General features: G+C 38.3%; 1 protein-coding gene across 1 annotated transcript; it reads right to left on the bottom strand.

Annotated features, from left to right (window-relative positions):
• Positions 1-32,436: 32,436 nt before the first annotated feature.
• Positions 32,437-91,369, bottom strand: LOC127787255 (uncharacterized). Its single transcript, XM_052315216.1, has 12 exons — positions 91,205-91,369; positions 90,785-91,118; positions 80,684-80,861; positions 80,567-80,616; positions 79,781-79,873; positions 79,617-79,705; positions 71,811-71,889; positions 71,523-71,605; positions 61,829-61,907; positions 61,060-61,744; positions 33,138-33,768; positions 32,437-32,992 (listed from the first exon to the last, which is right to left on the bottom strand). The coding sequence occupies exons 1-12, from the start codon at positions 91,234-91,236 to the stop codon at positions 32,851-32,853; spliced, it is 2,475 nt and encodes an 824-aa protein (XP_052171176.1). The 5' UTR covers positions 91,237-91,369; the 3' UTR covers positions 32,437-32,850.
• Between the last annotated feature and the right edge of the window lie 23,096 nt (positions 91,370-114,465).

Here is a 114,465-nt window from a genome sequence, read left to right as displayed (position 1 = left end):
TGGTCAAGCTATTATATCTTGGAGGAGACATGTGAAAAGAAGTTCTACTGCATCTGTTAGAGAGAGAATCCTACCATAGAGGGCTTAAATCTCCTTAAAGAAAGTGAGATACATGCATGTCTCTCAACTTGAATTGTTTATATTCTTCATATTATTGTATTTTTCTCTAAAAAGTTCTATCTTATAATTCTCTTACTTCCAACCACAAACCTTTTCTATTACAGTTGGTAACACTAATATTGGACCTAAAACCTATAACCAAGCAATCCAATATTCTTGTTGGAGTGATGCTATGCAAACATAAATTCAAGCTTTGTAGGTTAATAATACTTGGCAATTAACTGATCTTTCTCCCTCAAAGTAAGCAATAGAATGCAAATGGGTTTACAGAATCAAATATAAATATGTTGTTTAATTGAGAGATATAAAGCCAAGTTAGTAGCAAAGTGATACACTCAACATGCATGAGTTGATTATTTGGACACTTTTTCTCTTATTGCAAAGAAGATCACTATTCAAACCTTGCTTGCTATTGTCTTAACTATGAATCAGTTTCTTCATCAACTGGATAAAAACAACGCTTTTCTTCATGGAGATGTTATTGAAGAAGTTTAAATGGAGTTAAATCCAAAATTTAATAGTGCTAAACCTAATCAAGTTTTTAAACTTGTCAAATCTCTTTATGGTCTAAAGCAAGCTAGCAAACAATGGAATGCCAAGTTAACTCAAGCTTTACTTGGTTAGGGTTTATATCAGACCAATTCTAATTTCTCTTTTCATCAATCTTGATAATAATTCATTTCTAGTCTTACTTATCTATGTTGATGATGTGATATTGGCAAGAAATGATTTGGAATCAACAATATGAAAAGTTATATTGATTTAGTTTTAAGATTAAGGATCTAGGATCTTTTAAGTATTTTCTTGGTCATAAAGTTGCTAGATCCAAATCAAGCATCAATTTGTCCCAGCTAAGTCTCCAATGGTTGCAACTTCTAATCATTCCAAGGAAGACAATCCTTTCTTATTTGATATTTCTTCTTATCAATGATTGGTTGGAAAACTTCTTTATCTAAATACCATAAGGCCTGATTTTTCCTTTGTTGTACAACAACTCTCTCAATTTCTAGATAAACCTATATAAGCTCATCAACAAGCTACACATCGACTCCTATGGTATATTAAGGTAGCTCTTGGTAAGGGTTTATTTTTTCCCGCGCAATCCAACTTGTAGTTAAAAGACTCTTTTTATTCTAACTAGGCAATATGTGTAGATACTAGGAGATCTATTACTAGATTCTCTATTTTTCTTGATTTTTCTTGATTTCCTGGAAATCTAAGAAACAACACATTATATCTCGATATTCTTTTGAAGATAAATATAGAGCACTTGCAACAACAACTTGTGAATTTCAGTGGCTCACTTATTAATTTATTACAGGATCTGTACCTTAATTTCTAGCAACTAACTCTTTTGTTATGTGATAATCAATCTGCACTTTATATTGCTGAAAATCTCATTTTTCATGAGAGAACAAAACACATTATGCTTGACTATCATCTTGTTTGGGAGAAACTACAAGCTAGTTTGATCAAGTTGCTTTCTATTTCTTCATCTAAACAACTTGTAGACTATCCCATTAAACCCTTGCTAATGGAGTTTTTCATTCCTCATCAAATTGGGCATTGAAAATCTATATGCTCTAGCTTGAGGGGGCCTAATAGATGTTTAATATTTTCTTTACCTTTGTTATTTTTGCTATGGTAGTCATCAAGTTAGTTTTTTTGTTATAGTTTTCTATTAGTTTGTATCATATATAAGCAATGTGTCGAGCTAGTAATGAGATGAATAAAATTCAGTTCATTTGTATTACTTTTTTTGTTACATAACACATTTATCTTCTCTTCATTCATAATATATAGTTTCTTAATTTATTTCTCTTCTAGCTAAACAACTCACTATTAACAAAGAACAATTCCTATGAATCTTTCCGTTGCTTCCTTTTAACAAGTGTAAGACAACCAATATTAGTATCAAAGAAGCTTACCAATATTGAAGGTTTTAACCAATTGAATAACCCTTTTTTGACAGTCTACATAAGTTCTTCTCTATTTCTTACTTTTAAGAAAAAAATACTATTTAAACACATAATTTTAAAACTCTATGTAACACCTCACCCCATCCCAAGGTATTACAGGGAGCATTAACTCGTTCACTTAGGGAGAACGCTCAATTAGAAATTATGGAACAAAATTAATTAGGTTGGAAGTCAACGATATAGTTATCCCACTCACCAAAGTAAGAAAGAATGTAGTGACATGTAGAAATCCTCCCCGGTGAGTACTCTCTTCACACACATCTTTTAAGCGAAGGTGAGCATTTCTTATTCTGCACCTATAAATGATTTAAAACTCTCTTCCTAACATGCACATCATTATATTTAGACTTGATAACTGAGTAAATCATTCACGTCATTAGCAAGCACATAAATAAAACATTCCAGTACAAATCAAACCCTACATACATCATTCACAACTTAAACTTAGTTTATATCTGTCTCTAGCCTCCGGTTAGAGTATTAGAAACCCATAAATAATTACATAACCTAAAATTCATCAAGTAAATAAATGTCATTGCTTTGTTTAATGAAACACTACAATGCTTATTAGGAATAGACATGAGTATATTTAGTTTAGTAAAGAATACCACTGGTGCATGAGTGTAGAGGATGTGTAATATGAACATACTAGTGACACTAAAAAACATTTTCTCTCAACCCTGTGTTGTGGGGTGCCCTACAAAAATCAAACCAAAAAATTCAAAATTCATAGAAGTATTCTAAGTAGACCTGGATGACCCTAAAGAAGTCTTCTAGGGCAAGAGTCCCCCGGAGCCTCCAGAGAGTCTTTGGGAAGGTCAAGCCTCAACACTGTCAAAGCTCGAAAACTCACTTAGAGTCTTCCATGCCCAAGCCACCTAATGGCTTCGAAGAGTCTCCGAACCCACTTTCACCCCGAAGATACCTCCAAGCTCTCCGGCCTCGCTCAATGCATCTTCCTCGAAGAGTCGGGAGACTCTCACCTACATACCACGTGTCACGTTGACCCCACCACCAAGTGTTTATAAATAGTTGCTTATTCCACGACGAACGGACCTTTTTGGGCTGGGACCCTTTTTGGTTCCTTCTTAGCTCACACTCTCTCTCTATGACCTTAACCTAGAAGACTTAGACCCTATAGCGTACATAACCCTTTGGGAGATAACCCATCGGGAGACTCCCATAGAGAGCATATAACACTCATACATTTGCATACATCTACATTTCTATTTCCAGACAGGAGTGTCTTACTTAGATATCGAAAGGCCCACATGGAAAAGATCCCCGCATGCCTTCTAAGTGTCTCTGTGCTACAAACCCTGTTAGTGCCACATTCCTGAAGACCCTCTGGACCCTTCCAGAGACTAGTCCCCTGAAGACTCTCTAGGACATTCCCAAGACCAATTCCTCAAAGACCCTGAAGACCCATCTGAAAAGCCTTAAAGCCCCGACTCTCCTGGACAGCGGATCGAGCCCCACACCTGTTGATCCTCTAACAACATCTTTGACCTTGTTGTTTTGCCAGAAGCTTTGCATTGGTTGTTCCCTAAGACAAATAAATTTAATTATGTATTTTGGAAACAACAATTTGGTGTCATTTGTGGCAAATGAACAAAAAGGTCATTTTAGTTGCCAACGACATCATATTGATTGTTTCACAACTGCCATCCTCAAAGAGTTCAAGACAATTTGTACAAAACTATGAGGATCTCCAATATCCAGCTGACACTGAAGCCAACAAGTTTTCCATGCGAGTAGAGGCATTTAAGCAAAGACAATACTAACTGAAAGCTAACTCATTTTAAATTACAAATGTAGGTGCATGTATCGAACTGCGCAAACAAAACACATTTGTATAAAAAGATGTAGTGGTAGCAAGTGTGCGTGTGTGTGTATATATATATATATATGCATGCGCCTTGTTTGTTTTACATCAACTTAGACAAATAAAGGGTTCGATATATAACTCGCACTAGGGAGCTAGGGGGATGGAACTATTATTGCATAACTACAACAATTAAATTTATTTATCTTGGGATCAGATAGAGTAGAGTCATTCACCACGGCAGAGGGTTCGAGATGCCACGAGTGAGGCTAAACGGATTTGGAGAGGTCAAAGTTGGAAGCTAAAGAAGCAGGAACTTGGATGGGTCCTCAGGGGTTTCCAAATGAGCTACCCAGATGGGCCTTTAGGGAATCAAGAGAAAGGGGACCCCGATGGGTCTTCGGAAGGCAAGGCTTCAGGTTCTTCAGGTGAGCTAGGTTGGAACTTAGCCTACAGTCACAAATAGAAGTCAGAAAAGCACGTGGGAGACTCCTCCATGCGGGCCCTTCAATGCCAAAGTCAAATAATAGTCCAAGATATATCTAAAGTATGATGTATGATCCAAGTGTATATCTCTATTCTATGTCCAGAAGGAGTATTTATGTTCCTGGATGGGCTCTAGAGAGAGACTGAGTGATGGCAAACTAGTCTAAGAGATCTTGAAAAAAAATGATCTTTTACCTTCAAAGAGGTGCTTATTTATAGGCAAAATTATGGGACCCACGATTGAGTAGAAGACTTTCTAGATAGGGCCTTAGGGAAGTCAGAGGGCCTGGAGAATTCTCTGACCTGAAGCACCCTGATAGCTATCTCTGAGTGGTCCCAAAGAAGGCTTCGGGCTACCAAATGGCTTGGGTTTGGGAGACCCCGAAAAATGTCCTTAAACTTGAGAAAAAATGACCCATGCTAGACTGATCCTAGGGGATCCATCGGGGGTTCGGAAGGCTTTCATCCTAGAGACTTTATGCGGAAAAATATATTCAAAATTACTTCTAGATTTTGGAGAATTTTAAGGCACCCCACAATAATAGCTCGCCACTTTTTCCTTGGGCTAAAAGGAGAAAGGAAAAGTAAAATAAAAGTAGGTGCCTGATGGCTTATCGAGGAAGAGTCTCTGGGGGACTCATGATGCTTGGCCTACCGAAGGTTGCAACTATAAATAGATGGTGGTCCCGAATGGGCCACACTTTTACCCCAAAGAGCATGAGTCATCTAGAGCTCCCGAAGACTCCTTGCCATCTTGAAGACCTTTACTTATTCTTGGACCCTGGAGTTTTCTACTTCTTTGGAAGACTCACTTTTGCTGAAAAATTTAACTCTTAGAGGTAAAATGGATTTCGAACAATCTCTTACTAATATTATCATCTCCCCATAGATTTTAAAGGGAAAACACGCCAAAGACCTTGCGCAATCATTCTGTATCCCCGAGTCATGGAAATCAAGGGGTCCTAGGAAAAGATAACTTACTGAGATACCATTAAGAGAGGAGATGTAATGATATATTTAGATAGCTTGTGAGTGGGACTTAGGATTCCCTTGCACTCATTTGGGATACAATTTTTAAGGGAGGAAATATTAGTGCTGGCTCAGTTGCATCCGAATGGTTGGGTTGTGCTGGCAGGATTTTTTATTTTGTGTAAGGAGCGGAAGGTGGAACCCACAACATCCTTATTGCGCTGCTTTTATCACACTCGTATTATAAAAGAGGAGAATGAATTTGTGTCCCTCTAGCGGACGTATTTTAGGATTAAATTGTTTAGGGGTGGACCTTAAAAGATAGATGATTTTGAGACTAGGTGGATAGTGGTCACATCGCCTGCGAGACACTGGGGGTCATCACAATATTGGTGTACTGAGAGATAGAGGAGCCCAAGCTGTGATTGGGTAGATGTAGATTTATTAGTAAAGGATCACCAAGATGATGTCAATAAACTGACTGAAGAAGGCTTAGTAATTTTAGTAGATTTAATAAATCATACACGTCTTAATGAGACAAAATGGATGGTTGTTGAAGAGTGCAATGGCGCGGGTCCTTCGGGACAAATTTAAACTCAGACGATTGCGTTCCCCTCGTCCTCTTCGTCAGATAATAAAAATGAGAGGGAATGAGGAGAGAGAGAGATGATGAAAAGGTGGATATTATCTAGGGCTCGGAGGCGGCCGGAGAGGAGGAAGGGATTGAGGGGAGTCAGACCCTAGGTGTGCTCACCCAGACCCTTATCTTTTCACTTTACATTTTAATACTTTTTAATATTAGTTTTCGACAATTGCACGGACGATTTGATTTTTGATTGTACAAATATGGGAAAACTTTAGAGATTGATACGGGCCAGACAGCAATAATCAGAGCAATGGGTGCAAGATGCCTTTCAAATGACACAGTTACTGGCCACCTAGGCCCCTCCTTTAGGAGAAGCCGAGGGAGAAGAAACTTTGCAAGCCCGAAGGAATAAAAGAGCCATGACAGATGGAAAGGGTCCTAGATCGACGAGAACTTCTATGGACCCACTTTCAGAGTATTTCTTTTGCCATTCCCCCCACATACTGATAGGGCTTTTGAGGAGGGAGAGATTCCAGAACCATCACCATTGAGCCCAGGGACCTGAGCGGCTATAACTGTTGCACAGGAAGAATGGGAAGCTAGGGAGGATGTTGAGGCTCAAGTAGAGTTGGAGAGGCACCATGGCCAAAATCAAGCCATCAGTAACTTACCTTTTCCACAACCGATTGAGCGACCGAGAAAGAGAGTGTTGGCTTTAGAGATTAGGGCGCACCCACCCTTATTTCCCAACTTGGGCCCTATCTACCAGGGAATGGCGCAAGTAGGGTGCTAGCAAGTAGAGGGGTGTAAGTTTTTGACTCGTCTAGGGCTCCTAGATATGGATACTATTTTGGAGTCGTTCATTGCGACGAGGCTGATGTATACCTCAATAATGCCATGGGATGAGGTAAGGTATTTAGGGGATACACTAAGCCAGCTTGACCTGGTAGAGCAATATTTAATTGAGGTATTGAAAACTTTGAATTCCTCTTTTAGCACTTCCCTGATGTTTATTATGGCTTATGATATTTAGACTTTTGCTTATTGGGGAATTAAGCGCTAGGCGATGGCCACGATGAAGGCTCGAGCTGACCTGATCAAGGCCAAGGCAAACAAAGGCTGGATGGTTCACTATGCTCTAAGTTTACAAGATAAAGTACGAGACTTGGAGCATGAAGTCAGGGACCTCAAGGACTATGAGAGAAGAGCCTCTCGGCTCAAATGTGAAGCGGAAAAGGTAAAGAAAGAAAATGCCTCCCTGAAGGGGGATGTTGAACATCGTAGGAAGACTAAGGGGTCCCTATTAGGGATGAATTCTGAACTATCTGCTAAATTGAAGTGAGCCTTGTGAGAAAGGGACGACGCCTGCTCCCAATTTTTGGAGGAGAAAAAGTGGGTTGATGAGTTGTCTAATCAGCTCGAGGGGATGAGCATTGAGGCCATCATAGTCAAGATAATTAAGGAGTATCTATTGTCCTAGCTGTGTTATGAGGAGAAAGAAAGATATGCTTTAGGCTTCTTGAAGTATGGATTTTACTTGGTCCTGGAGTATTTAGAGAGAACGCACCCAAACACCGACTTTTTCGATGTCATATTCACAGGCGACAAGATAGGAGATATCCGCGACTAACGGTTATTTTGGGATCCTGATCCTATATCACCTAAGGCATTTTTGAATGAAGAGGTGAAAGATCTTAACAAGCCTGCTGGTCTATGGAGCCTATATGTACCGGAGCTGGACATGACAATTAACCTAGAGGCTTCTCAAGGGATAGAAGCAAATTGACGCTTTAGCAAATATTGAATTCACTGATTTGGATTTCACAAAGGAGGATCTTGGCTATGATGATGGATTTTCCGGGGCTTTGATTTAGGATGAGATTGGCTACTATTCCTACCCCCTTTTTTTTTAGCTCATTATAGTTATTGTATCTTGAGAATTGAATTGAATAGATATTAATAGGATAAGCATTCTTTTGGGGATTGGTATTTGGATGACCAATTGAGAGCCTATCATGCGCATGAGCTATATGAATGCATAGAGCATAAATAAGAAGTAAGAAAATAATTTAATTGTTACCATCGAAAAAGTGTCCTTTCTTGGAGCGAGGTTTTGATACCTGTGTGCTTGTTAGCATATAAAGAGATGAGGATGCTTCTTTTTTATAACTCATAAAGGGTGAATCAATTATATATATAAATTTATGAAAATGATGAAAGAAATAATGAAGTGCTTTCGGAAGTAACGGTATATTTCGAAAGATTCTTCCAGATAGGGCCTTAGGGAGGTCAAAGGGCCTGGAGAAGTCTTCAGGATGAGGCACCCCGATGGCTATCTTTGGGTGGTCTCGAATAAGGCTTTAGGCCACTGGATGGCTTAGGTCTGGGAGACCTTGAAAGGTGTCCTTGGACTTGAGCAAAAAATGACGCATGCTAAGTCGATCCCGAGGGATCCATCGAGGTCCTGGAGGCTTCAGTCTTGAAGACTCTCCAAGGAAGAATATATTCAAAAATTGCTTTGAGATTTATGAGAATTTTAGGGCATCCCACAATAGTAACCCCCAGAGCTCAATCTGATATCAAAATCCTATATTTGGAATTTGAGATTTGGCTGAGGCATTGATTATGAATAAATGAGGTTTGAAGATGTGCAGGTAAAAGCATTTGAATACTGTTGAATTCTTGTTCGGAATATGCACTATAATCTTGGTATTGCACAAACTCCTTAAATCGGTGAAGGGACCTTTATCTCAAGTAGTTAAACACCCCGTCATAGCTTATGATTCTTGTTAAAGCGTAATGAGGTAATCTCATCCCTTAAAGGTAACTATGCTGCATGACGTGTCGACAATAAATCTCAATATACTTCATTGCAAATGTAGATGCTTTGCAAAACTGCCAAAACAAAACTATCAATATTCTTCATTGCGGATGTAGGTGTTATGCTGAACTGGCAAAACAAAAATATTGATATTCTTCATTGTGGATGTAGGCGCTCTATCAAATCGGCAAAACAAAAATATTGGTATTCTTTGTGATTGCGAACGTAGGTTATTCGCTGAACCACTAAAACAAAATAGGTGCAAATGTAGACACTAGGTCGAACTGTGACACCAAAATAGAGTGCCTCAACATACGCCCCATGTCATTAGGTACGACTTGTGTCCTTTCACTTGGGATTTTAGCTTGGGCCAGCATGACAGCCCCACAAGATAGTTCAATTTGTCTTTGAAAGCAAAAACGAGGGTTGCTCTCTCTAAATTACTACTCTGCCTTGCATATTCGTGCAAAGGTGATACGTTTGAAATGCTATGGCACACACCCAAGATGGGGGGTGAATTGGGTAATTTAAAATTTAGTTTGAAACTTGATGAAAAATAAAAATTCAATGCAAATGAGGATTAATGAAATGCTTGGAACAATAAATGAAACAAAAAGTATAAGCAAGAGATGAACATAAGGATTTATAGTGGTTCGGCTTAAACCAAGCTTAATCCACTACCTTAGCTCATCATTAAGGATTTTAAACTAATTCACTAAAACCTCATACTTGAACCTAAGTAGGGCCTCTAGCTATACAAACTAGGAAATACAAGAAATGTTTAATAAAGAGGTTCTAAGAGTATACACTCTTAGTTACAATGTCTCTCAAAATAAGATACAAAGACTTGAAATTAATTTTAGAATATGATACATAAAGCCTTTTTGAGAGAAAAATAAATCTCAAGCACAATTGAGAAGATGAATAAATTTTGCAAGCTTACTTCCCTTCATTCCCATCCATTAGCCTCTTCTAGATCATTCTTGATTTGTATTTATAAACATCCCACAAGCTTCAAATGAAAATTGGCCGTTTAAAGGCGTTGGAAATTAACAAATTAGCTGTTGGAGGTGTCAGACGAAGGAAATTGTCGACAGATGCAAGGATTTTGTCGACAGATGCAATGCAAGACTTATGTTAGTCAACAAATTAAAGCATTAGTTGACAAATTGAAGGAAATATTAGTTTGTGTATATAAATAAACTAACCAGTTTGAGTGGTTCCTTCTTTTTGCATAAGTCTTGGGCTTGGCTAGTGACAAGGGTTCAAAACTTAGGGGCAACAACTACGCTTGTTTTATTTTCAAACCCTCTTAAAAATTTTTGGTACAACATTTTTAATCAAATAAAAATATAACATTCCAAATATCATCAAGAAATTTTACCACAAGATTTTTGACATTAGATTGTTGAGACTAATTTTCATTCAACATTTTTTAATCAATTAAAAACATAATATTCCAAATGCCTTTAAAAAATTTATCACAAGATATTTTGGCATTGGATTTAATTTTCATTCAATAAATTTGATCAAATAGAAACATAACATTTCAAATGTCATCAAGAAATTTATAATAATATTTTTGACATTTAATTGTATGACTAATTTTTATTTTGATACTTAATAAATCATATAAAAGAAATTTAGAGCACCAAGTTAATAAAAATTAATAAAATAATTTCATCATAAAATACAACTAAATTTCATCATTAAAAATCATGTCAAAGACAAAAACATCAATCCATAAAGAGCATGCACAGTCTTTTACTTTTAAAATTGTTTTACTTCATTTATTCAATGGTTCAAAACCAATTTATGAAAATCATTTAGGAGATTTGTTTGAATCAAAATATAAGTTGTTGCAAATCTCCATACTTGAAATTGATTTTTGTTTGGAAATAATATATTGACTTAGGATATAAATAATTTATTTTTCATCATCAAAACCAACACAAGAGTAAAATATCAAACGGGTGGAAGGAATTGGGTTTAGGAAACTTTCTTTTATGTAGGTCCATTGGTACTCAACCCTTCCATTGCATTAGGGCGTCCTTCTTGTGCGATCGCTCCTTGCCGACCAAACCTTTCCACAAAGGGACTCTATGGGATTCAGCATCCTCCCTTCCAATCGGCCCCGGGGACGAAGCGACGACAACCAGACTACAGATGAGACTAACGAGTTTAAAGCAGTCCAAGGACTTGGGTACATTTATGTTAGTGTTAGTGCCCTAATGTTAGATTTAGATGGCATCTGAAAGTTGTAATTATGGGACTAAAGATGTAATTCTTGCAAATATAATAAATATTGATTTCATATTTTAAGGTCATATCTTCATTCTTACCTTTTCAATCAATTATATGAATGGGCTCTTAGATTTTCCAATGATAGTCTTATTCTTAAGTGTTAAGAATATGTGACAAAAACTTTCGGATTAAGGATTTCTTAAAAGTATTCTCAGTCCTTAGATTTCTTAAAAGAGGGTTATAATTAATTAATTATGGATTGGCACATGGGTTACTACCTTTGATTAGTATGAGATACTAATGATAAATGATGATGAGTCGCATGCCATAATCCATGAGATGGATATAGTAAACATGTGGGTAAGTGTTAGTTGAACATATATTGAATGTGATGCAGGTGATAGATCACATAGTTGAGAAGATCTATGATCTATCACTGGCTTCGATTTTGTTACTGGTCCATAGACCGGAGGCAACAGAGTTGTTTTGTATGTCAGTGCCAAGAATTTGCCATTGCTACGAACTATCCAATTACCGGGTGAGAAATACACTATGTGATTTTTGTGTAGTGGCATATAAAGACAGGTGATTGCTAATGGGATTCATCGACCTTCGGCGTGAGGTGAACATCCTATGCGATCAGTGGTGGTTGTGGTTGTATAAACCCCTAGCCAGGGTATACATGATTGGAAATGTGCTTATAATGCAGGAAGGTGTTTTGATGTGTCATCTCGATCACACCACATTAGATCTTGGCATAGCTATTGAGTCAGTGAGTTTGATCAATCTATGACTCTAACTCGATCGGGATGTTAATCGATGGAAGGATTATAATACACGTGAATTAGAAGTCCAAATAGGTTATCAAGAAATATGATTTTATTACTGGTAGGATCGCCCTAACATAATTCTAGTTGTCACTCAAGGTTTTTTGGGGTACATCAGGGAGATGGAAAGATCTTCATTGTAGACCAAAGTGTTTGGTTCGTCAAAGAGTTTGACGTGTCTCAATTGCTACTTAGTAGTGAACTTAGAAGGTCACATGCATATTCGAGCATAGTGATTGACTACGTGATAAAAGCTGTAATCTTTATTAAAAGTTAATGATTTTTTTCTGGGATATTAATAATGAGAATGGTTCTCATTGAGTAATTAATTCTTGTATAATATTTTATGTATAATAGTTATCAATGTATTATATTATATTGAAAGAATTAATTTAAATACAATATCTAAAAATTAAAAGAGAATTTCCATTATCTATATAATATATATGATATATTATATGGAAAAGAAAATAGCACTTTTAATATATAATATATATAATATATTATATTGAAAAAAATAACACTTCAAATAATATATATGATATATTATTGAAAATAAAATGACCATCTCATTCTATATAAATAGGTGATCATCGGGAGAATTGAATGTGTGAGAAACATTTGGCCATTTGCAAGTTATTGCTACATTTTCTCTTGGCCATAAACTCTCTTCCTTCTCATTCTAGTTGGAATTCTCTTAACCATTACTCTTATTTTGCTCTTGATTTCATTGTTGCTAGTGTAGGAAGTCCAACCTAATAGAGAGTCTATTGGTTTTTGGAATCTATTTAGCTTTCATCTCTTACATTTAGCTTGGCTAACATATAAGCTAAGTTATAGGATTCATTCCTTACCCAGAGCGTGGACTAACTAGGCCTCTCGTGCTTTTGAGGAAAAATCACGGTAAGGTTTAAAGTCAGAACTTCGAGGGAGTAAGTCTGTGTATTGGTCATCCTGATTGCCATTCCTTAGAATGTATGACCTTTAACCAGAAATCTGATTTTAAATGTTTGACTGATTTTGAATGTTCTACTCTGTGAATTTTTGTTTCGAATTTGAAATTTTTATATTCATGCAAGTATTGTGATTAAATCATGGCTGGTGTATAATCTGATTGCTAAGGAACTAGCAATATTCAAGTTGGGGGGGGGGTGTGATGAGAGGTTAATGTTTCCTAAATTTTAATGAATTATATTTCCATTTTGATTTTATATTTATGCTTAAAATAAATAATTATTCGCATTACATACTATTTTCAGATGGAGCAAGGAAGTTGACTTCTATAATTAATTAGGGGCATAAATCAAAGACGTTGGATGACCCATTATTGCTGCTTAAATTCAAGGGTCAATTATGGAGTCTAGAGGATGTTTCAAATGCACATGGGTTAACTATTAAATGGAGCCCAAGACTAACCAAAGGCCCAAACATTTTTCACATAGAAGGCCTAAGACCAACTAAAGGCCCAACAAAGCCCAACTTGTAGAAGACCTTTCTTTGTTTTATATTTTTATGAGTGCTTTACCACCTAAAGTCTTTTGTATTATTATGAGTGTTCCACCACCTAAAATCTTTTGTATTTTGTGTCTTTTAGCTAATTTTCTTCTACTAGTTAGGTGAATGTTTTGTGAGTGCCCATTATATATAATTATGTCTAGTTGTATAATTTTAAATTGTGTGGTTTGTATTGCATCTTGTGGGCTATAAATAGCTCACTTGGGTGCATTTGTGAGAGGTTATTATTTTCTTGAATGAAAACTTAGTGGTGTTCTTAGAATTTCTCTTTGAGAATTGCTCTTGTTCTCTCTTCTTTTATTTCTTATCTTCTCTTGTGATCTTTCTTCTCTTGAATTCTTATGTTATTTATTGTTTCTTTATTATCCACCGCCTAAATGGCAAGCTAGTTTCTGCCATTAAATTTCTGTAATTTTTAATTCACGTCTTTTTATTATCCACAGCCTAAATGGCTGGTTAATTTATTCTGTTTTAATTCCTGTCATTTAAATTCTGTCATTTAAATTAGGCCATTTAAATTCCTATCAATTAATTTTCAAATGAAGATGAGTGGCTAAATCCAATCTTGGGTTAAGGCAATAACAATGTCCAACGCCAATGATTCCCAAAGAAAACTGTGCTTTAAATGAGTGACATTAATTTAAATGTTAGTATGAGTGTTATTAATTATTGAAAAATCACTAGGTTTGGATTGGAGCGTAAGCCTAACTTAGAGCTTTCATGCCACGTATGAGAGTTACTAGAACTGGAAACACTATCATACCCAAACCCAAATGATTAATTTAGTTATTTTGTGTATTAATTGCAATTGGATTTATAGTAGTTGCTTAAATTAGAATCCTGCATATCATGTATGGGGATTGTTATAACTAGAACTATCATCATCTCTAATTGCATTTAATAACAAACCCTCATATCTGAAATTAAATTAATGTTGCTAACATTTTCTGCTAAAAATTGGGGATTAGCGGGTTGGTGCTGAAATTATCTTAACTCAAGTGCTATCAAATTTCATATTCTCACATTCAGTGTTTATTTCAACTTCTGCCTTGCTTTTTTTGCTAGTATTAGTTATCTGAAAATCCATAAAAAAATCTTATTGCCAATTCGTCCAAATGCGTGTGCGTGTGTGTGACATTCTTTTTCTTTTGCCATAAATAAATCTCTCAGTGGACGATCTGGACTCATCCAAATAATACAAATTTAAATTTGGATTATAATTGCACTCGTACACTGACGAGTATAAACCTCTCATCAAAATAAAGAAAAAAATATAAAAGTTTTATTGTGTTTTAATTACAGGGTGAGAGAGCAGCCAAGCAGCAGAAGGTGTTGATCTCACAGTTGCACAGAGAAAGAACATTAAGGATCAAAAGTTGAAAGATTTGAAAGCGAATAACTATTTATTTCAAGCATTAGATGGTTCAATCCTGCAACCAATCCTTAACAATGGTACGATAAAGAACATATGGGATTTCTATGAAGCAAAAATATCAAGGTACAACACAAGTTAAGCGTGCACACTTGCAAACACTCCAGAAGGAATTTGAAATTCTCCACATGAAGTCAAAAGAATTTTTAAACGAGCATTTTTCTTAGACTCTTACCATCACCAACAAGATGAAAGCAAATGGTGAGAATAAAGGAGATATTGCTGTTGTTGAAAAGAATTTAAGATCCATGACTACCAAATTTGATTATGTAGTATGTTCTATTGAGGAGTCTAGGGATATAAACACCTTAACCATTCATGAGTTGCAAAAAAGCCTGCTTGTGCATGAATAACGCATGAGTTCTCATGTTGAAGAAGAACACGCTTTGAAGTTTAATCATGGAGAACAATCAAGAAGAAGGGGTTGAGGACATGGAAATTCTAGAGGAAGATGATGGGGAAGAGGCAGACAAAGCTTCGATAAAGCCATAGTGGAATGTTATAATTGTCACAAAATTGGGCATTTTCAATGGGAATGTCCAAGCTAGGAGAAGGAGGCCAATTATGTAGAGACTCAAGAAGACATGTTGTTGATGGCATACATGGATATGAATAAAGCTAATAGAGAAGATATGTGGCTCCTTGACTCAGGATGTAGTAATCATATGTGTGGAAAGAAGGAATACTTGGATTTGGATGAGAGTTTTAGAGATTCTATGAAGCTGGGCAACAACTCAAGCATGGTTGTAATGGGAAATGGTAACATAAGGCTATAGATGAATGGAATAGCATGGATTATCACATGAATGTTTTATGTGCCGGAGTTGAAGAATAACTTGTTGAGCATTAGGTAATTGCAAGAAAATGGGCTTGCCATTCTATTCCAACATGGAAAGTGCAAGGTGTTTCATCTTGAAAGAGGCTTGATCATGGATAAGAAGATGTTGACAAATCGAATGTTCATGTTGCATGCTATATCTTAGCCTTTAACATATGCTTGTTTCAACCAATTACTAAGGATAAAGTGCAGCTCTGGCATTGAAGATATGGACACTTGAGCTTTATGAGCCTAAAGAGTCTTCAACAGAAGAAGATGGTGAATAACCTACCATAACTTAAGTCTCATTCAAGGCTATGCAAGGACTGTTTGGTAGGGAAGAAACAAAGGGATTCATTTTCAAAGAAGAGCACCTAGAGAGCTTCACAAATTCTACAATTAGTATATGCTGATATTTACGGACCGATCAAGCCCATGTCTAACAGCAAGAAAAGGTATTTGATTACCTTTACAGATGACTTTAGTAGGAAAACATGGGTTTACTTCTTGGTAGAGAAATCAAAAGCCTTTGATGCTTTCAAAGGGTTTAAGATTCATCTTGAAAATGAGACAAACACATATATTAAAGGCTTACATATTGATTGAGGAGGAGAGTTTACATCACAAGAGTTCAGCAATTTTTGTGATGTAAATGGTATATGAAAACAATTGATAGCTACATACACACCGTAACAAAATGAAGTCATAGAGCAAAAGAACAAAACCATTATGAATATGGTACGTAGTATGCTTTTAAAAAAGAAAATTCCCCAAACCTTCTGGCCTGAAGCAATCAACTGGACGATACATGTCTTGAATTGAAGTCCAACATTGGCTGTAAGAAATAAGACTCTAGAAGAAGCTTGGAGTGGAATTAAGCGTTTGATCGAGTATTTTAGAGTTTTTGGAAGTATCTCTCATGTTCATGTGCCTGATAGTACAAAAAAACTAAACTAGATGATAAGAGCTTGAGTTGTGTTATGTTAGGAGTTAGTGAGGAGTCGAAGGCTTATCGACTATATGAGCCAACTTCACAAAGAATTATAATAAGCAGCGATGTTGTGTTCGAAGAAGACAAGAGCTAGGACTGGGATACGAACTATGAAGAAACAATTGTGTGCGATTTGGAATGGGGTGATTGTGAGGAGAAAGCTATCATGTTTGATGACAATGAAAATAAGTGTGAATCTAATCTTGATGCTAATATAGAAGAAGAAGAAGAGGAGAATTTTTCCTCTGATTCTTTGACTGAAGAAAACTCACCTAGCTCGAATGAAGCTAGGAGTAGGAGACCCCTAGTTTGGATGAAAAGCTATGAAATAGGAGAAGGACTTTCGAGAAAAGAAAATGAAACTTATTTGGCCATATTTGTAGCTACTCATCCTATTCACTTTGAAGATGTTGTAAAGAGTCAGAAATTGAGGACAACCATGGATGTGGAAATGGATGCAATAAAAAAGAATGACATGTGGGAATTGTCAAAGTTACCTGAGGGAGGAAGGAAAGTTGGAGTGAAGTGGGCTTATAAACCTAAGTTTAATGAGAATGGAGAAGTAGACAAATACAAGGCTAGGCTTGTAGTAAAGGGATGTTCTTAGTAGCATGGGGTAGATTATACAGAAGTATTTGGACTTGTGGCATGTATGGAAACAATTTGTTTGGTGGTAGCACTTGCAGCTCAAAAAGGATGGATTATCTACCAACTAGACGTAAAGTCTGCATTTTTACACAGCAAGTTGAATGAAGAGGTTTTTGTGGAGCAGCCTTGTGGTTATGTGCAAAAAGGACATGAGCACAAGGTTTATAAATTAAAGAAGGCACTTTATGGGCTTAAGCAAGCACCATGTGCTTGGTACAACCATATAAAAGCCTATTTTATGAAGGAAGGTTTTGAGAAATGTGACTACGAGCATACCTTGTTCATCAAGACAAGAAATGAAGGTAAAATATTAATTATAAGTTTGTATGTTGATGATATCATCTTTATTGGAAATGATGAATTAATGTTCGTAGAGTTTGAAAATTCCATAAAGCATGAATTCAACATGACGGATCTTGGTAAGATGAGGTATTTCCTTGATCTTGAAGTCTTGCAAAAATCAAATGATGTTTTTATCATTCAGAAAAAGTATGCGTTAGAGGTGCTGCAAAGGTTTGGAATGGATAGAAATAACTCTATTCATAATCCTATTGTCCCAAGTTGTAAGCTCGTGAAGGATAAAGGTGGAGTTAAAGTGAATAAGACTCATTTTAAACAAATTGTGGGTAGTCTCATGTATTTCACACCTACTCGACCGAGCACGATATTTGTAATGAGTCTTATTAGCAAGTATATGGAGAATCCTATTGAGCTTCATTTACAAGTGGCAAAAAGGGTGATGAGATATTTGAAGGGAACTCTTTGGTTTGGAATTTTCTATAAGAAGAGAGGAAATGATGAACTTGTTGCTTACACTGATAGTGATTATGTTGGAGATTTGGAAGATAGAAAAAAAACTTCAAGTTATGTATTTTTATTGAGTTCAGGAGCAATATCTTGGTTATCCAAAAAGTAACCAGTAGTAAGTCTATCCACCACTAAGGCAGAATTTATCGTTGCAGCTTCGTGTGCATGCCAGGAAATATAGTTGAAAGGGTATTGGAAAAATTGGGTCTGAATCATGGCAAGTCAACTATTATTTGTTGTGATAGTAGCTCTGGAATCAAGCTTTCAAAGAACCCGGTAATGCATGGTCATAGTAAGCATATAGATGTGCATTTTCATTTCCTTCGAGAGCTTACAAAGACTCCCAACTATTATTCGTTGGGAGTTTGTTCTGAAACTAATATAAATTGATGCTTATATACTGATGCTTATGGCATTTATTTTAAGAGAGGAAGTTGTTAGGTTGGTTTTGATAGTTTGTTACTACTTAGTCAAAAAAATCCCTATTCATAAGGGTGAGATTATTTGTTTGTTTTTAGTCTTACCATGTTACTAGGATTTGTTAGACATGATCTACTTATTTCTTGTTTTGTTCAGTTTGTTGTGTAAGGCTATATAATAGACAAAGTTGTTCCTCAAACAAGTTGAGAGTTTTTCCTCAACATCTATATCTTTTTCATAAGTTTTCTTGTTCTTAACATTTCATAACACCCTGACAGGTACATCGGTACCTTGAAATTATTTTATTATTTTAATGATTTTATATACAATTACTTTATCCTCCACGAGTTGGGTAGACTGACATCCCCATAACAATCACATTGGGGAGGTGGGTTCTCTTTGTGTCCATGCGAGTATGCAGGAATGTAGGTAGTTGCAGAATGCGTTGTCCTTTGCTTGTAATGATTGGGTATTCCACACCATTGTTGGTAACTTCTTACCATCCTTTAATATTTTTTTGCTTCGTGTTCCTGCTTTATTTACATGAATGCATGCATAAAACACATACACATTGTAATGACCTATTTATTTATGAATTAATGTAAATTTGTGTGTAAGGAATTAAGTGAAAAAAAATTAAAATTAATGTATTTTTTATCAGGGGAGTTTTGGTAATTATTCAAAAATTTAGGGTTTAAATGTAATTTCAAAAATTGGTGGCTATGTCATGTTAAATATAAGTTATGTGCAATTTTAATCAAGGGAGCTTAGGCGAGATGGCACGCGGGCACAAGGGAGAATGGGAGGTCATGGGATCGAACCCACGACCATACAAGGAGAAAAGGCTGGGTTTTTAAACCCAACCAAGTGCCAAAATGACGACGTTTTAGGGTGCTAGATGTTACCCATGTGCGCGGTCGCACGGCCTTACAACGCCACGCAGGGCCTGCATGGCCTTACTGCCCACCACGCAAATGCCAGCCTTTGCCACTTGTGGTCTTTCGCCCTGCCACATGTCCAAACTGTCTTTTGCTGCTATGATGCTCTTATGATGTTCTTTCTTCTTAGCCTACAAATATGTCATGAATGTTTGAGTGAAATAAGAGAATTTTGGAAACAAATTAGGGGAAATTTTGGTGGCATGGGCTTGAGTTGTGATGTCAGTGACCCTAGTACGTTTGCAAGGGTTAAGGAAAAATATCTAAGGTAAGTTTATGCTTCTTAACTTTCTATTTTGCAAGTTCTTCTCATTTTCTTGCAATTTCCTTCATGTTCCCTCTATCTTGCAAGCTCTTTAACACTCTATTGCCCTTACTTCTACATTGCCTTGATTTCTTGAGTTTGGAATAAGTAACCCTCGATTATGGGGGGATCGGCTTGCATGTGGCCTATATGGTTATTCTGGTATCTTTTTCATGGTTCTCATTTATATCTACTGAGTCTCAAATAGGGTTTTGTATCACCCTATCTTTCTTTGGGAATGATGCTTTATTGAGGACATGCAAGGGTTTGATGTTGTCTTGCATGATTTTTACTCTCCCGTGTATGTTGCCTCAAGTAATCGTATGCTAGTTATATATGATAAGTCATTATAATATGCATAGTTTTGATGATGCATAGAGCATGTGCATGAAAAAGGGTTTCGAAATGCCTAAAGGTTTCATGATGTGTGCGGCGGACGGGATCCACAGGATATATCCATAGAGAAAGCTTCGGCTCAGAGACGGACTTCGATCCCATGGTTATGATATGGACTTCGGTCCCATGGTTATGATATGCAATTCAGTCCCATGGTTTTGGACTCCGGTCCCATGGTTATGGTTTTAAAAGATTGCATATGAGCATGAATACATGTTTTATCTAGTTATCATTTAAAGTAATGTGAAGAGGTGGGGCGTGAGTGGCTTAAATATTATTTATGATTCTTAATGCTTTTTGACATCCATGATTCTCATGCTTACCTTCTTTCAGTTATACTTGTTGGGCCTTGTGGCTCATATTTATTTGCATCATTCCAAGTAAGGGTAAGGCTAAAGAGGTGGGCGAGTCAAGTGAAGTTGGAGTTGTGGGGTAGAAGTGTGTACAGAGCCATCTCAACTGGAAGGTCCTTGGGGGGTGTTTTTAAGTTGTGTAATACTAAGTTACATTTTGTTTATGTTCTAAGTTGTACCCCTAAGGGGATATGGTAGGTATGTTGACTCTAATATATACATGTTTATGAGTAATGATGTATGAGTGTGCTTCCGTTGTTAATAGCAAGGTATATGCATAATGCTTCTAATTGGGTTTTGTGTAATGATAGACCCTTCTTGGATTCCTCGAATGCGAGGTCTCTGGTGATGGGGATGCTATAATTATCAGAGGTTGTCTAAATGAGAAATTGAGAGAAATTAGGGGCGTTACACACATGCATCAAGCTTACACGCATATCAATTCGAGCATCCATCTATTCTCTAAAAAATCATGCTTATTTCATTAATAATAAGTATGTGAATCCAAAATACAAAAAGTAAAATGAGCCAAAAAATGTGAAAAGAAGAAAGAGAAGAAGCTTAAGTTAAGGCTGTGCCTTAGAAAAATCGCCCTTAGGAAGAGAGATGGAAAACTCTTTCGTAAAATCCAAGGCCATGAAGTCGATATTAGCCAAAGCATCAATTGCTTATGTGTCATCAAGAGCTGTAAGACTTGTTGGCACTAGAGAATTCGAGTACAGCTCCAGCATATATGGGCTCAACGAACTTGCAGGATTAGGTAAATCCTCCACCTCGATGTTCAAATAGTCTTCTGATGCCTTTAGGTCCAAGTCCCCAAGCTCTCGCTAGTTGTGAGTGCCGCCTTTAATTATCTCTACCGAGTAGATAAGCCTTGAGAAATCATCTCCCGATCGCATCTTTTCTAGGTACCCCTGGGCCAAATAAAAACTGTACTTTATGAAGCCCATGGTGTAGCTCTCATTTTCCATGTAGGATGCCCAAGAGAGCCGATATTCTTTTACCGCCAGCATACTTCTAATTTGACTATGAGTAGAATGTCAAATTCTATTACTATCAGGATATGATTTTATGTGTATATCTATAAATGATTTTAAATCTATAAATGGGTGCTTAATACCCTGAAATTGGTGTGGCAATATTCGTTTAGTGATATTTTGTTCTTTTTGCCCGTGGTTTTTCTCGATTTGAGTTTTCCACATTAAATTTTTGTGTTCATTTGTGTGGTTGATGGCTTGATCGAGATTTGTTTTCGATCCAAAATCATAACAAAGACCAAGACACTTAAACAACACTTATTAAAGCTTTGTGTAACAATACTCATCATCAAAACAATTTCAAAATCAAACCAACAAAAATCACATTAACGCCATAATTTGATAAAGCAAAGTACATAAAGCCAATTACATAGAAATTGACATCTAAAGTTATTCCCATTCAACCTAATGAAGAATTGGTTTTTTTTTTTATATATATATTTTCTTGTTGTTCAGCCTTAGAATTTCACTGAAATATTCACACTTGAATAATTTCTAATACATAGGTGAAAACTTTTAAATTTTGCTAGTTTCATGGCTCATTAGGATAGCAAAATTCTTAACACTATAGAAAATCAAAATAAGGAAAATAACATAAAATGGTTTAACTATGATTCTAAGCCCTGGTCTCATCTATCATACGAGGGGGAAAGAGTTTATGAGAGGGAGATGGATGGCATAGGTATCGATGGTAGTGTAGGAGAGGCTATGACGTAAACAATAAGAGAGAGAGAGAGAGGGGGGCTATAGTAGAGAAGGAAAGGGAGAGAGATAGGGAGATAGATGGTAGAGGTGGTGACAACGGTGACGACTTTAACTGTTGCTTTGACAGTGAAGGAGAGGCTATAGCAGAGACAGTAAGAGAAAGATGACTATGGCATAAAAGAAGAAGAAAAGGGATAGAGAGATGGATAGTGAAAACAGTGATTGCGGTGGCATTAAGGGTGGCAGTGGCAGAGCCTAAGGTTATCTTTTGGGAGAGGAATTGACAAATGAAAAGGAAAACAAATGTTTGGGGATTAAATTTGAATTAGGCTTAGACTCTAAAGCCTCATTTTCACTAGAATGCACTTCTTTTTAGTGCTTTAATTAAAAAAATATATATTTTGAATGGAGATGAAAATATTTATGTCTCTAAAGTAATAAATAATATTAAAATAATAATAATAAAATATTTTTTAACCTTAGAGATAGAATATTATATATCTCTAATTGTATATTTTTTTAAGTTTGCCTAAAATGGTTCATTTACAGAAGGAATTATGGACAAGTTTCTTATTTTGAATAAAAACAAAAAAATTCCGTCCCTAAAGTAATAAATAATATTAAAATAATATTTTTTTCCCTTGTAGACAGAAAAATATCTATCCCTAATTATATTTTTTCATGTTTTCCCTAAATGGTCAATTTAGAAGACATAATTCGAGATGGATATCTTTTGAGATGAAAAATTCGTCTCTATATTCTTCTTTTACTACTAAAATACAAATTGTTGGTTTTCTCTATAATTCGTTTCTATTTCCATCTCTATTAGAGACATATATGTTTTCGTCTCAATTTTTGGTTACTAATTGCAATTTTTTTGTAGCATTTTTCTACAAAATATAGCATTAGTAGCATACCTAGATTGCATGGCGTCAAAATACTAGCAGTGATATTCCCATTTTCTTTTGTCCCTTCAAATATTCTAAAAGAGGTGTTAACTGCATTTAGTTGGCATAGGCTCATCAATAATGTTGATTGCAAAAAGGGTTAATGTTGATCGCATTATCGAATTGGATGGCTTTTTATGAAGTCTCTTATTGACTACTCGAATGATAGCTTTTAGTCAGTGATTAGTCAGCTTGCTACTGGAATTCGATTCCTTTTGGTCACGTCCCTTGCTTTTCCCTTCTCCCACTAAATTAGAATCCATTTTGCAATGCCTTCTAGTGCTACTTCAACAAGTTTTTTCTTCCTCTTTGTGAATGTTTTCATTGGCGTCGATGAGCCTCGATCGAGGTTGGACTGGTTGAGCTTTACCTCTATCAATACGTTTTGGATTTCTATTGGCTTTAATGTTCTTGCATATTCTTTTCAAAATTATGCATTCCAAAACATTAAGTTAATTGTGCGAGAATCCTTTGTCGCCACATATCGTGCCTATTGATGATGGATAAGTTTGACCACCAATATATTTACAAAGAGAGAAATATTGATAACAGGAAACTCCAGCTTTAGGCTGTTATGATAGACTATAAATAAGATGGTGAAATTGCCTGGGGGCTAGTTGGGAAAGTCATTCTAATGACTAAGTTAGACATGAAGAAATAAAGAAGAAACAAGAGAGCTTAAGATCCTGATTTAGAATCAATGCTTATCTTAAAGAAACGATCCTCCTATATTTAATAGTTTTGAGATAATCTTTCACTTAGGATTAAACCTCTTTTTTAGAAAGTGGTCAAGAACAATTATCCTAGACAAATTTAGATAGATTAAGATTATCCTCACAAACTGGTTTCCTACGATTTAGGAGAAGGGATCACCCCAAGTTTATCAAGATTAGAATAGATCGCTAGATTATTGGAAAGAATCCCTTAGTTCTAGGATAGAGTCCTAATCGAACACCATAATCTAATCCAAGTAGGATTGGTTTACAATTGAGTCGAGCCAAGCCCAAGTAAAACACAAGGGTTGATAGTGGCCTAGTTAAGTGGGGCAAGGACAAGGCATGGCCTAGATAATGGGTGGAGGCTAAGTATAACCCGATTACAATGTACACGTGCCAAGTGAACTACATCTTGGGTATCATCCCATAGATTATAGAAAGAGATCAAAAGAGAGATATGACAACACAATAGGGTTTGGACTTTAAATGAAATAGAGTTGAGATGGGAGACAATAGCAATCAACTTCATCTAATGGGTTTGAGTATTTGAGATGGATTGGCCAATATCTTCTAATTATTTATGTTTATCATCATTTTTATTTTTTTATGAATAGTATAGATAATATATTTAATTTGAAATGAGTTCGTATCTAAATAGAATTGAAACTAGTAAATACATATTTAGATTATTTATTATATTTATAATTGAACTCAAAATCAAGTTTGGGTAAACAAATATAAATATAATACCGACCCTAAATAAATGGATTGGAACTAGCTCCAGTCTCGGGTACACTTGGTCTATTCACAGGCTTGGGTTGTAACGACCAGCTACCGGGACTAAGTTATCTTGTCATTATTAGTATGCGATATATTTTGGCATTATTTGAGGAAATATTTAATATGTTGTTGAGAAGCTTAAAATGAATGGAATTTATGTGTATGGAATAGTCAAAGGGAAGTGAATTTAGATAATAGTTGACAAGTCAAGACAAATGAAGTTTAAGTTGTTGAAAATTCAAATGAAAAAGGAAATAAGTAGAAAAGTTAATTGTTGTGTAATGAATTGTTAAAGCAAGAATTAAGTGAGGGTTAAAAAGTTAAAAGAGTTGAGCAAGGAAACTTCAAAGGAGTTAAGTGAGGAAGAGCCAAAGCATGAGTGTGTGTGCGCGCACTTGTAGAAAAGTCAAGATTAATGGGTTGAAATTGAAAAGGGAAGAGAAGTGGTTGCCGGTTATGTGTGTGTGTGGGTATTTATATAAATGTATGAGGGTAAATTGGTAAGAGAAAAAGAATTAAAAAAGGGTTCTTTTTCTTTTCTTCTTCTTCTCTTTTTGTTCTTTTGTTTCTCTCTGTAACACCCGAGAATTTTTAAAAGACTCAAGTGTAATTTATCTTGGGCCGTAAGTGAAATTTTCAGATGATTTGGGGCTATAGTGTACTTCGTCGCTAAAATAAGAAAATTGGTTGGTAAACAATTTAGTGATGGAATAAAACCGGCATAGCTAAAAATTTAAATCATGTAAGAATGTAAATTTTTTTAAAAAAATTCATTAATTAAATTAAATTAAATCATATAAATTAAATACAAATAAAAATATAAATGAAAGCATATAAATTAATTTTTATATAAGTTTTTTGCGAAAAAACACTGTTTTTACAAAAAAAATTGTATATTTATTAATTTTTTTATATATAATTAATATTTCTTTTAAAAATATATATTTTAAATTTTTATTAAATTTTATAACATTATATTTGTATATTTTAAATTTCAAAACTTGTATATTTAAAATCATTATAATATATTTAATAAATAACTACTTACGACACTTTTTTTAAAAAAAATTGTATATTCATTTTATTTTTTTATAACTACTTAATATTTCATTTACAAAAGTTGATTGACATAATAATTTTTTTACACATTCTTTAATAATAAATCATCAATAATATATACACAATACACAATAATATATACAAAATATTGACACTATATAAACATAAAGTAAACAATAACATACATGCAATAAATATAAATAACAGAGATGTTAAAATGAAATTGACATATCAGTTAAAAGAAAATAATTTATAACTAACATAAATATTTTTTATCTAAGAAATAGTTAAAATATATTTAATAATTAAAATGATAAAATATTAAAAATAAAATATATAGACAAAAGAAAAAAAAATACCTTATAGAGTAAGGGAGGGAGAGACGCAGAAAGGGAGTACAGATGAGGGGGGAAAGGGAGATGTGGATTTAAATAGGGGGATGGGTGGGAAATTGAAATAATTTGGGGGGGGGGGAATTTGAAATAATTTCACGCGGGGGTGGGGGTGGGGGAGACGCGTAGCAGGGGGAATTTGAAATAATTTCGAGCAAAGTAAGATGAGATGTCGGCTGTGTATGAAGCTCAAGCTAGGCTCCTGGCCCAGTTTTTAGTAAGTGATCGTTATGGGGCTGCCGCTACACTTTTGTATGAAGCTCAAGCTAGATTTCAAGATCTTATTTACGACTATGTATCCTACATTTTTTCCATTGATCTTCAATTTCATTTAGCTTTATTGGAGGAATTATTATTTACAAATTCTTATGCAAACCCTCTCGGTGTTCAAAATTGGTTTCACCTAGAAACCATTTCAAACCCATATTATGACAATGGATCTTTCCTTGTGGATGATCCAAACTCTATTTGGAAATTTGAAAACCCAGTCATCCAAGAAGAAAATGTGTCGTTTCCTTATTTCTAAGAGGTTAGTTCACAACCTTATCCAGTCGAAACTAGTAGCAGTCAGTGGTCATTCCTAGATGATATCGATAAACTTGGATCCGTTGTGTTCGGCAACCATCATCAGCACTGAGCATCAAGGAAATCCAAAGCTATCAAAATGGGTGAATTAGATTATTGCTTTGTAGATTCTGTAATGAAGTTATACCCCTTAAATATTTTATAATTGCTTTCTTAGATGTGTAACTTTGGATTTGTAGTTAGAATGGTTAGCACGTAATTCTTCAATAAATGAGCTGCAATCATTGTTTCTTTGCCATTCTAGCTAAATTGATCTTTCATATTTTCATCATGTTGTTTATGTGCATGATAAATTTTTATCTATTAATTGATTAAAAACTAAAAAGAAGAATTAATATATATTTTTAAATTTTTTTTTATACATTTTCTAAAATTTTGCAACGACTAAATTTATTTTTTATTATTAAAAGAATAAATTTTGCAATGATTAAGAATGTTAATAACTATTACAAATAGTGCGATCATTTTGTATATAATATATATATATTATGAGAATAATAATAATATTATTATTATTATGAGCATACTAATATGTTGCACCCCCTCCCACTTCAAGCACCCCTCCCACCCTGGGCAATGTCCTTGGCCCATTTTGATAATGCCTATCCCTACAAATTAAAAATAAAAATATTATTTTATTAAAATTTTTAAAAATAATATTTTTAATAAAAATTTAAAATTACCAAAAAAATTATAATTTTTCAAAAGTTAAATATTACTAATTATTATTTTATTTGACAAAATTTTGTAATTACATCTCATATTATGCTCCTCCATCTGTGACCGACATTGCTTAACTCTTACTAAAGATTGCACATTCAGTGACAACCATATGGGGTTGTCACTAATGCTCCCCCATTTGTGACCGACGTTGCGCGACCCTCACTAAAGGTTGCACATTCAGTGACCATATGGGGTTGACACTAATGCTTCCCTATCTGTGACCGATGTTGTGCAATCCTCACTAAAGGTTGCACATTCAATGACAACCACATGGGGTCGACACTAATGCTCCCCCATTTGTGACCGACGTTGCTCGACTCTCACTAAAAGTTGCACATTCAATAACGAACACATGGGGTCATCACTATTGTGCCTCCATCTGTGACTAACGTTGCACGACCCTTCCTAAAGGTTGCACATTCAGTGACGACCATATGGGGTCGTCACTAATGCTCCCCCATCTGTGACCAACGTTGCGCGACCCTCACTAAAGGTTGCACATTTAGTGACGACTATATGGGGTCGTCACTAATGCTCCCCCATCTGTGACCAACGTTGCGCGACCCTCACTAAAGGTTGCACATTTAGTGATGACCATATGGGGTCGTGACTAATGCTCCCCCATCTGTGACCAACGTTGCGCGACCCTCACTACGGGTTGCATATTCAGTGACGACCATATTGCGTCGACACTAATGCTCCCCCATCTGTGATCGACGTTGCGCGACCCTCACTAAAGGTTGTACATTCAATGACTACCACATGGGGTCGTCACTATTGTGCCTCCATTTGTGACCAACGTTGTGCCACCCTCACTAAAGATAGCACATTCAGTAATGACCATATGGGGTCGTCACTAATGCTCCTCCATCTGTGATCGACGTTGCGCAACCCTCACTAATGGTTATACATTCTGTGACGTCCATATGCAGTCGTCACTAATGCTCCCCCATCTGTGATCGACGTTGTGCAACCCTCACTAAAGGTTGCACATCCAGTGTCGACCACATGGGGTCGTCACTATTGTGCCTCTATCTGCGACCAACATTGCGTGACCCTCACTAAAGGTTGCATATTCAGTGACGACCACTGTGATGGATTATATCTGACCATCACTAAAGATTGGAATTAGTGAAGACTTTTGATTGGCCGTCACTAAATGTGGTCACTAAAAGTCCAATTTCTTGTAGTGGATGTAACGACATGAGATGACGTGTTCGTTGGGCTTGGCAAGTTGTTCCGGTATTTTGCATCTTCATGAGGATTCAGATATGTTTTAGTCATGTTGAGAAACTTATGTTTCATTGGTGAACAGTATCGTAAAATAAAGGAACGTTATGTATTATGATTGATGTTTGAGAAATGATCTTGTAATATTGTTACGTTCCAATGTCAGTTGGAAGTATTTAGTTGTTATCGCTAAGAAATGAGACTCCATGTATATTTCTGAGATAATGACATGTTGAATAAATGGTACGGTCTCTTATGTTATGATTTAAGTGAATTAGGTTATGTACCATATCAAGTTTCAATCTTGCTTCTGCATTTGTAATGATATGTTGGGGATTTTCTTTGAAACACGGTACTTGAGGTGTTAAGAGATGTATCGTGAAAGAGAATGTGTAATTTTATGTTGAGCCCCATCATAGTGACACGCTCGAAAAAAGCGAGGTGTTGCATTTTCCATCTTCTTAGTTGCAGATGCTAGGGAAGTGAAGGGTTGTGATCGTGGTAGCTTGCTATTTGGTTTGGCCATCAAACACCTAATTAAGGCAAGTTCTCTTATCTTTCTTTCTTTAAGTGCAAGATCCTTGACTTTTTGCTTTCAATGTGAGTTGTCTTTTCTTTCTTCTCCCTTCCAGGATAAATATTGATTTTCCCCTTTGGCTTAGTATCTTTTGATTGTCCATTTTTGGGTTTTGGATCCTTAAAATTCCTATCTCTTTGATAAAAATGGTTTTAACCTGATTGCATGTAACTCGTGCAGTTTTTCTTATATTTTTGAAAAATTGCCTTAAAGATCCAAATGGAGTTTTGGTTCACTCCATCTTTTCTAAGGAATGACGAGTTTATTGTTAGAATTAAGTTGCATGCAAGAATTTGGTGTATCTTACACATATTTTGCTTCAAACTTATCATTTTTGTTATTGTTTGTCGACCATTTTGGTCATGTTCGTAACTGGTGGTGGGAATTACATTATATCGTTCGCTAAATTCTTTTTATCTATCAACCGTTCACTAAAAATGGATTTGTCGGTTGACAGATTAAACCTTATCTGTCGCCCAATGGCTTGATAAACTTTTGCCAATCGACAGATGGGGGTGAATCTATTGACCGATCATGGCATTGTCTTCTGGTGGTCGACAGTTGCCTCATATTCATCGACCAATTTTTCCATCTAGTTGCTTGATCCTTCTTTTGATGCTTCCAATCCACTCTCAAATCATCATGCAAGCTTCTAATAAGCTCTTCTATCAACTTATAATCTTGATTGCTAATCTTGGAGGGTGGGGAGAACATTATGTGATCATGTGTGCGTTTGTTGGGTTTTATATCATGATTGATTAATGGATATGGATGGTTTGATGTGCATGGAAAAATGAGTAATTCCTAGCATGTTAATGGGTGTTTAATTCAATCATGATCAATTCATGTGTATTGTGATGTATGGCATTTTCATATATGAAAAGTAACGCACCTATTATTTTGCGTTGCGACTATAATCACAAATGAGGAAAATGATATCCTAATAAGTCGGTAGGCACTTGCCTAACCGTGGAAGCTTTGGCTCATAATGCGCTCCTGGTATTAAGCTAGAGTGTGGGTGGACAATGGTCTACAATATGATGGTATGGTATTATTATTATTATTGCATTGGCATATGGTGTGGTTAATGATGAGGCATGATGAAAGGTTACGTAAGTAGTAAGAAATTGTTGTTGCGAGAAAGTTTATTCCATATTGTCGTGTTATCCATACCTCAATTCTTTACACTTTTTGCTTGTTACATTTATATACTTGTTGAGCCTTATGGCTCACATTTGCTTCTCTTTTCATCATTCTAGATAAAGATAAGGCTAAGAAAGGGGTCGGATCGAGCGGGGTTTGAGTATAGGTAGGTGTAAAAAGCTTTCCCAACCAAAAGGTCTTGAAGTGTGTTTTGAGGGCAAAGATAGAATAGTTTATGATGTATTTTAAAAATTTTGTCATTTTATTCTATAATGTATGGGTGGTTCAGCCCTAAAGAGTTGTTAAGAAAATGATGTATTCCTAAGAAATATTTATGCACTTTTATGATTATGTTACTTAATGAATTCAGAGTGGATGGTTTAAATTGAGTTCTCATTTGAACCTATACTTTTAGCAACCTCCTTTCGAACGTCTTATGCTAGCGGAATCTCCAAGAGTGGGCTGCTACATGGGTGGGTTAAGATTAAGGTATTGCCAATCAATAAAGTTTGTGCATCATTCAAATGTTCATCTATTTCAAAGAGTTCAAATTAGTCTGTATTAATTTCACCATTGTTGGGAAAATCATCCTCAATGACATCCAGATCTATGGATTACATCTCAATCAATCCACCATTGGTGTGTTCACCAATAAATAGACAAGCATTTTAGGTTTTGAAATAGCAAATAAAGATGCATGTATTCACTCTAGCAATTTCCCATATATATAAGAAGAATAGTGGATACATACATTCGATTCTTAGAAAAAGAAAATTTTCAAGATTGAGTTTTTTCCAAGTCCACAATTCATAGGGAGGGAAGGTGATTGGTTTTGTGCACGTATATAAACTACAGGTATTAGTGCATCACCCTAATAAGATATTGAAAGATTCATTTGTGCCATCATTAGCCCAAGTAACCTAACTATTTTAAGTAAGGTTTTATTCATTCTCTACTTTGGACTATTTTATAATAAGTTTTTTATATAATTAATTGGCCTAATATATATATATATATTTTTATTTTTTTATCACATATATGTTTGAACAGAGGTCATAAATATTCACCATGATCTGTTTTGAGAATCTTTACTCTCGAGTTCAACTTATTCTCAACCAAATTTAGAAATTATCTAAAGCAACCAAGTGCCATCATACTCAATGTGACCCAATCTAACATGCTATTTAATAATTTCATTCACAATATCATCATTTAAAATCAATATATGAAATAATTTAATTAAAAAAATTATAAAATGAGCATCCACCACTCATGATGGCATTAGAAATAAAACAACACCCAAAAATAAATATTAAATATGTACATATATACATACAAACATTAATGTTAGACAAAGGCATGTGCCCCAAGATACATGGCAAAAGCCCTACACTTTTGGAATTTTTAAAATTTTGAAAATAAAAATATACAATACAAAATATAGAAAATTACTGGAAATGAAATTTAACAAAGTGTGGAAAAAGGAAATATAACTTAATAAGATATTGATTTTGCTAGTAAAAATATAAAAAAAACACAATTCAGTAAAAATCTTTATTATCAAAGTATTTTTAAAAAAAAAGTTAATGATTAATAACTACCGATACTGTAATAAATAATACTAGTTGAATAAAACTAACTTGATCAATCAATTAAAGTCTATATATGCTGGTTATTAACTATTGAATAAGAAAACATCCAGTGTCAAGTACCCAAACCCAAAGTGTGGAAAAAGCTCGATGCAAAGTTTTCACCTACAAACAACTCACCCCGACTTTTTAAAATTATGATATACAACTATTGTGAGACAATTTTGCCCCTACTCACCCCGTTTTGTCCTTTAAAATTGTGTATATATATATATATCCTCCTCACAGTTAAACTTACCACACATTCTAAGCCATCAATAATGTAAAATTCTAGACTATCACACCTCATCCTAAGTGCCAGTTACTTGACATAATCCACCTTTATTTAGACCCGTCGGTTTTCACGGCTTAATGATTTTTTGGAACACCCCTATAGTTAACAGTAGAAAAAGGAAAAGAAAAAAAAATAGAAACAAAAGAAAAGAGTTCCTCTTAACAGCTTGTATAACACTTCAATGTCAATATCCAAATATACTAATGCATAAACAAAGGGTGCCGCTGCATTTACAGAACCCAGATAGCCCCCTAGATTTTGAGCAAAAATCTTTATGCTACCTGCCTGCCCCAGAACATTGCCCTAAATTGATAAACCCAAAGTACAGTTTCCAGAAGATAAAGCTAACTGCAATTTTAAGAGAGAGAGAGAGAGAGAGAGAGAGAGAGAGGCTGCAGAACTAGCAGCAATTTGAGCAAAAAGTGGAATAAAGGCTCTAATACCTAGCAATGAAACACCAAGCCCCTGGCAGGAAATGCTTGTGCTGCTTCTTACGGTATGCCATGTATAAAATGGAAGGTCTCTGAATTTCCCATGAAAGGACTGAGTTCTGGTTTAGGCAAATCGGCGCTTTTGCTTCTGAGAAACGAATCGAATCCCTTGCTTGCCGAGTTCTAAGTTCCTGGTACTCCCGTCATCTAGAGCGACAGATATGATTGAGGCGCCTTCACTGACATCTTTTACCATTCCCTTGTGCCTGGTAGAAAATAAGTTCATCTTTCAATCCACAGATAATGCCGTCAAGCATAAGCATTTTCTACTAATTATTGGAAAAAAGTAAATGCATGGGCTAACCACTTTAATTTACTTCTCCATTGAGACTTTTCAAATTGGAAACTCACCAGGAATTATCAGATGGCTGATGAACTTCCACTCTCTTTCCAATTGCATCTTTCCCCAACTTCTGCAGTATCCAATTAGCGTCCATGATTTCATCCATAGTGTCTTCGCACCGCTGTGAGGTATCTTGATCCTCCCCGGCTGCTGCATTTTCCACCAAGGACCCGGGTCTCTTTCTTTTGGACCTTTGGCCCTTAACAGAACTCTTCTCGTCCTCACCCTGAGAAGTCCAAGAACTATGATTCTCATGATAAGGATTCTTGAACTTGAGCTTAAGCAAAGGTTTAGAATCACTTCGTAAAGGAGGTGAGCCCAGAGGCATGCGACCTGTATCACCACTGCCATCAGTAAATACTTCTGGCCTAGCATCCGCGTTATTCCTTAGAGACAGCTCACCACCTCTTCTTCCAGGGCCTTCAGTTGCAGTCCCCACAGCAACTGTACTGTCTTCAAAGCTTCTTTTTCCTAATGAAACACGTGGCTTCACTGGAGAAACAGATTCATATCCATCAGCCACATTCCCCTCGCCGACTTTAGGGTTCATGTCAGAGTTATCTGAATTAATTTTTCTGATCTTTATTGACTTCCCTTTTTTCCCTTTGAGCTTTGTGCCTTTTAGTTCATCAGAGTAACCTGAAAGTCCCAGAAAACATAAATGAAATTCCACTAATAGGAGTCATATGAAGGCATTTATTACCATCTAAGTTGACAAAATTACAACATGATTAATGAAATATGCAAATTTCCAGAAGTGAACTCAACACCTTTACTGTTGCCAAATTTAGCATGCTTGTCCGTTAACTGCCTGTTGATCATATGGTACATCTAGACACGTCTTTTAGGTGTTTGATGGTAATCTATGATCTTTGATTACCACTTCAAATGGAGAATAAAAGTATCAGAGACATAATAAAAGATAACGCACCCCCTATCACAGTAAGAAGTTTACTTTTTGTTATCTTTCCTTCTTTCTTTCTTCTTATTTAGTTTGATTGTTGGAGGTGAGGTAGATAGGCATTTATGACCTTTGATTTCGCTTTAATAGCTAGATAAATGATTACATGCAATAAATCCACAAAAAGTTGCATCTCAGTTTAGGCAAGACAGTATAATAATTGAAGAAAAGACATCAGCAAAGAAAGTCTTATAGGGTGCCAATGGGTCCCTTGTAGCCAATTAATTGCTCAGAAGTGGAACTTTGGCTGGCCCATCCTTACGTGGTTTCTATTCACCTCTGCTTACACCATCTGAATTTCCCCTTCCCCGTTATCTTTACCTTATAAAAATAGAATGACTAGGTCATCCCACATCGGCCAAGAGTTGGGGACTTCTGTATGCATACAAAGGTGTCATGAGCTCCCTTATGGTAAGCAACTGACTGGAAGTGGGCGTTCAGTGTGTCCATCGTTACATGCTCATGTAGTATCTACTCAGCCCAACCTACGCTGTGTGCTTTTTCCAATGCCCCATTATCTTCACTACTTCACAACAAAAAAAGATTGGCTAGGCCATTCCACATTGGTCAAGAGCGAGGACTGATATATGCATACAAGGATGCCATGAGCTCTCTTCTAGTGAGCAATTTCCTGGAAGTGGAAGTTTAGTGGACCCACCCTTGTATGCTTAAGTGGTCTCTATTTAGACCCACCTATGCCATACAGATTCCCCCTTCAGCATTATCTTTTCTTAGCATGAAAGGCTAAGTAAACACTTCCTTTCAAATTGATCAGGTGAAGAGGAGAAAAAAAAAAAAAAGCAGCATGACTTATTCAACTCAATTTGTCAGCTATTGAAGGTTTAGAAAGACACTAAGTTGAGGTTCCAGAACAGGAAGGAGAAGTGAATACACATGAAGACTGAGTTCATTGGTCTAGGTTTGATATATTTTGCATTCATATAACAGACTGTAGTAAACAGAAATGTTCTTGCAATGCAATAACAGATCAAATTCCAATTAATGAACAAATGTTCTTGCAGCTCCAACATATAGTTCCTGGCAAATTCAAAAGCTAACATTAAATTTTGCAACATAGATTATTCAAATAAAGATTTAAATTTCAGCCATCTACAAGACTCATGTGATGTTCGTTTCAACCATTTGGCCAGTAACATGTACAAGGAATAGTCTGTGCAAGATAATTCACTACCACCCACAAAGAAATTGGTATAAAGTTTCAGCAACTCTTTGAATTTTATCTTTCGAGAACAAAGTTAGAAACAATGATATAAATCTCATAATAAATCAATTGGATTTCAGTTAAAAATTCACTTCTTCTATACCATTCTTATGGAACCAAGTCACATTATGTACAATGAAATGAAGAAAATGAAACAATAAATCACAACCTGTGTTCAAACTAGCACATAGAGATTCTTTCCCCATAGTCAATAACAACAATCAGAATAAAATCATGACCAAGAAGGATGTCCTAAATATCTGTCAAACCATCTCTCAAAATTTCATGTGTTATCACTGTCTTTTTACTCATCAAAGACAAGGCTGTTGCCCATAGGGCACATGACTAGTTCCTGCTTAGAAAAACATAATAGAATCCAAAACAGATTATCCCTTAGAATTAATCTAGAAATAGGATATATGATTTATAAAGGTCCAAAGTGACAAAAACCAAGGAAACAGAAAAGAACGGTGTCATGACCATGGTCCCAACTAATGTTTCCTTTGAAGATAGAAATGGAATTAAGGGAGAAATAGGAAAATAATAGGGAGAATCAGAAAGAAACAAAGGAGAAACCGACAGAAAATAGGGAAAAATAGAGAGAACAATAGGGAAATGAGATACTTTAATAACTTCTTGACAATTCATTCATATCTCGGCACCATGGGTTATGACTTTATATATAAAGCTAACCAACAAATTATACCAAGCGGTTACCACTCCACTACCTACCCATTACTCTATAATTGCCATTACTCCATAACTGTAAATTAACTGTAAATAATACCCACTACTCCTAAAACGTAACTGCAAATAACAACTAAATAAAAATGTAACTGAAATAAAAAATAACTTCGTAATTCATCTAGGTCGTGGCATTCCCTTTTTAAAAGATTTATTGTCCCCAAGAAATCATAGAAACCAGCTGCCCGAGGAAATTGAGTAGCTTTCAAATCTCACCTTTTTCCTTCTTTTCCACAGCTTGTACAGAGAAATCTTGAAAAACTTTTGTAATTTCTTTCCACAAACCAATTTACAGGCTTTCATCTCCAAATACAGTGAAGCATCCTTGTAATACTTTGTCAAGCCCTTCGATTAAGGGCTGGGCAATTGACGGAATTCTGAGAAGAATTCTGAGAGAGAGGTAGAAATTTAAGGGGGAGAGAGAAAGAGAAGAGAACGAGAGAGAAGGAGAGAGAAATTGAGAAGAAAGGGAGAAGGAATTCTGTTATTCAATTAATCCATACCCTTTCCTTCTACAACAGCCTTCTTAGAAGGCGTTTCTTACAGTTAGGAGAGCTAACTGTCACCCCAATTAGTTAGGCTTGTTCTAACTACCTAACCATAGCTTGTTACACAGTTTACAACAGTTTCCTAATGACTAATCTACCCCCGGGGTCGTAACAATTCCCCTCCCCTTAAGGAAATTCTTGTCCCCAAGAATTTACAACTGCGGCTATGGTTCAACCAATTCTTGCTTTCACTACTTGCTGCCCCCTTCTCTCCTTCCATCTCTTCCGCTTTTTCCCTTTTAGTAGTAGAAGTGCAGCAAAGTTCACAGCCCTTGAATCTTCCTCTTTCGCCTCAACCCTTTCTTCAAACTCCTCCCCGTAGATCACCTTGCACTCCCATGTTTCTTCATGGCCATTAACCTCTTCTTTTTCTTCTTCATCTTTTGTATCTAGTCCTTCCATGTTTAGTAGCAGTCTTTTGCATTGGTGGCCTGGACGGAAATTGTCTCCGCATTTATAACATGATCTTACCTGTCTCCTCTACTTTGGTATAGGGTTTTTGATTGTATCAAGGATAGTGTTAACCTCGGAAGTCCCTTCCAACTGCTAATTAGTGGGCTGACTACCACTCAACGACATTTCGTACTTTCTAAAAATTGCTTCTAGAGTCAGTTCTTGCAGCCGAGCATTCTCCGCTGCTTGTTTCACCGATGATGGCATCATCATCTTAACCATCAGTAACAGCTCATCCTTCAATCCACTAATAAAACTCAACACGAAATAGGGTTCTGTTAGGCTTGGTTGTGACATCAATAGTAGTGCCTGCAATTTTTCTAACTTCAATAGGTAATCTGTCACTAAACCCTCTTGCCTTTGTTGAGTTATATGGTTATAGTCTAGGGTTAATCCTATGATAGAGCCCATGGCCCATTGTATTTGTATATATATATAGGTGTATAATCTATGAATTTAATTAAGTGGTATATACATATTAAAAGCTAGGTTTTCTTCCTAAGTTTCACATGATATCAGAGCTAAAATACAAACCCTACTAGTCACCATACAAACCCTAGCTGCCGCCGCCGCTGCCCACATCACCAACGACCACCGTCGGTCATGTTGCCACCAACAGTCGCAGCCTTCTGTGCCATTGCCGTCGCCGCCCACTAAGTTTCGGCAACAGCGTGCTACTGGTTGGCAGCGGGTCTTCATCGTTCAGCCACCGATCACGCACACCACTATCGCCGTTGCGTTCATCGGACTCCGATTTGTTGACCCCCGGAGGACCGTCGCCGTTGCCGCCACCACGTGCCGCGCCTCTCGCACTGTTCACGGAGACGTTTTTGCTCCGATCTCTCTCACCAATGCTCTGATCGCAACGTCGTCTTCACCATTGGACTCACCTCCTTCAGTCCATCCCAGCCCCGGTGGTTTCATCGCCATCCGCAACCGTCAGTCACTGACATCTGCCATCTGTCGTCACTCCAGGGAGCCTGTTCTCTATGTTGGATCATCCAGCCTTTATTTTTTGGCTTATTTAACCCTTTTGTTTCAGATCTGTTGATCTTGTAGGGCTCCCTTTTGTCCAACATGGCTGGTACTAGTAAATCTGGCTCCTTCTCTGGTATTTTGTCTCCCTCTCCAGCCATTGCTACTGAGAAGTTGATGGGCAGTTCCAATTATATCTCTTGGTCCAAGGCGATTGAACTATGGTGTATGGGTCAAGGTTTACAGGATCATCTAACTACCAAGGCCGAGAATGTGACCACAAATAAACTTGAGTGGTAGAGAGCTGATACTCTGTTGTGCAGTCTCCTGTGGCAGTCAATTGATCCCTTTCTTCATCCGATCTATACTAACTATACCACGTGCTGTGAATTGTGAGCTCAGGCCAAGGCGTTATACACTAATGACATTCAACGCTTATATTCAATAGTGTCTAATCTGCTCAGTTTATGACAACAGAGTTTGACTCTTCCTGATTTTCTTAGTTGAATTGCCTCTATTAAAGCTGAATTTAACTCTTTGTTACTTGCTAGTAAGACTGCTACAGAGGATCTAGCTCAGCGGGATAAGTTTATCATGGTGTGTACTCTTGCTGCCATTGGTCCTGAGCTTGCTCCTGTTCATGATCAGATTCTTGCTAGTCCTACTGTACGTACTATGGATGAAGTGTATTCTCGTCTTCTTCGGGTTTCATCTGTTCCTATAGTGCCTCCCTCTTCTGCAGGTGATCATTCAGTCATGGCTTCATAGGTTCAGAGTAATGGCGAACAGGGAGGAGATCATGGTAATCAGGGCAAACGCCCCAAGTGTAACTACTATCACAAGTAGGGGCATACTAAGGAACAGTGTTATAAGTTGCATGGCCGACCTCCTCGTGTTAATGTTGCTCACGGTGATGGTTTTCAATCTAAGTCCTTTGATAGTCATCCACCACAATCTGTCATTCTCACTGGGGTTGACTATGATGAGTATCTCAAGTATAAAACGTCCAAGCAAACCTCATCCATAGTTGCTTCTGTCGCCCACTCTAGTGATTCCGCTCCCTGTCTCGCTCAGTCATCCTCTTTGGGACCATGGGTCCTAGACTCGGGTGCTTCTAACCATATCTCTAATAATTCCCCATTTGTTCTCTCATTTTACTAATTTTATTTCTTTACCTTCTGTAACATTAGCCAATGGGTCCAAAGCGGTTGCTAAAGCTATTGGGACTGCCAAACCCTTACCTTCTCTACCTTTAGATTCTGTCATTTATCTTCCTCATTGTCCCTTTAATTTTGTCTCTGTTAGTAAACTTATGTGTGCCTTAAATTGTTCTATCACCTTTGATGATCATTCTGTTACTATCCAGGATCGCGATACAGAACAGATGATTGGCGTCAGATGTGAGTCGCAGGCTCTCTATCATCTCAACCATCCTGCATCACCTATTGCTTGCTCGGTGACTGAGTCTCCTGCTCTTCTCCACAATCCTTTGGGACATCCTAGTTTGGCTAAGTTTCAGAAGATCGTCCCCATTGTGAGTCTTGTCAACTTGGAAAACAGTTTCGCACTTCTTTTCCAAAGCGTGTCAATAATCGGACTGTATCCCCGTTTGCTATACTTCATTCCGATGTCTGGGGTCCTAGTCGTGTCGTGTCTATTTTGGGTTTTCGATATTTTGTAACGTTTATCGACGATTATTCTCGTTGCACATGGTTATATTTAATGAAAAATCGTTCTGAGTTATTCTCAATTTTTGAATCCTTTTGTGCTGAAATCTATTGGAGAGAGTCCTAGCTTATGAAGAAGTCACGGAAGAAGATAAAGAAGCTGATGCACAACAGATAAGCCTCCAGCAGATCAAAGAAAGAAGATAAAGATGGAGCTAGATAAGTTCCTAAAATCTAGGAAAAATAATAGGAGTAGATAAAAGTTTTCTTATCTTATTTTTCTGTTGTATACTAGCTCCTAAATTCTAGGATTAGATTACATAGAAACTTGTATAAGTAGGTTCCTATCTATTGAATCAATTGAAACGAGTTCATTGATCAAATAACTTGGCTTGAATTCGGGGTTCCCTACTCTAGGGACCGAGTTTGTTCATGGTATCAGAGCTCGATTTTCTGAACTGAGTATCTCGATCAAGATGGCTAGCCCTAATCCAGCAGCCATTCCTACGACTGATGAATCCTCTCTCAGATCAGCATCTCAACAGTCGAGTATGCAACCTACCATTATTCCTGCCAGCACCCTCTCCATGGATAGCCAAACTCTGCAAATCACACAGCACAAGCTAAATGGCGGGAATTTCAGGGAGTGGTTTCAATCCGTGACTTTGGTGATTAAAGGCAAACGAAAGTTTGGCTATCTCACTGGAACCATTCCAACACCTCAAGAAGAATCCGGGGATTACCAACGATGGGAAGTAGAGAACTCTATTCTCATGGCATGGCTAATCAACTCGATGGAAGCAAAGATAGGCCGAACCTATCTGTTTTATAAGACTGCAAGGGAAGTATGGAATGCAATCCATGAGCTATATTCTGATCTTGAGAATAGTGCTCAATGTTTCGAGATTAGAACAGCCATTCGGACTACAAAGTAGAGTGGACTCTCTATTACTGAATACTACAACAATTTATTAGAGTTGTGGCAAGAGATGGATTTATATTATGATCCAAAGTGGGAATGTCATGTGATAGACAAAAATATAACAAGATGCAAGAAAAAGAGCGAGTTTTCGACTTTCTTCAAGGCCTCAATTCGGACTTGGATGAGGTTGGGGGACGCCTTTTAGGCATTAAGCCACAACCAACACTTAGAGAAACATTCGCGGAAGTTAGATGCAACGAGAGCAAAAGGAGAGTCATGCTTGTTTCAGCAGAACCCAACACTAGATCTGCCCTTGCTGCATCAAGAAAAGAAGAAAATATGAGGGTTAAACAGTGGTGTAAACACTGTAATAAGCCCTACCACCAGTGTTTGAAAATTCGGCCTAGGCGCCCGCCTAGGCGTTGGGCGACCACTAGCCGCAGTTATTTAGGGCTGGTGGGCACCCCTAGGCGCCGGCTCGACTAATCGGGCTACGACAGCGCCTAGGCGAACCAGGCGGTCGCCTGTGTCGCGTGTGGCCTGGGCCGCCTAGGTCGTGCACGTCCTGGGTCGACCTTATTTCCCCATTCCCTTTCTCTATTTCCCCTTTCTCTTTCTCTCTCTAGTCGTTCATCGCGAGTCCTCCCTCTCTCTCTCGCCTTCAATCTCCTCGTAGTCGTTCGCCACCACCATCGATCTCTTCTCTTGGTTTTGCTCTCTCGTCGCCGCAGACCTCACCTGTTGGTCGTTCTCTCTCGTCGCCGCCAATCTCATATGTTGGCTGTCATCTCTTGTCGCCGATCTCATCTTCCTCCGGTTGGTATCCATCTTCCTCCGCCTCCGGTTATTTAGTAAAAAACATTGAAGAAGCTGCAGCAGCAAGCTTGCATTGCTGCTTGCTGCAGCAAGTAGCACCAACTTGCTGCTTGCTACTTGTTGCAGCAGGGAGAATATATTAAGAAAAAGTAAAAAAAATAAAAAAATATTAAATTTTTTAGGCGCCGCCTAGTCCCTGCCTAGGCGGCCCCTAGGCGCCAATCTGCCGCCCGACTAGCGCCTAGCACCTTTTAGAACACTACTTACCACACAAAAAACAACTATTGGAAACTTCATGGAAAGCCACCGAATTGGCAACCAAGAAACAAAAAGGAGAAGGAAAGACCAGCCTATACAACTACAAGTATACCTGCAACTGCAAGTGCTCCTAATAATGAAAGAGATATGGGATTAAATCTAACAGCAAATCAAGTAGATTTCTTGCAGAAATTACTGAATGGTGCACATATTCCAAAGGAGTTAGATGGACCAGCAGCAGCCACTCCAACACTATCTTTGACCCAAAGAGGTAACTCAGTCTTTTCCTTAACTACTAGAGGGATAAACAACAATAGTTGGGTTGTGGATACAGGAGCATCCGATCATATGACCGGATCCATGGCTATGTTTGAAAATTTTCAGTTGGAAAATAGGGATCTAACTGTGTTAATGGCAGATGGAACAATATCTTCAGTTAAGGGAAAAGGAAAAGTGTGTGTGGCTGGTTTAGTACTTGAATCTGTCCTATATGTGCCAAATTTAAAGTGTAACTTGTTATCTGTGAGTAAACTCACTAATGACCTGAATTGTACCGTGACATTCTTCTCCTCGCATTGTGTTTTTCAGGATCGGTCCACGGGGAAGATGATTGGCAGTGCTGAGGAGAAGGATGGGCTCTATTGGGTATCGGACAACAAGACTTTTCTTAGTCAGTTGATTTGTAGTTTTTCTTTTTCGGTTAGTTTAAATTCAGAAATTTTGTTATGGCATAAACATCTTGGTCATCCTAGTTTTCAGTATTTGAAACATTTGTTCCCTGATTTATTCATCAATAAAGCTAATTTGGAGCTCAAGTGTGACCATTGCATTCTTGCCAAACAAACTCAGAGTTCCTATTCTCAAAAAGCATATAATCCTTCCAAACCATTTCATTTGATCCATAGTGATATATGGGGTCCAGCTAGGGTTTCAAACTTGAATGGTATCAGATGGTTTGTGACATTCATTGATGATCACACAAGGGTATGTTGGGTGTATCTAATGAAAGAAAAATCTGAGGTATGTGCGATCTTTCAGAATTTCCATAAGCTTGTTCTAAACGTATTTCAGTTCTCTATTTGCATCCTTAGGACTGATAATGGCCGAGAATATTTCTCTAACCCATTTACTGAATACCTCACTACAAATGGAATATTTCATCAAAGCACATGCCCCTACACTCCCAAACAAAATGGAGAGCAAAAAACGTCATTTACTTGAAGTAGCTAGATCCTTGATGTTCACAAGTTCTACTCCTAATAGGTATTGGGGGGACGCAATTCTAACAGCTGCTTACTTGATTAATAGGCTCCCAACCAAAGTTCTAAAATACCAAACACCCTTGAACAACTTGATGACTACCTTTCCTTATGTTCTGATTCTCAATACTCTTACCCCAAAGGTGTTTGGATGTGTGGTCTATGTCTATCAAACCAGCCCAAATCGTCACAAACTAGAACCAAAGTCATTCAAGTGTATTTTCATTGGTTACCTCCAATCCAAAAAGGATATAAATGTTATTGTCCGACATCCCAAAAATTCTTTGTTTCTTATGATGTAATATTTGATGAAACAATTTTTTATCACACTGGTACTACATCACCAGTGGAAGAAAGCCATTGGGATCCTACAATTTCAATGCCTATCACACTGCCTATATCTTCCACTACTACTTGTGATAATCCTGCAGCTGTTTGTTCACAACCTGCAACGATTGAACCCAGCAACATTCAACCATTAGCTGCTATAAGCCCAATATCTTATCACAGCCCAGATGAACTAGGGGAGACTGACCTAAGGGAAAAATTGAGTCCAGAAAAACAACTTAAAGTGTACTCAAGAAAGCCAAAAAATCTTGCTCCTCAAATTAGCCAGTTGTTGGAACCTGAGATCGGTCTAGAAAATGAGAAAAAAAGTACAGCAGTTAGTGGTGATCTAGATCTACCTATTGCAGTCAGAAAAAGAGTAAGATCTTGTGTGAAATATCCCATACCAAATTATCTAAATTATTCAAAATTATCCCCACAGTTCAGGGCATTCACTATAACTATGGATGAAGCTTCTATTCCCAACAATATACATGAAGCTTTGGGTGATACAAACTGGAAGAATGTTGTGAAGGAAGAAATGAAGGCTTTGGACAACAACAATACATGGGAACTGGTGGACAGACCGAAGAATAAAAAGATTGTAGGCTGCAAATGGGTATTTACTGTCAAATATAAATCAGATGGGAGTATAGATCGTTATAAAGCCAGGTTGGTAGCCCAAGGGTACTCTCAAACCTATGGAATAGATTATGAAGAGACGTTTGCTCCGGATGCAAAGTTAAATTCCATTAGAGTACTTCTATCCATTGCTGTTAATTTAGATTGAGAGTTATTTCAGTTTGACATTAAGAATGCTTTTCTAAATGGAGAGCTAGAAGAAGAGGTATATATGAAGATTCCACCTGGATTTGAAAACGAGGAAAGAATTGGGAAGGTATGCAAACCACACAAATCTCTCTACGGTTTTGAAACAATCCCCTAGAGCATGGTTTAAAAGGTTTAGCTCAACCTTAACCAAATTTGGCTACAAGCAAGGTGAGGCTGACCATACTTTATTTATTAAACACTCAAATGGGAAAAAGGTGCATATTGATTGTGCACGTTGAGGATATAATTGTTACAGGAGATGATACTAATGAAATTGCAGCTCTAAAACAAAGATTGAAAGAAGAGTTTGTGGTAAAAGACTTGGGAAATATGAAGTATTTTTTGGGAATGGAAGTAGCAAGAAGTAAAAAAGGTATTGTAATATCTCAACGAAAATATACTCTTAATCTTCTAAAAGATACAAGAATGCTTGCATGCAAACCAAGACAAACTCCACTTGAGAGGAATTGGAAGTATATGAAGAAGGATGATGATCCACCAGTAGACAAAGAAATGTATCAAAGGTTAGTTGGAAGATTGATTTATCTGTCTTTAACACGCCCAAATATAGCCTATTCAATATGCATCATAAGTCAATTTATGCATGCCCTAACTCAACAACATTTGAAAGCCGTATACCACATTCTGGGATACCTAAAGAGCGCACTAGGTAAGGGACTGTTGTTTAGAAAAACTGATGAAAGAGGGGCAGAATGATTTTCTGATGCAGATTGGGTAGGATCAGTGGTTGATAGTCGATCTACATCAAGTTTTTGTACAAAGCTATGGGGTAACTTAGTCATGTGGAGAAGTAAAAAACAATCCGTTGTAGCAAGAAACAGTGCTGAAGCAAAATTTAGGGCGATTGCCCAAGGAGTTTGCGAATTAATTTGGGTGGTCAGATTGATGGAAGATCTACAAATGCCGTTAACCAAACCAACACGGCTCTACAGTGATAGCAAGTCAGCTATAAGCATCGTTAACAACCTCGTACAGCATGACAGAATGAAACATGTTAGAATTGATCGACACTTCATCCAAAGAGAAATAGAAGATGGAGGAATACAACTTGCCTATATTCCCACAACAGAACAAGAGGCAGATATACTAACTAAATCCATGGCTAGACCAGGTTTTAAATCTCTCATCAACAAGCTAGGAATGAGAGATATCTATTCCTTAGCTTGAGGGGAGGTGTTGGAGAGAGAGTCCTAGCTTATGAAGAGGTCATGGAAGTAGATAAAGAAGCTGATGCACAGCAGATAAGCCTCCAGCAGATCAAAGAAAGGAGATAAAGATGCAGCTAGATAAGTTCCTAAAATCTAGGAAAAATAATAGGAGTAGATAGAAGTTTTCTTATCTTATTTTTCTGTTGTATACTAGCTCCTAAATTCTAGGATTAGATTACATAGAAACTTGTATAAGTAGGTTCCTATCTATTGAAGCGAGTTCATTGATCAAATAACTTGGCTTGAATTCGAGGTTCCCTACTCTAGAGACTGAGTTTGTTCAAAATCAAAACCCAATTTCATACCTCTGTCCAAGTATTGCGTAGTGACAATGCCCCTGAGTATTTTTCTATTCCCTTTACTACCTTTATGTCTTCTCAGGGGGTCTTGCATCTGTCATCTTGTGCATATACACCACAGCAAAATAGGGTTGCTGAGCGTAAAAATAGACATTTGATTGAAATTGCTCGCACTCTTATTCTACATCACCATGCCCCCTTTCGCTTTTGGGCTGAAGTTGTCCTTGCTGCTTGCTATCTCATTAACAGGATGCCCTCCTCGGTTCTTTAGCATCAGATTCCTCACTCTCTTGTTTCTTGATTAACCATTATATATTCTTCCTCCCCGTGTCTTTGGTTGCACCTGTTTTGTCCATAACCTGTCTCCCAGTCAAGATAAATTGTCTGCTCGGTCCATCAAGTGCATTTTTCTTGGTTACTCTCGCCTTCAGAAGGGTTATCGATGTTATTCTCCTGACATCCACCGCTATGTTCTTTCGGCGGATGTTACCTTCTTTGAGTCGTCTCCTTTCTACTCTTCGCCTCATTCCGAGTGTCAACCCATTTCTGAGGCAATCCCTCTTCCCGCGAGTCCTCCTCCCGGTGGAGATGTTGTTCCTGTGCCTTCTCCCGTATCTCCTACTACCTCAGGGACTCCTGTTGCCTCACATCCTGCTCCAGTTTCTCCACCTGTCGCAGTCCTGCCATCTGAGGATCTGCTTCCTATTGCCCTTCGGAAAGGTACTCGTTCTTCTCGCAATCCTTACCCCATTTATAATTTTCTTAGCTATCACCGTCTCTCGTCTCCTTTTTGTGCTTTTGTGTCTTCCTTATCCTCTGTTTCAATACCTAAAACTGTTAGTGAGGCACTTTCTGATCTGGGGTGGTGACAAGCAATGGTGGATGAGATGACTGCTTTGCATTCCAATGGTACTTGGGATTTGGATCCTTTACCCCCAGGGAAATCTCGTGTCGACTGTCGGTGGATTTATACTGTCAAGGTGGGTCCTAATAGGCAGGTTGATCGCCTTAAGGCTCGTTTGGTTGCCAAAAGGTATACTCAGGTTTATGGCCTTGACTATGGTGACACTTTTTCCCTTGTTGCTAAGATGTCCTCTGTGCGTTTGTTTCTCCCTATAGCAGCTATGCGCTACTGATCGTTGTATCAACTGGACATTAAGAACGCCTTCTTACATGGTAAGTTTCAAGAGGAGATTTATATGGAGCAACTTCCTGGGTTTGTTGCGTAAACTTCGTCACTCACTATATGGGTTGAAGCAGTCTCCTCGAGTCTGGTTTGGTCGTTTCAGTGCCATCATTCAAGACTTTGGTATGACTCGTAGTGAGTCTGATTATTCGATTTTTTATAAACACACATCACAGGAGAGGTGTATATACTTGGTTGTCTATGTGGATGATATTGTTATTCAGGTGATGATCATGATGGCATTATTCAGTTGAAGAAATATTTTTTCCATCATTTTTAAACTAAGGACTTGGAGTTACTTAAATACTTTTTTGGCATAGAAGTTGCTCAATCCAGTTCTGGTATTGTTATCTCTCAACGAAAGTATATGTTAGACATTCTGGAGGAAACTGGGATGCTTGATTGTAAACCTATAGATTCTCCTATGGACCCTAATGTAAAGCTCTTACCAAGACAGGGGGGGCCACTTGCTGATCCTGGAAGATACCGCAGGCTAGTCGAAAAACTTAATTATCTCACTATCACTCGCCCAGATATTTCTTTCTCAGTCAGTGTTGTCAGTCAGTGTTGTCAGTCTCCTTGCGATAGCCATTGGGATGCAGTAGTCCGGATTCTCAAGTATATTAAGGGAGCTCCAGGTAGAGAACTATTGTATGAGGACAAAGATCAATACTCAAGTAGTTGGATATTCTGATGCTAATTGGGCATGTTCTTCTGATAGACGGTCTATTTCAGGATATTGTGTTCTGGTTGGAGGAAACCTAGTATCTTGGAAAAGTAAGAAGTAGGAGGTTGTTGCTAGGTCAAGTGCAGAAGCAGAATATCGTGCTATGGCCTTGGCAACGTGTGAATTTATCTGGTTAAAACAATTGCTTCAAGAGCTCAAGTTTGGGGAGACATCACAGATGAAATTAATTTGCGACAATCAAGCTGCATTACATATTGCTTCCAATCTAGTCTTTCATGAGAGGACCAAACATATCGAGATAGATTGTCACTTCATCTGAGAGAAGATTTTATCTGGCTATATTACCGCAAATTTTGTTAATTCCAATGACCAGTTAGCAGATGTCTTCACTAAGTCTCTCAGGGGTCCTCGAATTGAGTATATTTGTAGCAACCTTAGTGCATATGATATATATGCTCCAGCTTGAGGGAGAGTGTTAAGTTATATGGTTATAGTCTAGGATTAATCCTATGTTAGAGCTCATGACCCATTGTATTTGTATATATATATATATATATAGGTGTATAGTCTATGAATTTACTTAAGTGGTATATACATATTAAAAGCTAGGTTTTCTTCCTAAGTTTCACAGCCTTAATTTGTTAAATTTTTCAACCACATCCGCCATACTCCTCTCTCCAAACTGATCAAACAATTCTTTCGAAAATTCAGGCCAATTCACTGTCCCACCCTCGGCTTGTCTCCAACCTTGATACCATGCGTCATCGTATCATTGAGATAGACTGCCGCCAAGGCTACCTTCTGCTCCTCACTAATCCAATAAAATTCAAAAAATCTCTCACAACGACAGATCCACCACCTCAATTTAACCCCCTCAAATACTAGAATTTCCAATCAAGGCATGGGTGCAAGGTTAAAAACTGAAGAAGTAGTACCCCTCACCTGGTTTTCCCGCTCCAACATAGGCCTATCTTCTGCTTCCCACCTTCCATCCGACTTGGGTAGAATGCTATCCAGTCTGAGATCGGTTCAGGACTCGTTCTTGTATGAAAATCCACCAATAGAAAGAACTGTGGCAAGGCAGACAACATGTTAAATTGTTGTCGATCTTTTACCCATAGTGATCCACCCTTTCTTGGCCCTTCTCCAACTCGCGTATGCTTTCCTTGATGGCTTCCATATCCTCTTAACTCCAAATCTTCATGGCTGCCATGTCCTCCTGGCTCTAAATCAGAGCTTGTTGCGTGTGTGACATGCCGGATTCCATAACCCCCATTCGATTCTCAAGCTACTTCACTAGGGTGCCTTCTGTAATTACGTTAGGTCAATCGCTGCCCACTTCCAATCGTCGGTTCTTGCTAAAATCCTTTCTTAGGTGCCAATTGTCACCCTTGCTTTCAAGTCGCTCAACCGTGAATCCCCACTTTGAATCTCTAATCAAGTCGCTTCTTAACCTACGCCCACTACGCACCTTCTTTCTTGCTGAAACCTTAGCTGCAATCGCTAGGGTTTATGTTAGCCCAACCCTAATCCGTCACTTCAAGTCCACCCAAAAATGGTTCGAAGTAACTCGCCTTGTCTGCCTTGCCTTCTAACGACGAACACGAATTGTCGAACTTTTGCCAAACGCCGCCTTCGATCACCACTGAAACAAATCGTCCCGTTTCAACTCTTCTTCGCTGAACCTACGAAGGAATTTAACACCTCAAATCAACCGGCTCGATTACCGCGTTCCTTACTTTGGAATCGCACCTTAAGACTGCCCAAAGATCACTGGCTCCACTTATCTTCCGGTATCTACTTCTTACGGCTCAACACTTCTGACACTACTTCCTTTGTGTCGAATCAAACCCTAACTCCACAGCTTAGGAGTTCACCCAAATTGTTAGAATCATAGCCAAGGATTGACTAGCTCTGATACCAAATTGTCAAGCCATTCGATTAAGGGTTGGGCAATTGACGGAATTCCGAGAGAAAGGTAGAAATTTTAGGGAGAAAAAAAACGAGAGAGAGAGAAGAGAACGAGAGAGATAGAGGGAGAAATTGAGAAGAAAGAGAGAAGGAATTTTGTTATTCAATTAATCCAAACGCTTTCCTTTTACAATAGCCTTCTTATAAGGCGCCCCTTATAGTTAGGAGAGCTAACTACCAACCCCAATTAGTTAGGCTTGTTCTAACTATCTAACCATAGCTTGTTACACAGTTTACAATAGTTTCCTAATGACTAATCTACCCCCAAGGTCATAACACACTTGTAAGCTAATCCTCTAAAAGCTACATGTGCCTCAGCTGGTTCAAGGAAAACAACCAAAGCCAAAGTTTTTGTTAGAGGGAGAATAATTTTGTCAGACTCTTCTAAAGCTCTAGAGAAAGATTCTCGAAGCGAATAATGAACATAAGCAGTTCCTTTAGACCTCTTGGTATTTTTGTCAACAATAATATGAACTTCAGATACATTGCCAAATCTATTAAAGTGCTCTTCCAACTCATACTTAATAGTAGTATATGGCAGATTGTGGATAGAAAGACAATCAGTCTCTAGTAGTTCTCTATTATCATCTTTCAATCTTGGTGATTGATTGTCTAAATTAATCTTCTCATGATCAAAACTTTCAAAAAAGTTATCTTGAGCATCCTTTTCATAAACTTCTCTTTTTAAGGAATCAGGTTGCACCCTTGCATCCTCTTCAGTTGGTCGAATCTCTAATGACTCATTTTTAGGTTTCTCCGATTCATCTATTATGGCTATCGCTCGAGCCAACTTCTCATTGCATAAGGTTGGTTCAATTTCAAATCTTGAAGAACCAATTGTCATCGGCACTATTTCCATTTCCTAGCAAGAGTGGATCTCCAACTGTAATAGAGACCTGTCTTTTTTGTTGAATAATTAGACCGGAATATTCCCTAGAAAGTAATTCCGCTAGCAGACTAACCTAATCACATTTGGCCACCATGATCATGAGTTCATCCAATTTACTTTCAAATCTATCCATAGAAGCTTTAAGCGTCTGGTAACCTTCAGCCTAACTAAGCTTTGAGCGTTTGTTGCTCTGATACCAAATGTCAAGACCCTCATCCTAACTAATGTTTCTTTTGATGATAGAAATGGAATTGAGGGAGAAATAGAAAGGAATAATAAGGAAAATTAGACAGAAATGAGAGAAAAATAGAGAAAACATTAAGAGGAAATGAGATACTTCAATAACTTCTTGACAATTCATTCATATCTCGGTATCATGGGTTATGGCTTTATATATAAAGCTAACCAACAAATTATACCAAGCGATTACCACTCCCCACTACTTACCCATTACTCTATACATCCCATTACTCCATAACTATAAATTAACTATAAATAATATCCACTACTCCTAAAACATAACTATAAATAACAACTAAATAAAGCGCAAGATATGGAACTTGTCCCACATCGAAAGTTTAGGCTCCTGGTGTGAGGTTTATAACCCCTGGACACCCTCCCCTTGATAGCTAGCTTTTAAGGATGAGTTCTACCCAAGGGTTGTAACAGTGGTATCAGAGTCGGTCCCATATCTCCCAATTGCAATCAAGCGACAACAAAGGTGACGCCAGTATTGCAATGTTGGTTCGAGACTAGCTGTGGGTAATGCACAACTTGCCGTCGTGGGCGCCGGGACTGCGGAGCGTGGTAGTATGTTATGGTTCATTGCAAGGTATGTAACTTGTCCCACATCGAAAGTTTAAGCTCTTGGTGTAGGGTTTATAACCTTTTGGACACCCTTCCCTTGACAACTAGCTTTTGAGAGTGAGTTCTACCAAAAGGTTGTAACAACAAATTGTTAGCATTTTGTGATGTACCCACTGGTAATAAAGGGTAGAACCTTGTATAGGTAGTTATAAGCAATGAGTAGTTGCACTAGGTAGTTATAGCACTGATGGTTTGTAATCAAGTAATAGCTTAAGGCGGTTGTACCCTTTGGAATTTTTGGCAAATAGTTGGCGTCACATGGGTGATGGATTAGTATATATACAAACTGACCACACCCAATTGAGATCATCTAACATCAGAATTGAGATCTCTAATTTCTCGCCCCCCGCCCCTCTCGATCTCTCTCTTGATCCTTCTACCGTTCGCTGTTCTTCTCATTCTCCCTACATTTCTCCTATAATCTCCCCTCATTCTTCATAGATTCTCACCACAATTAGCAAGTCCCCTATCAGATTCTTAGATCTGATATTCTAGTATCAGAGCAACATCTGGGACAATAATCTCCTTTAACGACTTCTCCACAATAGCTGATGGAACAAGGATGAAACAGATGGAGTCCCAATTACAACAAGTGATGGCGGTGGTAGCGGATATGCAGATTCGAATGGGGACTTTGGAGGCGTTGGTAGAATCAGTGGTGGAGAAGAGGATAAGAGGTATGGATCGATGGTGTGAGGAGAATCACGAATAAAGCAACCAATTGCAAGATCATATGCGCAATTAAATGTGTGAGAAAAACATGTAGTGGCGGGATTAGATGCAACAATTCATGAGGATGTTTACCAACCAACACTTGGTAAAGCTCTTCCCCAAGTTTCCCCCTAGAGAAAGGTCTGATCTGATCCTCCTCGAATAGGGGATGGGCCATCAACCTATAGGATCATTAGAATTGGAGGCTGATCCGAAGATTATGGGTGAGAATTCATTAGATAGGAGGCAGGAAACCCAAGCTGCTCGTAATCAACCCAACTTTCCTAACCATTATTTGATGGTGAGAACCCAAGATGGTGGGTGAGACCTTGTGAACAGATGTTTAGTATGTATGTTGTGCCCGAACAACAAAAGGTCACTCTGGCCTCTACCTATCTCAATGATGTGGGGGACACTTGGTTCTAGGGTATTCAGGCAAAGGAGGGTGGTCAGTGGATAGATTTCGCTAAAGATTTGTGTAAGAGATTTAAAGATAGAAGTATGATGGATGTGGTTGAGCAATTCAACAAACTCAAACAAGAGGCGTCAATTCAAGCCTACCAGCTCAAGTTTGAGGGGTTAATATCATTAATGTTGATCCATAACACACACTTAACAAAGGAATACTTCGTCTCAAGTTTCACCAGTGGGCTGAGCAAAGAATTGGGACTGATTGTGAAGATGCTACAACCACGAACTATTAAGCAAGCCACAAAAAGTGCTCAGTTATAGGAGTTATCAGTGGAAGCCTTAATGAGGAAACAGAGAATGCAAATGAAGGGAATGAGTTCCAATGTCTGGCATGTGGGAAGCAAGGGGTTCAATAGGGAGACAAGAAAGGTTGGCCAAGGTTCAAGGGGACTACTCACCTTTCCCGCAGCTAAACATGTGCATTCACCAGGAGGAAAGATTATCGAACAAAGGACACAAGTAGGGTTGCGTTTCCGATGTCGAGACAAGTATACACTAGGGCACCAATGCAAGAGGCAATTGCTGGTACTAGAAGTTGAAGAAGATAGAGAAGTGGAAGGGGAGGAGTCAGTAAACCCCTTAGAGATGGAGAGATTTCCTTACACGCCCTTAAAGGGTTAGCCAACAACAAAATTATCAAGATGGAGGGCAAACTACAAAATTGCATACTGATGGTCCTTATTGATAGTGGGAGCACCCATAATTTCCTTAATGAAATAATAGCCAAGAGATTGAATAGCAAGCTCATTGGCATTCACCCTCTATTGGTGACAGTGGCCAATGGTAGCAAAGCCCTTAGCCAATCAACTTGCATGGGATTCTGTTGGGAAATGCATGGAGAGGAGTTCGAGGCTAACTTGAGGCTACTTAAATTAGGGGGCAATGACATAGTGCTAGGGGTGGATTTGATGGAGTTAACCCCTATCAATTTTTGACTTCAACAAGATGGAAGTAACCTTTGAGAAGGATGGCAAGAAGAGAACCCTTACAAGCAACTCAAAAACAAAGGTTTGTAAGATGAACACAAGGAAGAGACTATAGATGATATTTAAGAACAAGCTGCCCCAAGTGGCACGGTTGTTCTCCATCCATGTTGTCGACCACCCAGGAGATAATGAGGAGCAAGAAGAGGAGCTAAGGGTGACAGTTAGCAATCAACTATAGGACCAATGGGAGGTAAATAAAATTGACTCTCTTAACATACTTTTAGTTGAATTTAGGGACCTATTTGTTGAGCCTAACTCCTTACCCCCTGAAAGGCCTTATGATCATTCCATTACCCTCAAACCAAATGCTAAACCCGTTAACATAAGGTCCTATCGTTACCCTCCCAGACAAAAAATCGAGATTGAAAAATCAGTGAAAGATATGCTACAAAAAGCTATCATCAAGCCAAGCCATAGTCCCTTTACCTCACCTATGCTACTTGTCAAGAAAAAAGATGATACATGACAGTTTTGTGTTAACTACCGTCAATTAAATGCCATCACCACCAAAGATAAGTTCCCCATACCCATTGTTGAAGATCTACTGGATGGGGTAAAACATGCCTCAATTTTCACTTAAACTAGACCTTATATCCGGTTACCACCAAATAAGAATGAAGCCGGAAGATGTCTCCAAAACTGCTTTCAAAACCCACCAAGGGCACTATGAATTTACAATGATGCCCTTTGGGCTCACTAATGCCCCAGCCACCTTTCAAGCATTGATGAACCACAGTCTTTAACCTTACTCATGGAAGTTCATCCTAGTGTTTTTTGATGACATCCTTCTATACAACCCCTCTTTTGCCCAACACCTTGACCACCTTAAGGCCACATTTGAGGTCCTTAGATTCAACAAATTGTATGTCAAGAGGTCAAAATGTGTTTTTACACAAAGTCAGGCGAAGTACCTAGGGCACATCATATCGAGTGTTGGGGTCAATACAGACCCAAGAAAGGTGGTTGCCATGGTGGCTTGCCCTAGGACTACTATTGTCAAGGCTTTAAGGGGTTTCTTGGGGCTATCAGGCTATTATAGGAGGCTTATAAGAAACTATGGAGTGATCAGTCAATCCCTCACCAAATTATTGAAAAAGGAAGGGTTCCATTGGGGTCCCAAGCTAGAAGAAGCTTTTGAGAAACTTATGAAGGCTATGAGTGAAGTACTAGTCTAGGGTCTATCTGACTTCAGCAAGCCTTTCACATTAGAAACCAATGCTAGCAGCACAAGTATTGGGGCAATCTTAATGTAGGAGGGCAGAACCTTGGCATTCTTAGCCAAGCCCTAGCCCCAAAGCACCTAGGCTTAAGCATCTACGAGGAGGAGTTGTTGGCAATGTTGGTGGCAATTGAAAAATGGAGACAATACTTGGAATGAGGCCAATTCATGGACCATGAAAGTTTGAAGTTTTTGTTACAACAGAAACTACGTACACAATTGCATAAGAAAGGTATGGCCAAGCTTATAGAATTAGATTACATGATACAATACAAAAAAGGGAAGGAAAATATAGTCACAAGTGCCTTATCCAAACATTTTGAAGAGGGAACCTCAATTGCTATCACCTCCATCATCCCTGATTGGTATCAAAAGGTCACAATAAGCTATGAGAAGGATGACAACACTAAAGAGATGTTGGAACAGCTGGTAATGGATCCCTCAATCAAGCAAGGGTACACCCTAATCAATTGGCTAATCAGATATCAAGGAAGGCTGGTGATTGGAGAAAGTGATCAACTTAAAAGGAAGATCCTAGACGCTCTGCATCAGTCTTTGTTAGGTGGGAATTCTCGCATACTGAATACATACCAGGTGAAATAGCTATTTTATTGGCCATGGCTAAAGAAATTTATGATGGAATTTGTGTTGGGTTGTGATGTTTGTAAGAGATGTAAACATGAAACAATAGTCAATCTCGGACTACTGCAACCTTTGGCTACACTTGGGCAGACATGGGAGAGTGTATCTATAGAATTTATTGAAGGGCTACCTAAGTCAAAAGGGAGAGACTGCATACTGGTAGTGGTGGACCGATTCACTAAGTATGCCCACTTCCTAAGCCTAACCCACCCTTACACTGCCCAAGAGGTGGCCAGACTCTTTCTAGACCAAATGGTGAAGTTCCATGGTACCCCACAGTTAATAGTATCAGATAGGGACAAAATCTTCACAAGCTTACTGGGGAAGGAACTAATGAAATCCCTAGAGACCAAGTCACACATGTCCTCCACTTGCCATCCAAAATTTGACAAGTAAACAAAGATAGTGAACCAATGCCTTGAGACCTACCTGCGTTGCCTTTGTTTCTTATAGCTCAAGGGGTGGCACAAGTGGCTTTCCTTGGCTCAGTGGTACTACAATTCCAGTCACCACAGTTACATCAAAATGTTCCCCTTCGAGGCTCTATATGGATACAAGCCACCCCTCTTACCAACCATAAAAGACCCAACTACAATGGCATCCTTGGATACCTATTTGCAACAAAGACAGCAGGTCCTACAATTGTTGAGGAATGAGCTAGCAACTTCCAAAAATCGCATGACGTAGTTTGAGGATAGAATTGAGGAGTTTGTTGTGGGAGATAATGTATACTTAAAGTTGAAACAGTATTCTAAAACGCGCTAAGCGCTAGTCGGGTGCCAGAATGAGGCCTAGCACCTAGGCTGCCTAGGTGGGGCCTAGGAAAATTGCTATTTTTTTTTTTTTTAACATTCTTCATAAATATTGATACTAAGCATACTGAAATCACAAAACAATGGTTCATATACATACTGTTAAACAAAATAAGTACGAGATATTAGTGTAATTAACTTAAAATAGTTGTATATATATTCTCTTGTATTATACACTTTTGATAGAATATACATATTATTTTATTCATATGGCATCAGAGCAGTTAGGCAAACCCTAACCCTAGATCCAACTGTCGTCGCCGCTAACACTGCTATCTGCTTGTTCTTCTCGTCGCCGACTGCATCTGTCTATCATTCGAGATTCGACCACCATTCTTGCATGACCACTTCCTTTGTCCAATCAATCTTCCGCCAATCGCCTCTTCTCACCGTCGACTGCCTCTGTTACACGTTTGTGGTCGACCCAAAGCAGCTCAGATCCACCTTGCCGTCGCGACTGCCAACTGTCGATCTTCACACACATCGTCATCCTCTCAACCACCTCTGCTCTGATCGGTCGCCGCCTTGGTCACACTTGGGAGACTAGGCGCTAATTAGGCCCGATTAATCGAACCCGACACCTAGGATGCCAATTGGCATGAATTCACGACGGCCCGGAGGTGGCTGCCTTTCTGAACACTAAGCTGAAACACACCCACCTCAAGACACTAGTGCAAGGGTCGGTTTCTAAGTTGAGTCCCAAATTCTATGGCCCTTTTCTTATCACTGCCAGGGTTGGACATGTTGCCTATCAACTTCAGCTACCTGAGGACTCCAAGATCCAATCGGTATTCCATGTCTCCTTACTCAAGAAATCTGCGGGGACACACCACGTGAGTTCCTCTCTATGCCCCCTACTTGTAGCAAACACTGTTCCAATGGAACCCGCAGCCATAATCGATAGAAGGATCATCTATAAACAAGGAGCCCCTATAACCCAAGTTCCAATCAAATGGTCTCACCTGCACCACATGAGAGTACATCTCTGACCTGCTCAAGCAATTCCCTCAAGCCGTTAACCTACTCTACATTTTTTGAGGACAAGAAATTTGTTGGGGGACGAATTGTCATGTACCCACTGTTAATAGAGGGTAGTACCTTGCATGGGTAGTTATAAGCAATGAGTAGTTGTACTGGGTAGTTATAGCATTGATGGTTTGTACTCAATTGTCATGACCCTAGGGTTTAACTAGGGTCTAGGAAGGAATTCGGGGAAGAAACAGAGAAGAATTGGAGGGGGAGATAGAGCAAAATTAGGGAGAGAGGAAGAACCGAGAGAAAATTAAGAGAGAATAGAATTCAATTTCATTTATCATTAACATGCCTCCCCACCTACTACAAGTAGCCTTTTATAGGCATCAACTAGCATCTAACTAACAATATATTCCAGAATAACAGCACCCATGTGTTGTAACCGAATTACAAAAATACCCATTAATTGTAATTATAACTCAATTACAGCTTTGCCCCTATAATACCCAAGGGTCATGACAATTCCTCCTCCTTGAAATGTTTCTTGTCCCCAAGAAACTTATTACCACCTAGCCGTTGCTTCTTTATCCAATGTCCATCTTCACCCACTGGCTTCATCTTCGCCTTTTCTTGTTCTTATCTCTTATTTCCCTTGTCTCTTGTTTCCTCTTTTATTTTTCCTCAACAATAACATCATTATGACTTGCTACAACACCAATTTTAGCCATCCACCTCTTCCTGATTACCGTTAAAAATGGTTCAAAATGTGTCGTCAGTCCTACAACCCCATCATTTTCAATTATGGACAAAATTTCAAACCTCTCTGTAGGTAAAAATCTATACATTACCTCCAACTCTTTTGGCTGCAATGTTAACTTTGCTTTGTCTTGTGTGTCCATGCCAATGACATACATGTGAGATGTTCCAAGCAAGGTGCCTGGTGCAATCCTTTATTCCTTCTCTTTAGACTCCTTATTCTGTTGTTTCAGGAGATCAATGGCATCAAGAGTCTCAGCACCAGTGACGGTGCTTGAGAGGCTGGCAACTGATTGAGTGTCATCCTCCACTTCCTCCTCCCCAATCTCTTCTTCCATGTACTCCTCAGCCCTCTCCACGGTCAAGACCAAGGGAGCAGTATGTTTAGACCCTTCCATATCTTCAGTAGGGGCACCCTCAAGTGGAAATATTTTTACTTGCTGATAGCTAGAGTACACCAAAGATTTACTTTCAGCAAGGTTGTTCTCCTTCGGCTGCTCCACTTTAAGGAATTCCTCCTTATTAAAACTTTCTTGATAATCATTGAAGTATTCTGCGGGGAAGTTGTAATAATACTTGGTCAATATCATTGCAAACTCCTGTAGCTTCTCACGGAACATTCAACCAAATTCCTCACACTCTTCATGTATCCCACTAGTTGTTTCCTTGCACCTTAGATTGAATTGATTATCTATTTTCTTTTCCCATGTCCCCCATGATTCTGGCCAAACTCCTCATGGTTTCTATTATATCCAACTGAGATTATAGCATTCTACTTCATGTATGCACTACCTCCCCTAGCTTCACAAGTAGGACACCCTAGTGAAAATGCAACCTTATTCTACTGCAATTGAGTCTCCCATGGCCTCATGTGCGCACTACCTGCCTTGGCAGAACTTTCACAAGCAGAACGAGACACAAGCCAAGAATTCGAAGCGCTATCCACCCTACTTCGCCTCCCATATTCAAACGTCTGAACGTAGGGTTGCTCTCTATCTTGGAAATTAACCACGCCAGCTGGCAATAGCCTAAATAGATCAAAATTTACATGGCTAGCTTATCGACAACGTCCGCCTCCAGAACTCCAAACCTCAATGCTATGACAATCATCTATCACCTCAGACATCGGAATCAATTTTTGGAAATCAGCTTGTATCTACTTCCATTATCCGTAAAAGTATATAATTGTCGGAGTTGAAATCACAACCAAAGCGACTCACGATCGCCTATGTCCACGGTCACCGTCGAAATCGCCTTCAAATATGACTCAAAATTCCTTCAAGTTGACTCGCTTCAATCATAATTCAGTGGTCGTGTACCACCGAGTCTTTGTTACCTTCCAATCGAACCAAGAATCACCATCGAAGATCAGATCTATCACTGTCGACTCTCCGTTACCTTCACTGGTCGAGGATCACCAATTCAGCTACCCAAATCCACTCGCTCCAGAATCCTCGTCGAAGTTGCCTGGGTCCTTTTCACCTGCACCCGCCTAACCCCCCGATTCAATCTCTGATATCTTCAAGCTCAAATCAGAACTAAATGCTTCTTTCCGTTACTCAAATCCTTCCCAACCCGATTGGTTGGTGTTTCCAATCAGGTTCATGTTCAATTGGTTCGCCCGGAGGTCTGGGTAAAGCCAATGATTGCCTAAGTTCTAACACAATTTGCAATCACTCCTAATTTCAAAAATCACTAGAACTCACTGCTACTCCAATCGCTACACCCGCTGTATCGCGACACTCTCGAGTCCAACCCACTATATTGCGTCACTCCCGAGTTCAAATCGCGACACCCATATAACTGCTAATACATGGAATCCCCACCTACTACAAGTAGCCTTTTATAGGCATCAACTAGCATCTAACTAACAATATATTCTAGAATAACAGAATAACAACACCCATGTGCTGTAACCGAATTACAAAAATATCCCTAACTATAATTGTAACTCAATTACAGCTTTGCCCCTATAATAGCCAAGGGTCGTGACATCAAGTAATAGCTTAAGGTAGTTGTACCCTTTGGAATTTTGGTGGACAGATGGCACCACATGGGTGATGGATCAGTATATATACAAACTGCCCACACCAAATTGAGATCTCTAATTTCCCACCTCTCTTTCGATCCTTCTACTGTTCTCTGTTCTTCTCATTCTCCCTACATTTCTCCTATAATCTCCCCTCATTCTTCATAGATTCTCACCACAATTGGCAAGAGTCCCCAGTCACATTCTTGGATCTGACACATTTCTAGTAATCTGTCAGAGTCTTCTCCAATTCTTGCAGTAGTTAAAAAAGGAGATCAACTAAGAAAATTTTCGTGTATCTAAAAGTCCGTACAAAGATGGGTCACTCTTTTAATTAAAACTGTAAGGTTTTAGTGAAAAGTGAATAGATTGATACAATTCTGTCTTGGTATGATGCATACAGATACTGAGCCATTGTTAGAATCTTTGTGCTTGTTTCTTTATCTTCCAAACCAGATTAGATTCAAAATCACACAATTATACTTAAACAAGTCTGCTATTGAGACCCTACCCCTATTTCAACTATTCATCGCTAGCAAGCATTCACAGAACTGTAGTGATACAATCAGAAATAGTTACTAATGGGAAACGGTCCATATATTTGTGTCTCCTTAATTAAGAGCAAGCGTTCGTAGAGTCCTAGTGATATAATCAGAAATAGTTACTAATGGGAAATAGTCCAGACATTTGCTCCTCCTTAATTAAGACCACAAACCTATTGCCTCCCTTGCACATTTTGATAAAAAAAAAATCTCTGTATCATTTGCTACAATTATCTGCACTACCATGTATCATTGCCAAAATCACTTTTTCCCTTGATATTTAGGGTGGAGACACATGTTCTACCAGGTACAGAGAAGAAACTAATTCTTCAAGAAGACAGATGAAATATCAAAATGTCCATGGTGTGTGGAAGACTGCAAACAATGAACATGTAATGCTACAGAGAATACGCATAAGGACCAAGATTCATACCAAAACTAAGAACTTACATGGTTTTTAACCCTCAAGCAATGCCAAAGCTCTGACAAATGTAACCAAGCATAAAAAGGTAAAAAGAAAAAAAGAAGAAGAAAAGAAAACACAGAAAAGTTCTATTAAGCTTCCTCAAAGTTTAACTCAACAATCACAAGTTTAAACAAATTTTCCATCAAAAAGGCAGGCAGTTCAAAACTTTTTCAGTTTGCAGATAAACAACAAATAAACATCCAGGCTCATACCATTTGAAGCTGTCAACTCTTGCTCTCTTTGATAGCTAGAAGCATCTGATTTTGGAGAGGTAGTTGCATTTCTATTGCGTCCACCTAAATGTATGACAAGCTTTGGTCCTTTTGTAATTGTGTTCTTAGACTTGGTGGCATCTATTCCAGTGTCATCTCCAATGCCCATGCCATGAGTTTTAGTACCCTTAATTTGGATTTCTTTCGATTTCATACTTTCATTACCTGCTGTGACCTCGTCAATTAGCTTATGTTTCAGGACCCCTGCATGATTGATGGAGCATATCCCTTCACTCAAACTTCCAGCAACGGGAGAAGAAAAAGGTTCTCCACTTTTATGGGACTGCATGTCGCCATTCTTGTCATCATCCCCACTGTACCCAACTGACGAGGGATCAATGTATCCCTTCTTCTTATTATGTTTCTTATTTGAAGATTTCTTTCCATATTCTTTGGTCTTCTTTGGTGATTTATCTACTAGCGCTTTGAGAGAAAACTTCAAGGATCGACTGTACTCATTCTTTAATATAGGACCACTGTCTTCATCATCTGAATAAGGTGAAATAGAAAATATTTCTTCTTGAGTAGGCAATCCAGCCGCTGCCCTTAAGTTTGCAATCAAATCACTGTCAGCTTTGTCTCTTCTCCTCCAAAGCTCCTGAACAGCATCCTCAAGATCCCTCACCTGGAAATTCAGTAAGCAGAAGGAAAGGTTATATTAGTAAACCAATTGCAAATAATGCTTATCAAACAGTAACATTACACATGCCTGGTAGCACTCTCCACGGCACATTGCACATATATAGTGAAGATTTCCATCAACTTGAAACTGTAGATATTTTTCATCACTGCAAGATATTTAACAGTTGTAAGCAATATTAAATCTCAATATGATGCAGAAAATGATTTTGAACAAGTTTTGTCTACCATCAAAAAGTGGGTCTCACGAAGCAGATAAAAGCAAAACAAGGAAACTTTTAACAAAATGCAATGTGGAAGGCTCAAGAAAATACAAAGAGAAAGCACGTGCCTTAGGCTAGGCAATGAGGAAACAAATATAGACACAGAATACAGCAAATCAGGATTAAAAAAATAAGGGCATGAAAAAAAGTATTTTTTTTCTTCTTTCTGTTAGGAGCATTCACGACCATAGTAATCAAAACCACTGCAAAAATTGTAACAAAATACCACTAATCAAATATGAAGATACAATTCAACCTGTGATAATGATAATATACAAAAATATTAAACGAACACCTTCAATCTGTAATAATGAGAATACGCAAAATATTAAAAGAATACCAATAATCTAACATATACCACTAATCCACAATAATCATAACATATACATCATTCACCCAAAAAACAAATTCACAGAGTTGTAATTACGCTCAAATGTTTTATTCCTTATCCAAAAATTTACTATATGTGATCTCAAATAAAGTCCTAAACTCCATTAAAACCACAACCTATGCTCTCAAAGTGCCTAAATAGAAATACATAAACAATAATTATAATAATAATAAAATTAGGACATGCCATTTTGCATGTCCAACCCATATCCGGGCCAGCCCAATGATTATCTGTTACTCACATGCATCAAACATAGATACAACACCCAAAATGAAATATCAGTGTTTCTAGGTCGATAGACTTTATGGTCCATGCTACCAACACAAATCTAGATTCAATAATTTTTGTCAAACTCAGCCTAATTTACTCACTGGTCACTGAACCAATCACTAGAAACGCCCATTACCATAATTGCTGCTCAGTACCTGATTTAACTGTAACAGATTTGTTAAAAGAAATTATCCAAAAAGCATCCTGTTCTTGACTACGAATTGATGATCAACTAAAATTACTGTCCTAGTTCTAACCATTTCTTGAAACTGTTAGGACCCGGGGCATAATTGCAATAAAGGCTCAGGTAGTTAAATAACTAATGGGCAGGGAGTTGTAATTGGAGGGAAGGCACCAGGAGAGCTACGCCTAATAAGTAGGCTGTTGTAGAAGTAATTAGTTTTGGATTGAATAACAAACTCTCCCGCCTCTTCGTTCTCTCTCTCTCTTCCTCTTCCTCTCTCTCTCCTTCTCTTCTTATCTTTCTGTTCTAGACAGAAATTCCTTTCAGAATTTGAGCCATTGTCAAACCCTACTTCAAGGGCCTGACAATTTGGTATCAGAGCAGTGGGTCATTGGTGGCTCTCTAGTGAGGGAATTTTGGGTGGAAATCCAACGTGCAGCATGGCAAAAGGCAATCGTCTCAAACAAATGGAGGTGAGTGTGACACGCGTACAGGAGGACGCGACGGCCAATAGGGAGGATGTCGCAGCCATTCGGGATAGCATCAAAGAGAGCTGGATGAGGCCAAGAAAGGGCCGATTTTTACGGCCAAAAGATCAACAATATGTTTAGTATGCTGTAAGTGTTGCCACAGTTCAAATTGGCTGGAGAATTTCCACCAAGATTGGGAACCGAGTCAATCTTGGAGAGGGATGGAATCTTGCCTAGGCCGGAGGGAATTAGAATGTCGGACGAGGGAGGAGTTTATGAACGCGAATTGTAGGGTAGGAACATGGGGTTGGCAAACCACAAACACACGCCTGTGCCAAGATTGGATATTCCGATCTTCGAAGGGGAGAAGCCGAGGTGGTGGGTTCGCCACTATGAGCGGTTCTTTGAATTGTACAGCATAGGGGAGGATCAAAAGGTGGTGATGGCAACGGCATACCTCAACAATGTTGTCAACGCCTGGTATCAGAATTGGAGGCAATCAGAAGGGCCACGTGAGTCATGGGGAACTTTTGCGGAGGAATTGTGTGGCCGGTTCGGAGAAAAGAATATGACCGACACGGTAGAAGAATCCAAAACCGATTACTTCTTCTACAACAGCCTACTTATTAGGCGTAGCTCTCCTAGTGCTTTCCCTCCAATTACAACTCCCTGCCCATTAGTTATTTAACTACCCGAGCCTTTATTACAATTATGCCCCGGGTCCTAAAAGAAACTTGAAAATATAATTTGAGATGCAAATAAACAAGACCAAGAAAGCAGTATTCACATTCTTTCATAAATGATTTGAGATCATGAATGCATGTATACGTTTCTAATATTTCCTCACCAAACCACACATATACAAAGGGAAGGGATCTGTTTACACATGGTGTAAGCATTGTTGTTCTAACATACTCGCATAACTTCTACGTGTATCACCTCTTCTTGAACAAACCCTAAACAAACTTGTAACTTCTAGAAGAACCAAGCTGGAGGAAAAAACAACCAAACTCAATTAATTTTATTCATGAAAGATTGCCTATTTATATATATTTTACTCTATGTTGCTAACCCTATTGTATAAGAGATAGAGTCCTAACTAAACTAAATTATTGTACAGATATACAACTATTTAAAGATAGGCTAACTAGAGTACATTATCTTTATTATTTTTCATATTATCTCTTATAATATCAGCTCCTATAATTTCTCCTATTATCTAGGAGCTCTTGATTTCGATCTCTTCAATCTGCTTTATCCTTATATTCAGCTAGCTTCATGTGGCCGAGTCTCTTCCATAAGCTATCTTTATCATAAGATAGCTTATTATCTCGGATTTCCAACACCCCCCCTCAAGCTGGTGAATAGATATCTCTCATTCCCAGCTTGCTAATCAGAATCTCAAACCCTGGTCTTGACATTGCCTTTGTAAGGATATCTGCTTCTTGAGTTTCTGTAGGAATGTAGATCAATTTAATTCCTCCCTCTTCAATTTCCTTTTGTATGAAGCTCCTATCGATCCGAACATGTTTCATCCTGTCATGCTGTAAAGGATTATTGATGATACTTATGGCTGATTTGCTATCACTGTAAAGGTATGTTGGAAATTTTAGGGGCATCCTCATGTCTTCCATCAGTCTCACCAGCCATATAAGCTCACAAATACCTTAGGCAATTGCCCTAAATTCTGCCTCTGCACTGCTTCTTGCCACTACTGTCTATTTCTTACTCCTCCATATTACCAGATTTCCCCATAGCTTGGTACAAAAACCTAAGGTTGATCTACTATCAATAACAGATCCTGCCCAATCTGCATCAGCAAAGCATTCAGCCCCTCGTTCATTACCTTTCTTGAACAATAACCCTTTTCCTGGTGTTCCCTTCAGGTATCTCAAAATATGATACGCTGCATCTAAATGTTGTTGAGTTGGTGAGTGCATAAACTGGCTCATAATACTCACTGCATAGGCAATATCAGGACGAGTGAGAGAGAGATAAATTAGTCTTCCTACTAGCCTTTGATACCTTTCTTTATCAACTGCAGGATCATCATCTTTTACAAAATACTTCCAATTTCTTTCTAGAGGTGTATACCTTGGTTTGCAACCCAACATACCTGTATCCTTAAGGAGATCTAAGGTGTACTTTCTTTGTGAAATCAAAATACCTTCCTTGCTTCTGGCCACTTCCATTCCCAAGAAATATTTCATAGTTCCGAGATCTTTAACTTCAAATTCCTCCTTTAACCTCCGTTTGAGTGCAGCAATTTCCTGAGTGTTGTCACCTGTAATAATGATATCATCTACATATACAATGAGAATGCACCTCTTTCCATTTGAGCACTTAGTAAAGAGAGTATGATCTGCTTCTCCCTGAGTATACCCAAACCCAGTGAGTGTAGTGCTGAATTTCTTGAACCATGCCCTTGGAGATTGCTTTAGTCCATAGAGAGATTTCTGTAACTTACATACCTTGCCAACTTTCCCTTCTTCAAACCCAGGTGGAATCCTCATGTATACTTCTTCTTCTAATTCCCCATTGAGAAAAGCATTTTTTATATCAAGCTGAAACAATTCCCAATCAAGATTTACAGCAATAGATAGTAATACTCTTATGGAATTTAATTTAGCTACCGGGGCAAATGTTTCTTCATAGTCTATCCCATAGGTTTGAGAGTATCCTTGGGCCACTAACCTTGCATTATACCTGTCTATGCTTCCATCTGATCTGTATTTGATAGTGAACACCCATTTGCAGCCTACAACCTTCTTATCTTTGGGAATTTCAACCAAATTCCATGTATGATTTTCAACCAGGGCTTTCATTTCTTCTTTAACAGCTTCCTTCCACTTTGGGTCTTTCAAGGCCTCATAAATATTTCGAGGTACCGTTACCTCATCAACAGTCGTGGTGAATGCCTTGAATTGTGAGGATAATTTGGAGTATGACATGTAATTTGAGATGGGGTACTTTACACATGACCTTACCCCTTTCCGGATAGCAATGGGAATATCTAGATCATCATGACTTGTGACATTCCCCTCAATTGTTGGACCTTCCTCTAGTTCTAACGATTGGCCGAGTTGAGGATCAGGATCAGGATTTTTTGGTCTTCTTGAATAAACTTTTATGCCTTTTTCTTCTATGGACTTTTCTAGGCTGACTTCCCCTCCTGAATCAGTCACCATTGACTCAACTTGTTGATGGGCAGGCATACTGGAAGATTCAATGTTGGCTGATTCAATAGGAACAGATTTTTGGTGATGACTGGCATTAAGATTCGAATTCTGATACAAATGAGGGAAGAGATGTGAGATTGTGGGATCCCAATGAGTTTCCTCTCTTTGTATCAAGTCACTGGAATAGTAGAACTCATTCTCAACAAATGTCACATCACAAGAAACAAATGATTTTTGTGATAGGGGACAATAACATTTGTAGCCTTTTTGGGTAGGGGAATAACCAATGAATATGCATTTAAGGGCTTTTGGGTCAAGTTTGTGATGGCGATGAGTGTTTTGATAGACATACACAATGCAGCCAAAGACTTTGGGTGGAAGAGAGTTTATGATGCGGACATGAGGGTAGAAGGATACTAGATGATTCAAGGGGGTTTGGTAGTTTAGGACCTTGGATGGCAGCCTATTGATCAAATAAGAGGCTGTGAGGACCGCCTCTCCCCAATACCTATTTGGAGTAGAACTAGTAAACATTAGAGATCTTGCCACTTCAAGTAAATGGCGATTTTTCCTTTCAGCTACCCCATTTTGTTGAGGAGTATAGGGGCAAGTGCTTTGATGAAAAATCCCATGAGTGGTAAGGTATTGGGTGAAGGGGTGAGAGAAATATTCCCGACCATTATCTGTTCGAAGAATGCAAATGGAGGATTGAAACATGTTTTGAATCAGTTTATGGAAACCTTGAAAAATGGTATTGACTTCAAATTTTTCTTTCATAAGATACACCCAACACACCCTTGTATGATTGTCAATGAAAGTGACAAACCATCGGGCACCAATCAAGTTTGAAATTCTTGCTGGGCCCCAAATATCACTATGAATTAGGTAAAATGGTTTAGAAGGAGTATATGGATGAGATTGATAAGTGCTGTGTGTTTGCTTGGCAAGGATGCATTTATCACATTGAAGAACTAAACTCTCTTTATTGAAAAATAAATCAGGGTACAAACGTTTCAAATATGAAAAACTAGGGTGGCCAAGCCTTCTATGCCATAACAAGATATCAGAATTAGAAGTAACCGAAAGAGAGAGACTATGAGTGGACTAATCAAGGGAAGCCTTATTTTCTGAAAGCCAATAGAGCCCATCCGTTTCCTCAGCACTGCCAATCATCTTCCCCGAGGACCGGTCCTAAAAAATACAATGAGAGGGTAGAAAGGTTACAATGCAGTCCATATCTTGAGTAAGCTTGCTAACAGATAACAGGTTGCATTTCAAATTTGGAACATATAAAACTGTTTTCAGTTTTAAACCACCAATACTTATATCTCCTTCCCCCATAACAGCCGAGGTGTTTCCATCAGCTAATAACACTGTTAACTCCTTGTCCCTTGGCTGCCAATGAGATTGAAATTGCTGAAAAATTTCAGTTGATCCTGTCATATGGTTAGAGGCACCCGTATCTATAATCCAGCACTTTCTACTAGGTCTTCTAGAGGTTAGGGAGTATATTAAATTACCTCTTCGGACGGGGAATGTTGTATCCGTAGTGGCTGTATTGTCGGTTTCTTTCCCAAGGTGAGTATCCTGCAATAATCTTTGCAAGAACAGCACCTGTTCAGTAGATAGGTTCAGTTGCATACCTTTCTCGAGTGGAGGTGTTGTGGCAACTGAAGTTGTGTAGGCTGACCTCTCTTTTTCTCTCTTACCCCTTGGCTTCCAATTTGCTGGTTTCCCATGTAGCTTCCAGCAGGTATCTTTGGTGTGAAAAGGCTTGTTGCAATGCTCACACCATGGTTTATCCCTTGAAAATTCTTCCTTTTTTGTTGCTGCAAGGGCAGAGCTTGTATGAGAATCAGTGGCTGTGAGCATCACCCTTTTCCTGCTTTCTTCTCTTCTTACATCCGCAAAGACCTCTCGGAGTGAAGGAAGGGGTTTCGTGCCAAGAAGCCGACCACGAACTTCATCAAGGTCTGAATTAAGGCCGTGAAGAAAGTCGAAAACCCTTTCTTTTTCCAGCATTTTGCTGTATTTCAGACTGTCTGCCTTGCACTCCCAATTTGGATCATAAAATAGATCCATCTCCTGCCATAGTTCAAGCAATGTATTATAGTATTCGGTCACACTAGAATTACCTTGTTTAGTGTTTCGAATAGCCGATCTAATTTCAAAACATTGAGCTGTGTTTTCAAAATCCGAATATATTTCTTGGACTGCATCCCACACTTCCTTAGCAGTCTTGTAAAAAAGGTAGGTTCGGCCAATCTTTTGCTCCATTGAATTGATTAGCCATGCCATGATGATGGAGTCCTCAGCCTCCCATCTTTGATAATCAGCAGCATCTTTGGATGGTGCAGTAACTTCTCCTGACAGATGTCCATACTTACCTTTTCCCTTGATTACCAAAGCAACCGATTGGAACCACTCACGGAAGTTCCTGCCATTTAACCGATGCTGTGTAACCTGCAAGGTGTGGCTCTCGATGGATAAGAAAGCGCCTGGAAGAATAGCTATTCGTGGGTTGGAAGACTCGGCAGTTGTGTGGACTGCACTCTCCTTGTTCGAGTCACTCATGATTGCGGAAGTTTCAGGCTTGGATAAATCAAGCTCTGATACCATGAACAAACCCTAAACAAACCTGCAACTTCTAGAAGAACCGAGCTAGAGGAAAAAACAACCAAACTCAATTAATTTTATTCATGCAAGATTGCCTATTTATATATATTTTACTCTATGTTGCTAACCCTATTGTACAAGAGATAGAATCCTAACTAAACTAAATTATTGTACAGATATACAACTATTTAAAGATAGGCTAACTAGAGTACATTATCTTTATTATTTTTTATATTATCTCTTATAATATCAGCTCCTATAATTTCTCCTATTATCTAGGAGCTCTTGATTTCAATCTCTTCAATCTGTTTTATCCTTATCTTCAGCTAGCTTCATGTGGCCGAGTCTCTTCCATAAGCTATCTTTATCATAAGATAGCTTATTATCTCGGATTTCCAACACTTCTAATGCCACCTTTATTTATACACTCCTCTTGTTGATCAGGTTGCCAAATTTCAAGCTGACTGGAGATTTGAGTATTTTGTTATCACTAGACTTGGTTGTATAGATATATATAAATAAAATTCCCAACCACAAGGATAAAAAGTATCAGAGAAGCACTTGAAGTAACAGCAGGCTTTAAAAATAGACACAAAAAAAAACAGAAATTGGGTAAAAAAGGGAGAAGTTACAGCAGGTAGAATGGCTAATTGTTGGAAATATCAGAATTTACTCAAAGGATCATTCAAGTAACAGCTGGATTTCTCCCCTAATCTTATGGCTGAAAAATAAGAGATAAAAGGATAAAGTGATAAGGTGATTTGAAGATTAGAAAACTCCAAAAATAAAAAGATAAAGGCAGCAGATAAGGCAACAAATAATTCAAGATATCTCAGCAATTTTTTAAATTCTTATTGTTGTATTTTATCTTCTAAACATTCAAATATGTTCCTAGAATATAAGAGATAACCTAGGTGTTGTGTATAAATACCCCATACTACCCAAGAATAGATCAAGCAAACAATATACAGTTCTTTCAGCTTGTTTCATCTTCTTCTACACTTACCCATATATGGATGGATATATACACACACACATACATACATTAAAATGTTGTGTGGGGTGCCTCTGTGTGTGTATAGAGAGAGGTTTATAACCAGGGGTGTAAATGGGTACCAATTAACCCCATTTACAACTAAAACAAATATATAAATGGGGTCTAGGTATAACCCTTATTCGAAAATTTATTAAAACATGTATGTAAATGGGATTGATTGGGAACGCATTCACTTCCCTATTTATACCCACTCAGTTCCAGATTCAAAAAACAATCACAATCCTTGATCTACTAGGTTGAATCAACTACATGAATTCTTGACCTCTAGCCATCTCTATCCATAGCAATCCCTTCGATTCCAAATTGACTAATATCTTTGTCCTTTCATGGGTAAGTTAATGGAGAATGAAGTTGTGTCTATTAGGGGCAAATGCTTAAACTGCTGAGGTTTTCCTTAAAGATCAAGATCAAATTAGATTACTAAATATAGTCCGCAGACCAAGTAACACAAGGAAAGTGGCAAAGGCCGAATTTCCCTGCTCTCACAATTCAAAATACGTCTAATTTATTTTGTCAACTTATGAGGTAACGCAACAATATTTATTCATTTTTTTCTGTTTTCTTGCCGGTGCGCCTGCACGTGCACTAGGGTGGGGGAGTGTATAGAGTGAGCCTTGGGTGGACCAGCTGGGGCAATTCATTATTCCTCTATCATAAACCTAAGCTAAATTGAGTTTCACCAAGATAAACATGAAATAAAATTGAAGTGATAAAAGATGAACAGAAAGAAGACCATAATATCATAGTTGTCTAATAGAGATATGTACCATTTAGTGAAAGGCATAATTTCCAAGTTGCAATTCGTATCATAAGATACAATACAATCTGATAAATAGCTTAAAAAATATAATCTAAAAGAAGTTACCCAAATCTAACAATATTGATATGTATGGCACTAAAATAAAGGATTCCAAAATTAAAAATAAGTCTTACATAAGTTATAAACTCACAAATCATTAATCATAAAATCTTCAAATGATGAGAAAAGATTCTAAAATTTATGCTACAAAATTTTTCCGAGTTATCTTCCCAAAAAACACCCATTTAAAGCTAACAATCTAATTGTAATCTCATTACATACCTGATGTACCCAGTATTTGATTATAATTCAAAAAAAGAAAAAAATTTGATGCCTCCCAAACTCATTTGGCATTGGGTATTTTCATGCCGAATATTTACCAAATTTTCCAAGGGAATTTTGCATTAAACATGCAATTCATGACATACCATAATTTACTAACAATAAATCAGACTTAACAAATATACGGTGGAACAAAATATAAAATAACAGTACCATTTGTAGATGTAGTTAAGGAGAAAAACAATATAAAAACCTGATCTCATCACACTGACAATGAACCCAACGCTGGCAAACATCACAGCAAACCATAGGTGTTGATTCAGAATCTCTGTAAACCTACAAAGAAAAAGTAAAATGGTAATCAACTTCTGTGCAAACATCAAGCACAAATGATGTCGAAGTTCATAGTGCAGATAGATAAACAGAGATCCTGCAAGTGCATCTTAGAAACCTTGACTTTCAAAATCTGCAACTGTTAATAGTTCAACAAAATGATTGATCAGAGATGCAAGTATGAAGAACATAAAAAACCAAATGCTACCTTCAAACAAACAGGGCAGTAGTTTCCTTTCACAAACAACCTTCCACAAGCATCACAGCAAGTATAACCTAGAAACCACCTGCACTTATAATGGCAACAACTAATCAATCTACTTTTACAAGAAGCAGCACCCTTTCAGGATAAGAACAAACCCAACAAACTATCTGATAGGATCTCACAATCAAAACGATAGAAATCTCTGATTACAAAGCTACGGTCAAATGAAAAGAAACAAAACAAAAAAAAATGGCCTATTCGAGAGGGCCTCCTCTCCCAAAACTTCTTCCAAATTCTCTAGCTACCTCTCTCTCTCTTCTATTCTCTTCCTTTTATACGCATTACCTACTCTGTTGCAACAACCACGTGAGTTTGTTATTCCCCTCCAACTGAAAGTGACTCTTCTACCCTTGTGTTTTCTTCCTTAACTGCCCCTGCTTCTCCACCCCTTTTACCCTTGCATTTTCTTCCTTAACTGCCCCTGCTTCTCCACCCGTTTAACATCGCTAGTGTGTGTGACGAATAGGGATTCTAACATTACTCCCGCCCATAAAATTCACCTTGTTCTCAAGGTGAAACTCAAGAAATTGATGTAGTATCTGATTGTACAGTTCCCAAGTGACCTCCTGAGAAGGGGGGGGGGGGAGGGAACCCCTTCCATTGAATAAGAACGTTGAGACTCCTCAAATTATTTCCCGTGCCCAGAGTTACCGCCAGTAGGAATTCTGATTCTACCTTCATTTCCAACTCTGCAATTAGCTGGTCAAGGATAGGAGTGGCCTCCTGCACTGCTCCTTCAGCCTTTCGAAGTTGAGAGACGTGAAATACAGGGTGAATTGCACAGGAGGGTGGTAGAGACGGCTTGTACGCCACCCTCCCAATCCTTTTCTCCACCTTGTCACGAACAATAAGTTTCCCCTCTGGTCTTAGAATCCGATCAACCTCAACAACCACGGCCACTAAATTGCATCTCTTTTTAACTTTGGAGAAGAGATGGTCCGCATGAAGATCATAAGATCTAGGATAGGTGCTAAACGATTCACACCAATCATGGTAAATTCCAAACATACTTATAGGTAGTGTATCTAGAGAGTCTATTGGCACCACATTCATAACCCACACCTTCAAGTCTCATAGAGCAGCAGCAAATCCTCCATAGATAGCTTTCATGTCCATAACATTCCTGATAGATGACCGGTTTATCCCAATTCCAGTTAGATATGATTTAATCACCACTCGTTTCCAGTGCAAACAGTCTGCAATGAAATCTCCAGGGACTGCTTGGCCATAGACTCCAACCTGGGAACTCAACAACTAGTACGGTGGTCGTCCCACCCGTGCTGGCCATTGTTCTAGCCATTTAGATCCACGTTCAGTTTCAGCAACAAGAATTTTGTGCATGCATGCTTGTAGTGGCACATTCCAAGCTGCATTAGGATCATCATATTCTTGACATAAAGGAGGCTCGTTTTGTGTTTTTTTTTCATAGCACTCATTCGTAGTAGGTTTTTGATATACAGCCATAATGAAACCCTACGGCACAAAAAGATAAGTGCAAGAGAGAAAATGAAGAGAAAAATCTTGCACTAAATTTCTGAAATCTGAAAATGAAATCAAGATACAGAAATAGAGCGCGTAGCAGAATATATATATACAGCTCGCCTGTTGACTTAACTACCTCACTAACAATATAACAACTTGCACTAATACAACAGCAACACAATAAACATTACTATCATTACACGACATAAACATAAGCAACGAACTCCTACTTAAACACTGCATGTTTCAACATTCTCTCTCAAATTAGACTCCACAGTAGAAAATGAATCTTTGATCTTTGTAGTGTCTGTAAAGTCAACAGAGCTATTTGCACTAGTGAAAATTTGAGCCCAAGCTTTCCACACAAAAACAGAAACCAATTTCTTGGCAACCCTTTAGTAAGAATATCAGCTACTTGATGAGTCATAGGAAGATATCTCTATTTCACCATTCTCTACCTTCTCTCGAACAAAATGCACATCAATCTCGATGTGCTTAGTACGAACATGAAAGACAGGGTTTTCAGCAATGCTCTTAGCAACCAAATTATCACTCCACACTATTGGTTTAGTAGTACCACATGGATATCCCAACTCTAAAAACAAAGACTTCAACCATAATAGTTCAGTCACACCCTGTGCAATTGCTCAATACTCAGCCTCCCCAACTAATCTAGCTACCATAGATTGTTTCTTCAAACCCCATACAATCAGATTGTGGCCAAAATACACACAAAACCCACTTGTAGATCTCCTTGTAACCTTACATCTTGCATGATCAGCATCTGTATACATACATAGAGACAAATCATTGGGAGATGGAGAGAACAATAAACCGAAGCCAATAATCCCTTTAAGGTACCTAAGCAAACGTTTGCAGGCTAACCAATGTTGCACTTTAGGTGTTGACAACTGACTTAATTTGTTTACCACAAAGGTAATATCCGGTCATGTATACGTCAAATATTGTAGAGAACCAATAATAATCCTATACAAAGATGGATTGGAAAAGGAATCACCCTCATCAGTTAAGGAAATACCCAAGGTCATAGGTGTGACACAAGGTTTACAGTCTTGCATTGTCGCCTTCTTCAGCAAATCCAAAGTATACTTAGCTTAGGTCAAGTAAATACCACTACTATCTATATATGCCTCAAACCCTAGGAAGTAATTAACTGAGCCTAGAGTTTTAAGGGTGAAGTGGATATCTAGGTCTTAAATACACAACTTAAGTGCTGTAGAATTTGATCCTGTAATAAGGAGGTCATCAACATAAACCAAAACAAACAGCACATAGTCAGCAGTTCTTTTAATGAACAAAGAGGCATCAGATGTGGCTTTGGAAAAACCCCAACTCTATAATGCAACCCTCAATTTTATATACCAAGCTCGAGGAGCTTGCTTAAAACCATAAAGGGACTTTCTCAATCTGCACACGTGTGAGGGAAATTGGGAGTTCACAAACCCCTCAGGTTGTGACATAAGCACAGCTTCTATCAAGTCACCATTAAAGAATGCATTATTCACATCTACTTGTTGGATATCCAAACCAAAGGTGACAGCTAAAGGAAACAACACCCTAATGGTTGGTGCCTTTACAACAGGACTGAAAGTTTCTGCATGGTCAACCCCTGGAGTTTGAAGAAAACCCTTAGCTATTAACTGAGCATTGTGTTTAAGAATAGACCCATCAGAATTATACTTAACCCAAAACACACATTTGCAGCCAATAAGGTTCATGTCTTTAGAAAATGGAATAAGATCCCAAGTTTTACTGTGTTGCAAGGCTGAAAATTCCTCCTCCATAGCCTGAACCCATCGTGAGTCTAAAAGGGTCTCATGAACAAAACTAGGTTTAAGAGTACTCACTAAGGCATGTGGTGAAGAAGTCACAAGTTGTTTAGCCTTTGATCAAGTGAGCATAGAATGAACAGATAGGGCTGGAGCAATTTTGGATCTGGGCCAAGAAAAGTTAGCTGCAGGTGGCTTAGAAGAAGAAGGTTGTGTCTCATGATTAGGAGACAAAGGAGCAAGAGATAAAACATGAGAATCATTAGGAATAGAGGTCGACAAGACAGGAGTTGAGGGTTGTGCTACTCGAGGAGATGAAGAAATGGAAGAAAATGAAGGAAGAGATTGAAAGAAAGTAGTAGAAAATCCATTAGAAGGTGACTAAGAGGCGATAGAGAATGAAAACAAAGTGGGAAAAGGAAAATTATTAGGATTGTACTGCACGTGCCTAAAAACATAAACCTTTCTCAATGGATGCAAACACTACTCGGCTTGAGTATGACTATATCCAAGAAACACACATTTGGTGGAATGGAAATCAAATTTGTGCTTGGTATAGGGTCCAAGGAAAGGAAAACAAGCACAACCAAATGGTTGCAACAAGAAATAATTGGGTGGTTTGTTATAAAGTAATTCAAATGGTGTATTGGGCCTGTTTGTTGCAGCTTAAAAGCAGCAACTTTTAGCTTCTAACTTCAAAAAAGTGGATATGTGGTGTTTGTTTTAACTTTTAGAATTCTAGCTTATAGCTTCTACTAACTTTTAGAAGGGGTAAAAGCTGGCTTTTTCAAACCTAGGGTACCCCAACTTCTACAACTTCTGATTAAACAATTACATTTTTTTGACAATTTTACCCCTATTTTTAATAAAGAATTACTCTTCTGTCCACGCAATCAAGGGTCTCTCTTCTCCACTGCCATCTCCATTTTCAAATCTCTTCTTCTCTCTCGCCATCTCCCTTTCTCTCTATACACTAATTAATTTTTTTATAACACTTGAAACTTATACATATACACTAATTAATTTTTAAATTATCATTCTATAACTATTAAGGGTATTATGGACAATTATACAAAAATAAGTTATTTTACAGCTTATGGTATCAAACACCACAACTGTTTAATTACAACTTCTGAAAAGTTGTAACAAACAAGTTCACAACTTATTCTAAGTTTTAGAAGTTATAATCTAAGAAGTTAGAAGCTATAATTTCTTTAATTAAGCTGCAACAAACGGGGCCATTAAACTTGATGGGAGAAGCTAGTAGCAAATTGATTATATGAACTGCAGTCTGAAAGGCTTCTACCCAAAATTTTAGAGGCATGTGAGCATGAGCCAATAGAGTTAGACCCATCTCAGCTACACGTCTATGTTTCCTCTCAGCTACACGTCTATGTCATCTCTCAAGATAGGGTGGCTGCATATAGCTCTAAGGTTAAGGCGATTATGGGATGGCCCAACCCCAAATCCTTACGTGAACTTCAAGGACTCTTGGGTCTTACGAGATATTATCGGAGATTTGTGAAGGATTACGGAAAGGTGGCACGGCCATTGACAGACCACCTTCGGAAGGGTAATTTCTTTTGGGATGAAGTGGCGAAGCAGGCTTTTCAATCCCTCAAATGGGTAATGACCAATCTGCCCGTGTTGGCTTTGTCGGATTTTTCGAGGGAATTCATTGTTGAAACTAATGCATCAGGGCAGGGATTAGGGGCAGTGTTGATGCAACAGCAGCGACCAATTGCCTTTTTCAGCCATTCCCTAAGCCCCACTGGTCGAGTTAGATCTGTGTATGAGCGGAAATTGATGGCAATAGTATTTGTAGTGAGGAAATGGAAACATTACCTATTTGGGTGTAAGTTTGTTATTCGAACATATCAGTGCAGCCTGAAATTTCTTATGGAGCAGCGGATGGTTAGCCTGGAGTGTCAAAAATAGGTCATCAAGTTGATGGGGAACAATTTTGAGATTCAATATCATCCTGGATTAGAGAACCGAGCAACCGATGCTCTCTCACGCCTCCCTTCTTCCACCACCTTGATGGCTTTTTCCATTCCCCAAATAGTGCAGCTAGACCAACTCAAAGAGGAGGTGAAAAGAGATGCTACACTCCAACAGATTGTTAGAGAGGTACAGGCGAATCCTTCCAGTAGACCCAACTATGCGCTTGTGGATGGTCATTTGCTATTCAAAAGCAGATTGTATCTTCCTAAAGGGTCGAGATTAATTCAGTTAACGTTGAAGGAAGGGCATGATGGACGGGTTGGGGGTCATTCCGGCTTCTTCAAGACTTATAAGAGGATAGCCGCCAGTGCGTATTGGGTGGGAATAAAGCGAGACATTCAGCAATGCCATGTGTGCCAGCAGAATAAATATAAGGCTCTATCACCCGGTGGATTACTACAGCCACTTCCAGTTCCTAGTCGAGTTTGGGAAGATGTGTCCATGGACTTCGTCGAGGGGTTACCTAAGTCAGCTGGGATGGATACTATCTTGGTGGTTATGGATCAACTAAGTAAATATGGACATTTTATTGCCTTGAAACACCCTTTTACAGCGGCTAGCATTGCGGGGATTTTTGTGAAGGAGATAGTCGGGTCACATGGAGTTCCAAGTTCTATAGTTTCCGATAGAGATAAAATTTTTGTTAGCCATTTTTGGGAAGAGTTATTCAGGCTGCAAAACACTCACTTGAGAAGAAGCACATCCTACTACCCACAGTCCGATGGCCAAACAGAGGTCCTAAATCGCACCTTGGAGACATACCTTCCCTGCTTTACCTCCTCCAAGCCTAATGCATGGTGCAACTGGCTGCCATGGGCTGAATATTGGTATAACACTTCTTTTCATGTCTCCTCTAAATTAACTCCATTCCAGATAGTTTACGAGCATGAACCTCCCCTACTGTTGAGGTTCGAGAAAGGCACCACGGCTGTTTCGATAATTGAATAGCATTTGTTGGAGCAGGATTCTATTTTGGAAGAGTTGCAGTCCCAACTATTGCGGGCACAAGCGAGGATGAAGGAGACAGTAGATAAAAAGAGGAGGGATGCAGAATTCGAGGCGGGTGACCTAGTTTATGTTAAAATTCGGCCCTACAAGCAGAAGACTTTGGCTACACGGATGAATGAGAAGTTGTCCCTAAGTTCTACGGGCCCTTCGCAGTAGAGAAAAGGATCAGGAAGGCGGCCTACAAGCTATCCCTACCACCTTCTTGTGCGATCCATCCGGTATTCCATGTCTCCCAACTTCGCAAAGCGGAGGGAGCGGTGTGGGAAACAACATTTCCCGACCAATTAACAGCTGAGTGGGAATTGAAGGTACATCCAGAATTTTTGTTGGGTGTAAAGCCGGGCCGGGGAAAGAATCTACGGAGCCTTGAGGTCCTAATACAATGGAAGAGGTGGTCACCCCTAGAGGCCACTTGGGAACCCTATCAGCAAATCCTGCATCAATTTCCAGAATTTCACCTTGAGGACAAGTTGAAACTTGTGGGCGGGAGTATTGTTAGGACTCCCATTAGTCTCACCTATCAAAGGCGTAAAAAGAGAGGAACAATAGGGGCAGCCAAGAGAATTGAGTCAAGGGCAAAAGAGTCAAAAGTTGGTTAGAAGAGAATATTCATTCACGTGACTGAAACAGAATGGGAGAGAGGTATAAAAGGGGAGGGTGGAGGAGAGAGAGGACATCTGGAAAATTGTTAAAGAAACCGTTGGAGAGTGAGACCCTCTCGAATAGGCCTGATTTCTTTTGTTTTCTTTTCTTGCTATTCCTATTATCCATTGCTGTAAGTTACTGTAATTGGGTAGTTCTTACTGTAAGAGCTAAAATTCAATCAATTGAGTAAGGTCCTATCAGAAGGCAGCAACTAAACCTTCTGTCTGTTCTCCCCAATCCTACCCCCACCCCCCCACCCCCAACCAATCAAAACATATATATATATATATATAATTTTGTATATTTATTTTTAGTTCTTGTCTTCTAATTCAAGTTTTGCGCAATCTGTAAACCTACCATCGATGGAAGGTGCTTGACAGGCCAACTAGAAGGTAGAAGGTCAAGAAAAAGCCTTATAATTACTCAGAATCACTGAGCTGAAGTTCAGGCAACAAATTCATTTCCTGTTAGTAAAAACAGAGAGAAGAAAACCTTTTCAAAGATAAATACTACATGTCCAACCAAAACCATTACATTGTTGATAAAATATCTTTGGATAAATATCAAGATATGGAAGTGCTGGATCCACTATAATTATTCATGAGAACAAGACATACAATCAGTACATTCAGTTATTAAAGCGGCTACCATTAATAAGCCAAAGACAATGACATCAACAAGGGACATTTAAAGGACCTTCATCACACCCAGAAAGGGAAGCAATCATTCAAACATCAATCTGCTAGTTACATTGCAAACATTAAAGACTCTATACATTCCTAATAATAAATACCTTGTGCTTAACTTACAAAAATAATACCTTGTGCTTAGACCATTTCCAGGGACAGTAGATCCACAGCTGTGACACCTTGTGTGTTTAGGGCACAAATAAGGTCCACTGCTCACATTCTGCAGGACCCAATAACAAGATAAAGCTGACAATCTAACTCACAAGATAAAAGGCCGAAGGAATGGAAGCCCCACCTTGTGAGGAGGATGCTGACAGTAACAATGATATGCTCCATCACACCTCTTACAGAACATGAATTTTGTCTGATCTCCAGTTCTACGGCAGACCTGCAGTAGACAGAACGCAACAAAGTTGAAAAAGGAATACAGAACTAACTGCAAACCAGCTGTAAGATCATACAAAGAAACTGATTGGTTGCATGGCTTAGAAAAAGGACACCTTCAGCTAGACCATCGAGAATGTCAATTGATTGCCTAGTATCACTTAGAAAATCTTAAAAGACAAAATCTGGACAGTTGAATAAATAGGTTGACAGCCAGATATATTATTACATATTCTGATATCATTGACTTGATAGCCAAAAAACCAGCATGATCGTGACAACTATTTAGAAGCATCTACCCAACTTAGCATAAATCGCATTACTTGGCACTAATAATTGTCATAATGTGCATAAACCATCTCAATCATGCTAATTTTTACAAAATTAAGTACTTGTATTTTTTTCACTAGCATACAGAATTCCTAACTACAGCAGAATCAAAGGTATTATATTGAAATCTTAATTTAAGCCAGAAATGGCTAAATAATGGGACACTAGGAGCTAGTAACAATTACTAACTGTGAATTCTTAAAACAATCAAATAGCCATTCCCACACTACTTAGTAGAAAGGAGATGTATAAGACCATTTCCAACAAATAAGGCAGTTAACATGATATTGAAACAGAATAATATTTGATTCGTTTTCCTTAACTGTAACTTCGGCTTATATGCTAAAAAGGGCACGTCAATATTTACCTCACAAATACGGCATGATGGACAGGTCCATGAGCTCCAATGGAATAAATCTGTCATCAGTCCATCAGAAAAGGTAGAATTTGGAATAATATCAAAGCTCCAGATCAAAAATAATACCTCTATGCTGGGACCAAGCTTTCAGACAACTCCTATGATACTTCTTGCCACAACTTTTACAAGAAAGCATCTTCCTTGCTCTCTCACTTCCTTCATTTTCACCAAAATAGCAAAGTCGGCACATTACTTTGACATTAGACTGACCCTGATCCTCTCCAGGAAGATCTCCAGAGGCATCCTGCACGCATAAAAGGATAGTTTAATATTAACAAAGCAACAATTGGGTATAGTTGGTAATACACTCAGGAAAAAATATATCAAATAATTCTAGGGGCCATAGTTGGTAACTCAATTTTGCACCACCCAGTACTGGAAACCATAGTTGTCAAAGGCGTGCCACATCACCACTGAGGCGAAACAGCAAACTTGAGGCGTTGCCTGGGCACACGAGGTGGCGCCTCATGCAAGGCACAAGGCGCATGCCTTCTATATATAAGTGCATTAAAACCCTATTTCTTGTCAAGTTATTTCTTGTTGATTTGATTGCATATTCTTGTATATGCTAAGAGGCGAGCCTAGAGGTGTAAGCTGGTGGTCTGCTTAGATCTCCCACTCGCCATCGGGATCCTTTGGCAATGATGTTCACTTGCTGAAGAACTACTCACGTCTGTGTTTTGTTTCATTTTTCTTTCTTCTAATTTCTTTAACAATTTACAAGAACCTTGTTAAAACCGAGAACTATAATCTCTCAAGAATCACTCAAGAACCTTACCGAATTCAAACAACATTCAAGACAGAAAGTAGATAATAAAAACAGAATTGAAATGTAAAGAAAGCCAAACCAGATTGCAGCACACATGATATACCCTGGTTCATGCCATTTACATGGCACTACATCCAGCAATCCAAGAAGCAACCAATCCACTAGAAACGTATGAGAATCCAGTACAAGAACACCCCTCTTTCACCTCACCTTGCCTCTCGAATACAATACTCTAACCGAAGACAACAAGAACTATAAACTCACAGCTCTCTTTCTCGCCTCTCACTATATTCGAACACAAGGAATGAAAGATACAATTGATTGATTGAATGAATGAGACTGACCTCTGCACCCTTCTATTTATAGACTAGAGGGGCGGAACTACCTAAGGATATATAACTAACTTACAAAAGCCAAAACTACCCTTAGACATAACAATTAGTTACATTTAAATCCTAATAACTAACTGCTGCCAAGACATCTCTTATTTCTTCCTGATTTCTCTCATCTTTCCAGCATCCTATTACTTTGGGCAAAACAGTAACAAAATTAATTCTTTGTTGTAATTGTTTTTTGTTGTGTGTTCTACTCTAATTTTTTTTTCTTTATTCTAATTTCTTCCTAAGAAACAAATGTTTTCATTGTGTGCTCTACTACTTTTTCCTCTCTCCCTCTTCTACTTTCCTATGCAATTTAAAAGAAATTAATTGTTTTTCTGTAACTGTTTTGCTATGTTCTACTATAATTTTTTTCCTTTGTTTTAATTATAAAAGAAATTAGAAAAAACTAATAGTTTTCCTATAATTGTTTGTTGCAGGGTGCTTCACAATAATTTTTTCTTTCCTCTAATCTCTTTTGCAGTTAGAAGAAACAAATTGCAAAACTAACTAATTGTTCTTTTACACTAATATTAGTTGTTATAAAAGGGTTGGTCATTTGTCATTTATGATTTTATGAGTTTGCATCTACCTCCTTATATATACATATTGAAAACAATAATGTACAAGTATTTTGTAAGCATTTTGAATAAATGTGTGCCTGAGACTCGCGCTTCGCCTTGCATGTCACACATAGGTCCCAAGCACTAATTTGCGCCTCATTGCGCCTTGCGCCTTTGACAACTATGCAGGATATCAGCTGAAACTCAGTGCTACTGGTGCTTCACCCAGTACGCTTCCTCCCCTTGTTATGTACCTCATTCTTCCGTTTTTCTTTCTCACATCTACTTCATAGTTGTTCCCTTAACTCAGTATCAGTTTGTGAAAGCATATTGTATCAGCAGTACTCATTTCTATTTGTTTATTTTAATCTGCTGTATTTGTTTATATTAACTCGTAACGCCATGTAATGTGTTAGGTCAGTGTAAGAGGCTTGCTGTTATATATACAGCAATGCGCTTCATTTCAGTTGAGTTTTTTAGTTTAAATGAAATACGAAGTTAGTTCCTTCTTCAGATTCTCTCCCTATTCTGTTTATATTTTGCCCTAGGGTTTTCCTAAGATCTTTTCATGGTATCAAAGCCTTAGACGAAAGTCATGGCATCCAATCCTTCTCACAGTACCTCTTATTCTCTTCCTCCTCCTCAATCATTCTCCTCGCTTTCTACTGCTTTGCAATCTGATTTTGGTGCAATTGCGAAGGCTCTGAATTTTGTTCAGATTGAGGTCGATTCAAGAAATTATATTTTCTAGAAAGCTCAAGTGTTGGCTACCATTCAAGTGTTTGATCTAGTATTGTTTTTACACAAATCGACTCCTCCACCTAAGTATGTAGTTGATCCAGAAAGCAGTAATGCTGAGGCTACAAAATTGAACGAGGATTATATGAATTGGTTGAGATCTTATCAACTCCTACTTGGCTGGTTGTTTTCAACTATTGAACGAGAAGTTTTAGTTTAGGTAATTCAATGCAAATCTGCTGCAGAGGTATGGTCTATACTAGAAAATTTATATTCTAGACAGACAATTGCAAAGTCTTTCCAATTAAAGCAGCAATTAGGTTCCATCAAGAAATCTGATCTCTCCATTAATGATTACATACTAAAGATCAAGATGATAGGTCATTCTTTAGCAGCCATAGGACAACCTTTACAAGATAAAGAATTGTTGTTGGTGATTTTAAATGGCTTGGATCATGACTATGAAACAGTAGTTGGTCTTATAACCTATCAAATGGATGAGATAGACTTAGAGAAGGTTCAACATCTTCTCCTAATGCATGAGCAAAGATTAGCTTCACAAAATTTGCCACTATCATCTGTTGTTTTTGATTCATCTATGTCTTCAATGTCTGTAAATGTGGCTTCGTATTCATCTCAAGGAGGAAATGGATCTATAAATAATTCTAGAGGAGGTTATAACACTAGAGGAGGAAATTATGGTGCTAGAGGAGGTCAGGTAGAGGTAGATCATCTGGAAAAAGAATATACTATCAACTTTGTGGAAAACCGGGGCATTTTGTTGATAAATGCTATCACAGATTTGATAAAAAATTTCAGTGGAACTCTGGTCAGTCTTTTGAACGAGGTGGTTCAATTGGTCCTCATGCCTATCTAGCCTCTCATCGTGACTCTAACAAAGCCTACATGACTAAAATAGGATCTACTCATGGCATTCCTTATGGAACCATTTCTCAACCACCAGAAACTTATCAATCTCCACCTGTTCACTCTGATTCTTCCTAGTTTGTGGATTCAGGTGCCACAAATCACATTACTTCAAACCTCAACAACCTGTCTCTTCATTCTTCTTATCATGGTGATGACAAAGTGACTCTTGGTAACGGTAAGTCTTTACCTATCTCAAGTGTTGGTACCACACAGTTTTCGTCACTGGTTTCATTACCTATTGCTCGTCATGTTCCTCAAATAAAGAAAAACTTGATTAGTTATCTCAGTTAACTCGTGATAACAATGTCATAATTGAGTTTGATTCAAATTCTTGTGTGGTCAAAGACAAGGACTCTGGACTGGTGCTACTCCACAGTCATCTTAAGGATGGACTATACAAGCTGAATTCAGCATTTGTTCCCGCTTCAACCAGCAACTCCGTTCATTCTATCGAGCCTATTGTTTCCATTCAACCTAATACTTCTTTGAATACATGTAATAAACATTTTAGAAATGCATGTAATAAAAGGCACTCATTTTGTCATGAGTTACCAAATTACTGTAGATTCTTCACTTTGTAAACAATGGCATGCACGATTGGGGCATCCATCATCTCGTGTATTGCAACATATTTTAAATAAAATTCAAGTTCCTTGTTCATCTTCTATTCAATTTTGTGACTCTTGCAAAGTTGGGAAATTAAATCAGCTTCCATTTAGTGATTGTGATATTACAACTACAAAACCATTGGAACTTATCCATTCAAATTTATGGGGACCGTCTCCAAGTTTGTCCATAGAGGGCTATAGATATTATATTATCTTTATAGATGCTTATACTCAGTATACTTGGCTTTACCCTTTGAAACTTAAATCAGATGCATTACCTACCTTTATTACCTTCTATTAAACCTTAGGACTCTTAGATTATACCCTTAGGCGAGAAAACCCTCTCACATAAACCCTCTCCAACACTCTTTGATGCAATGGAAATATAAGAACAGAAAACATGAACAACAGAAAAGAAATTAACAGAATTGAAAAGATCAAACCATAAAGGAGACACAGCAAGTTTATCCTGGTTCAAGCCAATTTAATTGGCTCTACATCCAGCAGTCCAACACCCCAATTGAGCAACTTTTATTGAGAAGAAACTGATCAGTACAAAACTCAAGCCCTCTCTCAATCCTATCGCTCAAGTACCATCCTTATTCACTCCAAGAAAGCCCAAGAACTCAATACACAAGCCTCACTTTCTCTAAAACAAAAGTACTCACAATAGTAATCGAGAACTTGACAAGAGAGAAGATGATCTTAGACTGCTACCTTGCCCTCTTATTTATAGAGGAGGCGGAACCCCTTTAAAACTAACAACTATAGGGTATTTATAGTTAGACCCCCAATGATATATTAATTATACTTTGGTTTAAAAAAAACCTAACTGTCTAATTGCTTCCAGCCAAAAGTCATCAACGCTCCACTAATCTTCCAATCAGAAAACTCTAGGCAAACCTCAACACCTTCCATAAATTTGTTGAGCTTCAATACCATTCAAAACTCATAGCCTTACAAACTGATAATGGGGGGGAGTTCAAAGCCTTTTTTCCATATCTTAAAAGTCATGGAATTCAACCAAGGTTTTCATGTACTTATACTCATCAACAAAATGGAGTAGCAGAAAGAAAACATAGACATATTGCTGAAATGGGTTTAACTCTTTTAGCACACTCTCAAATACCTCTTAAATTTTGGGTAGATGCTTTCCAAACTGTAGTTCACACAATTAACTTCCTGCCTGCTTCTCCCATTCAATTTCTTACTCCATTTGAACTACTATATGGCAAACCATCGAATTATTTTTTTGTTGCAACCTTTTGGTTGTACTTGTTTTCCCTTCCTAAGACCCTATAACAAGCACAAATTTGACTTTCATTCCACAAAATGTGTGTTTCTAGGGTATTGTCACTCTCAAGCCGGGGGTATAAGTGTCTACATCCCTCTGGAAAGGTTTATGTTTCCAGGCATGTTCGGTTTAATCCAAATGAATTTCCTTTTCCTTCATTATTTGCTTCCTCTAGTACTTCTTCTTCTTCAATTAATGGGCTTGGGTATTCTACTTCTTACCTTCAATCATTTACTTCAAGTTCTTCCTCTCCGACAGTAGAACAGTCCTTAAATCCTTCCTCGTCACTTGTTATTTCAAATTCTAATGCCCTTAGTGCTTCTAATACTATGCCTATTGAAAGGGAACAACAGCCTATTCCTTCTTGTCCTCAAACCAAACCCAATTCTATTTCTAAACCCAAACTTGGTATTGCACCCTCTATTCATCCAATGATCACAAGATCTAAAGCTCAACAACTTGTCACCACCTCTCCTCATGCCTTAGTGAGTAGTATAGAACCTTCTTCAGTTCGTGATGCTTTGGTAGATTCCCGATGGTTGCAGGCTATGAAGGAGGAATTCTCAGTCTTGCAGCACAATCATACGTGGGATCTAGTTCCGGTTTCTAATGAGATGAATCTTATTGGTAGCAAAAGGGTTTTTCGAGTGAAATACAAATCAGATGGTTCAATTCTTAAGTACAAAGCTAGCTTGGTAGCTAAAGGATTTTTACAAACACCCGGCATAAAATATGGTGATACTTTTAGCCCTGTGGTGAAGGCTCCAACGATTAGAGTTATGTTTTCTCTAGCTGTTACATTTGGCTGGGACATCCAACAAATGGATGTCAATTATACTTTTCTTAATGGTGACTTAGTAGAGGCTATGTACATGACCCAACCGGAAGCTTTATGGATCCTAAGTACCCTTCTCATGTCTATAGACTGCAAAAATCTCTCTATAGTTTGAAACAAGCACCTCGTGCTTGGTATGTGAAGCTAAAATCTACTCTTCAGCAGTGGGGTTTTACCAGGGCGACATTCGATGCATCTCTCTTCATTAAATGTACTACTGCTTATGTGCTCTTTCTTTTAGTCTATGTTGATGATATTCTCATAACTAGTTCTGATTCTTCAGCTCTAAAGAAGTGTATTAAGATTTTGAGAATACTTTTGCACTAAAAACCCTAGGCTCAGTTAATTATTTTCTAGGGTTTGAAGCCTTTAGAGATGCCAGTGGGTCTTATTTGACTCAATCTAAATATACCCTGGATTTGTTGAAGAAAGCTGATATAACTGATTGTAAACCCTGTGCAACTCCTACATCGTCTGGATTTTGTCTCACTAATGAAGGTGAAGTGTTTTTTAATCCCTCATTATATCGGACTCTCATTGGATCTCTTCAATACCTAACCTTTACACGTCTAGACATAGCTTTTGTTGTGAATCGATTAAGTCAATTTTTAACTGCTCCTAAGCTGCAGCATTGGACTGCTTGTAAAAGGCTTCTCAGATACTTAAAAGGGACAATAGGTTATGGTCTATTCTTCTCTCCATCTCCAGGAGATTTGGCTATTTCAGTATATATAAATGCTGATCATGCAGGTTGCAAGATCACAAGGAGATCAACTAGTGGGCTTTGTGTCTATCTTGGGTCTAATTTGATTGTTTAGGGCTCAAGAAAACAAAATGTAGTTGCAAGATCAATGGGAGAAGTTGAATACAGGGCTATAACTCAAGGTGTAACTGAGCTACTATGGCTGAAATCTCTATTCACAAAGTTGGGATATCCTTGTAATATTTCTTCTAAGCCTATTGTATGGAGTGATAATTTGGCTACTAAGAGCATGGCCAAAAATCCTATTTTTCATGGTCGAACTAAGCACATTGAGGTTGATGTACATTTTATTCGAGAAAAGGTTGAAAATGGAGAAATTGAGATCAGATATGTGCCCACAAAACATCAGGTTGCTGACATTCTCACAAAAGGATTATCAAAGGATCGGTTTCAGTTTTTATGCAACAAGCTTGGCCTAAGGTTTTCTCCAGCTCACAGGGTTTCATATGCCTCTATAAACAATCAGCAACCAGAAGGAGAAGGGAGTCCTAATTGAGGGGGAATGTGAAAGCATATTGTATCAGCAGTACTCATTCCTATTTGTTTATTTTAATCTGTTGTATTTGTTTATATTAACTCGTTACGTCATGTAATGTGTTAGGTCAGTGTACGAGGCTTGCTGTTATATATACAGCAATGCGCTTCGTTTCAGTCTGAGTTTTTTAGTTTGAATGAAATACGAAGTTAGTTCCTCCTTCAGATTCTCTCTCTGTTCTGTTTGTATTTTGCCCTAGGGTTTTCCTAAGATCTTTTCACAGTTCTCTCACTCTCTCACTCCAGCAGCCCAGATCTCTCACTCCCTCACTTTCACCCTCACTCACTCAGCAGCTGTCAACCAGATCCATATGTGGTCCATTTTATTTTGTTTTATTCTTTTTTATTTTCTTAAAACCTCAACAATGTGGGAATCGCAAGCCCGAAGGCCAACTAGTTGTTAAACCCAAGTTTGTGGTTTTTTATTTTATTTTTTTGTTTTACACCTTATGTTATGTTATGTAGGGCATATTCTAGGTAATAATGATAGCATTTATGCTTCTATAAGTCTATTTTCTATTAAAAATTATTATATTTTTATGTATTTTTTGTACTATATAGTTATATATTATTAATTTGTTTATAACTATAAACCAAAAACAATAACCCTACTGTGTCCAGGATCGGTACCAAACTGTACCAAATACCAATAACAAATCCAATACTTTGTCTAGTACAGTATTTACAACTATGCCAGATGTCAATTGGAACCAAAAAAAATCCTCGATCACTACCCTCGCCAAGCCCCCCCCCCCCCCCCCCCCCCCCAAAAAAAAGAGGTTTAAGTAGGGAGGACAAGGAATTCCATCAAAACAATGTTTAAAAGAACAGACTGGGGTATCAGATCGAAAGTGAAGAGGTTCAAGGGACAATGGTTAGGCTAGGGTTGAACGGGGATGTATTTTAGCAAATAAATGTATATAATAGTTAAAACTATGATAAACAAATTTTTAAAAATAAAATTCATCCTATAATACTTATTAGTTTTTAAAATATATTAACAATTAGAAAAAGTGTATACAACAATATTAACACAAACATATGATGAAAATAAATAAAATACTTAAATTACAAATAAAAAATGGTAGATGGTACCTAAATAGTAGGCATCAACTCATTTCAAATATCTCAAATTTCTTATATTTAAAATAAGGTAAAATACACTGACCATCTGTGGGGTTTAGCCTAGAAGCAACCCCCACAGCTTGGAAATTACACTCAACTCCCTTGAGTTTAAAAAACATTTAGCACTTTGCCCCCGGAGTTAGTTAACTTCAATTAGTTTTTTTCAAAATGCCCAAAATACTATCACTTTCTCTCCCCTTCTCCAAGAAGGATGTGTTACCTTCCCTCTTCCCCCCCCCCCCTCTCTCTCGCTTTCTCTCTCCCTCCCCCCTCTCTTTTTCCCCCAAGGACACCACACCCCACTATGGGATTTGACAATGGCATTCAACATCACTAAACCCCTATGGGGTTCATCCCCTTCCACTCTCTCTCTCTCCCCCCTTCCAAGAGCCCAACTAGGTTCCAACAAACCCAAAACGCACTACATGGTGGTCGCCCAGCCACCACCAATAATTTTTCTTTTTTTTTTTTTTTGTTTATGTAATTACTAATTAGAGAGAGGACAGAGAAGGCAAGGGTAAAATAATCATTTTATATTACCCAATTTTCTAACAACATAGGAGGTCTCCATCATTTCCAAAACGTGGGGGGTAGCTTCTACAATGAAGGCAACCCCTCATGGGATTGTTATTGTAACCTAATCTTACAAATAAAATAAAAAGCAAAAAAAAAAAAAGTAATAAAACACCCGCCCAGTTCAGCTGGTTGAATTTGGCAAATTCCTAGTTCAACCGACCGGTTCAGTGGCTAGTTTTTGCTACCAACATAGCCAATTTGTTTATTGGTTCTCGATTAGCCAATTGGATCGGCAGATCCAGTCCGAATTTCAAAACAATGATTATTATCAATATAATCAGTCAAAGCAAGAACAAAGGAAGCTCTACTCTATGTGTCCAAGGGAGAACAACACAACTGCTTCAATTCCCAACATCAGAATTTACAGAGCCAGTTATATGCAAAATCCAAACAATTAGACAATTAAAACTCATAGGATGCCAGCAAGTTGGTGTCTAATAATCGCATGGGATGATTGAAATAGTTATCTCCACTCTTATGGAGCACCCATCCAATCACAGCCACTACCTATGAGGCCAACAGACTGCTGCAATCCCAATGCCAACGAATCATGTCGACTATTTTGAAGGAAAGGAGTGCACCCAATAGGTGGTATTTGAACAGTTGAACCACCAGAAGGGCTTAGAAGCCCATTATTCTTAATATTTTTTTTTTTCAAATGCCATGAGCATACTGAATGCCTCTACATCGCTGTCCTGTGGATTCCTCACACACCTACTTAACAGATGAAGAAAAGTTGAGTGTGAAATTTCCCAGCTAAAAGTTCAGAAAACAAATATTCGTCATTCTACTGAATTCGTCATTCCGCAAATTCAGGCCTCGGAAACTCCACGGATGACACGAAGAAAATATGACAGCAGTGATATGACTCAAATCCAAGGGCGTGAAACAGAAATTTGATCGGCAGCAAAAGAGGAGAACAACTCATCAGCACATGATAAAGCACTAAAGAAGCGGACAATGACGTACTCCCGCATTCAATGCTCCCAACCCTAAACCCCCAAATTCAAAGAAACAACACAAAAACCAATGAACCGATAGCGTAAGAACCTCACCGGCATAGCACCGGACTCGAACCGCCGGGCGTAATCCTCGGCGACCATGGAAGCGACGGCTGCCTTCCTCTGCATGGCGGCGCGCTTGGTCTTCGCCGACAGCAACACCTCGTCTTCATCGCCGAGGGCGGCCTCGGCCAGCAGCGGTGGCGGCGGCGGGGGCGGGACGACCTTGGGAACGAGGACCTGGACGGTGCCGGAGTCGCGAGGCCTATGGAGGCTGGGATCGGCGCGCAAGGCCTCAATTGTGGCCACCGTCTCCAGGAACTCATTCCGGCTCTTGTCGGTCCGCAAGCCGAGGGGAAACCCTAGGGAGCAGAAGCAGATTCGCTGGCTGAAAGAGAAAGAGAGGGTTTCAGAGAGAGAGAGAAGGAGAAGCAAATTTATAGAGAAGGGGAAGGGGAGGGAGGGAGAGAGTACCATGTAATTGGGCAAGCGACGTGAAAGGCCATGCCCCTCGACGACAACTACTACTACTACTACTACCAGATTTCAATTTTCGGTTGATCCGAGTTTAAGCCAAGCCAGCCACCGGGAGATTGATAACTGATTTGACTTAATTTTCCCTAAAAATTTAAATCAGAAATCAGAAATCAGAAATCAGAAGAATAGTGAAAATGAATTGGGGGTTTCTCCGAATATAACCTTCGCAATAAAATAAATAAAAGGTCACTTGTGATGGAGACGCTGTGAGGAGTGTTCGACCCTTTTCTTTTTACGAGGGGGAGGGGGAGGGGGAGAGGGAGAGGAGAGAGAGAAAGGGGGGAGGGGTAGGGTAATAAATGAGATGGAGGAAATAAATAATGAGTTATTTAGTTAAATGATATTATTTTTTTATGATTATTTCTCTTTTTTTTGTTTTTTGTTTTTTTAGAGTAAATTATCTCCCAACATTGTTTTAGTTTAAAAAATGGTTATATATTTTTTTATAACACTCATTTGTAAACCCTAATTAATAAGTTACATTAAAGCTAAATTATAGAATAATGGATGACGGGGTGAATGAATAATGAGCCATTTGATTAAATGACGTCTTTTTCTTTTATTTATAATTATTTCTTTTCTTTTTTATTTTTATTTTCTCTATAATAATTTCTTTTCTTTTTTGTAACACTCATCCGAAGAACCAACCATGCGTGGGCATCTAAAGACCCATGTGCCCCAACCACCTGAAGACCTTATCCGCGGCCAGCCATCCAAAGACCCTTTTCGTTCACCCAATGCACCCATGCACACCCTTCTTACCACACGTCCACTACACACCCTTTGGCTAAGGTACTAGCGTGCCTCTCCACGCACATCAAATGCCTCACCATACCCCATACCGTGCCGCAAGCTCTTCCTTCATGAGTACCCATGGATAACCTTTCCAGACATCTGCGTAAGCATCTGATCAAGTCTCTGGTGACCGCTCAAGTCACCCAAAAACCCACAAGATCTCACCCTCTGTCACCTTACAGCGATAAGGCTAGCCTCTTAAGGCTCTCCTTCCTCCAGGACCTTTCTCTTGATGGGGGTTTCTCACCTACATCCCTCTATGCATGCCAAATCGTGGGACCACCAGATGCTACAAGAGAGTCATGCACTCCTTACATCCACGTGTCACGTGCCAATCACATGTCTTAATCACAATCGACCTCTATAAATACCTGATTCTTTGGTGTCACTTACATGAAGAGTTCACCTACACAGTTCATTCATACTACTCACCCAAGCACCTCCTTACAGTGCACCCACGCTATTCGTGCATTACACCTGAGCATACTACTTCTCACTGCATCTTTACTTCTTCATAACCTATGCTGACTTAAGCATCACAGGGCCCACGTGGGAGGAATCCCTACGAGTCTTTTGACTATCTTTTGTCTTACAGACCCTTCGAAAGACTCATCCAAGAACTTTACAAGCACCATCTGGAGACACTTCCAAGGCCACCCTACTCTCTAGTGGTCATTCTATCATGCTCCTTTTGTTCTCTATCCTTCTGCTCCCTCAAACAATGGGTCGAGCCCCTAGTTGTCGATCTCATCTAGTGGTTACTACCTCTTTATTCTCGTCAGGCCCTACCCACTGTTTGCTGAGGTTTCTAGACATATAAATTTTAATTATTGTATCCTTACAATAACAATTTGACATTATTCGTGGGAAACGAGCGAAAAGTGAAATTTTATGGTGAGATAAACGAGGTCAATGATGACGTGAATATACACCTGAGAATCACTATAACTCAAGAAGATGCTAGGGGAGCTGGAATTCACCTTGCGAATTCTTCTAAATAATATCTCGATTCTTCGGTTTCTTCATATTCTGACCTTTTGGTCTTCTAGCACTCTCATATTTTGGTTTTTCGGTATTTTGGTGTTCTAATGCCCTTATGTACTGATCATGGATGTAAGCTTCACTCGAACCATGTGAACACAAGCTTATTTATCTATATGGCAAATGTAGGCTCCACCCAAACCGTGTGAGCAATAGCTTGTATATCTCTGGATCGCGGATGTAGGCTCTACCCGAACTGCATGAACAAGAGCTCGTATATCTCTTGACTACAAATAAAGGTTCTATCCAAGCCACGTTAATGAAAGCATCTATATCTATCAAGTTATCATCCTACATCTTTATCTTCTCGGGTATCTGTAAGGATCTTCTCTTAAAGCATCTATAATTCTCTCTTGCAACGCCTATGGTTATTCTATAGCATTTGCTGCTAACCATGACAACCAAAGGATAATAAAGGCCTATCATCCACCCTCAATGGAGTTCTTATGTATCCAACTTTTCCTAATGTTATGCCTCTCTCTTGAATGTGTTAACTCATACACCCAAGCTTGAGATATATGGAGACATCAAGCGTATGGCACATCTTCACTTCGCTAAACAAGACAACATCCTAGGCTCAACACACACCCCTAATAATTGCCTGTTGTCACTAACTATATACACAGATACTAATGTATCTTTCTTGCTTGCTTTGTTTTGTAGTTATGCAATACCTGAAGGCGTGAAGTTTAAGGGTTGAGCTTGAGTTGTGCTGGGGAGCAAAATGCATAGTATCCCCTCACTCGGACAAGTCTTACTTGTGCTCACCTCAAGGCAATCTTCAATGTACTTAGGTGTGCTAGCCAAACATGACTTACCTTCTTTCCAAAGATGATGCCCTGTGACGCCAACATATGAATGGGTAGTCCGATTAAGGCTCAATTATCTTGATGTTAGGTGATGATCATATTCGAGGCTAGGACCTGGCTGGGGACCTAGTGTTAGGATTGTGAGTCTCAGCCCTTGAGGTTTGGGACACATCGGGCTTGGACAATAGCCCAAGCGTTGGGGCAATTAGTGATAATCCAAGGCAACCTGATAGCGATAGTTAGCATGTTGCACCAGTTGAGGCCCCAGCCTTCATGCTAATGGATCAACTGGGCCAACATGTGCCATTTGAGGCCCTAGATCTAATCTCAGCCCACAGTTCAGTCACAGAAGGCCAACCCAACCCAGCAAGATGAAGCCCACAAGATTAGACCCATCATAGGCCCAATCCAGCAAGCCCACGAGCCCAACTCGTGAAGATCAGAAGCCAATAGACCAACAACCAAGTCAGCATTCTCTTCATCTAGCTTCCATAAATTATTCCTTTAATAGTTCCTTTAATTGTTCTTTTATTTCAACAATTATGTATTCTCTTTTAATTACAACATTCATGTAGATTCATTTATGTTAAGCATGCATGCATTGCATTAATGTGCTGACCAACCAGAAGGTCAGGGACAACCATCTATATAAGGCTTTGATCTGCCTTCTATTTGAGACTTTTGAAGAGAATAGAAATCCAAAATTACCTATGTGTCTTCACACCTTTGATTTCTCTGTTCTATCCTAAGATAGTTAGGTGAAAATCACCATTCCGAGAACTAGGGTATCCATCACTGATGCTCTCGTTGAAAGGTGACCTATCCTCTCTTTCGAAGCTCTAGTGCATGGAAGACGTTCTTAGAAGTTCTTGTCTATCCAATAGTCATCTAAGAATGGCAGGACAAACGCATAGGGATCGCATTGAGAATCTGGAGAACATGGCCAACACCATGGACAAAAGATTCTCATAGGTGGAGTAGACCCTGCAGAATCTGACCATCTTGATGCAGTAACAACAACAACAGACGCCAAGGCGTGGCAGTAGCCGTTCGTCTTCCCACAGGCGGCGATCTACTACCTCAGCTAGCCAGAGGTCCGATTCCGGCTCTGATGGTGGATCGGAGACGGATGGAAGAGGTAGCAGCTGGAACCCCACACACAACACCCACCTAACATTCAAACCACCATTGTACTTTCCAATATTTTCTGGTAAGGATCCCATTTCTTGGCTTAACCGGGCCAATATATTTTTCAAGTCACAAGATATGTGTAGCAAAGAGAAGGTGGAGTATGCCACCTATTTTCTTGAAGGCAAGGCTAACCATTGGTGGTAGTGGCTGTCACAGGCATACGAGAATCAAGGCAAGAGCATCCATTGGAAAGATTTCAAACAGGAGGTACGAACTCATTTTGGGCCTATCGGCTATGTTGATTATGATAAAGTCCTATCCAAGATGCGCCAGATAGGATCTTTAATGGACTACCAGAAGGAATTCGAACGGGTGGCAAAGTAAGTCAACGACTGGCCGGAGAAGGCACAAATTGGGGAGTTTATTGAGGGCCTATATCCAGATATCATTGCAGATGTCAAGCTTCACTAGCTAACCAGCCTACGCCAGGCAATCAATATTGCCCCACTAAAGGATGATTAGTTGCGCGCCATGTGCAAAGCCATAACTTATAAGAGCCCTATTATAGCCGAATCTATTTCTGGGGCTCAGAAGGCCAAACCGCCACCTATGTCACAAGCTACAACCAACAAGCGCATACTACCAGGAGTTAAGAGGCTATCATGGACAAAGATGCAGAAGAGGCGCGAGCAAGGCCTCTGTTTCAATTACAATGAAAAGCTCACCCCAGGCCACAAGTGCAAGGTGACACAATCTTTTTCTGATCGAGGTAGATAACTCACCAGATGAGAAGGAAGATGAAGAGGCAGAGCCAAACATGCCCTTTGACACTATTGCAATCAATAGCGAGGTGGAGGCTGAGGATCTATTAGAGGTGTCCCTTCATGCTCTAGCAGGATCAACAGGGTCACAAACCATACGGGTGACAACAATGCTTAAGGGTAAAGTTGTTAGCCTACTAATTGATAATGGCTTAACCCACAATTTTATCAGCACCAAAATTGCCCACAAGCTCCAGATCCCGACTATCAGCATTGAGCCCTTTGAGGTGTGAGTAGCCACCGGAGAGCACCTGACATGCACACAGTAGTGAAAAGTTGTAAGTTTGAAAATCCAACTCATTACTGTTATTGTAGATTTGTATGCCATACCATTGGCTGGAGTAGACATAGTACTAGGTGTGCAATGGCTAGCCCAATTGGGCAAGGTTGTGTTTGATTACAAGTAGATACCGATGGAATTCACCTTAGTGGGCTTACAACTTCGCTTGGCTATGCACCCGGGTGTCGTCCGAGCAGCCGAAGTGAATGTCATATAGAAATTGATCCGAGCAGGCAGCAAATGCTATGCCATTCAGATAGTGTCTCAACCACAGGGTCCCGACAGCTCTCAAGCGAAGGATGAGGTGGAATTGCCTGCTGACATACAGGCAGTCTTGGCCAAGTTCCCTACAATAGTGCAGGAGCCCACAAACCTGCCACCAAGCCAGCCTTTCGACCATTGCATTCCCCTGTTGGACGAGCAGCCCATTAATGTAGCCCCCTACAGATATGCCCACCACTAGAAACCAAAGATTGAAAGGCAAATGAATGAGATGTTTCAGAAAAATTTGGTGCGGCCCAGTACCAGTCCATTCCTATCACCAGTCTTGCTGGTTAAGAACAAAGATGGAACTCATCGCTTTGGTATTGATTACCAAGCGCTCAACAAGGTGAAAGTGAAGGACAGATTTTCGATTCCATCCATTGATGACATGTTAGATGAGTTAATGAGGTGAACAATCTTTACAAAGCTGGACTTACGGGCAAGCTACCATCAGATCCGGATGCACCCAGAGGACATACACAAGACAACATTTTGGACACATCATGGGCATTACGAGTACATGGTCATGCTATTCGGCCTGTGCAACACACCATCAACCTTCCAAGCGGCCATGAATCACGTGTTCTAGCACATGCTACATAAGTTTGTGCTAGTATTTTTCGTTGATATACTGGTTTATTCGAAGTCCAGGGACTAGCAATTATAGCACTTGGAGCAAGTCTTGAGCATACTGGCCTGAGAAAGTTTCTGCATCAAACTGTCCAAGTGTGCCTTTGGGCAGTCAGAGTTGGAGTATCTGGGACACAGTATCTACCCTGATGGTGTCAAGCTAGAGCCACAGAAGATTGTTGTCGTACAGTCATGGCCTAAGCCAAATAATGTTTCCCAGCTCAGCGGATTCTCAGCTACTGAAGAAAGACAAGTTTCAGTGGACAGAAGAGGCTGACCAGGCCTTTGCAGCACTGAAGCAAGCCATGACGTGCACCCCCATCTTAGCTATGCCAAATTTCTCGCAGCCATTTGAAGTCCATGCAGATGCCAACAACATAGGCATTGGCGCAGTACTGTGTAGTAAGGTCGACTTGTGGCCTATCTGAGCAAGGCGCTTGGCCCAGTAAGGCCACATGGTCTGCCTACGCCAAGGAAATGTTAGCGGTTATTGAAGCAGTCAGGGTATGGAGACCCTATTTCTTAGGGCAGCGATTCCAAATTGTGATTAACTAGCAGCCTTTGAGGCATCTATTGGAGGAGCTCATAGTAACCTCAAATCAATAGAACTATGTGGCCAAACTGATGGGGTATGATTATAAGATTGTCTACCGACTAGGGGCACAGAACAAGGTTGTTAATGCCTTATCTCGACGGGACGATAGTGCCCAGTTGTTGCCTGTCACAGGGCCAACGTGGGCTATTTGGCAAAAAATTCGTGATGCACTTGAGAAAGACCAGCATAGCTAGGAATTGATACAAGCCAGCACAAGCACAAATGCAGTGAGTGATTATGAATTCCGTAATGGCATACTACTACGCCGAGGGAAGGCGTATGCGCCAAATGCTAATGATCTGCACACTACCCTAGTATGACATTTTCATAACCCACGAGAAGGATGACACTCGGGCATTTACTGCACCTAGAAGCACCTTAATCAGCTCTTTCATTTGGAGGGCATGAAGCAGCAAGTGGCCAAGCATGCGGCTGAATGTGACATTTGCCAGCGTGTCAAGAGTGATTCTACCCAGCCAAGTGGATTGCTACAGCCACTACCCGTGCCAGAGCAGATATGGGAAGTCTTGAGCATGGATTTTGTCGAGGGACTACCAAAGTCACAATGGTATTCTTCCATTCTGGTTGTGGTAGACTGACTCAGTAAGTACGCCTATTCCATACTGCTCGTGCACCCTTTCACTTCACAGTCTGTTGCGTGAGTATTCATGCAAACTATGGTCCGTTTGCATGGCCTACACAAAAGCATTGTGACAGATCGAGACAAAATCTTTACCAGTCATTTTTGGAAGGAGCTTTTCACGACCATGGGGACAGAGCTATCAACAAGCTCATCCTATCACCCACAGACGAACGGATAGGTTAAGGTCACTAACTGCACATTGGAGTAGGGGTGTGCAAAAAATCAAGTAAACCGATTTAACCGAACCAACAGAACTGGTCGGATTGGTTCGGTTCGGTTAGTCATAATGATCGGTTTGGTTTCAATTACTCATTTTGCAAAAATCAGTTATTCGGTTCTGTTATTTTGGTAAAAATAACCAAAAACCGAACCGAACCGTGTAGGCACCCCCTCAAACCGAACTGGAACACCTCTCACGAGGGCACGACACCCCATGTCTATACTGCCAGAAATTTTTTCTCATCGACCTTCTCTGAGTTATCTCTCTCTCTCTCTCACCATTTCATTTTCATCCTACTGATCCCAGATCTCCCTCCACCATCCCTCGTCGTTGTCGATGGCAAAGACGAAGGCTCTTCAAGGCTTCATAGTCCGTAGACCAGAGAGAAAACCCAGAAGGCGGAAGAACTGAACCGACCCTTGGTCCTTCAGTTTGCTCGGCCCCCATATGATGTCGTCGTTAACGCCGATGTGATGCTTCCTCTCTCCCTCCTATGCCGACTGTTCTTTCTGTCGAAGCAACCACTTCCGACGCTTTCGCTCTAACGTCGACGCTGACTTGGATCTCTAACAAAGCAACGCCGACTTCAATGCCTACGAGTCACTGCTCTCCCTTTGATAAGTTTTCGACAACTTCTTTTTTTTTTAGAAACGTTTTAACTATAGAATTAATTTTTAGATCTACAAATAATAAACCGTCCAATCAAACTAATTTTTGGATATATGAATCACTGTGATTGGGGGAATCCAATGATCGATTTCGATCATTGGAATCACCGGCTAGCTAGGTGACCAACAATAACAGATGTTCAATCTCTTTCGTATTCTAGGTTAGTTCAGTTTTCGATCCGGTTCAGTTACCATGATTTAGGTTTTGGTTAGTAGGTTAGTCGATCAGTTCGATTCGGTTATTATATGTTGGTCGATTCGGTTCGGTTGTTATATGCTGGTCGGTTCGGTTCGGTTAGTAAATTTTGAACGATTCAGTTCAGTTATAACTGATTGCACACCTTACACTGGAGCAATACTTGCACTGTTTTTCATAAAGCAACCCGCACACATGAGCTAACCAAATTGCATGGGCAGAGTACTGTAATAATGCATCCTACCATTAGTCCTTAGGGCGTAGCCTGTTTGAAGCAATATATGGGCGGACACCTCCTACACTGGTGTCTTACACTCCATAGTCCGCTAAGATCGATACTATTGACTGAGAGCTAGTGGATAGTGATGAGCTATTAGAGGAACTGAAAACCCACTTGTCAAAGGCTTAGACTCGTATGAAGAACTATTATGATTAGAGGCGTCAAGACCGGCAGTTCCAGAATAAGCACTTAGTCTATGTTAGGCTACGGCCACGGAGGCAAAATAGCGTAACACTTGCAGCCAAGATGAAGTTTAGCTACCACTATTATGGGCCTTACAAGATTTTAAAGAAGATAGGACCAGTTGACAACAAACTGGATTTGCCCGCAAACACCCATGTCCACCCAGTGTTCCATGTGTCCCAACTTAAGCCCAATGTAAGCCATTTGACCGATGTGGTGCATGATCTGCCCAAGCTCAATGAAGATGCCAAGCTGCTAATCTAACCCTTGTGGGTCCTAGACTACTGTGTGGTTAAGAAGAACAAAAAGAAGACACCTGAGGCCTTGGTTCAGTGGGAAAACCTTTCACCGAATGAAGCTACATAGGAGTCAACTCAGTACTTGGCCTATTAGTTTCTGCACCTGCACCTTTCAGGACAAGATGCTTCCGAGCGAGGAATGTTAGGATCGCAAGTCTCAGCCCTTGAGATTCGGGACACATTGGGCTCGGACAACAGCCCGAGCGTTGGCGCAGTTAGCGATAATCCGAGGTAACCCAATAACGATAGTCAGCATGCTGCGCCAGTTGAGGCCCCAGCCTTCATGCCAATGGATCAGCTAGACCAGCATGTGCCATTTAAGGCGCCAATTCTAATCTCAGCCCACAGAAGGCCAACCCAACCCAGCAAGATGAGCCCCACAAGACTAAGCCCACCACAGGCCCAGTCCAGCAAGCCCACGAACCCAACTTGTGAAGACTAGAAGCCAAGAGACCAACAACCAAGTCATCATTCTCTTTATTTGGCTTCCATAAATTATTCCTTTAATAGTTCCTTTAATTGTTCTTTTATTTCAGCACTTATGTATTCTCTTTTAATTCCAGCATTAATGTAGATTTATTTATGTTAACCATGCATGCATTGCATTAATGTACTAACCAACCAAAGGGTCAAGGATAACCATCAATATAAGGCTTTGATCTGCCATCTATTTGTGTAACATCCCGCATCGAGCAATAGGAAGGACCGAAACAACTTACCCTGATGGGCCTACGCAAACTTTCCAGGAGGTCACCCATCCTTAAGCTTTCCAAGCTCAAGCATGTTTAACCCGGGAGTTTTTTGCCTACATTTAACTTAAAAGGTATCCAATAGATGTTGTTTTATTTCTTACTTATCCTCAATATATACTACCCCTTTTTGGGCTCTTGGGGTATTACATGCTCCCCCCCTTGAGCACATGACGTCCTTGTCATGCGACCTTACAATTGGTTCCAGCTCTCCCCCGTTCAGTGTCCCCGGTCCAGTACCCCCAGCCTTTAGCTAGTACATGGTCCCTTGTCCAGTACCCCCAGCCATTGGCTAGTACACAGTTCCAATACATGGTCCGGGTTGATTTTGATACCACCTGTAACATCCCGCATCAAGCGATAGGAATGATCGGAACAACTTACCTTGATAGGTTTACGCGAACTTCCCAGGGGGTCACCCATCGTTAAGCTTCCCCCAGCTCAAGCATGCTTAATCAGAGAGTGTTTTGACTACATTCAACCCAAAAGATATCCACCTAGTGTTGTTTTCTTCCTTACTTATCCTCAATATATACTACGATTCTCCAAGCTCTTGGGGTATTACATTTTGAGACTTTTGAAGAGAATAGAAATTCGAAATTGCCTAAGTGTCTTCACACTTTTGATTTCTCCCTTCTATCCTAAGATAATTAGGTGAAAATCACCCTTTCGAGAACTAGGACATCCATCACCTAGTCCCTAGCCTCAACCCAACCTTAGCAATTCATAAAATTGTTATCCCCATCTGAGGTGAGACACAAGAGTGAGCTATAAGAAAAAATCTTTACTACTTCCTAGCTCGGGAAATGAATATTCAAGCTGCATGAAATGAACACATTCTTCAAGCAGCAACCCTTCTTCAGGCACAAGGTATTGTTGGATATCAGCCTTTAAGACCAATTCTTAGTGACAGAAATGGACTCGATCCTGTAATTATTTAATTATTAATAAAAATGCAAGTTTATGTTTTAATTTAAATTGTAATATGGTTTAAATTAAAACATATATCCATTAGTATAATAAGGAATGAATATCATCCTTAAGAGTTAAGATTGTGAGGGGTGGTTAATCTACAATTCATTATGCTATAAACATGTTCCTAGCTATAGGTTTCTTAATGTGAATAATAGCAACTGGTAAAGGCTAGAACATCGTCTTCCTCCTTATTCAATATGACATGTTGAAGATAAATATTGGTGACTTTCATGTCATTTTGTATGAGATATAAAAGGAATATGATCAAGTACTCGTTAAATGAACGAGTTCACTAAACATGACTATTAACGTCAACTCACATGGGTCCTTACTCCTTGTTAATGATTCAATATTAGTTGTGTATGTGCAACTAGTTCTTAGACCTGAGATTAGGAGATGACATAGATGCTTGTACATTAGTGGATTAGGAAATCAATGATGTTATATAATTGTTCTATTCAAGAAGAATTATACATATCTATGTGCTTAATCTAGTGGTGTAAAAGGTTTGTGTACATCAGATATGGAATCCATCACATCGGGCCATGTGAAGAGAATAACCTATGCGATCCAATAATTACTTGACGATAAATCCTTGACTGAGATATTATGACGATAAAAAGTGTATTCTGATAGTGATTTTTTGCAAGTGTACGAATCGCACAAGTAATATAGCACTAAGTAAAAATGTTGTTCCCACAAGAATCGATTGATAATTATCAAAATTATATTAACTCCAATGTTATTTAAACAATTGATTAAGTGATGAACTAACTAATTTAAGATAACAAAATGAAATAATAACACATAAAATAAATATAAAGAATTTCAAGTTTTGCAGAGCACTAGGATATTTCAATTTCACCTAAATAATCTAATTTAAATTGAATGGTTGACAATCCAAATTTAATTATTCATGCAAAGATAATTAACTACACAAATCAAACTTTTACTTCCATTCCAATTATATTCTTGTGGTATTTATTATATAAATCAAGTTATAGATTTTTCCTTTCAATCTAAATCTATATCAACGTGTCAATCAAATATTGGCCAAGTATTTGATAGCATTAAGCATAAAATAAACACATGCATAAATAAAGAAAATCAATCCATGAAAATTAAATTATCATATTTAAATTATATTAAAATACCCTAGTTATAGAGTTTAGTTTCATATTACAAATAATAAAATTCATAACAAAATAAATGAACATAAATATAGCATTTAAAGGAAATGGACGAAGAGAATAAAAATTCATTTGATATGCAAAAAAATTTTCTCCAAAAATATTGTCACCAATTCTTGAAGAAAATCCCAAAAATTCTCCATCAATAATGTTTCATTTCTCTACTCCTTCAAACTCTCTCCCGTTTGCCTCTTCTCTAAAAACTATCCCCCATTTCTTCTTCCTAATCTTCTCTTTTTATTCTATTTCTTTCTTCTTTTTCCTAATTTCTTCCGTAAAATATGGGTCAAACTATGCCCTACCTCCCTAACTTCTTCCTCATTTTTATTCCCTTTTATGCTAGTCATGCCCACTTAAAATTTTAGGATCCAAACTCAAGAAAAAATAAAAAATAATCCCTCAAAATATCAAGAATTATAATTTAGAGAATTTTGTAATATATGGGCTTAATTTGATTAGATTTTTGGGTTTGGTTTTTCTGGTCAATTTGGGCCTAATTCTACATGAAATATACAACTCTAATAACCCTTAAAAAGGATCATTAATTCATCTACAAATCAACCCAATTTAGAGAAAATAGAATAAAAATTATTAGGTAATATTGGTTTTTAGATAGTCTGACCTTCTGTCACTCTGACAACTATAACTCTTTATAGAAAATTTAGATTTATGTAACGTTTGAAGCGTAGAATAGTAGTCATATAGAGCTTTCACATATTGTTTTTCAATTCTTTTTTGAAATTCCAATTTGTATAATTTTTATTTTTAATCAAACCTTTGAATAGTAGAAATCCATAATTTTTGCAATTTTTCTCACTTTTCCTCCAAATCCTATCAAAATGCTAAATTACCTAAAATTAATATAAAACATATAAAAACATGAGAATTAAGCATAAAATTAAGTAAGAATTGTAAATTTTTGCTTGTCCTCAAGCAAAAGAAACACAAATGAAAATTTAATAAAGAGACCTTATTTGATTTAGATTTCTCAAAGATTTCCCTCTAAGATATCCACAAATTTATAACTTAAAGAAAATTTCAAACATTATAATAATTTATATTAAATCACAAATCAATATATCATCACAAAGAAATTTTCGGAGTGTATGTGTACTTAAGATGAGTTTATGCAAATAAGTAGCTATAAAATGACCTCTAGATAGAAATAATTCAAATTCTATAGGCATACTTTTCATTCCTCTCTCCATTAATGTAGAACAATGCACATTCAATGATCAATAGGTCTTTATTAACTTATAATATTAAGGTTAGGGTAGGGGTTAACAAGAAAAGATGCGGATTGTAAAGCAAAAGAAAAAATTGATGAAATTTTTTACTCACTAAATCAAGAGAATTTCACTCAAAGCCCAAAAAACACTACAAGATTATATTCATATGATGAGTTCAATCCACATGAAGAGCAAATTCTTGTTTTTTTTTCTTTCACTTTTTTTTTTGAATATATGCAAACAAATGCAATCACAAATATAAATACAAATAAGAAATGATTACTAAATATCTACTACTTTTTCACATTTTCTATATTTTCACCATTCCCCTCAAACTTAATTTTCATCACGAATGTGGGAATGGAAACTTCCAACTTTGTTTCATCAATTTTAATAAATTAACCCTCAAATTTATAGCACTCGTACTCATATCTTCTCTCTTTCTCACAAACAATTCCTTTTGAAGGGTAGGTTTGGTGTTTAGGCTATAAAAGGTAGGTTAATGTGATTTACAGAAGAAAAATGCTCAATTATATGCAAGATTCGAATGAGTAAACTAGGGATAAATTTAAAATATATGATAAGTTTAAAGGCTATTAATTTTTATCCAAAGAATGCCTAAATCGTATCCTTAATTGTGTAATGCCTAGGATTTCGTAGGGGTGTGCATTCGGTTTTATCGAACCAAACCACCCGAAAATCAATAACTGAACCGAACCAGAAACAATAACTAAACCGAACCGAAGGACACCAATGGAATAACCGAACTAACCGAACCGAAATAACCGAACTCTAAAAATGTCCTAGCCGAACCGAAATGCTAATCGAAATTTTGCCTAAACTACTAACCAAACCGAGAACCGACCACTATATAATCGAATCGAACTAGCTAGTTCGATCAGTTTGTTCGGTATAACCGAACCTTCGAAATGTATGTTATTGTTTGAGCTAGCCAAATGTACCTTCTAAATTGTCCTATCTAACTGAATTGGGAAGCAAAGCTTTGCAATTCAAGATTTCTAATATTGAAAAATTTAGAGCTTTCAGCTTTGCAATCAAGATTTCAAACAATAACATACATTTAGCAATAATATTTCACTCAACTTGTCACAAGACATGGTTCAAAAGTAACTTTAATAACAACAAATATAACATAATATACAACATACAAGTAATAACAACAAACATAACAGCAACATAGAGTTTGAAAGCAGATGAATAATATGTTGTAACCACATACAAGTAATTAATAAGCCTCCATTATTGGTGCTCGTGCACTACTATGCTGTTTGCTCCACTCAATAGCTCCTAACTTCTCCAACCTTCGAAAAAAGAAAAGTTGAACTTCAGTACATGCATTTTTAATCTCTGCAACATATTATTATCAAATAACATGCAACAATATGCTTTCTGTAACATACAATATTTATCAAACTTAAAAGAGCCAGAAGGATTAACCAACTTTCTACAACATGCAAGAATTCATAATATACAGCTTCCCAACCACAAGAGAAACAGACAAAGCTGGTCATAGACAATGTGCTAGCGGCTTAAGAACCACAAACCCAAGTGAGAAAAGGGCATAACCAAATAATGAATTTGTTTGGAATCATAAGAAAATAATAGCAAAAAAATGGGACAATATCCCAGCACACCTCCCACCAAGAAAAGTTTACTCTAACTACACAAAGGCAATTAGCATCACACTCCACAAACATACCCAAACAACCACAAGATGAAACCAGATGAACTAACAATAAATACTTTCTTTGAAAAATTAACCCAGAAGTGAAGAAAGTAACTTCTCCATCCAGAGAAGTCACAAGTTAATATCACATACTAATTCTAGATTGTAACTTAGAAATTTTCAGAATCAAATAAGGAGAAACTAAAATAATGGGGAGATTAACATCATAGAATTATTGATTTTTCAACTAAATTTGATCCAAAAAATCAACTGATCAAACACCTGGACAACCGCATACCTAATTTTGAAACCACGACAATCCCAACTCAAACATTATAGGAATTACCAAATAAGTAAGAAAAAATCGTAGATACAAACTACCAAGAAAGCAAAAGAACTAAATTCTCACTAGCAAACGAACTATATCACAATTAGGTGTATAAATACCTACTCATATTCCTCTCAACTTGGAGCACACATGTTATATGTACACATGTTAAATGTTCCATGTATGTTGCACGTTAAGGCCACTTAAGACTTATCCAAATGATAGAAATTAAAAACAAATTTTCAGAACAGGTTATGGCATAGAGTGCTGGCAATTAAAAAAAAAAACCTCAAACATAGTCAACCAAAGCAAACAAAATAACCAATAGGTATTGAAATACTGAGAGGATCAAATTCTCTTACTTACAAATGCATGAGTCTTCAAAATCTAAATTTCTATAGGTGCGGGGCTATTAACAATAACCTTTGCCAATTCTAAAACAATACACAAAATTAATTAAATAATTTAAAAGTAACGAGTATTGAACTAAAATTAAAAAAAAAATAGTAACAATGAGTTTACATTCTTCAAGTTGTTCAACATGATCCAAATCTTCTTCAACACTCATTGAGGTGGTAGATGACCGAAGCCAATTTTGAGTACAAATCAAACTTTCAACCACTTTAGGAGAAAGAGAACTCCTGAATGGATCAAGTACTCAACCCCCTGTGCTAAAAGTAGACTCGGATGCAACAGTAGAAACTGGAATTGTAAACACATCCCAAGCCATAGAAGATAGAATAGGAAACCAATGACAATTAACTTTCCACCAATTCAAAATGTCAAAGTCATCAGTTTCCTCCTCACACACTTCACTTAAATAGTTATCCCATTCTGAAGGCACAGTTGTAGACCCACTACCACTAGCATACTTATTCTTCTTGAAACGAGAACTAAGCAAGTTTGGTCTGCTAGATTTTTCCTTCTCGAAATTCTCCACAATAGGTGGAGTAGACATGTGAGACCGCTCTCCTACTTCACCTTAAGGTGCCAATTTTTTCTTATATTCTTCATACAAAGCATATACAACATTTTTTAAGGACAAAACTGCAGCAACCCTTTTCTCACCTAGATACATCTCTTGAACTGCATACTCCATAAACTCTAACTTGTGCCTAGGATCAAGCACCACATCAATGTAAAGCAGGTGATTTATTTTTTTCGGATCCCCCCAATATTTATCAAACTTTTCTTTCATTTTTCCAACCATCTCACTCAACTCAAGATCGTCACCCTCCTGCCACTCATGTAAGAGACAATGAACAATACTAATCTCATGGAAAAAAGTGTTGGCGGTGACATATGAAGTACCCGAAACCTGCAAAGTAAGTTTATAAATTGCTGCAACACTCTAACAAACATTTTGACCCTCGTCCAATCCTCTGGCTTGGGTCTCCCATCAATAGTAATAACCTCTTGTAGGTCATTATTCTAACTACTTGTACCAAGATCAAGCATAAAACATGCCTCTTCCTCATCAAATCTCTCAAAAGGCCCTTAGATTCTATTTTTTCTACTTCCACACATTCTTTGAATTTTCTTAGTCTTGTTGGAAATTGTCTAATATATCTGACTGCATCACTAACTCTTGTTATTGATTCATCTAGCTCTTTCAACCCATGTTACACAACCAAATTTATTATATGAGCCACACACCTGATATGTAAATAATTGCCACTCATAATGCTAGCATCCCATTTTGTCATTTTTTTTCCTGAAGTAACCCACAACAACATCATTTGAACTAGCTTTATCTACTATCAAAGTCAAAACTCTATCAAGTTTCCACCCCATTAGACATTTCTCAATCGCCATAGCAATAACATCACCCTTGTGACTATATATTGGATAAAAACTTAAATTTTTTTTCTTCAATGTCAAATTATTGTCAATATAGTGCGCCGTCAAACACATATAATTAATCATTTGAATGGAGATCCATGTGTCAGTGGTTAAGCAAACTCTTTGACATGTTTTTTTTACCTCATTCATCAATTTCAACCTCTCTTCATTAAATAATTCAAAACAATCATGAGAAATTGTCCAACGTGAAGGAATCCAAAATTTTGGACAAATCACATTAATGAAGTGCCTAAACCCCTCATGCGCAACAAATTTGAAAAGCATCTCATCTACCATCACCATGCGAGCTAAAACCTTTCTAGCAAGCACTTGATCAATTTACCAATCGCATACTCTCCCCCTCTCTCCCAGCTGCTGTTGTCGTTGAAGTTGGTTGAAAGTTTAATTGTATTTGATGGGTTTCCAAAGCATGAGTTAAATGTTCCCATATGATTCCTTAGAGACATAGTCCCATTTCTTTTGGGATCAGCGTAGAACTCCCTAAAACAATAGTTGCATCTCCATTTAATCTGACCCTTTGCATTTGTAAACTTAGTAAAATGATCTCACACATCTGACCTAGCTCTTATTGTTTTTCTCTTTGCCTTTCCTAGTGATGTTGCATCTCTATCAGCATGAGATTGACTACCTTGACATGGTATTATTGGTGTAGGTCTTAAACTATCATCCATGTTACTAGGGATGTTTGTGGCGTGATTGATGTCTTCTTCTCTAGCCATCTAAAATTAATACAATTGTAATTAATACGTATTAAAACAGTGAGTTAAAATGTCTTGTAATTTAAAAGAAAAATTAAGGGGTAAAATTCTATCATCCTCCTAATACTAGCACTAAAAGTTCAGCAAAGTTGTTTTGCGTCTACCCTTTTTCCTTTTTTTTCTGTCCACTTCTACTAATTATATGAAAATGAAAATGTGTTTGGTTTATAATTTTTTCCTTTATTATAAATCAACTGATTCAACATGGAATCCACTTCTACCACATTACACAACTAAATAATGTTGGGACAAAAAATACATACCTGGAATTTTGCAAAAAGAATAGCAAGTTCAGCAGCCTCGTTTCCTTATACAACCTGAGATTGTTTCAAAAAGAATAGGTAGTGAATCCCAACATAACAAAGAATGGAAACAACATAACAAAGAATGGCAACAATAACAAGTCAACAAGAAATGAGAAAAATAATGGCAACAACAACAAACAAAAAAACCCCAAACCAGTAACTAAAAGTCCAAAAAATATAAAAAATCTGAAACCCTAACCTAACGAAAATTCGAAACTAACCTAACCTCTATGTTGGTCGTAAGTGTGTCCGTGTGGGTCGATCATCGGTGACTAGGTGTGGTCTAGGTCTAATCGATTATCATTTAGGTTTAGGGTTTCGATTAGGACTAGGAGTAGAACGAAATGAGTCAAGGACCTAACCGAGACGATAAATCGACAGACGGTAGGGCTTCTTTTTCTCTTAGTTTCGGTTAGGATGGATTAGGACTCGAACGCTAAAAGAATCAAAGATACAAGGCCATTGACGAAGTTAAACTCACCTCACCTCTGTTGACGTTTGACGGCAAAGGAAAAGACAATGCTGCGATGAAAGGAATCGATGGCAACGGTTGGAAGCAATGAGACGACGAACCTAGGGTTTCGGTTTCCCCCGCTCTCTCTCTCGTATAATGGATTGGAATGGTCCGAATGGATGCGAGCGTAACGCCTCCCCACTGTTCTCCACGCGATATTCTTCTCTGTGCAGACTCATTTTTTTTCGAAAAATGACGTCATTTTATCATATACAAAATGACGTCATTTTGATTAACGATCGGTTCAGTAAACCGAGTAAACCAAACCAAGAAAATCAAACCGATTTTTTATAAACCAAACCGATACCCACCTTAACCGAACCGAATTGGTCAGTTCGGTTCTGTTAGTTCAGTCTAATCGAACTGCTGCACACCCTTAGGATTTCGTCTCGAAAGGCAATCAACCAAGTTCTAGTGTTTGTTGAGATCTATTTGAAGTTACAAAATTTTCATAAACCTTCTCTAAGTAGCAAAACAACTCATTACTCAAGGCTATGTGCTCAAATTGTTCCAAAATTTTAAATAAAAAATTAACTAACTCAATCTTTAAATACAAATTATCATAATGTAAAGTATTTTTCAAAAGTCATAATTTATTTCAATCAAGTTTTATCATAGACACTTCAATCATCCAAACAAACAAGCCTCAAATCAAAACAAAACAAAACAAATATATATATTTTTTATTTTTTTACATAAAAACACAATTTTTTTTTTTTTTAAATTTTCCCATCAACCCCCAAACTTAAATTCAATATTGTCCTCATTATTGTAAGAGAAATAAAAGATATAAAGAACAAAAATACTCCCCTGATTTTATTGCAATCTTGAATGAATATTAGTGGTGCTTCAATACTTCTTTCATTGGTGTTTCTACAAAACATGCAAAATCAAATCCAAAATTAAAGAACACATATGAGATTAAAAATTTGGATAAGAAAATAAAATAAAATGTAGCAAATGAAAAATAAATTTGGGATTAGGATTAAATGTATTTAATACTAGCACATTAATACATTAAATCCTAAACCAAACGCACCCTAGGGTTTTGTGTGGGTTCCTTATAAATAGGAATATAACACATTACCCTATATACTAATCTAATATAAAGTTTTGAGAAAAGTTTTTTAACTTTTCTTCCTTCTTGGACCTCTCTTGGATTAAGGTGATTTCGAGTGGACATACTTAGCATCCTACACTTGGAGGATTATACGGCAAGTGAACATACACTATAATCGGATTGCGGCAAAAATGAATTTATTTGTTTTCTTCCTCATTTAGTAAATTATAAAGTCAGAAAAACGTGATATCTAAAAGTAATTTTTCTATTACGTATGATTTGATCTAACCCAACAAGTATAATGCTTAACATTACTCCTATGTTTTTGCTTTACCTGGTGGGCAGGTTGCAAAAATGTCAGCATGTAGTTGCTAAGCCTTGAAGCAGCACCCACACAACTTGCACTACATTGAAGGGTGATGATCCCATTCATTCCCGGATTTGAAGGTAGCACATCCAATCTACCATACGTATGACTCATAGGAGCCCATCCTCTGAACTTGAGGTACAAAATTTCACATTTGTCTTTGTTTCTATTACATGATATCCAAATTCTTGAAAGAGATGTCAAAAATCACCAAGTACCACTGTGATGATACGATGTGCCCGTGTTGCGTTCGTGTGCTAGCGGGTGAGCCTGATGCTTCCTAGTTGGCCTGACCTTCCTTGGTTAGACCTGGGCAAGGACATGATGTCCCTCTCCTGTTGTTCTCTCAAGGAATGTACTAGCCCCTACTGAGGCTCCTCAGTGACTCTGGTCCTCTGCAACTAAATAACCAAGACGAGCATGGACACTCTCCAAGACTCGAAAGGATAACTAGGTTTAGGCAGCCTAGGAAGTCGAAGTGTAACTCGTAACCTCTAGATGTGACAAAGGTCTGGGGTTTCTCGTTGGTCCTTGGCTTGAGGTACTGACTGTTTTGAGTTTAAAAGTATGCCTTGCAATATAATTCTTAAAATTACATATTAAGATGGCATTATATTAGATTTCTTATATGTCGCTCACACCTTAGTACTTGAGATAAGTCATGTATTTCTATGTGTTAAGATATTTATCCCTTGCTATGCTATTTATATCTTCATGCATATTTGGCATGAGAGACATACATATATACAAATATACATAAGCCTTGAACAATAGGCACAATCGATAAACTTTAAATAATTTCACCTCATTCATTCGTAGAAAGCATATATAATATATGAAAATACATAAAACGAAAAGCAAAAATACATCTTAACCCCCAACTCTTGAGTCATGTCCGATCTTGCCTTCTTGACGATAAAGCCCTCGTCATCTTCGTGTACTCTTCCTTTTGACTTCTTCGATGATACCACGTGTTCACGTCGTACTGAGGTTCCAGTGAATGAGACTGACGCTCCCTTGTTTGGCTCCACCTATGCTTGGTTACTAAGTTTAGGGGGCCCAGGGGGTTAAAGTGTAGTTCACAACCCTCAGTTGTAACAAAGGCACTAGTATCCTTCATCAGTCCTAGTTACAAGACATCGTAGAGCGCTAATTGTAACACCCTGCCTCGCACGGGCGCGTCACTATAAGGGAATCCCTGAGAATCTTTTTTTCAAGTCTGTCACGCGCAACGCCATGAGTACAATCTTCACATGCAGATAAAACACCGGTCACATACAATGGCTGACGCCCACGGTTATTTCAAGAACAATCGTCACATGCATATAAGATCCCGAAAGAACCCAGTCTTGTCCGCTTAACTAACAAGATCAAAATTCTTACAACTAAACGAGACATAGTATAACTCAGCGGATACATTAACGTCAAATATCGTGGTTCGTACTGAAGGATCATGAACGAGGATACAAAAGCATGCAACGGAAGCGGTTTAAAATCAAAACCCGTTCCTCGTATTGATTAGAATCTAGGAGACTTACTTTTACGACGGATTACCGGTCGGAATGGAGCGACAGGAGCAGGATGAGCGGGAGCTACGGCGCGTGGTGGAGACGACGGCTGTCTTGCGATCCTTCGGCTCCTTCGCATCAGAACTTCGAGGCTCTCTTTCGATCTTCCGGAGTATGACTCGAACTCGTGGCCTCTCTTCGGTGAAGAAGAATGAAAAACGACTTGGATGAAAAAACAAATAATGAGAGAATATATAGGGAGAACCCTAGGGTTAAAACCCTAGTGGGCCAAACCCTAATGGGCCAAGATCATTTAATTAATTTTCTAATTGGGTTAGCCCAATTAATTAATTAAAAACCCTAATGAACTATTATTTTATTCTAGCCCAATTAATTATGGACCATTCTGAATAAAATAATTCTCTCTCAATATAATTCATCCAACAAGCCAAATGTATTAAAAAATACATGAGTTACATCGAGCTACCCCGGGGACCAAAAGACAAATTATTCACGGCTACTAAAATGATCAAAATATCCCTGCTACCTAGTAGCTATATTTTGTCATTCTAAGTGTTCCAACTATCACCATATGGTAACACTGACCCCACGAATAATTTTGCATATGCCATGTCTTTGACCTACTAGTGTAATGACGAAAATACCCTTCTGCGTAACACCCATCATTTAGAAAGGAATAATGTACTAACACCTTTCTAAATGACTTCTACCATCCTTAGATCACTAGTCCAATAATCCGTGACTACTCGAATGTACTTGCTTATCACTGGGAGCTACCCAGAAGCACACACTCTTAAGTCACGTTCAAAGGGCCCTGGATTATTCGATTATTCTTGGACAATCACAAGGGGGTGAATCACAGAAACTATCTTGTATTAGTCTGTCTTAGCTAATTAGAAACCATACTCCCAACTCAAAAGGATATTGATCTTTGATAGACCTCACCTACAATGAATCTAAGAATATAGCTCTAGGTTCACTAGACCACCAACTAATACTCAAGTATTAGAGTACTCGTCCACGTAGTAGCAGTGATAGACTAGCTCCATGATAATTAGTACTTTGTCATTAGCTTCTATCACAGGTCCAATCTACGCATTCCAAATGCGCTTGTACAATTAGAGTAAACGGACTGTCTACTGGCTAAGGCAAGCCATCCTCCATTAGGATCTATTGCACAATGATCTTATCATGATAGAATGCCCAGTTCTATCAAAAGATCAAGAGTAATATTTTCTTGCTTATTAAGTACCCATGATTCATGCCTAACTGTGAAGAACGACCCATCACATGAATCACTTACTTAATAGCATGGACACCTTTCCAACAATCAAATGCAAATGATATATGTGCCATAAACTGAATAAAAGAAACATCATTACCATAAATTAAACAAAACGTGTCTTTAGGGCATACATTTCCAACACGTACATAGTATTTCCATAACAAAATACGTAATACAGACAACCAAATGATGATAACGTTATCATACAACTATTCATACACAAGCCGAAATACATACTAAAGCCACCAAAAATTTACAATGACTATCAAAATAAGCACCATTGGCCCTCATTTGGCCATGTCCTCGCCCTCGCAGCAGTCCCTAGCCGAAACGTTGAATGTTCAAGGGGCATAACCTAGGTTAGATGATAAAACAACTAAGTGATGGCATGAAACAGTTTACAGAATGCATTGTATATACTAGCATTGTATATACAGACACAACAACATGCAACATGTCTAACTTGAGAAATCTCCCTGACATACTGAACCTCCCAACTACACC

Source organism: Diospyros lotus, chromosome 12 (assembly GCF_014633365.1).
Source record: "Diospyros lotus cultivar Yz01 chromosome 12, ASM1463336v1, whole genome shotgun sequence".
Taxonomy (NCBI): domain Eukaryota; kingdom Viridiplantae; phylum Streptophyta; class Magnoliopsida; order Ericales; family Ebenaceae; genus Diospyros; species Diospyros lotus.
Note: the sequence above shows the minus strand (reverse complement) of the source record. Positions and strands in the feature narration are given on the sequence as shown.

What these genes read in the sequence shown, in the direction of transcription:
- LOC127787255 (XM_052315216.1), bottom strand. Translation starts at nt 91,236, where the DNA reads ATGGCCTTTCACGTCGCTTGCCCAATTACATG. An exon ending in GTCGCTTGCCCAATTACATG is followed by an intron (nt 91,119 to 91,204) that starts GTACTCTCTCCC and finishes TTTCTCTTTCAG; the next exon opens with CCAGCGAATCTGCTTCTGCT. An exon ending in AGCTTGGTCCCAGCATAGAG is followed by an intron (nt 80,617 to 80,683) that starts GTATTATTTTTG and finishes GACTGATGACAG; the next exon opens with ATTTATTCCATTGGAGCTCA.